At 40.5% G+C, this 144,179-nt stretch overlaps 4 protein-coding genes and 1 long non-coding RNA gene across 6 annotated transcripts; 2 read left to right on the forward strand and 3 right to left on the reverse strand.

Moving 5' to 3' along the window:
• Positions 1-6,821: 6,821 nt before the first annotated feature.
• Positions 6,822-94,438, reverse strand: LOC122671938 (DNA annealing helicase and endonuclease ZRANB3). Of its 2 annotated transcripts, none has more exons than XM_043869428.1 (24): positions 94,023-94,438; positions 93,471-93,830; positions 92,144-92,276; positions 84,861-85,036; positions 81,520-81,593; positions 81,228-81,263; positions 80,947-81,037; positions 70,947-71,009; positions 59,664-59,829; positions 58,378-58,577; positions 55,569-55,670; positions 54,725-54,835; positions 46,602-46,667; positions 46,412-46,510; positions 35,361-35,693; positions 34,892-35,194; positions 24,146-24,460; positions 23,811-23,998; positions 23,627-23,729; positions 23,311-23,456; positions 8,543-8,622; positions 7,981-8,156; positions 6,994-7,106; positions 6,822-6,874 (listed from the first exon to the last, which is right to left on the reverse strand). In XM_043869428.1, the coding sequence occupies exons 1-24, from the start codon at positions 94,371-94,373 to the stop codon at positions 6,865-6,867; spliced, it is 3,795 nt and encodes a 1,264-aa protein (XP_043725363.1). In that variant the 5' UTR covers positions 94,374-94,438; the 3' UTR covers positions 6,822-6,864. The 2 variants fall into 2 exon arrangements, with proteins under 2 accessions (XP_043725363.1, XP_043725362.1); XM_043869427.1 differs by having other exon boundaries at positions 59,601-59,829.
• Positions 94,439-114,098: 19,660 nt separating this feature from the next.
• On the forward strand, positions 114,099-116,054 carry LOC122672097 (remorin-like). Its single transcript, XM_043869597.1, has 5 exons — positions 114,099-114,134; positions 114,676-114,988; positions 115,030-115,320; positions 115,507-115,588; positions 115,677-116,054. Exons 2-5 carry the CDS (start codon positions 114,723-114,725, stop codon positions 115,866-115,868), a joined length of 831 nt encoding a protein of 276 aa, XP_043725532.1. The 5' UTR covers positions 114,099-114,134; positions 114,676-114,722; the 3' UTR covers positions 115,869-116,054.
• A 56-nt stretch (positions 116,055-116,110) lies between these two features.
• On the reverse strand, positions 116,111-119,872 carry LOC122670324 (EID1-like F-box protein 2). The gene is made up of 2 exons (XM_043867158.1): positions 118,989-119,872; positions 116,111-116,413 (listed from the first exon to the last, which is right to left on the reverse strand). The coding sequence occupies exon 1, from the start codon at positions 119,794-119,796 to the stop codon at positions 119,011-119,013; it is 786 nt and encodes a 261-aa protein (XP_043723093.1). The 5' UTR covers positions 119,797-119,872; the 3' UTR covers positions 116,111-116,413; positions 118,989-119,010.
• LOC122670325 lies at positions 116,366-119,096 on the forward strand. Its single transcript, XR_006334194.1, has 3 exons — positions 116,366-116,422; positions 117,167-117,170; positions 118,961-119,096. It is a non-coding gene; the product is annotated as an uncharacterized LOC122670325 (long non-coding RNA).
• A 9,818-nt stretch (positions 119,873-129,690) lies between the features above and the next one.
• Positions 129,691-131,007, reverse strand: LOC122672098. The gene is made up of 3 exons (XM_043869598.1): positions 130,763-131,007; positions 130,485-130,654; positions 129,691-130,436 (listed from the first exon to the last, which is right to left on the reverse strand). Exons 1-3 carry the CDS (start codon positions 131,005-131,007, stop codon positions 129,691-129,693), a joined length of 1,161 nt encoding a protein of 386 aa, XP_043725533.1.
• Positions 131,008-144,179: the final 13,172 nt, after the last annotated feature.

Raw genomic sequence — 144,179 nt, forward strand, 5'->3', positions numbered from 1 at the left:
GAATCATAGTACTGTGACATACCAGTCATGTGATCAGAGGCTCTAGAGTCAATAATCCAGGTGGGTGTAGTAGGAGGGGCAGACGAGACCTGCAGAGCTGAGGCAGAAGTAGTAGTTCCTCCAGAGGTAGAACCAGTAGTTGATCCTCCGAGGTGAGACATCAGATGACGGAGGGCTGCAATATCATCCTGTGAGAGGGAATCAAGATCCGGCTGGGGTCCAGGTGGGTCAGACTCAGATGTCACAGAGTGAGCTCGAGCTCCCCCTCGCTTGCCTCCACGGGCACTAGATGAACCACCACGCATACCAGGGTGCTGTCCATGAAGATCCCAACATTTATCTTTGGTATGTCCAAGCTTGCCACAATGATCACATTTGAATCTCTCATGGTGATCTCCACGAGGTGGCCCTTGGCCTTTCCCCCCACATTTTCAGTCTCTGTGGGAACTAGAAACAAGAGCAGATCTCTCTGTGGATGATGCAATATCCATAGTGGTCCTCCTGGTTTCCTCACTTTGCAAGTAGTTGCACACTTCATCCAGAGATGGAAAGGGAGATCTTCCTAAGATTTGCAGGCGAAGAGGCTCATACTCTAGGTTCAGACCACCAAACAAAATAAGGATCCTTTCCTTTTCTTGGCTCCTGTAGACATTGCCTGATCATCAGAATTAGATAATTGGAGGTTGTTATAGTGATCATATTCCTCCCACAAGCTAATAACAGAGTTGTAGTACTTAGATATACTCCTATCACCCTGTTTCATATGGATGATCTTTTGGAGGATTTGATACACCTTTGTTGCATCTCCAACTCTATCAAAAACTTTAGAGACACTGTCCCAGATATCTTTTGTAGTCTCCTTATTCATAAACCTCCTACCTATCTCAGGTTTCATGGAGAATATCAGCCAAGTCATAACAATGGAGTTTTCAGTCTCCCACTTGAGATAACCTGGATCAGTTATAGCAGGAGGTATGATAGACCCAGTAATGTATCCCAACTTTTCCCTACTATGTAGGGACAACTTCACATACCGGGACCAATCCAAGTAGTTGGTATTGTCCAACTTCACAACAGAGATTTGGGTGTTGGGGTTATCAAAGGAAGCCATGGTTGGGAACCCACTACTCAGGCTGCCAGCTATAGTTGGTCCACTGACTTCAGAATCTTGTCCAGACACAGTAGACATAATAGGCAAACACTTCAACAATCAATTCAGTGTTTTTGCCCAAGTGGGTATACTCAACCCAAACAAATGAGGCAAACCAATACACAAATAGTGCACAATCAACCAATCACTAGGCTGAGACCAAGCCTAGAAAACAGTAGGAATACAAAGAGCAAGACAAGCATAACTCAAGCCAAATCCTTCTAGCAACCAAGAAACTTCAGTTCACAACACCCAACAAGTGTACCAAGATGTACACATTCCATTCTCAGCAACAAATAATCATCCGATGCAACAATCTTCAAAAAAAGATCAAACAAGTAGCAGAAACAGAGCTGCTAATACCTATACAGCAGCAGAAAAGGCAGAAGCAGTCTTCCAATCTTCCACCTTCAAGAACAAACTCTTAGGACTTCAAAACAGCACTCCCATACGACTTGAATGAGTCAAGTTCCAGGGGAAACCAATCTGCCAAAGATAGAATCAAAGTTGAAATAGCCCACTGCTGGCGGAAAAACAGAGTTTGTTGCCAATGCTTCACAACAGTTAGAAGCTAAGTACCCTTCCTCTCAACAACCAAGAGGTTAGGGGTCTGAGATAACATCCCTAGGCGATTCAAAAGCACTAGGTTTCATCCCAAGAGATGGAGAGGAGAAGGAGAACCAAGGCAAAAGCTTCACAGGTTGGTGGTAGTTAGGCAGGCATCTTCCAAGGCTTCAAAAACACTTCAGCAACTCCTAAACTCTCTCCATATGGACTTGGTTTGAAGAATACTACTCCCAAGACTGTAAGGAGTATACTATCTCACATATACAACCTCTAATGGAACCCCCTTTACATTTATAGGGTTCCAAAGAGAGGAGAAGACAACCACTGAGCTGAGCTGACTCTCAAACCAAAGAACCTGGCTTTGATACCAGGTTAAAGATTCAATGGATCGATTCTAATGGAAGATTAAAGAGTTAACAGCAAGGAGGAAGGAGAAGGGAAGAAAAGAAGAAGAGAAGAGAAGGAGAGTTGGGAGAGAATCGATTGTGTGTTGAGAGATTCTCAACACACCTATTACTTTATTAATAAACTCTTCCAAATTACACAGGCCTCCCTAGGGAGGTAAAGAGAAATAAAATAAGAACAAGAAAAATACAACTTAGTCATGTCTTATAATAGGACAATGATAGAACTACCCTTATACAAGATATTCTAACAACTCTAACAGTCTTACCAGATCCATCGTGCATTTTTTGCAATAGCCCTCTTGAAAGCTTCGAGCACCTATTTTGCAGATATCCCTTCGATAGCTCCATTTGGAAGGAGATCCTGAAGATCAACGAATATATCCGGTCCCCCGACACCAGTTGGGATAGGGAAACCACCTGGCTTCTTTTCCACTTCTAGGGCATGCAGCTCCCTCAGTTGATCAAGAAATATAGCCTTAGTGCCACCATTTACAGGATTTGGGCTGAGAGGAACAACAGAACACATGGTGGCGCCCATCAGCAGCCCCAACAGATCGCCAGCCAGATAATCCTTGACACTAGATTAAGGTTCAATGACATGGCGATGAAGGTGAAGGACAGCCATTACAACCGACTAATCCTTAGTTCGTGGCAAATTCAGGCATCTTTTGTCTCCAGACCCACTTTTCACCACTGGACCCCTCCTTCAGGCACCAGATCACGATTAGTTGCGATGGATCTCTTTGGAATGGATTGGGGGGCTTTGGCTCAATTGGCCGTCTTCGCGATGATTCAGTTCTCTTCGCCATTGCGGGCGCTAGGCCAATGCCTAAAATCTACCAGGCGCTGCATGCAATTCTTGTCGGGCTGTCAAAGGCCAGAGACCTCGGATGCTCAAATATCATTGTCTTCTCCGACTCTAAATCCGTAGTGGAGGGAATTAACGGGTTGACCTCTGCCCCTTGGCAGGCCTGGGAGATCATTGATAACATCAAGTGCATTGCTAGCAACTTACGGTCCCCTCCCTTTCTTTTTTGTCATAGGGTAGGGAACCATTGTGCAGATTGGCTAGCAAATCTTGTTCATTCCAACTTGGAGATTGACCTCTCCATAAACACCCTTCCCCAACCCCTTCAACATCTAATTTATAAAGATGTTGCAAGGTACAGATATCAGAGAATGTAGTCCCCTTCTTTATTTTTCCTTATATATAAATTTCTCCCTTTTTTATTTTTTAAAAAAAAAAAACCTACAATTATCCAAACAGACACTTGATGGAAACTAGAGGGATTTTTGTCGTTTTATCATTTTAGACTCAACTTTTGATTCACTCTGTATACTTGGCTGTGGTGAAATTAGATAAGTGAGATGTTTTGTGATCCTCCATCACAAAACCCCATTTAGCCACATGTATTGTGACATAATGATGGACTAAGTGGAACCAAACATTAGTTACACTTAAGGTTCTTCCATTTTTTTCCCTGCAAAATAAGTTGTGCGAGAGTTATTAGAAGTGATTTGTACAACAAAGACCATGCAACATTGAGTAATAAGTTATAGATTAAAGGAACTAAGAAAACAAGGGGTAGTGAAAAGAGATATAAATGCATTTGGGCTAACAAAAAATATGGCCTGACCTTTGTGAGAAAGGATTTTGGCAAGTAGAGATTTGGGTGAATGACTCTTGACTTTTGTGGTTGGTTGATGCAAAACTCTCAAGCTGGTAGACCATTAGAACTATTTAGAATATTGATGGATATAGTTTCCATAATGTCAATGTTGGATGCTTGTATTATTTCTAAGGATGATTATATAGTTTCCGTAGTAACTAAGGTAGCTATTAGAGCCCAACTAGATAGGTTAACTATAATTGTTGAGGATGATGTATTTATCTTTTTATCTAGTTAATTTCATTTTTTGTGCTTATAAAAAAACGAAAGGAAAAAAAATGCTAACCAGTTGCATGGTTCTTGCACCCAAACACTGGATCACGTGAAATTACCTCTCAGCCTCTAGTAAACTAAAAAACCCAATTCAGTCAAATGCTCATGCATGTGCTCTTATTGGCCCTGAGGTGGTGCGGGAGCTACACGACTAGACAACGATCTCATGCCCTAAAAAAATGACCTTAGAGTTAAATGGAAAAATAGGATTCACTCTGCCGATCCCATTTAGTTGGGATAAGAGTTACTTAGGGCCTATATGACAACGTTCAATAAAACTGCTTCTATTGTTTTTGTTCTTTTTTGGAATAGAAATGGGACAAAACCTGTATTTGTCGTCTGGTTCGTTTTTTTTTTTCTTCTATTGATCTGTAAAAAACAAACAGATTTGACACAATTTTGAGAAACACCAAAAAGAAGCACTGAAAAAACAGAAACACAAATTGAAAGAAAAAATGTACGCACACGATATAGGCTTGATATTCACAAATCGCCACCACCAGTACCGCCGCTGCTGCCACTTCCATCACTTCCACAACCACACTACCACCGCCACCACTACCATCACTTCTACCTCCTTCATTGCCACCCCCACCACCAGCACAGAATAGAAAAAATTCTTCTCTTAATATGCAATCCATACATGAGATGGCCAAGAGGATTTCTTAATTTTGAAATTCGAATTTCCAGCTCAATCCGCGTCATCCAAATGTAAGCTTCTTCACGTGGCGAGGTCTGATGTCATGCCAGAAGATGTCTGGCACACCCCTGCGCCGTAGAGGAGCTCGATCCTTCAGGTACATACTTTTTAGGTATTCCTTAATTTTTCATTGCTTCACTTTTTTCATGTTTCTAACTCCTTTTGGATTGAAAGTTAGACATGCAAGGGACCTTCGGGCCAGTAGTTACAAAATTTCAACTCCATTTGACCCGTCACTGCCACATAGCAAAAATAGATGCTCATCAACCTATTTTTCTACACGTGTCTATCAGGAGAAACCGAACCTAGAATACTTTAAACAAATCCTATTTAAAATTTTAAGGGAAAAGACTTCTACAAGGCTATGTAGTGTACGCCAGCACCTACTTGTGTCTATCACTCTATATCTCCTACCTCATATGAAAGGACATATTTACCCACTATTGGGGGAAGAAAACTAGACATAGGCAATGCTAACATAAACTACGCAACCCGGATAGGAAACTCAATCCCATAGTTTATAAAAATATTAATCATACATTCATACCTAAAATTACTGAATCAGATCCAAAAAATATCCAGCTCGTTGATAGGCGAGTCCTCTTCGAAAACGCACGCCAAAAATAATGGGGATAACACAAGGGAAAATGTTCCATGAGCTGACTTCTCTTTTCTCTCTCTCTCTCTCTCTCCTCACATAAAATGACCTCTACCCCATGTACAAAAATGTTTTGCCGCTCCTTATGGGGGATCATTATCCTCTCAGGTTCCCTACCCGATACGATTGTCCAGTTCCTCTCATAGGGGGCAAAAATGACGACTTAACCGCCTACCTGAACACACTACCCGGGTGGGGTTAAGTCATCATTTCCATCCCCTTATGAGAAGAACCGGAGAACCGTACCAGGCAGGGAACCTGAGAGGAAAAAAATTCCCCTATGAGTGCGCTCCCGCTTGCTTAGAGAAATATTTCCCACAAAATGAGAAAAGAACGCTGCGTGGTTGCATGTATCTTGTGCCCAAACACAGGAACACTTGAAATTATCATCCACCCTTATGTAATAAAAAATCTCATTCATGTTGATGTCCCAACCCATGTTATCATTGGCCACTGTATTGGTGCAAGTGCTCCATGACCCGACAGCAATCTCTTGCTCTAACATTTACTAATAATTGGGAATCTGAGATAAGAGACTGTATGAAGCTAGCAATTTGTTGCCACCTTAAAGGAGCATTACATCCTATGACAATCAATAAAATTTCATCAATATTTTACCGGCCAGGTAAAAATTCAATACACTGGAGGTAAGGGTGTCAATTGATATGGTTCCTTAACAATTCCTACCCTAAGGGGTGAGGACTAGAATCTAACCAATAAACTAATTGGTTTCAAACCAAAGATCCACGACCACTAACCAATGGGTGGGCTGGTTGTGATTCCTAAACAGTTACAAGCAGTCACAAAAAAAAAAAAAAAAAAAAAAAAAAAATTTTCTGCATTCAATAATATTACAATAAGAGATTAGTTTCATTCGCATGAGATATACAACCCAATATCAACTTTTTTCCTCAAATCATGGGGCTAGTCCATTTGTTAGCATTCCCAAATGGACCTTAAAATTATCACAAATCTTTGGTTAAATGACATGAGACAAATGGTACCAGTCAAAATGAAAGACTTAAAAAATAAAGGACTTGACCTTAGCTCTAATGACATTAAGTCCTAAGAATTATATAATATAGAGGATTAGAATGTGAATTTGTTCAAGTTCATCGGTTCCTAATCAGTCTATTGATTTTGGAACCATTGGGAGACCAATAATTTAATTGGTAGATCCGGAACCGGACCAATAACTTATCGATAGATCCAGAAGAGGACCAATAACTGTTGGGTGGGTCAGTTCCAGTTCCCAGCAGGTTGGTTCCAGTCCAGTTCCTGATTCCAGCCCAAAATTGGCACCCTTAACTGGAGGTCTTACTCAATAGAATTTCAGAAAAATAAAATTTAGGAGGAAAAAATCCCTATCACAACTATTCTCTGATTGAGAAAGCATATAATGGATGACACAATTTCATCAATTTTCCAGCTCTTCTTTCCTATGGCATCCTGGAAACACATGATACAAAATATACAAAGAGATGACACACCCACAGTAGAACTGTACATTGGATTATTAATTTAATAACGACAATCGAAGATCTTCAGTGATAGATCACATCAATTACTCCACTTCAGAAGAATTTTTTTCTTGTGCCGTGCTCTCTGAGTATGCACTCCCAGGAACCTTGATAAACAGTTCAGCGTCTGTAACCTCCTGCATGTCCGAATGCCCACAGCCCTGAATTGGAGTAAACCAAGAAAACAGAAATACACTGAGAACAATGAACAAGAACCAAGCACAAGACGGTCCAGTGCTCAGCAAATCAACAGAGCCACTTGAACCTCCTGATTTCAGCATTCAATATCACATTTAACAGCCTGATTGTTGGCACTTGTCCCAAACAAAGGTTACACCAAACACCTTCCTGAACTTGAGGTCCTGGGATTCTGTGCACATAGTTTCAAAGTACATAATTCATAGCATCCCTGCAGCCTTTGAGGGTAGAACGGGTCTGTATGGCAAGTTTTAAAAGAAACAGTTCTGCTGTTTGTGTTTTTTGGAATAAATTTGGAAAAGAACATGTATGTGTGTCATCCGGTCTGATTTTATGTTTTATTGGAATGAACTAGGTGAAAATTAAATTTTTTGGTCATTGGAGAAACAGATTTGATGTTGTTTACAAAAAACCAGAAACACAAATTTGTAACAAAAACCAATCCAATAAACCAGACCTCTCTACAGCCACCACCACTGCCACCATCATAACAGAACAGAAAATATATTTCTGTGAATATGCATTCTATACGTGTTTCTATTCACTTCTAGTGGTAGAAATACATTTTTTTTTCCAGTTTTATCATACAACATTTTCTTGTACAGAAGTATTCCAAATGAATAGTAACACAAAAAAGCATTTCTAACTCAGAAATAATAATTTGGAATAGAATCCAGACCCAAAGTGCCCGAGGCACAATATAGAATAATGCAGTTTATAATTACTGACAATCCAAATTTCAGAGAACATTATAATAACTAGTACAAAAATGAATATCTTGGAACCAAGAAAGTAGAACCAACCATGACACTTGGGTGCCAGCTCAGCAACACATACCTCTAAGTTGGAGCTTATCTGTTCAATATTGCTGCCATTTTTTAAACTTTTCATGATTTCTTTGAGTTGCTCTTTAGCCTTAGCCCTTGCTAAGCGTTGTTCCATGTGTTGAGATGCAGTAACCTCAGAATGACAGGCAACACACAGTGTTCTCATATTCTCCAGTCTGCATTCCCCTGTGGGAGAGAGAGAGGGTGGGGGGGGGGGGGGGGGGACAAACACAGATGGATTAGATCACCACAACCCATGACTTTATTCAGTTCTTATTTTCTCTCCAGTGGCTGGGTTCAAGCCTTCAAATCAATGGGCAAACATACTGTCTTTTTACCACAAGACAGCATATTGGAGAGCAGCTTAACCACCTGTTACTTGCAGAGCACACACCAAAATAAGGGGAAGTTTCAGGGAATTGGAAATCAATCCCCGTCTCAGCCAGGCACAGGTGGTCCAAGAAGAGTTTCAAAGAAGCAAATTTTAATGCATACTTCAAAAACATCTGATCAATACTCAGAAAGTCCATTAAGTCTCCAACAATAGAATAAACTATATTCAAGTGTCACACCTCCTCCTCGATAGACGGGTACTATGTGGTCCGCATGCCATGCATTACCCTCAATTGGTTCATGAACAAGCTTCTCAAATCTGCAGTTATTCAAACAATTAAACAATTACAATGCTGAACAAAAATATAGACTTCCCATTGTCACCAGCATACCCCTCCCCCAAGACTTGCAAAAGGAGAATCTTTGCACATGTTTTATTGGAAGATAAAACTTAAACAACAAGGCTGCCATTCAATTGAATAAGCTGTAATAAGCAAGGTATGAAGTTGACATGGATGAGAGTATTATCATGGTTTACAAATCTACATAAGCATCCAAGATGTCGGCATTTAGGTTCTGCATCACAGCACTGTAGGGGCAATCACCAAGAAAGAAACACGCCTGCTGGGGTATTGGATGTACAATCTTAATATACCAGTACAGGTTTCTCATGTCAGGGTTATAAATACACACCACAGATGCTTTCTTCCTTTTTTCGTAATTATCCTAAAATTGGCAACCAAATCACAGAGGAGCCACCCTCCTCGTCATATGACTCCATCTGAATGGAAACTCTTGCCCCATACACATGCCAACTCTATACTGAATAACTAAGTGGGGGGAGAGTCTCAAAAGGAGCTCCCAATTATGTCTTCGGGGTGCCCACACCTCACTTGTTAGAAGTCATAAAGGGAGGAAGTGTTGACATATGGGTGTCTAACTATCTCCTTAGGTTTGGGTGATGAAACTAACATTGAAATGATGGTGTATGAGATTACTAACATGATGTTGAATGTGTAAGGATCTATACGATCCCAAATATTCAAGTGGACTATCATCTATCAAAGAAGAATTGGATCAAGTGCAAGCCCAATCATGTATGAAGAGCAAGGTGGGAATAGAAGCTTGAGGAACTAACTGAGAAGCTTCATCAAGTCCCAACTAGGAAGCAAACATTGAAGCCTATGGAGCTAGACATAAGATTTTATATTTGAACTTGTAATGTAGTCCTAGAATAGAAATTAATCCCACTAGGAACCAAGTAGAACCAAGCTTAGGGTAAGCCTGCTGTTTAGGGCTGATTAGGGGCTGTTTTAGGGCAAAATTAGGGTTTACGATGGGAATTTGGGAATGGGGTTTATAGGGTTTTAATCTGCAGGTTTAGAGGGTCATTATGGTATAAAAATATCTGGATTTGAACAAGTTTTAATTTCCTGCAGAAATTAGGGTTAGGTTTCGGGTTTCGTAAATAAGGTAAACAACTAAAATTATGGTCTAAAGTAGGATTTAGGGGCAGGGGTTAAGGTCGACTGTTAGAGGGGCTAGGGGAAGATTCGGTTGCAATATGGAAGGTTTCTGATGGCTGAATGTGTCCCAGCAGAAAATTAGGGTTTTTAGGGTTCAATGGAGAAGAGGGATCTTAGGGTTTGGCTGGACAGAATGGGCAGCAGCTAGGGTCGAGTGGAGATGGTGATGAGGGGAAGTTATGGTCCAAATCTGATCAGATTCCAATGGAGGAGCAGATCTGAATCAGAGTTTAGAGTCTTCTAGGGTTTATGAAAATAGGACAGAAGAGAAAAGGAATTGATTGGGGAAGGGAAGAAAGGATAAACAGAAAATAATAAATTCAAACTCACCGTCGAATCCTCTAACAGCAGTTTGAATGGTTGAAGGATGAAGCCACCTTCGAAGAAAGATCCTCCCAGCCGTCACGGCGTAAGGAGTCAACCGGATTCCACCAGTCCCTTTCCACCTTGATAGAACCACAAGGATGCACACTCAACGAGCAAAACTCAACGAGCAGGGCAGCAGCTATGGCAGCAAACAAAAAGCTTTTCATTAATCAAATTCGTCTTCAAGGCTTTGCCCCTTACAACCTTATATAAAAGACTCAAAAATAGACTTTTACTCTAAAAAGGAAAGCCCTAACCCAATTCCTAACCTATTAGGTAACTTAAACTGACTAGGAAACTAAAATAGACTCAAAATAGAGTCCTAATGACTTAAAAACAACTTAAACTACTTAAAATAAAGAAGATTCTCTACTAGCCAATAGGATATAAGAACCTCTTAGCCAATAGGATCACTTTACTTAAATTAGACCAATTGAACCAATTGGATGCAACCAATTTAAACCGGTTCAATTAAAAACATAAAAATAGACTAAATATTGGGCTAATCCCGTATGCAACCTATGTACCCCTCTTTTAGGCCCATAAAAGTGGCCTATTACATAGAAAACCCATGGGATCAAAGGCCCAACATACATATAACCCAACCCTAGACTTATTTCTAAAGAAATAAGCCCATTTCGGTGACTAATCTGCATCAACTTGTAATCCTATGTGTAAGCTCTCTATGCTGAAAAAAAAACTCTCTAAATCACCTAAGCCTTAATTGTACAAAACACCAAGTAGGAGGTTGACTTAGTGACTTAGAATAGGTTTGGACTCATGTCATCTATTTCAAGGATGACCGCGAGCAAGGACAGATGTCGAAGCCAAGGAGAGTGTAAACGAACACTCTTAGGTACTTCGTTTGGTGGACGCCCGTAAGTTTTGCAGATGTCCGCAAGACAACACAAATGCACGAGGAAACTCACAGACGTTCGAGCCGAGAGGAGTGGATCTCAGACACTCCATAATCCCTAGGTCTGAGAGACGTCTGCAAGATAACTCGGAGATCCACCAGACTTAACAAATGTTCGAGGCAACTTACGAATGTCCGAAGTTAAGAGCCATATTACCTTTGGAGTTCAACAACTATTTATGATTGTTGGAACCTAACAGATGTCCACGGAAATATAAACTAAAAATTTGTGGTCATTTGGTGAGAGTCCAATCTTGGCTATAAAAAGGGGACTTAGTAGGACCTCTAAAGGTGATCCATACCTAACAATCTTAGTACTTCAACTTAAGTATTCTTGTGATCAATTGGGCTGTAAGGGTTATAAAGAGTTTGTGTTTTGACTTGCTTGTCTTGTCCACTCGAGGCATTTATTCATTTTCTCTTTCATTCAGAAAGAATTTATGTCGTTGTCTATAAGATGTGTCCTATAAGTAAAATCACTCGGGTGATTTGTCAAGATTGGTAGTGAGCAATTTAGAAAACTACTTGTAAGCGTTTGATTGCTACCTCCGGTAAAGTAGTTGCGATAGTTGGAAAGTCTTGGAGTTTATTTTCCTTGGGAGTGGAATGTTGCCGAACCACTATAAATCTGTCTCCTTTGCTTATGTTCCCCCTTACATTGTGCTTGAGTGTGTTTGTTCAAACTTCTAACTAAGCTTCTACATTTGCAATTCATTAAGAAAAGTTGATACTAAAGAAGTTTAGATTTTCAATCCACCTGCCTCTTAGGTTGCCTACCGATCCTAGATATCTAAGCTAATTCTCTTCATCAAAGAATTACTGTTTGAAGAGCAAATAACAACTTCAACAAGATTCAGGTTTGATGAGTGTCTCAACTACAACAACATTAAGGATGCATATACAATGGTTAATGAAGAAGGTTGTGAGGTCATAGTTCAAAATCTCAATCGAAACCATCGAGATTTTACGAAATGTTTCGGTTCAACTAAGGTCGAAATGAAACTAGAAGCGACTTAGTAGGAATCAAAAGAGCCAACCGGGATTTCAGGTTTTGGTTGGAAGTTTCGGTGAAATGGTACCAACATGCAATTTAAATACAGGAATTCGAGTGAAATGGGTCAAAATTTTGACCAGTTCCGTGAGTTACATAAGTTTCGATTAAGAGAGGAAAAAGCCCAGAAAGCCCCAAAATTTGAGAGTTTATGCTAAATCACCACAAGGTGTTGGGTAATGGGGACTACCCAAACGCCCCGGGGTCCCTAGTGAGGTGCAAAAGGCCATGGGTGCCCACATGAATGGAGGAATAAAGAGAAGGTTGGATAAGCAGAAGGCAGGGGAAGAGTTTGATGAGTCAGTGCTGGAGAGACAACCAACAGCAGCATACTTGTCAAGGCGTCGCCTAGGCGTCCTGGCACCATGGCCGACTTGGGCGCCTTGACCACCTAAATGGTGTCGCCTTAGATTTGGACCCTCTCCGACACCTTGGGTCGCCGTGACAACTATGAACAACAGGGATGATTCTGATTCTGATAGTGATGAGGACTACATGCCTGCTGATAAGGAGACAGGATTAGAGGCAAGACAGATATGGCTTGCTAGGGCAGCGAACCGAGTTACAACTATGTAGGTTAAGAGAGAAAGGGAGAAGAGTTGGTTCTTTAGAGCAATTGCACCAGAGGCTGGTGGTAGTGGTTCTTCTGCACCGGGTAGAGATGGAGAGGAAAAATGAAAGAAGACACACTTGCTCTACCAGAGATCACAGAGTTTGAGAAGAGACCCAATAGATGAGGATGTCATTGATATCCATGAATAGGATCCGGCAAATTTTCAGGATTCAGAGCAGTAAACAGAGAAACCTAAAGCACGTGTGGTCTGACTGGAAAGGTAAAGTGGGCGATGTCGTGTCGAAATAGTTCTTTTACCACAATATCCCAACACATTCCATTGAGGGACCCAACTATCAGAATATGCTAGATACTGTAGAGAAAGCTAGGGAAGAAGTGAAGGGTCCCACGTCATAAGAACTCATGAATGTCTATTTGCCCAAACAAAGACAGTAGCTCGAGGATATAGAGAACCTTAAGGGGACATTGGCAGACTACAGTATGATTGTTATGTGTGATGGTTAAACTGAACCCACTAGACAGTCCATCATCAACTTCACGGTATACTATGATTGTAGGACTTTGTTCCTTGAGTCAATGGATGTATCAAAGGGGAGGAAGGATGCCAAGTATATATATAATTTATTGAAGGAGGTATGATAGAGAACAGTGTCCAAGTGGTGACGGACAATGGCAACAACTTCAAAAAGGCTAGGAAGAGACTGATAAAGAACAGCAAAGACCGCTTGTTTTTTAACCCCAAGTGCAGCACACTGCATTGTTGAGGAATATGGTGAGGATTTGGTGAGGCCCGACATTACTCAATTTTCCACGAACTACATTACCTTGAAGAGATTTGAGGCGAAGAAGGTTGGACTCAAGTCCATGCTTCAGAGGAGTGGTTTAATTTGAGGGAATCGGGTCCTCCACGAGATAAAGCAGCCCAGTCGACCCTATCTAGTGAGTAGAGCTGGAACTGAAGAAAGTTGTTATATTAATATAACCAATGGTAAAGGTGTTGAGGACGGTCAACTCTGAGAAGCCTACCTTGCCACACTTGTATGCTGCAATGCAGATGATGGACCACGTGGCGGCAACGATACCGTGTGGAGGTAGAAGCTACCTTCAAATTATACAAGATTTGCTTGGAGAAGCAACTTATGCATCAACTGCGTAAGGCTAATAAGTTTTTTATTTTCATCTACCTAAGGTTGTAAGTCAAATTACTTTCCATTTACATCTTCATAAGCATTGACAAGTGTTTTAATCAGTTACAACCTATTATCTCAATCCCAAGTACCAATACAAGCACAGACTTGGGATGAATCAAGAACTGATAGATGCAGTGGAGACGTTAGCCAACCTGGAGCCAAATCCATCTATACAGTCCAATTGCAATGGTGACGTGGACTTGTAGTTTCTTAAGTAATTCTAATCAATGTAATTACTCAAATGGGTATTGATGCTAACTTACCAATGTTTGAAATAGATTCATATGGGACTTTCAGCCATGTAGCCGCAAAGTCCAGAGGGGATAGTATTGCTTCTGGTGGGCCTACTAACTTAGTTTCTTAGTTATTTTTTTAAACCCGAATATTACCTGGGACCCGGGGCAGCCCCTAGAATTTTATTAATATCCAAAAAAAATGAATACACGGGGGGGGACATGCCACCTTACCCCTAACCCAAAAAAAAGAAATAAACATAAGAATCTGGACACTACATTCTGAGGACAGGTAAACCTGACCTGTCTTCCCGTAGGATACGCTGGAACTCTCCTTGAGGACAATTGTCTTGACCGAACATGGTGGAGAACCCTACATCACAGGCGAGATTAGCCAGCCAGTCGGCAGCCCTATTGCTCTCCCTATACACAAATGCAATGCAAGGCTTGACCAGTCCAATCAACTCCAAGGATTCCTGAAACCAGTACCAGCCCCTCCATAAATTACATCTCTTGAGGCTAACCATGCGCACTGTGGAGCTAGAATCCAAATTAATCACAACCCCAGAAAGGCCCAAGTCCTAACATAACTTCAACCCATCTTTCAAAGCCTAGAGCCCAGCAATGGAGTTCATTCAAGGACCATAGAAATTAGAAATGGCAGCCAAGACGAAACCCTCCATGTCCCTTATAACACCTCCCCCTCCACCTTCACCAGGGTTCCCTCTACACGCACCATCCACATTCAGCTTTACCGCCACAAAAGGCGGGCACCAAAACACCGAAAGAGGGCAAGTCGGTCTAGGAGAGGGAGCCAAGATCCCAAGGGCACGAAGAATCTGCCTACCTCTAACTGTGGAAGTTCTTCTAAGCTTAGAGGGCAATGGAAGGCGCCTCACCCAAGCCTTAATGCAGTCAATGACCCCTATAGCCGGCCTCATCCTTTCCCCATGCCTTCTGTTACACCTCTCCTTCCAAAGCTCCCAAACAATCAAAGAGGGCAAGCACCCAGTGATGTAGTCAGAGAGACTCCTGCAACTAGCCGACTCATGCCAAAGCAAAACCTGTTTCTGATATCTTGAGCATGTACAAACGGAACATAAAAAACCCCTGAGAAGAACCTCCACACCTTGGAAGTTGTCCCGCCGGACACAAGACAGTGGTCCGTAGACTCACTCCTAGGACTCCCACAACAATTGAATTTCGACGCAAGGGGAATACCAACAACCATGATAGACTCATCCGTAGGTCTCGACCCATTAAAGAGTTGCCAGGTGAAGAAAGCGATCTTGGTGGGCAAAGTCTGATTCCAAATCCATCTGGAATAGGGAGCTTTAGAAGAGCGACATCTCACCTCATTCTAGACAGACTTCGTTGAGAACAAACCATCACTAGAGGGAGTCCAAACCAGCTGGCCCTCATTAACCAAAAGAGAGTAGTTACAATGGAGAATACCCTGTTGCACCCCATCAGAGTCAATTAGGCCTAAAACATTCTAGTTCTATGCTCCTTCCACCCCCAACACTTCCTTAACACGAGAGAGGTATCGGCTTGGAGGGCATAGTTGTCACGGCGTCACGGCGATCCAAGTTGGTGGAGGGGTGTCTGATCGATATATCGACACGTTGCCCGCAATGGCGTTGCCATGGCGATCATGTCGACCATGGCAGAATTGTAATTAAATCAAAAGTTGAATGGCAAAGTTGAATGGCAAACATGTAGATAAATCAAGATTTATAAGAGCAATGGCAGAATTGTAATTAAATCCAAAGTTGAATGGCAAATTAGTAGATAAATCAAGATTTATAAGAGCAATGGCAGAATTGTAATTAATCTGAAGTTGTAAAGGAGTGGCAGAACTGTAATTTAATGGAGTTAAAGAGAAAACTGAATGGGCTAAATAGACTAGCAATAGAGAATATAGGGGGTTTTATATAAATAATATAAGTTGTCCTTACTTGCAATTTTAAAGACTTAATGTCTTCTTCAACCTTGCAATAACACGATAGAAAGAGAGGCAGAGAGGCGGTGAACTGGAGTAGTTCCTGCAGAGGAAACTCCTTCTTATGAAGACGATTCTCCCTAAAATAGGAGATTTAGGGAAACAGGGAGAAGGTCTAAGGTTGGGGAAGAAACAAAAAATTAAAGAAGAAGAAATCGAAGAGGGAAAGAGACGGGAAGAAGAAATCAAAGAGGGAAAGAGAGACAGGACGCCATGGTGTAGGTCGATATGCATGCTTCTCCAGCGCCAGGACGCCATGGCGACACCATGACAACTATGCTGGAGGGCGTTGTCCACATGATCAATCAATGGCCCCATACCTGTCCAATCATCCAGCCAGAAGAGAATGCCACCTGTTCCAATGAGTCACCTAGACCTGGACAGCAGAATATCCTTGCACGCCAAAGCATTTCTCCAAGATCTGGATCCCAGACCATTCGGCAAAGACAATGCGAGATGGCAGTTTTTCAGCAACTTCGCCTTGAAATAATCACTCCAAAGCGACTGGTCCAACATGACCCTCCATAGGCCCTTAAGCCTCAGGGAGAGGCCAACCTCCTCCAACAGTCTGACCCCCAACCTTCCTTCCTTGTGAGGCCTGTAAACCTTGTTCCAATCCACCCAGTGCCTGCGTTTTCCCCACTCCGACCTGCCCCAGAGGAAATCGGCCAGAATACCATAGATCCGACGAAAGACGGCTTTAGGGGGCTCCAAAGTAGCAAGCACATGGAGGGGAATGGAAGACAACATATGTCTTAAGAGGGTAACGCGCCCCCCCTAAGGATAATAGCTTACCTTTCCACCCCGCCACCCTGCCTCTTAATTTGCTAACCAAATCATCAAAGAAGCAAATTTTCAGACACCCCGTGTGGAGAGGAGCCCCCTGATAAGTTAGAGGAAGAGACCGCCTTGAGAACCTTGTAACCGCTCCCACCATACATGCTCTAGCTCCCGAGACCTTCTTACCCAATACAAAACAGCTTTTCTGCTTATTTACCAGCTGTCCCAAAAAACCCTCATATCTGCTAATGAATCCAAGGATCTGCTTCAATGAACTTTTTAAACCCTTGGTAAAAATGATAGTGTCATCTGCATAGTTCGAGAACTCGCGAGATCTCACAAAGTTTCTCGGTTTTTGGAAAAAACGAGACAAGACCTAAGGCGAGTCCCAAGTGTGAGATCTCGCCGAGATCTCGGATCTCGGGTAGATATCTCGGTTTGATCCATTTTTAATGCTCATCTACCCTTTTAATGGCCCATCTACCATTTTAATGCCCACCTAAGTTACTCTTTTAATGCCCATCTACCCTTTTAATGGCCCATCTACCATTTTCAGGCCCATCTATGGCAAACTATGTGCAAAACTACAGCAACACTATGACATGGGAATTCTATGTGGATATGGTTGGGGTTGAATACATTACCATAGCACATTTTATGTAACATTTGTTTAAAGATTGATGTATTGTACATTTTAACATTTCTAATGCTTATTTAAGTTGTTTTACATTAATTGAATGTTTTGATTGCTTTCTATTACTAAACTATATGTAAAATAGGGTATTTTAGTACGTCGTCGCCCTCGACGCCTACCAACCTATGGTCCGAAGTGAAACTCATATTTGGACTTTGTTTTTGCAAAATCTGATAGTGCCATTGTGTTTAAATGGCCTAAAATAGGCTGAATACCAAGTTTCAAACCCAAACTAGGTCTAAAACCCACCGAGATGAGGCTTCGAGTCGGACAAAAAAAAAATAAATTCACCAAATCGCCGAGATCTTGGCTAGACTCGGTTTTTCCCAGAACCAAGTTGGTACCGAGATCCAAGTTTTAGAACCTTTGTCATCTGCATATAAATAGTGAAAGATGCCTAGACACCCCCACGGGAGGGAGAAGTAGGTTGCACGTCCTTCAGCAAACAGATTCTTGATGCCTCTGCTAAGCACTTCTTCAGCTAAGATGAATAGAGCAGGGGATAGGGGGTCCCCTTGCCGCACACCCCTAGTGGATTTGAAGAAGCCGGATGCATTACCACCCATCGCAATAGAGAACCAGTAGTTCTCCACAGTCTTCCTGATTAAGTTTATCCAAGCCTCGGCAAAACCAAACCTAGCAAGCAGCAAGTAGAGGAACTTCCACTCTAGCCGATCATAAACCTTAGCCATATCAAGCTTAAGGACGACATTCCCACCATGCACTTTCCTATTCAAATCTTGGGTGACCTCTTGGACAATTGAGATGTTATCCTGAATGCTTCTCCCTTGCACAAAAGCACCCTCCTCCTCCACAATCAAGGAGGGGAGTAAACCGGCCAACCTGGACACCAAGAGCTTGGCAATAATCTTATAGGAGAAATTGCACAGGCTAATGGAGCGAAGATCCGACATTACCTCAAGGCTGTCCTTCTTGGGGATGAGCACAAGATTAGCAGACGTATAGCTTCTCGGAAGCTCCCCCCCTTCAAAAAAGTCTCTAACCGCTGTCCAGACATCATGACACTTTTTTTTTCCTACTTTCTTAGTTTGATTCATATAAGTATGTACAAAGTACATCCCTTACCAAGAATAACCTAATGCAGGTGAATGATGAATGCTATATGGGAGTGATGCCTCTAACTTAAGGAAGATTGCTATGAAGGTGCTCTCTCAGACATGTTCCACCTCCAGATGTGAGTGCAGCTGGAGTACATTGACTTATCTAGTTGAAGAGGCGGAACCGATTGGCTCACAAATGGTTGGAACACTTGGTGTATGTGCACTACAACATGAGACTGAAGATTGAGCACATATGCATGGGCATGGAGAATGGTAAAGACTAAATCGAGCTCAGCAACATCTTCCAAGAAGAATGAGATGAGGAGGATCTCTTCTATGGATGGGAAAAGGATGGGGACCTTGTATTGGATCATCCTAGTCGTAGGCCCGACCCCAAGATTGCAAGTCAGATGGGTGCAGATGTTAAGGAATTTATGTCTTCTCAAGAGGAAAAGTTCACTCACAGAAACCCCAACCCTTTCAGGTCCCAACCTGGAGGGGCTGAAGAGGACATCGACTAGTCGCATTCCAATCACCACACACATTATCCTTGTCTGTTGGTGGAGATGATGACGATGGTGATAATGGTGACAATGGTGATAATGATGATAAATTTACATCCGTCATAGAGTACGTCCAGGTGGAGTTGGATCCTGAGCTTGAATGGAGCTGGAGCACATTCGATTCACAGCAGAGACTCAATTCGATAACACTACACAAGATGTCATCCACGATGCATGTGCCGCCATATGTTCAGGCTACTCGAGTAGATGCGACAGAGGATAGTATGGAGATAGATGCTACGAGCTTGTCAAACACACTTGGAAGGCTTGAGCCTGGAGAAAGTAGTAGATTTGGTTAGTATGGAGAGCCAGGACAATATCAAGCACCCTCATTTTCCACAGAGGGCTCCACTGTCGCATATGGTGGGTATGGTGGTTATGATCAGTATACATCTTCATTCCCACTACATATCAAGGTCAGTCACAGAGTAGGTCTTCTTTTGTGGATAGCATATTCTCATACCCAACCCCCCAGCAACTATATCAGCGCGGTCCATCAAGCAACTTTAGTGGGTCCACAGTTGCATCATCTTCCCAGTCCAGTGATCTATAACCTAGGTTGGGTTACCTAGAGTATGTTGATGATGACACATATCAGGTTGATATGTTGGACTTCGAGCGTTTCTTCAGGCATACCATGACATGACCGTCTTTTGTGATGGATTCGGAGGAACAGTTTCATTGACGATAGCAATCTTCTAGCAGTTTTGAGACTCATTGGAACTCTATGTAGTACTGACAGATTCAGCGGAACAGCTGTACACTTGTATCTGATTACTTGTAAGTGTACGATTAAACGTTTTTTCTTTATTCCTAGTGCATATTTGATTTGTTTTAATTGAATTTTGTGTGTTCTACTACTAAATTATGTGTAAATATCCTATGTTACAGAAAATATACAACAGGGTACATCACTACATCGTACACTAGCAACTTAAGGTCTAAAACCAAACTACCATTTTAGGTGTATTTTTCTACAATCTAAATGTTCTTATATGTTTAGAGATGCTTAATTAGGGTTTCCCTAAGTATCGAGCCAACAAATGGCCATTTGACCAACCAAAATTGTCAAACAAATTCAATAGCCGAAATGTGAAAGGTTTCAGTCAGGTTTTGACTGAAATTTCAAACCTTCTGTAAGGTAAATATTTCTTCATATTAAGAATTACAATATGCTTTTAGTATAAACCGACGCGCCCGCAGACAATATAAACTGCCAGATTCATGGTCATTTGTTGAAAGTCCAATATGAAGAAACTGCCAGATTCGTGGTCCTTTTACACTTTATCTGTATTTAATGGCAAAAAGACTATTGTGCAACCCTGATTTTATCTCATAGTTATCATGGAGGCAAGGCCTAATATCGAATGACTACTCTATCCCTCCACGTAACTTCTTCCCTTCAATCTCAATTGTTTAGATTGTTTTATTTCTGATTTTTATCCTGAAAATTTAATTTTGAAATCTGATGGCTATAATCTAACTGTTAAATCTGAAATTTGATTTGACCGGCATATCTAAGTGTCAGATTAGGATCTCTTCCATTACATTAGTCCTATTATCCGCAGGCTGATTAGATTTTTCAGATCTGATCAATCTGATCGATCTGCATCAAGGGGAGCTTGGGGTCTACATGTACATAATTTGGCCTAATCCAAGCTGCCATGTGGCAGATATTGGGCCATGCACGAACCAATTGCTCTTATTTGATGGGTATTTCATTCCATTAATTTCCTTTTTCTTTCACATTTTTTTTGTTTTAGAAAAGAAACAGCAGAAGAGGAAAGCTTACTACAGAAAGAGAAAAGGATGAATACATAAAACTGTCTACAAAGGCCAACGACTGAAAATGCCAAAAGATCCAAAAACATCACTCAAACAATTTCCTCTATATCTTTGTATTTTAATTGTTTTGACTATTAGTGAAGTTACAAATGCTGTCAGCTGAGATCATCATTTAACATGATTTCACTTTACCCACCAGAACAAAAGCAACAGCTCTGACCCACTCTCCCAGTCATTTCAGCTCCTAATGTCGAAGCAACTGCAATTAAAGGTTTTCTTATTGGAAAACCAGTGAAATAGATGAAAAAGAATAACTGAAAGAAGAAGAAAGTAGTTCTATTGAAAAGAAATTTGTGTACAGCCACAGGCCCTATTATTTATAGACCTCAAAAATTATAAATCCCCACCTAACGCAATTGCTATTGACTAGAACTTATTCCTACCTAATTTTTAATCTATCAACTAACCAAATATACTAGGTATACTTGGTCTAGCACAGAATTTTGCAAATGAGACATATAGCCATCAAAGCCATCTCGTGCAGGATAGATGATGGCCTCTCAACCTCTCTCTGGTTGGACAAATGGCACCCCTCAGATGTTGTCTCTACAGTTGTAAGTTCTCGTGATATTTACTCCTCTGGGCTGGGCAGATCCTCCTTGATAGCTTCCATCATATCCAGTGATTCCTCCACCACTCCCCCCCCCCCCCCATTTCCCCCCTCCCCTTGCAGCCCTTTGGAGCTCCCTCCCCCCCATCCCTCCTGGTCATCGTGGCAGAGGGGACACTATTCTTTGGCTCCCTTCCCCCTCTGGCAGATTCAGCTCTCACTCAGCTTGGGATATGGTTAGGCTCAGAGGGACCCACTGTCCTTGGCACAAAGTCGTCTGGTTCAAAGGACACATTTCTCGCCACAGCCTCACCTCTTGGCGCGCTCTCTCCAACTGTCTCCCAACTCAGGCCTTCCTCAATCATAGACACATAACAGGTTTCTCCCCGCTGCTGCGTCTGCTGGAATGGGCAAGAGGACACAGATCACTTGTTTTTGTCTTGCCCTTTTACTGCTTCCATTTGGAAAAGAGTCTTGCGCTCTTGCTGGCCAGGTAGAAGAAGCCCTCTCCCCCTCCGACTCTCGCTCTCTTGACAAGATTTGGAATGCCATCTCCTTCGATGTTTCATCTAAAATCAGCTCTCTCCCTCTCACTGATGTCAAGGATACCCCAAGGAACAGGCTCATTATTGTACCCTGGGGTCTTCCTCTCTCCATTTTGCAGCCTAGTTAGTTCTAGGCTTTGGTTTTTGCCCTCGGGCCTGTATATTCTTCCTTCATTCTTCATAATATATACTAGATATACAGTTGAAACAAAAATGAACAAAATTTCATTTTTGAGACTTGTGGAACTCCTTGTTGAGCGGGGAGTTACAGAGAGCATCTCAAACTCGATTCTTTGACATTGAAAATTAATGAGACTACCAATCTATCCCAAACAAAAAACCTGTCTGGGACTACTACGACTGACTAAAACTCCATTAACGAACCATCTTTGGACTAGCAAAAGTAAAAACTAAAGAAGAAACTCAAATCTGCAGTTTCCGGAGAAGTTAATCCTAGCTCAACTGGGAGTTAGCTGCCGACAATTTAATTCTTGATCCTACAGCTGGAACCTGACTTGGACTAAAGTAGAGGTTAAAATGACTCTAACTGGAAGGAATGGGACAGAGATTCCAAATTGGATGAGTAATCAAACTGAGGGCAAATGCACTGTATCACAACCATTGCTGCATCGTTTTTTTATTTATTATTTTTTGTTATTTTTATCTCTGCCGATCTTATGGAAATATGAGTCTTACATCCCTGACTTTCAGTAATGGGACAGTAATGACCTCTACATTAATTCCCCAACCACAACAAAACTGGTCTAACCAATATAATATTTAGGACAAAAAAATCACCATTTTCCCTAACTTGCGTTGTTGCATTCCTGAACTGTGACACAAAGACAAAGCCTCTATTCACTCAAAGTATAAGCTTCAGACCCTTCTGGCAAATTAATAGCTTCTTGAATTTCATTTCCTTACTAATTGCCTTTTATGGATGAGCCAAAGTTGCAAATCAGACATTGATCCTATCACTCTGAATCTTCAGGAGTGGGGAAAACAGGCACATGCAACAAGCATGTCCACCAGGTAAACATCAAATGATTAATGATGAAGAAATTTAACAACCCCCCCCTTTTAAAAGAAAACAAAGCAAATAGCGACTCACAAGTTCTTATGGCTTGCTACTTTTGGAGCTACCTTCTCGATATACTGTTTTCGCTTTGCAATAGACAAGGGTTTTATGCATTTGATGAGTTTATGGCAGTCTAGTTTGCACTTTCTGCAGATGCCAAGCTCTATTTGGAAAAGTGCCTGAAAACCAAAAAATTATTCAATTGTAAATCATTCAGACCACTAGACACTATAAAGTACATACATGAATATTGAATTTTCTGAAAGAAAACAGAACCACCTTGCATCCAACAAGCATGGCTTACAACAAGAACAATCTCTACCAAGATACAGTGAGTTCAAACCCTAACCTCACGTAGCGATCTTTGACTGGTTCTTATACGAAATTCTTCAAAGCAGTCCAGAGTACAGAACAGATCCTCTAAATATTCAGGAGTCTTAGCAAGATTGCCCCTGAAAATCAAGTGTTTCAAATATGGAATTATGAAGGAACTCCAGGGTATAATTTGTAAGAAAGCTTTCATGGAAACATACTTGCATGGTGCTTGACAGAGTTTACAGAGCGGTTCATCCGTCATTGACCATCCTTGAGCATAAGTTTTTTCCTTCTTCCCATTCCCACTACGAAGAGAAACCATCTTCCGGATAGCATTTTCTGGCAGTGGATGGCTTATATCATATAAAGGTGTTGCACGTCTTTTGCTTCCACCTTTTAGCAGTCCCTGTTACAGTAAATAAATGAGCAACACCAAAGCAGGAGATTAAACACTATCATCACATAAATTGAACATATAAAAGGTTGGGGCAAATAAATATGTTGTGAACTGTATAAGTGAGGAATGAATTGGTCTAAAATCTTATGGACATACCCCACTGCCATGGTTAATGCCTTCTTTCAGATAGCACAGCTCAAGGCTTAGGGGCAGTTGTAATGGCTTTCCAAGTAATTTCTTTTGCTGAAAGGGTGTCAGACCATTCCACTCTGTGATAAATGCTAGAAGAATATCACGATAGGTCGGATTTTCCTGGATAAATTTGGGAGCTCTTCCCTTGTTTATACCAACAACTGAAAAATTCAGTGACTCAAGTTCCTCGGGCCGAAAATTCTGAAATAGTGGTTTTGGTCTTGGATCCCTTCCTGAAACACAAGAGTACAAGTGGATCCTTCCAGTATACTGGCTAACCTGAAAAAACAGAAAAGAAAAAATCATAATGTATGAGTCATAATGTGGTTGCACTCTTCATGCTGTGTTGTCTAACTAATTTTTAAGGTAATACATTTTTTGTGGGGGTGAATGGAAAATTTATTAAAGAAAAAGAGCAGAATACAGCATAAAAGCCAAGGAGGCTAACCACAGGGAGATCCCCAACCAACTAAAACACAACCAACCAAAGGATGATACAGCAAAACAAGGGGAGGGAAATGCAAATATCAAAGGATGATACATCAAAAACCCCTCGAGGGAGGGGGAGAAATAAGGGGGAGATCCCAAGAAGGGGCAAGATGTCTATTTCTAAGAGTGTCTGCTCGCAGTGTGAATGGGGAGAAGCCTATTTTAAACCTCAAAAGAAATAACTTCCTAGATCCGCTCAATAGTACATGTCTAGGAGGTCCATCTTCTTTTATTTCTTTCCCACCAAACATGATGAACCACAGCACCAAAGGCAAGCTGCTTACCAATGGAGTCACAGGTTGATTTGCCACTAAAATATTTCAAGATCCACTTCCAATCTCTCTGAAAGGGAAGGATATTTCTATGATGGGGCCCACACTTTTGAGAACACCTTTCCAAATCAAGGTTCTAAAACTTGGTCTCGACCAGGTCGAGTTTTCCGAGATCTCGAGACTGTATTTTTTTTTTATGTTTCGGTGGGCATATGGCCATAGTTGGCTCCAAAACTTTAAGGTAAGCTTGTTTTAGGCTTAATTAACATATTTAAAGGTTCAAATTGAAAGAAAAAAAAAACCGAATTGGGTGCTTTGGATTTGCACCCTTGGTTGGCAGTAAAGGCTGAACCCTTAGTATAATATTACCTATTCTACACATTGTTTGAATGAAATGAGACATAATTGGCAAGTAAAACAAGTAAATTATGCACATAATATTGAATAATTATTTAAGAAATAGTTAGACTTAAAGTTTCTACTATAAACCACAAGATACAATGAAGTGTTCACAATGCATATTACATAGACACGCAACCTAAGTACAATGAACAATACATAAGTCATAGACACCTTAGTACCCTAGTCTTCCATGTCTTAACTCCCAAGTCCCAACAATACAATACTATGACTCTATGAGTACTGAGGAGGTCAAGATTCTTGAAATATTCAAGATTTCTCCAAGATTCTCGAAATATTCGAAATCTCGGTAGAGTTTTTCAAGATTTGACATTTTTTTGTTTCATATCATATCTCATCTCGACTAGCTCAAGTTTACCGAGATTTCCGAGATCTCGGCGAGATTTTGAACTATGTTCCAAATAGATCCTGAGAAAGAACAAGAGAAGAAGAGGTGTTTCACATTTTCTTGTGAGTTCAAGCAAAGGCAAGGATTGGAGATTGACAGATTTCTTTTGAGAAGAGAATCTTGAGTAGGAAGGGAAGAAGTCAATGCCCAAAAAAAAAAGTGAACTATGCCTAGGAATATTTGAGCCAAACCACCCCAGCTTGCACCAAGGAACTTATGGAGCTTTGGATCGAATCAGATTCCAAGCAGCAGAGGCGAATTTAATAGAAGAGTTGGGAAGCCATTGGACAAAAGCACCTCTATGAGCATATAGCATTCAAGCAACCAGCAAAAAAAGGAGAAGTTATGTGGGGAAGTGTACCACCCACCCCCAGATACAGTGGGGGGCGAAATGATCCCCCTGCCCCCTATAAAAGGCAGAAATCCTGCCCCCCACCCCAAGATGCTTCAGCGCATGCTTTCTTTGGCCCCCGCGTATGCGCAGGGGCCATGATCTCCCTACAGAGAACGGTCTCCCAAAAAATGGAACTGGATAAGGGGTCTTATAAAATAAAAAATGAATATCATTAACTATTCCATAAATTCAGAATTAGACTGCAACAGTCAACTAGAAGCTATCTGTCAGCTGATGTTCTAAACTTAACCACCTCCGTCAAATAATTTCTTCTCAGTGAACCAAAAAAACTTTGCCTTTAAAACCCAATACTATGTTAACATGCACACATATCCAAAAATAATTGCATGCTCATGCATCAACAAATACTTGAGTTGAAGGTAACATATTTTTAGGGTTTTTGTTTAATCAATCATTAACAATCCCCAAGTTTTCTTAAGGTTAAGGGAGAATAGAATATAGCATTAACATAAAACAGATGGTACGGGAATAGCAGAAGATATTATTGAACATTTATATTTGACTCAAACATGAATCCAAATCTGAAAACAAGAAATTGGAGTACTGAACAAAACCGGAGAGCAATCCTGTGAAAACAAGAAATTGGAGTACTGGACACACACATGAATCCGAATCTGAAGCTGTATATGCACAAAAGCACGTCATTGTTTAAAATTCAGATGCACTTCACAATTTCAATTAGAATATTGAACATAAAATTGATTCCAAAACAATACCTGGGGTGCAAGATTTTAAGTATTGGTATCGTGTATCATATAAGTGTGGTGATTTTAAGAGACATTGTATCGGAGATACGCATGGAAATTGTCAAGATATGCATGGAAATACACTTTTGGATTAAAAAAAAAAAAGAGTATAAATAAGCAATATATAACATGTATCATGCATTAACACTAAAATGGACAACAACGTATCATACATTAACACTAAAATGGAGAACAACGTATAATGAGATAAGTGAATTCAATTGAAATTGTTATGAAGGATGAGGTTTTTGCAGGAAATCTCAAAAAGAAATAAAAAAAAAATACCACGATGAAAAAATTTTGCTTTTTAGTGAAATTCCATGGATCGGAGTACAAATCCTTGCAATATAAGATGTTTGATGCTAGCATTTACTTACTTTTACCTAAATTCATGGACTTATAGAAAAAAAAAAAAAAGGTCTAAAAACAAGGATTAAACCAAAAAAAATCAGGTTCTTTGATAACCTACCTTTTCTGAAAATTCCTTCAATCTCTGATTTCAGCCACTTGAATGATCTCGAAAGAGAGGTTTGTTGGTTAAATATGAATTGTTTTTTATGCTTGAATGTAAACCCCAAGTCACAATATTGGAAAAAAAGAGGTTAAGAGCAAGGAATGAGACTCTCGGGTGGTTATTTCTGACTTCAGAGCTTGTTTTTGAGTTCTGGAATACGACCATGAGGATTTAATGGCTTGTTTAGCCGTATCGCAATGCATCGACCGTATCACAATGTATTCAGCCGATACGTTAGCAATACATACCGATACTTTATCTATAGTTTTTTACCCCTTAAATTGACATTATATCGATGGTACCCTACAGAATCAAGCCAGATCGGCCGATAAAGTGTGATACTTATCGATATATAATTTAAAAAAAAAAAGAAAAAGAGAAATGTATTGCACTGTATCGTATTGATACCTTCCAATACCGATAAATATCAAGCCGCATCGCAATGTATCGACCGTATTGCAATGTAACGATCCGTATCACAATGTGTCGGCCGATACGTTAGCAATATCGACCGATACTTTACATTTTTTTTAACCCATTAAATTGACGTATCAATAATTATCAATAGTATCGTACTGTATTGAGTCGTATCAGCCGAGACAGTGTGATACTTATCAATAAATAATATTTTCAAAGAAAAAAAAAAGAGATACGTATCACACTATATCGTATCGATACCGATAAGTATCAACCGATATGATATGATACAGTGCGATACTTGAAACCATGCTCAATTCCAGATTTTGGTTTAGTCACAAAACATCTCAGTCAAAATTCTAGCTGTTTTGTTTTGGCATTAGAGGATTATAGATACAAGAAAATGGAAAACCAGAGAATTAGCTGACCTCATCCAAGTGAATCTGATTCCATTAAATGGATCAAAGCAAAAGCTTATTGGATCAGATCTACTAACCTCAACAATGACAGAGTCCCTCAGTCCACCAATTTCCACCAAAATACAGAAATATTTCAGTCAAAATTGTGGCACTCGGGTATTTTGACAAGGACAGTTCCCAAGTACAAAGATATGGAACCCAGAGGATTGCCAGTGCTACTATGTTGTAATTTATGATTGTCAATCCAGCCACTCAATGGATTGGGTCCCGTAGCTTTACACTGTGGGGGCCACTGTATTGAGGGTCTGGATAATAATCATAAGTAGCACTAGTATTTCTCAGGAAACTATATAATAGGATAGGATAGTCCCACATACATCTCTATATGCACCCAAGATTTGGCTAACAATCCAACATATATTTAGCTTACCTATAAATCCAGATGAAAGTGACTTCCTAGTGGGGAAAAAAAGAAAAAGAAAGGAAGACCATGGGTGAGGCTACTTGATTTACATTTAAAGGACCCACCAAAAAAGCCAATAACCACCTCAAACTGAAATATTTCAGTCAAAATTATTAGTGTTTCAGGTCAACAACAACAACAAACTCAGCCATATCCCAACTTAGTGTTTCAGGTCATTTTGAAAATAAAATTTCCAGTTCAAAGAATATGGGAACCCAAGGAACATAGTTGTCAAGGCGTCGCCTAGGCGACCAACCATCCAGCATGGAACTAAATCTCGGTCTAAACTGTTTTGGCACTTTCCAAGACAAAACCTAAGGTCGATACTGGATCGTACCAGGTTTCAACTATATTTTGGTAGTTTCAGCCAAAAATAACCAAGTTTCGACCAGTTTCGGTAGTTTAGACCAGCCCATGACATTTCAAGTTTGGTCCAGAAAAATACCGGGTTTCAATCAAATTGACTTATGTTTATCGCTTTTTTTTTTTTTTTAATGAATATGCGTATATTATATCCTACGTTTTGTTTCCTACATGTTGGTTTCTCCTATTAGGCCATTACTAGCATAATTATATCATACTATATTTTTCTGGGTGAATAAGAAATTCATTACAGGGCCCCCGAAGGGGAGCAACAAAACAAAAAATAAGGAACCCAAGCCTCAGCTTTGAGGGCTAGGGGAAACAAGGGAGACAGAAGAGAGACCCCACGAGACAACAATAAGCCTGTTCCTTGGGGTATTAGTGCAAAAAGAAGGAGGGGCTGACGATGACTTTGGCTTAATATCAAAGGAAATGGAATCCCAAATCGGCTGGTAAGATCTAGAATTAGAGGTCCATTCCTAATATTGTGCTCAATCCAAACACGGTTCAAGGTTGCACAAAAAGCTAGCTTTCCAACAGTATCACATAATGAGCGGCCAGCAATAGTCATGTCGATCCAAATCTATTCACGGGAGAAAGGAAGAATTCTTCTAGAGGCTGGCCAACATTTGAGTAAGATGCCTTTCCAGATCGCTGCCGCTGTAGGGCACTCACAGAATAGGTGATTAGTGTCTTCCACATTGTTCCAGCAGAGGCAGCAATAGGGGGAGACAGGGATGTGGCGATGCAGAAGGAAGGCCTGAGTCGGAAGACAGTTGCTGAAGATCCTCCAAATTGTGAAACAGTGCCTAGGGATGTAATGCTTGAACCAAAGAAGCTTTCTCCAAGGGGCTAGAGGACTGCCCAAAGGCCTTCTTAGGATGGAGAAGAGGTCATTCCAGATGAGGGCAAGGTCTAGAGAGGAAGTAGGAGGGGGAGCCCAGCCGGACTGATCTAGAATGTCAGCCACCAAAGAGAGCCTGTGGAGACCCGAAGCATAAATGATCCGAGGGGTAATCAGGGGGAGGAGGATCCCCTTTGGGTGCCAATGATCCAGCCAAAGATAGGAAGAGAGCCCATCCCCAATCTGAGATTTGATGACATGGATGACCAAGTGACTGGAGCCTAAGATTTTGCGCCAAACCCAAGAAGAATCGGCCGACGGGGAAGCCGTCCATATGGAATCATGCCGAAGGGGCCCCGAGTAGATCCAGTCTACCCAAACGCTCTTGTGCTTTGAAGCAATCTTTCAGATTAACTTAAAGATGCCAGCCGAGTTCACATCTTTGATTCTTCTGATGCCCAAGCCACCTTCTTTCTTCGGTAGACACACAGCAGCCCAGGGAAGAGGATGAAGGAATCTGGAAGTATCATTACCCTTCCAAAGAAAAGAAGCCAACAGAGATTTCAAGGACTTTATAGTAGCTTGAGGCAGCCCATAGATGCCAGAACAGTAGATATAATAAGATTCCAAGACTGATCTGATAAGAACCAACCTGCCAGCATAAGAGAGAAGCTTGCCTTTCCATAACTGAAGCCTTTTCCGAATGAGATCAAGCATTGGGGTGCAATGGTGGGCTGAAACCTGGCAGGGATCAAAGGGAGACCCAAATACTTAACAGGCAGATGGCCTTCTTGGAATCCAGATTTCTCTAGAAAAGGAGCCTTGTCCAGCTTAGAAACCCCCGCAAAGAACAAGAGAGATTTTGAAGGGTTGATGCGAAGGCCCAATAGCTCGTGAAAGTACTGCAAGCAAAGCATAATAGAATCCAGAGAGGCAATGGAAGCCTTTGAGAAGATCATCAGGTCATTCGCAAAGGCCAAGTGAGATAAGTTGAGAGCTTTACACTTAGGCATAGCAATAAGCTGTTGATCTGTGCAAATTTGGATTTCCAAGGAGAGAGCTTCCAAAGCCAAAGTGAATAAGTAAGGGGAGAGAGGGCAGCCTTACCTAATTCCCACAGAGGCATCAAAGTAATCTGCCGGGCTGCCATTAACTAGCACAGAAAACTTTGGGGAAGAGATGCAAGCACGAAATATATGGATACTATATTGATATGGCTTCTAAGTTGCATATAAGCATAATTATATAAAATTATCATAGCTATATTACATATAGTCACATATTGCACAACTAGGCGGGCACCTTGTTGCCTAGGTGCACCCTCCAACGCCTTGGGTTGCCCATTCGCCGTGAGAACTATATACCCAGGAATCCCAAAAAACTATAGAAAAGCATAGTCACACTACTAGTGATGCAGCTCCAAGAAGGAAGAAGAAGAAGAAGAGGCCCTGAACTTAGGGTTTGAATAGGGAGCCGTAGGTTAGGATTTATATTTTCCATACGTAGTTTATTTTCTTGTTTTTAGATTGAACCGGTCTAGAATTGGTTGCATCCAATTGGTTCAATGGGTCTAATTTAAGTGAAGTGTTCCTATTGGTTAATAGGTTCTTATATCCTATTGGCTGATATGGAATCTTCTTTAAATTAGCAGTTTTTAAGTTATATTCTTTTATTTTAAGTTAGTAGGGGTAGTTAGGACATTTTAAGTTTTAACTTAGTCCAATTAGATTTAAACCTCTCCCTTCCACGATTTTGTGAAGGAGAGGCCTTTAAGTTGTAATAGGATTTGGCCTTAGGCCTTTATTATAAATAAAGGGATCGTGGGAGGCTCACCCACATACTGATATTTGAATTAAAACACTGTTTTATGCTGCTGGCCGATTGTTGCTGCTGCTCCTTGCTCTTCAAGAGTGTTTGCATCCTTGTGGGTACATCAAGGTGGAAGGGTGGGTGGAATCCTGCGACTCCTTACGCCGTGACGGCTGGGAGGGTCTCTCATTCGAAGGTGGTTTCATCCTTCAACCATTCAAGCTGCTGCCGGTGGATTCCAGTGGTAAGTTTGGACTTTAATTTCTGTTTTTCCATTCATCCTCCCTCCCCATCATTCCCCTTTTATTTTATTTGAATCCTATCAACTCTCCTTAAACCCTAGATCATCTAGGTTACCTTAAACACTCATCCCTCATCAGAATTCAGTCAGATTCAAACCACAGCCCCTTCACACCCCTGCTTATACTCGATCCAAGCTGGTGCCACTTCCCTTCACTCTAAACCCTAATTCCCCATTAATCCCCATAAACCTAAAACCCTAAATTTCTGTTTAAGCATATTCAGGCATCAGAAATTCCCCATATTGCAGCCGAACCTTCCCCCTAGTCCCTCTAACACTCGACCTCAACTCCAGCCCATAAACCCCACTCAAACCCTAGATTTTGTTTGTTTTTCATACTTCTAAAACCCGAAACCCTAACCCTAATTCTGCAGAAATTTTAAACTGACCCAAATCCAACTATTTTTATCCCATAATGACCCCCTAGACCTGCCTATTAAAGCCATATAAAACCCATTCCCAAATTCCCATCCTAAACCCTAAAATTTACCCTAAACAGCCCCTAATCAGCCCTAAACAGCAGGCTTAGCCAGAACCTGATTCTCTTGGCTCCTAGTAGGATTATTTCCAATTCTAGGACTACATTAACTAGTGCAGCAAAGTTTAACCCACGACACCAAACCCTCATTTGGAGGATAAGGGTAAAGATTTTAATCCACAGGCTAAACTGGTAGATAAGGTAAAGACTTCATTTTGATTTGTTTACCTGTCTAGATAATTAAAAAAATAATATATTTATATACATAATACATATGCATAATTGAATACTAAATAGTGAATATATATATACATCATGCATATGATTAGTGGTACATTGGTTATTTTTGGTTGTTAATTGGGTTTTATAAATGTAATTGTTTTCATATTGGTTTTTTACTTTATACACTTTGTACAAAAATAGGTGGAAATTTCATCAAATAGGTTTAACCATAACGTAAATTGATTTCTTACACATACAAATGTAGGGCTGTACCCAGTAAGGGAAAGGGTACATCCTTACTATCCCCTAGGATGAAGCTAAAGGTTCTAATAAGGAGAAAACAGGTAAGGCCATTAACCCGACCCTATGCTGACCGTTTACAGCCCTACAATATATCATCCCCATAAACAGCACAAGATTTGCCAACTCATTGACCACAAAATTAGAGGACCTACGCATCCATGGGAATAATGTATCATTTAAAAGGTCATGCTCCAAGCTTGCCTGATCAGGTAGAGTCACTAAATCCTCTTACTACCATGTACCATGAGCCAACATGTGGGGCTTCAAAGACAAAAAGAAATAAAGGAAAACGGAAAAAAAGGGGAAATATTTCAACTCTGTTGTGACAATCCACTTTCTCTAATTCTATGGTTTATATGTATAAATGATAAAGATGCAATAATTGTATATCCAGATACAAATCCAAATATCCATTTATCAAATGGATATAGGACAAATCCACATGGTTAGGGCTTGGGATCAATCAGATTAGACTGGAAAGTTTTGTTCTATTCATTTTTTGAAAAAATCATAAAAAAACCTCAATCCGTTGTTTGGTGCCTTGCTCAGGCGAGTCGTTCAACCTTCGATTCGTTCAGCGCTGAGCACTTCAAGCTGTGGCGTGAGGGCAATACAATCCACAGAAAATAGCTTCAAGTAGTAATTCCATATGACAATAGCAGCTCCACAAGGACCCCCAACCGATGAACAAACTAATCAAAGATTCTTTCATTTCTTTTTCCACATAATGCACCCACCAATTATTCGTATTGACTTGCTCTCTTTATATTTCGGACTCCAGCCTCAGTTTTCCTCCTTAATACATTCTCTTACTCATAGGAAACAAAAAATAAATTCTAAAGAGCAAGGATAAGGTTTTAGAGTGATTATGCATTTAATAAAAATTATAACAGTTCTTATAATATAACATAGTATCCATCACATTTTGCACACAGTGGCAGTTTCTTCTCTCAATTTGAATATCAATTAATTTTCCCAATTTATTTTTCCATTCACCCTATCTACAGGCTGCATCTTTCATTAAAATATGAGAAGTCTGCTGCTCCTGACTACTCTGTTGAAAATATTTATAATACATTTCACAATCCAATAATAGAATATTTGTTAAGAATATATCATCATAATATGCTAATATAATGATATCAATAGTTGTAATACAAAAACAAGAATTAAATATACTAATGTACAAGCTCTTTTATCTATAAAATAATTACATTAGGACAAAAAAAAATAAAAGAGATGCCAGCCCATCCAAAGCACTGAGAAAAGCCAGAACCCGCTGGACATGAAGCACCCCAGGAAAGACTCAAAGAAAACAAAGAACCCCTACCACTGCCCCCCCCCCCCCTAACAAAGCATTCCAATCCCTGCCAGCAAGCAAAGCTCTCATAAGAAACAAGAATTTTATGATCTTTCTACAACCAAGCTTCAAAAATGATTGCATGCTATGACAAACATTCTGATGCAATAACATGATATATAGTAACAGTAATCTAGTAATCATATATAAAGAAGCTTGGCGCTTTAAATTTAGTCGCTGGCAATAATGCCATCAGACAGGGAACTTCTTTATCAATATTAAAATTGAACAAGGCTCTCAAAAAACTGCAAACCTTCCTCTTACTAACCCTCAAATAAGTTTACAGGAAAATCATTTTTGTATCTTCAGATCACTGACACAGATTAAGGCCAAATGGTGGAAGTCCCGAGGTCTAAAGGTGGGAGGGGGGGGGGGGAGGGCATAAAATATTGTTGATAGCTTGAAATGTACCAACAAAATATACATCCAGAACCAAGAAAGCATCAGGGCATATGGCTGAAATAAAATTTAGTATATATGGTTCTACCTCAAATCTCAAACAATCTGACTGAATGGAACCAGCTGCACCAGCCTCAATGAGCATGGTACTTCCATAATCTCTGTCTGTATTTACAGTGTACTTTTGATCACTAGGTAGCTCTGCATTGGGAAACAAAACCCCTTCAAGTTCCATGTTAGCCATTGGCTCATTTTTGTCAGTACTCTTATACAATTTGCACGTAGAGACTATGCCAGGACTTCGCGGTTCTCTTGGTTCGCAAGCATCACCTTCCAAACTTCCATTGAGACTGGAATCATCAGCCATCTCAAGATCAGAACCCCTACCAGACTACCCATCCGGTTATTAGATTCTTTTATTAAAATAACAAACATAGACAACCGAATTATCAAACAAAAACCATATGCAGGGCAGAGAATGCACTAGCAACAGAGTTAAACCAAACTAGTGCCTAGAACTTAAAACCTAGGCGACAATTTTCAAATCACATCTTTACCTCAAAATGAATTAAATTTTCTTGCATTGAACTATACCCATCACCGTCTATCTGCTTGTGAGATTCATCCTTGACCATCATCTGTCCTATATGCATTTTGAAATCCTGCACTCCCTGATTTAATGCAGTATTATGGGGATCCACTGTCTCCATCTGAGGAAGTTCACCAGATACAACATTATCCAAGAACTTTTTCTTATCAAAACTAATATCTGTTTTGCTACTATTATTCGAACCAGGGCTTGCAGCTTTCATATCTTCATTCTCATCGTCTTCTGAACTTTTGTATTGAGCAAAACTACCTTCTTGATATTGATCAGAAACTTTTTCAACCTGAAAATAAACCAAACCATAATCATTTGAAGAAGGCAACCAAAGCATGTAATCTTCCTGGGGCATATGCTAGGAAGCAACTCATTGGTGCAACATAATCATTGCAACCAACTAAAGATAATTAATTACCTGATTGTTGGTTCACAAAGTTATAATTACATGCAAAAGAGAAATGACAAACCTCTAACCAAGTCATCTTTTCACTAAGATGCAATGGTGCAGGTGTGTTGCTTCCTAGCAATCCCCAATCTTTATGTGGTGTTGATACATTGCAAAAGTTCTTAGTCCAGTAAGCACAAAAAGTAGAAAGAAATTAGTTTAAACAGAACAAAAAATTTATCAAGACAATGCCCAGATAAGAAGTGTCATATTATGCAACTTAGTTGTAAGTTTGGCTGGTGAGCCCCTAGCTCCATGTCCCTTCCCCTTCCGGTAGCCTCTGCCGCTGCTTCCCCCCTCCTACAGCCCTGTATCTCAGCTCCTGCTTCACCTCCTCCACCACCTTGCTCACCACCTTCCTCTCCTCTCCATCCTTGCTCGGCACACTCCACCAAGGTACTAAAACTCGGAACTCGGTACCAACTCGGTCCCTTGAAAAACCGAGTCGAGTCGAGATCTCTCGCCGAGTTGGTGCATTTTTTTTCTTCGACTTGAAGCCTCAACTTGATGGGTTTTAGACCTAGTTGGGGTCTGAAACTTGGTATTCAGCCTATTTTAGACCATTTAAACACAATGGCACTATCAGATTTTGCAAAAACAAAGTCCAAATAGGAGTTATGTACCGGTCAAACTTAATTTGGTGTGCACGAATGCTGTCAAAATCGCTCTGAATGAAAATATTTTCTTGGACATCAAAACAAATGAATTTTTTACCGCCCTTTTGGGTTTTAGCAATGATTTACCATATTAAGATGTATGGAATTTTTAGATTTGAGAAAAACCCCAGCATTAGAAAGTTGAAAATTGCACCTACCACTGAAAATCCAGTTTTTGTTCTTGAACTGGGGGATTGACTTTTTTTCCTTTTGGAATTTGATTTTTTAACTATTTTTATTGGAGTTTGGGTCGAGATTCTCGAGATCTCGGTCGAGTTGTTGCACTTTTGCAACTTGTATGCCAACTCGCTCGGTTTCTCAAAAAACCGAGAAACTCGCCAAGATCTCGCGAGTTCTCGAACTATGCACTCCACCTCTGGTTCCAAACCTTGGAAATCCCTTTTTGACCACCACCCCTCCCCTATTGTGAACACCAGATCGAACTGAGAGGGGCGGGGGGTGAATCAGCTCCCTTAATTTTGACTACTTGTGTTGACCACACAGTCGCTTACAGTCTCACCTCGCGCCGCCAGAATGTGGCTAGGTCTCCCAAGATTGTAAACCCACTTTGTAAAACAGGGATTAGTCTTTAACAAATAACAGTAGACAAAGAGACACGATATACGTGGTTCACCGCACAGTATGTGAAGGCTACGTCCACGAAGCAATACCCCTCGGAGTTTCGTATATGCCCAATACTCAACGCCAATACAATTAGTGGCCCCTACGACCAGGATACCCCTTACCCTGCTTCAACCTCTCACCTCAGTGAGGGCAAGGACCTCAATCCCCAAAACAAAGTGGCCTCAGCCTTACAATCAATCAACCCAATTAACAGATTCAATCACAAACCCAACCCATAACAAATTACAATCTAGGTTCTACCCAATACATTCAAGAATAAAGAAATAAACCTAGAACACAGGAGCAATGGTTTGTGAACACGTTTACCTTCTCAAAGGCAAACTCCCAACTCCAAACGAATGTTGTGAGATCTACAATAGAACGTATCAAGCACTCGAATCCATCACCAACAATCAAACTGATGTTCTCTGTCGATTTCCTTCACACCTATGCTGTCGAATCACACCGGAATGGTGGAAGATGACTTCTCGATTTTTTTTTCTTCTCTAGGGCACTGGATGCGTCTTTAGTCCTCCCACGAGAATATGTATTATTCCAAGAGACTCCCTTCGGACCAATCAAAAAGAAGCAAAAAACACAAGCCCAAAAATTCGTCTCCACAACCATATACTTATGACCGCCACTGCCAAATCCTTGTTGCCAACAATGACAACACTACACTACTGCCACTACAAGCGCCAAGACCACTAACACCATTGATAGGCATTCTCTTCATTTCGCCCCTCCCTCTGTTATCGATGAATCCAACATAGGCTTCTGCCCCAAGGACCTCCTCGATGAAGACATCTCCAAATGGCAGAGCTGCCTAGTTGGCCACTTTCTGGCCAACCACCCCCCTTTCCATGTGGTAAAGTCTTCCCTTCAAAAGCAATGGCGAGCTGCCGGAGCTGTTTACACCTACATGATGTCTAACGACATCTTCATCTTCCGGTTCTTCGACGATACTGACAAGGCTCGCGCTCTTGATGGTGGTCCTTGGCAGATTGATAAGAAACCTATTTTCTTACACCAATGGGATCATCACTCGTCCCTCTACAAAATTGAACTTCAAATCATTCCCATTTAGATTACACTCCATGGCCTCCCTCTTCACTACTAGTACCCCACTGGTCTTAGCATCGTGGGTTCGATTATTGGGAAACCTCTCTACTCTAATGAACATCCAAAGTGCATGGACCGCCTCTCTTTTGCAAGGATTTGTGTTGAAATCACTGCCGATGCTACTCCGCCTGACTTCGTCATCATTCTGGAAGAAGATGGCCATTCTTTCTCGCAAAGAGTCCTTTACGAATGGCTACCCCTCTATTGTTCCTCTTGCAAGAGCTTTGGTCACTCTTCGAAGCACTGTCCCCCAGCTGCTAACATGCCACCGGGCCCTCTAAGCCGCCTCTTCTCATCTCGTTCTCCTCTATTGGGGATGATTATTGCGATAATGGCTCTGGAGAAGCCAAGGATGTTGCCGATGATGTCTTGTATGTTGCTACTGCAGACAAGGGTTTAGCCAAGGATGTTGCACTTGATGAAGTGGGTGGTTTATCTAAAGTTGGAGTTTCTGGGCTCCCAGAGGCTACGAACCCTCTTGTTTCCTCCTGTGGTCGGAAAAAAGAAAGAAATCGCCACCACCGGAAAAAAGATCAAGCTTCCAGCAATGCTGATTGTGATGTATCACTCTCGTCGGCTCCTCCTAAGCCCTAGGTGAAGCTCGACGCTGATTTGCCAGCTTCTCCAACAGATCTGCATACAACCTCATTGCCGCCTCCTGCTACCTAAAATTCCCTTTTTCATAACCCTGACATCATGCCACCCCTCTCCTCCTTTTCACGTGACTCACTTAAAGACAAAACCCCCTCAAATGACTTAACCATATCAACCATATCTATACCCGACCCACCCTTCCTAACTACCTGACCCAAACCATCCCATATCTCAACCCAACTCCTTCAACCCATTCAACCACTCTACTTTGAACCGGCTGAACCACATCCTAATATACCCTAACCTAACCCCAACTCTCTTTCATCCCCCTCGTTTCCTCTCCCCTACCACCCCACACACCCTGCGGTATCCCTTCACTGACCTCCTCCCTCGGTCTCTCATCCCCCCTCTTTGAACCATCTCCAACCCCTCTCTCCTCTGGTTTGCTATCCTCCTTTTGAAGAATATCATCTTTGTCCCAGCAGTACTCATCCTACCTCTCGCATTAGCTCCTCCTTGGTTGGTTGTCCACCCCACTCTCACTTCTCATGATTCCTTAGTCCATTTGGAATGGTTGTGGCCTTAATGCCCAAGCCAAACAAGCTGATATTCGTTCCCATCTTAAGTCTTCCAAGTCCCCCCTTTGCTGCCTCTTGGAAACCAAGGTTCTTGAATCCAATTCATTCTCTCCAGTTATTCCCATTCCTGGTCCTTTCTCTCCAGTTATTCCCATTCCTCAAATGGTCGCATTTGGACTCTGGGACCCCTCTAAGTTCCACTTTTCGGTTTCCTCTTCCTCTTCCCAATTCATTCATCTCTGCATCTCTGACCATCTTGATAATCACCTCTTTTTTTTCACAATGGTTTATGCCTTAAACCACCATCCGGATCGGTTCCCCCTTTGGGATTACATTCGCTCCCATGCCTCTTCTGTGGATTCCACTTTGTGGGGCCTGAGAGGAGATTTTAATGTTGTCCGCTATAGTCATGAAAAAATTGGTGGGTCCCCCCTCGACCATTAAGTTGTTGAAGCTTTTAACTCCTGTCTCGAGGACATTGGGCTTAACGACCTCAGATGGTTGGGTGCTGACCTCTCCTGGCACAATAGACGCTCTGGCCTCAATAGAGTTGCTTGTAAACTCGATCGAGTCCTCGTCAATGAATCCTGGCTCTCCTCCCTTCCATCCTCCTATGCCTTCTTTGACTTCCCTGGCTTTATCCAACCAATACCCAATTTCCCTTTTTGTCCTGCCCTATTTATCCTTCGGTCCCAAGCCTTTTAAGTTCTTTGATATATGGTCCTCTCACCAAGACTTCATTCCTGTAGTCAAAGCTACGTGGAACCTTATGGTCCAATCCTTCTCCTTCCCCCTTCTTGCCTTCTCTAAAAAGCTCAAAAATGTCAAATCAGCCCTTAAATCCTGGAATCTCTCCACCTTCGGTAACATCTCCTCTCGTGTCTCCTCATGTCGGGACATCCTATCCTCCATCCAATCCCGCCTCCAATTGGACCCTTTCAATCCTTCCCTTGTAGACGAAGAAAAGCTAGCTGCCTCTGAGCTCTCCTACCTGCTCTCCCAAGAAGAAAGTTTCCTCAAGCAAAAATCCTGCATCAAATGGCTCGAGCTTAGTGTTTCCAACACCACCTTTTTCACCGCTCCCCCAAAGCCCGTTCCAACTCCAACTCCATCCTTTCTCTCACCTCCTCTTATGGCTCTATTCTCTCTTCTAAGGATGCCATTGAATCTGAAGCTGTGTCTTACTTCACCAAAATCTTTCCTCCCCTCCCCCTCTTTTCCTCCAAAAACCCCAACCCTGAGAATCTCATCAATAAATTCATCCCCGCCCACCTCCTTAGCTCCCTCTACTCCATCCCCTCTGATTCTGAAATCCTCTCTACTGTCTGGTCCCATAAGGCTAACAAAGCTCCCGGCCCCGATGGATTCAACATGGGATTCTTCTCCTCTTGCTGGGACATCATCAGTGATGAGCTCATCCATGCCATCAGAAGCTTCTTCTTCAATCCTCGTCAGATCCAAAGCATCAACCATACCTTCCTCTGTCTCATCGCCAAGAAATCGGGAGCCTCCTCCATGGCCGATTTCAGACCCATCGCCCTCGGTAATCTCCTATATAAATTCATAACCAAAATCCTTGCAAATCGTCTCCAACTTGTCATAGATTCCCTAGTTAGTGCAAACCAATCTGCCTTCATCTCTGGGCGTAGCATTTCTGATAACTTCATCCTCTGCCAGGATTTTGTTTGTGGCTTTGACCGCAAATCCCACTCCCCGTCCCCCCCTCTTGAAAATCGATATTCACAAAGTTTTTGACTCCATCCGCTGGGACTTCATCTCCTAAGTCCTTCTCAAAATGTCTCTCCCCCCGCTTCTTAGTCCTTGTGAATAGCAACCCAGCTGGTTACTTCTCCTCTTCTGTCGGCATCCGCTAAGGTTACCCTCTCTCCCCCTTCCTTTTTTGCCTTTCTCTGGAGGTGCTTTCCCGTAGCCTCCAATCCAAAACCGACCTCCACCTCATCTCTCCCATCCCCAAATGTAAATCCACAAACTTGACCCACCTTGCTTTTGCTGATGATCTCATGATCTTCTCCAAGGCTGACTCGCTCTCCATCGAGTCTATCATGTCCTCCCTTCGCCTTTTCCAAACCCTTTCTGGCATCTGCATCAACCTCCTCAAGTCCCACATCTTCCTCGTCAAGGTCCCTGAAACCACCAAAACTCTCCTCTCCTCCCTTACAGGTTTCACCATAGGTAACCTGCCAGTTCGCTACCTTGGCCTTCCCCTCATCCCAGCTAGACTTACCACTCACCACTGCTCCCCCATTTTAGACCTCCTTCGCAAGAGGTTGCAGCTCTGGAAAGCTCGGCTTCTCTCCTATGCAGGTTGGCTAGAGCTTATCAGATCAATGCTCCAATCATGTTACACATACTGGAGTGGTATTTTTAGCCTCCCCAAGGCCACCATCAAGGCTACAGAGGTTATCATGTGTTCCTTCTTTAGGAAAGGAGTAGATTCTGCCAGATTTCTTCACCCTAAGAGTTGGTCTTCGCTTTGCCTCCCTAAAACTGAACGGGGTATTGGTCTCAGAAGAATTAAAGATGTCAATCTCGCAGGCTCTCTCAAGCTTATTTAGAAGCTTCTCACCAACAAAGGCAGCATTTGGTCTTCTTGGGTTTATGCCAGTCCTCTCCGTAAGGACTCCATCTAGTCAGTTAGCCCCGCGCTTGATTCTTCTTGGTCTAGCGCAGAATTCTTTAAGTGAGACACATATCCTTGGATGCCATCTCTTGCAAGATTGGCGATGGCCTCTCCACCTCTCTTTGGTTTGACAAATGGCATCCCTCTGGAGTTCTCTCCTCAATTGTGAGGCCCTGTGATATTTACTCCTCTGGGCTGTGCAGACTCTCTTTGGTTGCTTCCATCATCTCCAGAGGCAGCTGGTCCCCTCCCTTGTCGCCCCCCTCCCTTGCGGATCTTTAGAGCTCCCTCCCCCCATCCCCCCGAATCAATGTGGCCAAGGCGACACTGTCCTTTGGTTACCTTCCCCCTCCGGCAGATTTAGCTCTCACTCAGCCTGGGACATGGTTAGACAAAGAGGGACTCACTGTCCTTGGCACAAAGTCGTTTGGTTCAAAGGGCACATCCCTCGCCACAGTCTCACCTCTTGGCGCGCTCTATCCAGCTGCCTTCCGACTCATGCCTTCCTCATTCACCGAGACATTCAGGTCTCCCTCTGCTGCTGCGTTTGTTGGAATGGTCATGAAGATACAAATCACCTGTTCTTCTCATGCCCCTGACCTCTTCCATTTGGAAGCAGGTTTATTGCTTTTGTTGGCCGGGTAGAAGAAGACCCCTCCCCCTTCATCGGGAACAGATTTGGATTGACATGACATTCGGAGGGAATTCCATTTGTGATACTGTTGGCAAGTTGGCCTTTTGCACCACCGCCATCTCTCATATTTGGATGGAACGTAACCTTAGAATATTGACTTCCAACTACCTCTCTCTTGATAAGATTTGGAATGCCATCTCCTTCGATGTTTCCTCTAAAATTAATTCTCTCCCTCTTGCAAATGTAAAGGACTCCCTAAGGAACAGGCTCGTTGTTATCTCCTGGGGTCTTCCTCATTCCATTTTGCTGCCTAGCTAGCTCTTTTTGGCTTGTTTGCCCTAGTGCCTGTATATTCCTCCTTTTTTCTTCGCAATACATTTTTATTCATCCAAAAAAGAAGTGTCATTGAGAAACTTTGTGTGGCAAAGAGGACGATGTTAAGATTGATGTGTGGAAAAACAAGGAAGGAAAAAGTAAGGAATGATCGTATTAGAGCTGACTTTGGAGTTGCTCCAAGAGAGTCATCTGAGGTGGTTTGGTCCTGTTCAACGGAGGCCTACGGACGCCCCAGTAAGGAGTGATATGATTCCGATTGATGGAGCTAAAGAACGAGGGGCAGGCCTAAAATGACCAAAGTTGAATTTGTGAGAAAGGACATGCATAGTCTAGGTCTCGTGCCGTGTATGACCTCGGATAAAGCCTATTGGAGGGCAAGGATCCATATAGCAAACCCTATTTAGCTGAGATTCTCTTGACTTGCTGGGCTGTACCTCTTTCCTCTTTAACTGTTCTTGTATTTCCCTTTGTTCATTTGTCATTTTTCACTTCTCATCTCATTTTCCCATTCTTCTCTTTCACTTCGCAGTTTTTACCTACTTTGTTTGATGGGATCCATGTAGCCGACCCCATTAAGTTGGGATAAGGCTGAGTTTGTTGCTGTTTCCAATGCCCAGATAAAATCACCCCACCTTGTCACTCATTTTGATTTCAGAAACACAATGGGGATCTTCTGCATTAGAAGTACGGCATGCCCAGCAGTTGAACAATTTTTAGTTGTATTCAGTATTCTGACCTATTTTACATATGTATGAAAGTATGGCTGGACTACAACTCCAAGAAAGCCAGCACTTTTGGTGGAAAGAAACTCATTTCCTCCCATGGCCATTCCACTAAGTTTGAGTTCAAATCTTTCCTACTTAATTGGTTACCATTCCCGATCTATTTGCATATTTGTACTTCTATTTTCTGTGTTTAACCTCAAGATTAGTACCACCATAGTTGTCACGGTGGTTAGGTGACCCAAGGCGTTAGAGAGGGTAAAAAATCGAGGCGACACCAAGTAGGTGACCAAGGCATCCAAGGTGCCCAAATCGACCAAAGCGCATGGACGCCTAGGCGCCGCCTTGACAACTATGGTTTATGTTTAAAAAGAGCACCTCAACGCAAGGTGAGGACTAGGTACAATGACCATTAAGTAGGTACGATTGAAATTTGAACTTGGATTAAAATTTGGAGAGCCCTACCAGGCGAACCTAGGGCAGTATAGTTCCAACCAATCATCATTTCTAACAATTTCATTTACAAAACTGCAAAAGAACCTTTAGGGAGCAATAGACTCTTCAATTGAGATTCTTTTCCTCTCCCTAATTGTGGCAAATTTATAAACATCATCCGCAGTACTGCAGATTGCAGAACCTACCTTGTTAAACCATAAGACTTAACTTTAGCCTGACTTTCTTACCTTCCTTCTTAAAAAAAGCAAATAAATAATAAAAAAAAGAGGCCCAGTTGGCTCTGATGTAAGACACCCTCCAAATACAAAATGTCCACATTCCAATTTTCTTGCCATATTTCAAAATGAGACTTTTTAAACCCACTGGTTGCTTGTACCTTTGAAGCAAATAATAAAGAAAGCGAATGGTTGCATTATTCATCAAGACACCACACATGATAGATATGTACGAAAGGTTAGTGTGGCGGAAGTTAAAGAAGCCTTAAGAAAGATGAAAGTAGGCAAGAGACCACGCCCGGATGAGATCCCAATAGAAGTGTGGAAGGCTCTAGGAGTATGTGGGGTATATTAGTTAACCAAGTTATATAACAAGATTATGATCACAAGGAAAATGACAGATGGATGGAGGAGAAGTATTGTAGTTCTGATCTAAAAAAATAAAGGTGATGTCCAGAGCTGCAATAACTATAGAAGCATAAAACTAATGAGTCATACTATGAAACTTTGGGAGAAGGTTATTGAAGCCCGTCTAAGAAGAGAGACTCATGTCTTGAAGAATCAATTTGGTTCTATGCCAAGTAGATCCACGACAGAAGCTATCTACCTATTGAGGCTCGTGGAAAGATGTAGAGCTAGCAAGAAGGATCACCATATGGTCTTTATTGACCTGGAGAAAGCCTATGACAGAGTCTCTAGAAATTTAATCCGGAATGTTCTTGCGAAGAGAGGAGTGTCGAGTAAATATATAGATAGTAATTAAAGATATGTATGAGGGTGTGGTGACTAGTGTGAGATCTGTGAGATGCCAAGGAAAGGAATTCCCAATTACGGTTGGGTTACATCAAGGATCAGCCCTAAGCCCTTATTTGTTTGCGCTTATCAAGTATGAAGTAACTAAGAACATCCAAGACGAGGTTCCATGGTGTATGCTTTTCACTGATGATACCATTTTGGTGGATGAGACAAAAACAGGGATTAACGATAAGTTAGAAATGTGGAGATCAATTTTGGAAATAATAGGATTTAAGATTAGTAGATCAAAGACAGAGTATATGATGTATAACTTTAGTCACTCCATGATGGATAATGACATGGTGAAAATTGAGGAGAGAGAGATACCGCTAAGTGACTATTTTAGATATTTGGGGTTTACCATAAACAAAGAAGATAGATGGTGATGTTTCACAAAGAATTAAAGTGGGATGGTTGAAGTGGAGAGGTGCGATTGGAATACTATGTGACCAACACATTCCTTTCAAACTTAAAGGAAAGTTCTACAGGATGGTTGACCAACCAGCTATGATGTATGAGGCGGAATGTTGGGCAGTCAAGAAGTGACATATAGCAAAGCTATGTGTTGCAGAGATGAGGATGCTAAGATGGATGTGCGCAAAATTAGGAAGGATAAAGTGAGGAACGGATATATTAGAGCTGATGTGGGAGTTGCCCCGATCAGCAACAAGCTCGAGAATGTCGCCTAAGGTGGTTTGGCCATGTACAATGGAGGCCTAGAGACGCCTTAGTAAGGAGGAGTGATCTGATTCCGATTGAAGGAACTAAAAGAGCTAGGGGCAGGCCTAAAATGACCATAGGTGAGGTTATGAAGAATGACATGTATAGCCTGGATCTTGTGCCGAGTATGACCTTAGATAGAGCCTAGTGGAGGGTAAGGATCCACATTGTCGACACCATGTAGCTGAGATTTTCCTGATTTTCTGGGCTGTCCTCTTTCCTCTTACTTTCAATTTTCATTTTTCATTTCTCACTTTTCTTATCTCATTGCTTCATTTTTATTCTTCATTCCCCTTAATTTCGTTTCCCTTTGTGAGGACCTTAATTTTCCCTACTTTGTTTTGAAAAGGATCCATGTAGCCGACCCCATTTAGTTGGGATAAAGCTGAGTAGTTGTAATAAAGAAAAAAAATGAGCAACTTAGAACTATATTAAGCATTAACAAAAAAAAAAAGGATAAATTTACCCCTATCTCTTCTACAGCATCCTTTTTCCCATTTGTCACACATGAGACACAGTGGAGTTCCTTGTTTAGCTTCTGCCAATGTAACTCATCCAAGGTATCCTATAACATAAAAGACTTTCTTAAAAACAACAAAATGAATGTTGAAGTACATCTTCAGAGAACCCTCTATTAAAAGAAGATTATTTGGTACCTTTGCACAAAAGATGTACACATTGACTGCTTTGGTTTGCCCTCGCCTATGAGCTCTATCCTCTGCCTGGAATATTTGTGTACATGTACATATATTAGAAGAAATTGAAACATGAAATAACTAGGGAAGATATTGACTATAAACAGAACGTATCATTATTTCAAAATGAAGAGAACAGCAACGAGGTCATGTATAATTCCAACCATTACTCAAGAAAAGTGAATAAAATATATAAATGAACCCATGGAAAAAATGCAGACGGTAAATTAAGTGAGAGGTTTTTGATGATTCATGGACTCAATACTTTGAACCGTACAAGTCCATCGTTCACACAATCTTTCCAAAGTTTTTTTGTTCTTTTGGTTATTAAACTTCCCACGAAGATATATCTATAACAATATATACAGGTTCTAATGCAGGCCCGGTCCACAAATGGGTCTTATTTTGATAGTACTTGGTTATAGGATTTGGTTTTAAATGTGTTTATTGGTAATGGACTCAATTATAACGCCTAATTATAGGTCCATAGGGTACATGAATTTAGTCTTTTAATTTAGTATTGTAGTATATGGGGTCTCTTAGTCTAGGGGATTAAGTAGTTTTTTTCTAATAGTTTATCTATAATTAATATTATTAATGCTAATTTAATTAGAGTTAGTGATTTACTCCATTAGGTTACTTATTAGTTGTTTAATTCTGTCAAACTATAAAGCGTTTGAAATTTACTCAAACACTACTTTTTGAGTTTTTAAATAAGCATGTAACCCCTATCAAATTACACAGTTGAATAAAAGTTTATTTTGAAAGTATGTGTGAATTGTCAACTTTTCTCCCCTACCTCTATCTTCTCTCTCTCTTCTCTTCTCTCCAAGTTAGTGTTCACGCCTCACGGGTACTGCTCACAGCCCCAAAACAACCCCTTATCTCTTCTCCTTCTTCTTTCCTTCGGTCTCTCTTTCTATCCCATCACAAGCTACAAAAATCAACAAATCAGCAAGCCTTTCAACCTTGTTTTATCAAGACAATAGTTCAGATCTGGGTCTGTGGAGCAGCCGATCTGATCTTTGATTTCTAACTTGGAATCTAAGTTTTATTGGATGCATCAACTTGGTAATAGGAGAAGTGGTGAGGAAGGACATGCACAGCCTAGGTCTTGTACCAAGTATGACCTCGGATAGGGCCTATTGGAGGGCAAGGATCCATGTTGCAGACCCCATTTAGCTGAGATTCTCTTATCGTGTTGGGCTGGGCTTCTTCCCTCTTACTATCTTTCATCTAGCATCATTTTACATTTCGCTTTCCTTGTTGTGTTTGGATCCATGTAGCCGACCCCATTAAGTTGGGATAAGGCTGAGTTTGTTGTTGTTGTTGTTGTTGTTGTTGTTGTTGTATCAACTTGGTAAAGATGTTGTCTAAGACAGATGAGAGACCATTACTGAATCTAATGCAAGCTTCAAGATTTCGGTTTCGAGCCTGGTTACCAGGCTCCAAACCAATATATTTCAATCGAATTCAAAATTTCGGTTGGTTTCAGCTGCAAGTTTCGGTGAAGGGTTTCGAGGCCCAAAGTGATAAAGTAGGTCCCGAAATTTCTAAGAAACCCTATTTTAGGACCTTGAAACATAGTGGAACCTTTAGTTTAAAAAATACACCCAAAATGGTAGTTTGACTTCGGAGCCCAGTTTGGTAGTATATGTTGTCTGGTGTATGCTGATATATACATTCTCTTATATGGCCTATTACACAGAAAGTTTTTTAGTCAAACTCAATTCAATTAAAACCAATTAAATATGCATTAGGAATGAATAGTCATAAAATTATAAACCGATTCATAAATCATACATCATACTTGGTTCATTACAAAGGGTCAAAGATATGGCAGTCAAGAATACAAAGTCACCTGCCCAACCTAGAGTCCTAGTACCACATTGAGTTTCGAGAAGGATCAAACCCACTAGAATGTTATTGCTTTTACTGAAGCAAGTTAACCTCCGACTGTATCACAAAAACTAGCCATGTCATAGTATGGCAGATAAAATGCTCGTAAGTCCTCCACAGTAGCCTTATAAATGGAATCGTCAACATGCTGAAGATACCCTAACCTAGGGTATAGATCTTTCAACCATCAGGAACTCGATCGAGAACCATTGCTACTAGATGGTGGTTGTGGAACCGACACGGCATGTATGGTGGGGGGGACTGGGAATGAGATTATGTTGTCAGAAATGATGACCCGTCAGTGAGTGACACTCGTTCGGAGATGCGATGAAGAGCTATACAGCCCATAACCATCATACCCAGTATAGTCAGAACCAGTGCTCTTTGGGGCATATTGGGGTGCACGTCATTGCCCAATGCCCATGCACACTACTCTCCTTCAGACTCGGGCCTCTGAAAGTGTCAGTCAACCTCATAACATCCATGTCCTTAGACTCTATGCTATCCTCCTCAGGTGGTGATCTGAATCAGCAGTGTGGGCCTCTTGGAGTAACCTGCATGTGCACTGTGGTCAGCATTTTGTGTGGCATGATCGAACTAACTCTCTCCTGTGAAGCAGATCAACTCGGGCTCTAGCTCCAGCTCCGGCTGGTGGTACCGCTTGCGCATCCCTGCAAATCTATCATCCTTATCACCATCATCACCATCAACCTCATCATAGTTATCAAGGTGTAGCCTAGGCGGGCGTCTTGCCACCTTGTTGGTGTCGCCTTAATTTTAGACCCTCTCCAACGCCATGGTCGCCATGCCGCCTTGATAACTATGACCCTCATCATCATCATTACCACCACCATCAAATGAGGACGGCGTGAGAGTGTGGCCACTAGAATGTGACCAATCGACGTCATCATCATCCTGATGTAAGACTGAAACCAGTCCCAAAAATCCCACAAAATAAAGAATAGAACTAGGCCAGAAATTAGAAGGTTTAGGGTTTAGTCTTCAACTTGGGTCTTCTAGCTCAGGAAGGGGCCTGGCCTGGTCCATCTCAGGCCCATAAAGGGGCCTGGTTCGATGGACCTTCTTGTGTCTCTTTCTCTGGCCAGATTCTACATCACATCCCCACCACATAGATTCAAAAGGTCATTATCAACCCCCCTTCATCATCATTCCACACATACCATCCCGTAGCAGTATCTCTCCATCGAGTTCCTTACGGATCGGAGATATTGTTAGAGTTTATGTGTTAGGGGTACATTAGTCATTGTCTTTTATTAATAGTCATAGAATTTTAATTTTACACTTTTATGTCTTTTTATCTTTTACCTCCCCAAGGAGGCCTTTGTAATTTCCTAAAGAGTTGTTAATGAAGTGAGAGATGTTAGGAGACTATTCTCCCAACACCCATGATTTGCCTCTCATCTCTTCTTCCTTCTTCTCTTCTTCTTCTTCTTCTTCCTTTCTAAACCCTCACATCTTCTTCCTTGTTAGAATCAGTCCATACCTAACTTCTAACTAATATATACCCTAGGTTAGGGTACCTCCAGTACGTTGACAATCTATAGAGTTGTTGTGAACGAATTTGAGTGTTCCTTCCACCATACTATGACATGGCCACCTTTTGTGATTCAGTTGAAGGAAAACTTGATTTGGCATCAGCAACATTCTAGTTGTCCGGCCCAGAACTCATTTCAATACTAGGAGTCTAGCACTCTAGGATGAGCATAGGGGTGACTCATTGTTTGTATTTTACTATTGTTGACTCGGATATATTTGACTCTTTGTGACAAACCATGTATGATCCAATGTATTACTCCATTAGATTCCTTATTAGTTGTTCAATTCTGTCAGACTATATCTAGATGTTGAAGTGTTTGAAATTTATTCAAACACTACTTTTGAGTTTCTTATATAAGGACGTAACCCCTATCAAATTACACATATTAATAAGAATTTCTTAGTAAAAGCATGTGTGATCCGTGACCTCGCTCTCTCCCCAATTTACTTTTCATGGGTACTGTTCATAATCCCAAAACAGTCCCTTATCTCTTCTCTTTCTTTTCTTCATTCTCTCTTTCTTTCCCCATGCAAGCTGCTGATGTGAAACCCGGTCAAATTTCATAATAAATTTGAACTTTTGGAATCTGTGTGATTTCAAGTTCTGGTTCAACTTTGCCCATACTAGCCTCTAATTTGTGGGCCGTCTTGATTAAGAAATTCAGACCTATCTGTAAAGGCATTCCGATCAGCCAACTACCGTGGCCTTAAATGAGTCTGAGGTGTCTAGCGGAAGACAACACATAAGCGTGGCATGCTGGATTGATGGCCTGCGAAGCCTCTCTCTGTCTTAAGCCGAATCTCAGGTAAGAATCCCATTTTATATGTATATATGTTGTATTTTTAATTAATTAGTGTATTAGGGGCAGAATAGTAATTTTTACCTTGTGGGACCCCGTGCAGAGCTACCCGTGTCTAGTCCATCTGGTGGACAGTCGCAGGGACCTCCCCCTTAATTAAACTCAATGCAAGTATAATTTAAAATATATTTATATAACGTTTTGTACGACCAAATAGGGTTAGAAGGGCATTTTAGTAAAATTGCCTCTGTGGGACCCAATTCCCCAATGGGGAATGTAATTCCAGACAGTTACCCGTATCCGGATCATCCCTGATGTCGCATGACATCATTCTGTAGCTGGAACAAGGTAATAAATACAAAAGAATCAATTTTAGAAATAATTTATGATCAAATGACCATTCTGCCCCTGAGTGCTTACATTTCTATAAATATAACCCTCTTTACACTATTCATTATTCACCAACAAAGAGAAGAGGAACCAGAATCGTTCCAGCTTGGAGAAGGAAGAAAGAAAAGAGAAAAGAGAAGAGAAGAAGAGGGATTAGAGGCTGTTCTTGAAGGCTTATCTCTTGCACCTAATTTCGGGCTTAAAGCTTCCATTAGAAGGCTGCAATTACAGTTTCAGGTAAGCCTTGGTGAATCCCTTGCTGTAATTACCTTCTTTTCCTCTAAATTTCTTCTAAAACTGCTCTAAATCTCCCCTAAGTTCATCCTAGTATAGCCTAGGTGCTGTCCAAGTAAATACCTGCCATTAAAGCTCTACTTTGAGCTTGACTTTTATAGATTTTACTATTTATAATGCTGTCCTGCTGCCATCTAGGTTCAGTTATGCCTGAATCTCCATGGCAGTACCTCTAATAAGCCCAATTTCTGCTCCCAGTAACTAGTCCATGAACCCTAGCTAAGAAATGTAGGTTTAATTGAAGAAATTTCTAAATTAACTAACTAAGTATGAAATTGGAACCCAAAATAGATTGACCCACCTTAAATTAATGTTAAAACTCCTAATTTGGGCCATACATGCAAAGATCTGGCCAATTGAAGCAAAACCCCCAAATTCGGACACTGACCCGGATGCTGTTGCAGGCCCAGGGGCGGTTGACCGGCTCCCTGGAAGTCTGCATCCGGCTCTCCTATTTTTGTGCCCTTATGACCTATACCCCTTGGGACTTGACCTTGGACCATCCCAGAACCTATTGCATGGTGTTTGGTATGTTGTTTAGGGCTGTTTCTACTGTTTTCTAGTCGGTTTGTTGGATTGTTGGTGGGTAACTGACCTAGGATTCCTTCTATAACTAATCTATAATATTCTTGTCTCATATTTAGGACTGTCTTGGTCTGTCTTGCCTGCCTATTGGAGTTTATTCACCTAGGCTAGCTACAATTACAGGTAAGGGGATTCGACCTTAATTTCCTGTGTGTTTATCACATTAATTTCAACTTTATCTTTGAATGCCATGCTCTGCATCATTACCTCTATACCGGAACATGTAGTTTTCTAGCTTTTATTTAATGCATTGAACGCATGTAAAATAGGTTGCAAGACATCTTGCATTGCATTTGCATTGATTATTTATATGATGTGAATTTATGATGATGGAATTCGGTAAATTATAACTCAGATCATGCTTGCCTCATCATGTTTAGACTGCACTGGGCTAGGTTGATATTCATTACCCAGTACTGCGCCCCTTACCAACAGGGGGAAAGGTGTTGGACAACCCGTGGCAGAGACCGATGTGTTAGTTCCGGGATGCCATCTTCTGTCCCATGTTAGCGGGTCCCTAATTCTTGTGGGAATAAGCGAGGCGGGGTTGGTCATTTGGGGAGTGCTGTCGGGGTCCGATGTGTTAGTTCGGGCAGCGGGTCCTCACCGTGGTAGAATGGTTTCGCTCGGGTGACCGAAGGGTTAGTTCCGGGACCGAGGTTAACATCTACCACTAGTAGTAGTACTTATACCCCATGAGACTTAGTATCTGTGCTAGGAACATGTTAGTTTAGCACATGCATCATGGATTTATTGTGTTTGTATGCTTGTACCCCCCTTACTGGGCTCAGTTGAGAGCTCACCCCTGTGGATATCCTTATTTTTCAGGTGATTTAGTTACTTCTAATGTTGGATTTGCGGCTTTGGGTTTGAAGTGCACGATACTTCGTGCGTGGCGTGATGATTGGGCGACCTCGATCTTGGCACGATAGTCCAGGCTACCACCCCACTCTTTTATGCTTTATAAATGCTTCATATAGTTATAGAATAGTTTCTTGTAAACTTTTACTCTGTAGTACCTTTGAGAACTGTATAGTTGTATCACAAGCCTTATCATTTATATAAATAAAATATCATTTAGACTTCTCTTACTAATGATGTTATCTCTATTAATTAAATTGTTTCCCCTGCCTCTGATTACTGTATCTGTGAGCAATGATTGTGAATAGGGTACTGCACTTGTGATCCTTGGGGATTGGTTGGATGTCAGAGACATCCCGCCACACTTGGCCCTTAATAACCGGGCCGGGGTGTGACAGCTGAAATCAACGAATCAGCAAGCCTTTTCAACCTTGTTTTATCAGGAAAATAGTTCAGATCTGGGGCTCTGGAGCAGCCTCTGATCTTTGATTCCTAATCAGGAATCTAGGTTAGCTGGCTGCATCAGGTTCACTCACTCACACATGCACAAACATTTTATAACAGCAAAAAGAATGTTGCACATAGTGTCTGAGGTAAAGGAAGCTTTAAAGAAAATGAAAATAAGTAAAGCAATAAGTCCAGATGGTATCCCAATAGAGGTGTGGAAGAGCTTAGGAATTTGTGGAATAACTTGGCTAACTAAGTTGTTTACAAAGATTATGAGCACAAGAAAATGCCAGATGAATGGAGGAGAATCATTGTGGTTCCGAATTATGAATATAAAAGTAATGGGAAAAAATTCTCCGAGCAAGCAGGATAGCAAAAGGTCTCCCATCTTTGGTTCTGTTTCTTCAGAATTCTAGTTGCAGGTTTATGTTCTTATCTTCTGCTTCTGATTATTACCTTAATCATCTACAGGATATCAGGTCAGTTCTGTCTTCCTATACATTCTATTTCAGTTGCAATTTTCTGTTTTAAGTTAATCGACTGTTTCCCACTTCATCCTGTTCAATTCTTCTTTATTTTCTGCTCTGAGTTTCTATCCTGAGTTCTGGTTCTATTCCCTGTTTCAAAATATGATTTTGCCTTTGATTGCATAGAATCCTAGTGCCGGCATGCTTTCTATATGTCGAGGTTCTAAGCTTAATTTCAAATCTATGACTTCAGTTATTGCTGAAGCTTCTATTACTGATACTCCCCGCATATCTAATTTCTCCAATACATTTATTCTAAGTGCCTATTTTTCTAAGATCTCAGAATCTAAACATCAGATTGAATTGAAATTTTTAATATTCTGTTCTCCCCAATTAAATAATCCTTCGAACAGAATATGGATCCTGACTTATTGATTGTGTTATTGGATTTTTCCTTAAAAAAAGAACCTCCAGTGCACAAGGCTCCTGCTATTGCAGGGTCTGGTAGGAGCAAATGTACGAAGCCTTACCCCCTGCTTCGCAGGAGAGGCTGTTTCCAAGTTTTGAACCCGCAACCAACAGGTTGCAATACCGCAACTTAACCATTGTGCCACTGGTTTCTGGAACTTATCCATTAGGTGACAAGAACCGCATTAGCTACGAGTAAACCAGTATGGAGGCTACGGAAATAATTAATAAATCAAATAAAGGCAAGGATGTCAGCAGTTAATGTGATGTCTTACTGAAAATTTAATAAAACTAAAACAGAATTCAGATGGTAAACCTGAACCAATTCATTAGAAGTTTTAGGCAGCTCCAAGAAAACAACGTTTTCAGCTACTGATAGGTCCAGTCCAAGAGCCCCAACAGTTATTCCAATTATCGCAACATTTACCTGAAGAACGAGAGGTGATTAATATTCCATTCATGTCAATTACGGACATTCAGTACCTTAAAGAAGTTAATGGGGAGACAGAACCTCCAACTAATTCGCTTATTTTTATAATATCATTTTTCACTTCCAGTGAAGTCTCAAATAGAAAATGGAAGCAAATCCCATGTACCAATCAAATGGAAGTTGCCATCAAAAGAAAGGATGAAAGAAAGAAATAACTCATAACAGAAGTGCACAAGTTATGTCCCATCCAAAAGTCTTGTACACTAAAAAAGGAGTGACTGTTAGATGAGTATAGGCAAAGCTGCCAAGGCAAGTGCTTAATCTGGACTGGCCCCCTAGGCGTTTCACTATGTCAACCTTGCCATCTTGGCAGGTTTCAGCCTATAGCACTTTAAAACATGGCAAAGGAGCCTTTCTTTTCTCCACACATCTCTACAGAAAATTTTCAAGAAAATTCAAAGAACCATTGAGCACAAATCTGTTCTGTTTCTAGTATGTACAAGAACAGAATACATGTGGTTCATCTATCCTCATCAGAAAGAGGATTTTGTCTGTTAAGTCATCCTTGAACAGAGCAGGAAACACCCAAGACTGCAGACTTTTAGTCTACATAGACAGAACAGAACATCATTTGCCTTAAGTAAATTGCTTTTTATAGCCAAAATTCCAAACTTCATCTCATATAGTAGTTCCACAGCAAACCAACTAAAAAAAGAATATAGTAATAAACCTCTGGTGATGAACGGAAAGATTGTATAGCCAACTGCCTATCCAAAGCACTTGTAAGTCCATCAACACGGACAAAACCGACTCCCTTCTGACATGTGAAGGCCTAATATTCATAAAATGCAAAAGTGTAAATCAGAAAAATAAATAAATAAATAAACCTCCTAAATCGTGATAAACAAAACCTTCATGCTCCCCCTCAAACAAGCCACTTAAATGGAAACACAGACAACAAAATTGACCAATCATGTTATGCCAATATAACTTAACCGAGAATCATTTTTGTTAATCATTAAACACCAAATGTCAAACATTTCTTGACAGGAGAAATTGGTAGAATTAGAGGATGCAACTGGGCCAAGCTGGGCCAGGTTTTTGAAAACCCAGGTCCAGCCCGGGGTCCCCAGGGCTCAACCAATACCAAGCCCGGCCCAAGGTCGGGCTGGGACACCTCCAACCCAGGCCCAGCCCGGTCAAGCTCACGGTGGTTTGGCGTGGCCCTATTTTTGCCATTTTATGATTTTTTTTTTCTTTTTTTTTTTGGTTTAGACATGTTAAAGTTATTTGGTGCCGACTTTATGGGTTTAGGAGCGTCTGTTGTTAAAGGGTGGTGTGGGTATTATTGTAAAAGTCTTTATTTCTTATAGACTTAAGTCAGCTGTGTACTGGACCTAGTATTTACGTCATAATTGCTTTTATGACTAATATAAATAGATCCCCCCACCCCACGGTTTGAGTATTCTGCTCATTACTCAATCCATGGGCTGTGTTCTCATCTCTTCCCTCATCTTCTCTCCAGCTTTACTCTTCTCCTTTCTTCTCTTCTCTCTTTCTTATGTCCAGGTACTGATTCAGGTTCTGTTATTGTCACATGGTATCAGAGCTTTGATTTCAATACCTGGGATTCAATCTTGATTCTTGTAATGATGTTTGGTTAGGGATTTTCCCAACCTTTTGGTGTATATCCCCTTATGTAGCTTTCTGTCTGTTAGAACCCTAGTTTCTTGAACATTCACAACTAGGGTTTCATCATTATTGTTACTGAAATTATTGGAGGAACTTTTTTAATCCTAAGTGCCTTCATCGCTGGCTAGGGTTTGCTGTTTTTGGCCTATGCGCATAGGGTTTTCTCTTCATGCACATACCCATTTGACTCTGTATGGGTTTTGTTTGATGCAGTTGGTTACTCCCCTCCTCTGGTAAGTCACAAGCATCATTGTGAATACTTTTTTACGCACTAATCATATCCGTTAAATGTTGAATATCAGATTTCCCTCATTCCTACCAAATTCCTAATTTTTCGGGAGATTTTCCAAGAACCTTGTCTCTCATGGGTTGATCGTTGTGGTCTGATAAAAATTTCAGAACAAACAAACACTTGTACCCATCTGTAATTTCAAGGATTTGGCATCTGCGATTTTCTGTTTTTGGGTCTTTTGGCTGCTGTCTTTGAGCATCGTGCCTCTGGTTAATGTTCCTGCTGCTGGTTGCATCTGTTTTATTCTCTGTGAAAGAATTCTGCTAACTACAGCATTACGGTTAAGCCTCCCACAGATAACATCAATGTTCAAATTACCACTATTAAACTGAATGGGGCTTAAAATTATCTTCTCTGGACACAAATTAGAGTTTATATCACTGCCAAATGGAAGAAAGACATGTTTTGTGATAACTAGGCAGCTATTTATATTGTTACTAATCCAGTTTTTCATGAGAGGACTAAGCATATTGAATGGATTGTCATTTTTTTTGGGATGCAGTGATGAAGAAATTGATTTGCACTCCATTTGCAACTCTAATAATCAACTTGGATACTTGTTTACCAAAGCCTTGTTTTGAAACATATTTCTACAAGGGTGTTCCAAGCTGGGAATGGATGAAATCTATGCTCCAGCTTGAGGGGGAATGTTAAGTTATATAGTGTCGACTTTATGGGTTTAGGTGTGCCAGTTCTCTATGGGAGTTGGGTATTATTGTAAAAGTATTTATTTCTTATACACTGGGTTGTGTACCCAATCTTTAGGTTGTAGTTGCTTTTATGATTAATATAAATAGATCCCCACCCTCACCCCACAGTTTGAGTATTCTGCTCGTTACTCAAAGTATGAGTTGGGTCTCTTCTCCTTTCTTTTCTCCTCTCTTTCTTATGTGCAGATTAAGTGAAGAAAACTTGTTCAAATACTATGACATGGCCAGGTTTTGTGATTCAGTATGAGAAAACTTGATTTGGCATCAGCAACATTCTAGTGGTTTTGATCTGGCCCGGCACTCGTTCCAATATTGAGAGTCTAAAGGATGAGCATAGGGGTGACTTGTTGCTTGTATTGTTGAATGTTGACTGTAATAAATTTGACTCTTATGTAACAAAGAATGTTAGATGTATGATTTATGAAATGATTTAAAATTTGATGTCTTTTCATTCCTATTGCTTATTTAAGTTGTTTTACTTGAATTATATGTGTTCTAATACTAAAGATTGTGTGGAATAGGCCAAATCCATGTTATAAGTAAAGCGTACATTATCAACTAGGGTCCAAAGTCAAATTACCATTTTGGGTGTGGTTTTTTAAAATCTAAGGGTTCCACTATAATTATAGGGCCTAAAATAAGCTGTCCTGCAAGTTTCATGATGTAATTAGGTCATATTGCCCCGAAACCAAAGTCCAAAATTTGAAAGAAAATAAATACGTAGTTTCAACCAAAATCTCAGGTTTCTGCCGAAACAACTCGGTTTCACGCCTGACCGAAACCATGCCCAAAACCGAGACCTCGAACCTTGATTATAATGGAAACACAAACAATAATTCATTTACCTGAATTTTATCAAGAACAGCATGGTGATGAGCAAATATTATCATTTTATGGGAGTGACGATCCATGTCTGAATTCCTTGCAGCCCATATATTAGTGACAATTGGATGAATGGAAAACCAATTGCAAAACCCAGAAAGCTTCGCAATACCGACTTCTTGATAAGAAAGATTCCCCAAATTTCCATAGCAATCACCGTCATCTGAGAAGGGAAAGCAAGCACTCAGTACAAATGAAGTAAATTATTAGATCTGAAGGAACAGCAACATTAATCGTAGTATCGTACATTTAGAGTCCATCAGCTAATTCTCATCAGTATCTATATATCAGCATCAGCGGTGCAATGCAAGCATTATCTATAATGGGTGACAAAAGAATAATCACATTCACTATTTATTACATGTTACAGGAGGATAAAGAATGATCCATCTGCCCCTGGTGATCCAAGCAAATCTTCTTCGTCAATATGTATCCTTCACAAAAGTTGTTTGAGGGGATTTCATTATTCTTCTTCTCTAATCTCAGCAAAAAGAAATGCCACTATATTGTACAGGAGGATAAAGAATGATCCATCTGCCCCTGGTGATCCAAGCAAATCTTCTTCATCAATATGTATCCTTCACAAAAGTTGTTTTGAGGCGATTTCATATTTTCATTATTCTTCTTCTCTAATCTCAGCAAAAAAAATGCCACTATATATTGTTCCACAACCTTCCATGTCCATCATGCATTCTTGTTCATGCATTCTTGGTATTAGTAAATTATTAAACCCTTCCTAGATCCTTACTCTTTTACTGTTAACCCATTCCTTCAAAGCTAATTCCAATTAATCAAAGCATATCCTAAACATTGATTTTGGTCACCTAAATCCTAGAATTCCCAAGAGCCAAATCTTCTTGCGAGATTGATCTACCTGCTAGGCTGCTACTACTCTTCAATTCTCAACCTCTCTGCTCTATTAAAAACCTTAATCCATTTCCATCCAATTCAACTATGCCTCCCCCGACAGTCCCATCAGCCAGCAACTTATAACTCAATTAATTACCTTGATCCTCTTCATTCCCACCTATTTGTTTTCAGGTGCAAGTATTTGATAGAATTGTCCCGCTAGCTAGGCATTGATTTTTCCCATCACATAAATTGGCATTACCAACCATAGAATCACAAACAAGCATGCTTAATATGAATATAAGCTCATAAATTATTAGTCAGAATCAGGAATTACCATTTGATTCCGAATCAATTTCTAGAGTACTGTCACCATCAGGATCATTTTCAGGAGTCCCACCATTCATATGGAGTTCACTTTCCTCTTGGGTTTCAGTTGGAGTAGTGCCACTTCTCTCAATAGCAGCTTTTGCAGAGATAATATCAGACCTTTTCAACACCAATCTTATGATTTGTCGACGTTTGGGTGGTAATTGTACCAGCACTTGCTTCTTCAAACGCCTTATCTGCAAAAACAAAGATCACCCAAAAACATAAGACCAATAACTCCTTACTGAGCTCAGAGACTAAACTATAAACATAGTCTCGAGAGGTTCTCTTCTAAGTTTATGCCACAGAATGAATTAAAGGAAAAGGCAATGAGGCTACCAAAAGTTATCCAGTGTAAGTACACAACAAACAACAACAACAAACTCAGCCTTATCCCAACTTAATGAGGCCGGCTGCATGGATCCAAACAAAGTAAGGTAGGGAAAAAAGAATGAAGTGATGGGAAAAGAGGTAAGAGAACAAAAATGAAAAATGATAAGTGAAAGATGATGGGAAATAAAGTAAAATTGAGAGATGGAAGATGAAAGCAAGAGGAAAAGGCACAGCCCAGCAAGTCAAGAGAATCACAACTAAATGGGATCTGCTACATGGATCTTTGCTCTCCAATAGGCTCTATCCGAGGTCATACTTGGAACAAAACCTAGACTATGCATGTCCTTCCTCACAACTTCTCCTATGGTAATTTTAGGCCTGCTCCTAGCTCTTTTAGCTACTTCAATCGGAATCATATCACTCCTCTTTACTGGGGCCATCCCTAGGCCTCCGTTGGACATGATCATACTGCCTTAAACAACTCTCTCAGAGCTTTTTCATGATCGGGGCAATTCTCAAGTCAGCTCTAATACGATCATTCCTTACTTTATCCTTCCTAGTTTTTCCGCACATCCATCTTAACATCCTCATCTCTGCTACACAAAGCTTCTCAATAAGATACTTCTTAATTGCCCAACATTCTGCCCCATACATCAAAGCCAGTCGTACAACAGTCCTATAGAATTTTCCTTCAAGCTTTAAAGGAATACATCGGTTGCACAGCCATAGTACAAGATCTTGACGAAATCTCGTCGAGATCTCGAAAATATCTCGTTTCGTGAAGTCTTGAGATGAGACAGTAGGCGATACTGGATTTGCAAGATCTCGTGGTATATCTCGATCTCAGTTTGACTCGGGACCAAACCAAGCTATAAAAAGGCATCCCCTCGGCGAGATTTCAACCTCAAATCTCTGTCTCGCCTCTCTCGCTCCTCTGTGAAGGAAAAACACTTGGAGGTGAGGGTTTTGGTGCCTTTTTTTTTTTTGGCAAATCTCACCTCAACTGAAGATTAAAGCTTGGAGATTCAGGATTGAAGCTTCAACACCAAGAGAGGGAGCTGCATTGCATCTCAAGAACAATTTTTGGTAAAAAGAAGAGCTGAGCTCAACAACAACAACACAACAACATGGTCATTTTGATGATCCGGCCCAACACTCGTTTCAGTACTAGCTACTCTCAAATGGTAAGAATTGTTACACATTTACAATTGTATTTGTTTAATCTGTGTCTATTTCCATGTTTCTAACTATTATTAACACACCGCCAAACCATCACCATGTATGATTATGAATATGTGGTGCAGCCCAAAGTGGCTGCTACCAAGATCAATTCTGATTCAATGGAGGGCATCGAAAAGGGCCACGGTTGGAGGATTTTATGGAGAGAAAAGGTTGCAAATGTAGGAGGATGAAGGGAGGGATTGTGAAATAAGATGAACAAGTGTTGGCCGACTTACTTGGTGATTTCGGCTGGTGTAGATGTTGATGAACTGAAATTGATAACTTCGAAAAAATAAGAAGATAATTGGAGACAGCTAGAGTCCCACTAGTGTCTCACCTTAGTGGTCCCACCTAGGCCACTTGATAAACTCACAAGCACTCTCAAAGGAGAAGACTTAGTCTCTTTTTTTTTTCAAAATCTTGGATGCCTTTTTTTATTTCAAAATCTTGGACGGCTATAGCAGCCTCCACGATTACATTTATAAGGGAGGAAAAGAACAAGTTGCCTCTTGGATACATGCAGTCAACATTAACTGGACTGTTGGAATTCCAAACCTGAGAGGAATTCCAACACCTAGGAACTATCCCCCAACCATAGAAAGAATCCCCAATAAAACTTAGAAACTTGTTCCAAGACCTAGGAACAACAAACAAGAAAATAATAAATTAATCTAGGGAGATGAAAAGTTACAAGACTTTTGTTGACTTGTGGGGCCAGACTTGGCAGTCCCAAGGGTTCACGATTGGACTGGTTGGCTCAACAAATGAGGTCAGTTCCTGCTAGACCCGAGTTGGAACTTGGACTGGACCTTGAGCTTGGACTGGATTGTGGGCTTAGGCTGGGCCTTCAACCGAGAATACTTCTTAGCAAAATAATAGTCGGGCCTTCTTGAAAGTGGGCAGGATAATGGATCAGCAAGATGCTCTGCATCAATATGAAGCCTAACGCTCAAATGGTTTATGGTTTGATTCTTTTAATTCCTAATGCTTAATTAAGTTGTTTTACACCTCTACGTTAATTATTATGTGTTCTAAATATTGTGTGGACTAGCCTAGGGTAAAGCTCACCTACACCTTAGACTACCAACCTAAGGTCCGAAGTCAAAGTACCATTTTGGGTTTGAATTGGTAAAAACTAATGCTTCCATTGTGTTTAGAAGGAGGCCTAAAATAGGGTGGATGTTAAGTTCACGACATATCTTGGCCATATGGCCACCGAAACCCACCACCGAGTAAAGACGGGAAAAACTACACCAACTCGCCGAGATCTCGGCAAAACTCAATTTCATGCCTTGGTGAAACCAGGGGCGAAATCGAGACCAAAACCTTGCGCATAGCACTCCGGATGCATCTCTCCAATTCATCCATCCCACTTTAATTCTGTGTGAAACATCCTCCTCTATGTCACCTTCTTTATGTAAGATTGACTCCAGATATTTAAAATAGTTACTTTGGGGTATCTCTTTCCGCAACTCGCACCATATACTCCGTCTTCGTTTTACTAATCTTAAAGCCACTTGTTTCCAAGGTTGATCTCCAAAGCTCTAGTTTAGTGTTTATCCCTGCTTTTGTCTCATCCACCAATACGATATCATCGGCGAATAGCATACACCACGAGACCTCGTCTTGAATGCTCTTGGTTAGGCCATATATGATAAGCATGAAAAGATAAGGGCTTAAGGCTAAACCCTGATGTAACCCAATTGTAATTGGGAATTCCTTGCCCTGACCTCCCACAGATATCAGTGTAAGTATGCATGATTTAAATATTTCGTCAAATTCTTGTGGGTTCACAAGTGGAAGCAACCGATGCTTTGGTCATTCAGGCTTACAACACCTTGCTGCCAGTCTGTGGTTGCTTTCATGTTGGCAAAAGCAAGGGGTGTCGGCTGGTTTTACCTACTATTGGATTTGAACCAATGACTCGCCGTAGCCTAGTGTGCCAGAATAAGCTGAAAAACTATAGTGTGCACATTAGCGCAACGGTGCTTGTAGATCTATTTACTCCGCCCAAGTGCTTGCTGGATTCATGTCCTAGCTGATCGTACACCACCATTTCACATTAGGAACTGAGACATCCAAATCAACTTTTCCACCCTCACTGAATACCCATACGCATAAGTTAAATTTTCTTGAGCAAGAACAATAATTTTATTGGGCAAGCACTTAAGACACTACTTTGTGAATCAACAGAAATAATGAAAGGCAAAGAGGCAGATCTGGTCAACCAAGATCGACTGGTGAGCCAAACCAATTGACATGAAGATGTTCAGACACTATCTAACAAGAATTCCCATATTGAGAGAGATCTAATTTGCTGTAAAACCCACCATCACAAGCCCAGAAATCCAGAAGTGAATTAAAAAAAATAAAATAAAATAAAACTTCAAAAATGAATTCGAAGGAAAACTAACAAGTGACCTATGAGAAAAAAAAATAGGAAAAACAAAAACAAGTACATTCCAACAACCAAATAAAACAAATAGCAACAATCATTTTGGCATGGCTTCAGAAAAACTGAGGATTGAGGTTTAGATTAGAACATAGCACAGATCTACACAGTTCGAAACAATCAACCAATAAACTTCACCACAAAACTGTGGCTCAGATTAGACTACAAAGGAGATCTTGTTAACAAAACCAAATTTTGTGAATGCTTCACTGATCAATTAGCCCAAGCAATCCATATATTTATAATATCATAATTACATCCAAAAGGACAGAATTGCCCCTACTCTAGTAGAGTCGGCAGTACATAGAAAACATAAAAATATAAACCCCAAAAGGACCAGAATACCCCCAAGGTATTCTGGTGTACATTATTCAATACTCCCCCTCAAGTTGGAGCAAATATGTCAAACATGCCCAACTTTACTAAAGCAGGATGAAACAACTTTTCAGACAATCCCTTGGTGAAAATATCAACAAGCTGATCAGCAGACTTCACAAAGGGAACACAAATCAATCCCTCTTCCAACTTCTCCTTGATGAAATGCCGATCCACCTCAACATGCTTTGTACGATCATGCCATACTGGATTATATGCAATGCTGATTGCAGCCTTGTTGCCACAATACAACATCATAGGGAGACGAACAGGAACACCAAGGTCTTGTAACAAACTCTTCAGCCATAGTAACTCACAAATACCTTGTGACATAGCACGAAACTCTGCTTCAGCACTAGAATACCACATTCTATTTCTTACTACACCAAGTGACAAGATTGTCACCGACAAAAGTACAGTACCCATAGATAGACTTGCGGTCAGGAGAACCAGCCAGATCAGCATCAGTATAGGCTTTTATCCGTACTCCGTAGGTGATCATGAGGAGACAGGAGAATACCTTTCCCAGGAGCTAACTTCAAATAATGAAGAATACGAAGAACATCCGCCATATGGGAACAGTAAAGATCATGCATAAACTGACTAACAATACTCACTACTATACCAATGTCAGGACGTGTATGTGAGAAATAAATCAACTTCCCTACCAACCTTTGGTACCGGCCCTTATCAACAGATTCACCTTCCTTTTCTTTGAGATGAACATTAGCATCCATAGGAATATCTGAAGGGTGACAAACTAACGATGAAAGCATGAAAAAACCATCTTTTGAGAGTGGCATTAAACTGGGTCTGAACCATCTTATGAAAATGCTGAAAGCATGAAAAAACCTCAATTTTTGTGTGCATCAGGTAGACCCAAGTGGTACTAGAATAACAGTCTATAAAGGTGACAAACCAACGATGTTCCGAAATAGAAACTTTGCGACTAGGACCCCACACATCAGTATGAACCAAATGAAAGAGGGAAGAACTTCTTTTATTAGAAATGGGATAATTTGAACGTGGCTGTTTGGCCAAGACACAAGCCTCACAAAAAAATTCTTCCTTATTACAGTTTTTAACCAATGCTGGAAATAAATGGGATTTAGTTCCTAAGGGGGGTGTCCTAATCTAGAATGCCATTGGTGTAATTCAGATAAAGAGGAGGAAGGCTGACACAATTGAGAAGGTAATGTTGTAGGAGGAAGACGACCATCATCAAGCAGGTACAATCCACCATGCACTTTACTACATCCAATCGCTCGCCCCGTTTCTACTTCCTGAAAAACACAATGAGTGGGAAAAAAATTGACCTTGCAATTCAGATCTTTAGTAAGGCTACTAATGGAAAGAAGATAGCAGTAAATTGGGAATATGTAAAACGGAAGACAATGTAAGGGACGATGAGCAACTAATGGAACCCTTTCCTAAAATGGAGGAGAGGGTGCCATCAGCCACCCTGACTTTATCTTTGCCAGATTAGGAGAATATTTATGAAAGTGGCTGGAAGAATCTGTCATGTGATCAGTGACACCGGAGTCTATAATCCATAGGGAAGAGACAATCGATGCACAATGACCAACAAACAAAATACCTGAATGGGTAAAGTGGGAACCTGATGAAGTGGAAGAACTGGTAGGAAGAGATGTAGTAGAAGTAGCAGAAGCCTGTAACATACGCCTGAAAGCCTATAATTCTTCTTGGGAGAGACCATGTTCAGAAGTGGGGGTTGTAGTTACCCTTTCAGTGTGATTAGCCTTGTTTTTAATTTTACCACGACCACGTTTGGCTTCAAAATCAGCAGGTTTCCCATGTAATTTCCAGCAAGTAGCCTTAGTGTGATAACAAGTTCCTTGGTGGAAGTAGTAGCCATAGGAGAACCATCAGTAGTAGGAGCAGCGCTGGAACCAGCCTGTAAAGCAGACCTATCGACAGTTGGAGTATGAAGCATAGCAACCCTACAAGTCTCCTATGTATGTACCAAAGCATAGGACTGCTCCAGTGTAGGGAAGGAAGACCTTACACTCGAATAGGGTCATACTCAATGTTCAGACCTGCCAAGAAGCCATACACTCGAATTTTATCAACATGCTTCCTATAGGCAGCAAAATCAGCAGGAGTAGTAGGTTGAAAGGCAGAGTAGTCATCCAATTGTTGCCATAAGCTTTTGAGGACAGCATAGTATTGGGATATAGAGAGCTCCTTTTGAGTGGTGTCATGGACCTTCTTTCTTATTTCATACACCTGAGAATCATTCCCAATCTGTCCATATGTCTCCTTTGCAGCAGCCCAAATCTGATGTGCAGTGTCCAGTAATAAGTAACCACTAGCTAGGCCGGATTGCATGGAATGTAGAAAGAAAGACATCACCATAGCATCATTAGAGAACCATCGATCCTGAGAAGGACTAGGGTCAGATGGTTGAATAGTAGTGTCAAGGAAATGTCCAGTGAGCCCACGGCCAGCAACAGTTAAGTAGGTGGATCTGGACCACATCAGATAATTTGTCCCATCGAGTTTAATAGCAGCAGTACAAGGAAGATAAACATTCCTTGGTTGGCCTTCAATGCCAGAAGTAGCAGTGGTAATGTCAGAACTAGGCATTCTGACTTCAAATCAGCAAAAATACAAGTAGTCGATGCAGCCAGCCAAGAGCCAAAACAGAAAAATTGAGATTGATATGGGCAGAATTGATCCAAGGAGAAAAATTCTGAAAATATGCAGAAATCTTCACAAAACTGCAATAGGAGGGGTACCAGCCTGGTTGAGTATTCGTAGAACAAAAAAACTCTCCAAAAATCAGCAAGGGCTGAAACCTGCAACCCCAAAAATCGATAGGAGACAGGGTTTTGAAAAACCCTGAAATGAGATCGATATAGGGGAATTGTCTTCAATTGATGGTGTAAACCTGTGATAGTTGCTGTCCAAGACTGCTGCGATGGATCTCCAAGGAGGAAAATCAATCCCCAAAACACATAGAGGCTCGATCTTCAAGAAGGGGAGAACTCTAAAAAATCGTAGAAAGGAGAGGCAGCAGCTATCGATCTGAAATTGTTTTTAGAACATGGAGTGAAGTGGTTGGATTGAGGGCAGCATCTAGATCATACTATCACCTCATTAGTGCTGCCCTAAAGTGGATGAAGAAAACCAAAGAAGGAAAGGAGAGAAGAGATCGAGAGGAAGAGCGAGAGAGGAAAAAACGATGGAAGGGGAAGTTTTGAAAACCTTGTTAACAAAACAGAATTTTGTGAATGCTTGAATGATCAATTAGACCAAGCAAGCCATATATTTATAATATCAGAATTACATCCTAAAGGACAGAATTGCCCCTACTCTAGCAGACTCTATGGCAGTACATAGAAAACATAAAAATATAACCCCAAAAGGACCAGAATACCCCCACGGTATTCTGTGTACATGATTCAACAGATCTGCCCAAATCAGAGATCAATCTGAACAAATGAACCCACAAACACAAATCAAAAGTACCCAGGAAACAAGTAATTGTGGACCCAAAAGGAAAAGGAATTTAAGGACCAATTCATAGGTGAACAATTTTATGGTCAAACTGGTTCATCACAACTCTTTTTCATTGTTCTTCCTTCTACAGAAAAAGATGGCAGTAGTTGTAATCATAACACCGCTAAAAAGAAAGGAATAGAGATTACAGGAAAACAAGCTAACTACAAACAATAAAACAAATCTAATAGAGCTTTAATCTAAATGAAAAAATATAATACTGTTGATCCTAACCTAAGATTCTGTTGCATAAAAATAAATAAATAAATAAACCCTAAGTTATTGACTGTTAAAAGTAAACACAGTCGTCATGGCATCTAGGCAACCCAAGCCATTGGAGGAAGCCTGGATGCAAGGCAACACCAACAAGGCCACCAAGGAGCCTTGACAATTATGCAAACGAACATTTCCGATCGAGGGCTTCAGGAACCCACAATGGTAGCATTGTTCTGGTTCCTCTGCCCCACTGTTCTGGGCAAGTCAGTATTTGTGAGTCAATTTCTACCTATTTGAAGCCAGTAAACAAGGGTCTGAAGATTGCTTCTTCCCAGAGGCATCTTGATATGATTACAGAGGGTGGTGACTCAGCATGGGTTATTAAGTGGTTCAGCTCCAAATGGAAATAAAGTACAGAAGTGTAGCAAAAGAAAGAACCTAGGGCATCCACATGGAAATAATGTACAAAAGTAAGAAACCAGAATTGATGCTTCCATATCTTCTTGCACTGGTAGAGCTGGATCCACTTCCAAGTTGTATCAACTTACTGTATTCAAATTCCAATTTGTAGTCCAGATAGATCCTATATATGGATCGGATCTCAATATCTATTATACCAAACCCGGATTCAGCATTCCAACCAATTAAAGGGAGTGGTTCTGATTTTAGGAATCAATTCCTGCTAATATGGATGCGAGGCAGAGAAAGTCCCAAATCTAGCCTGATCCATTTTATGCCCTATTCCTGGATTCCCTCCATGAATTTCCTTTCCCCCCTCCCCTTTTTTTTGGGGGGTGGGGGTGGGGGTGGGGAGGGGATAAGTATCCTATGCATGACTATGAATCCATTTTATAGATGTATCCCAAAAAGATGAGTATATTTTAATGATTAAATGGAAAAACTTACCATCTCACTGGTTGCCAGGGATGCAATGCCTCATGGACTTTTAATTTCATAAAGTCATGTGTAACAGAGAATGTCTATTTTCAACACTCCATTCCTTGGGGCTGAACTGTTTGGATTCCCCATGTCTTTGTTGTCCGATTACCTCCATAACATAAATTACAGTGTTCGATACATTAGTTTTAATTTTTTCGACACAAAGGTTCCACGAGAGAAAGATAACGTAGTTATTCGTAGTTAGTACTTATTGTTTTAAGAGAAGATCATCTCAACATTTTTAAAATACAATGTCTCCTCCTATTCCTTACCGTTCACAATATCTGACGATCAGTACAAATGTGAGATTCTGACACTTGCAGGATACCAATGCAGATTAGTTGGCAATAATGCATTTCCCAGCCAATTTGTATACTATAATGAAACCTAGTTGATGCAGATAAGTCACCTAAAGGGTTTATTTTATTAAAAATAAGTTTCGGGTTGGGTTATGTAGGTGTTGTGCTTTATACTTTGTAATTGACCAATTTAATGAACCTAAATATGGGTAGAAAGTAGGAAAACGGGATTTACTTCATTAGTTTAGTCAGAGTCCTGTTTTGAGTCTATTTCCTTTATTATTTCCACTTACCTAGACAATTTAGGTTACCTTATTAGTTAAGGATTCGATTAGGCCTTTCCTTTTTAGTGTATCAATCTATTTTTGAGTCTTCTATATAAGTTTGTAAGGGAGGCCAGCATTGTACACGAATTTGAATTAATAGAAAAGTTGTTTATGCAATGTTGAAATCCTGACATAGGATAGGTGAGAGGCCTAGGGTGAGATGCCCATTCCATTCCCCCATCCCCTCCCATCGGTTCTTGAATCCAAACCCTAATTTTGTTCAAATCGATCTCAAAAGTGCTACAAGCTGCTGGAATTTCTTTCAACTGATTGTCACAACTATTTCTTGAAGATTATCCCATTAAGATCATTGCTTCTTCAAAAGGTAACAAATTTGTGGGTTTTTTTTGTTACTTAAACCAAGGAAATTGTTCCCTCATTTGATTTCCCATTGCTCTCTTGGTTCCGTCTTATGATTTCTTGTTTATTGGAGGGTTTTTTATTTGATCCTGCCTGGGATTAGACATATTCTGATTCTAGTCTTACATTACTAGTCTAACAAACCAGGACCTGTAGAGAAGAAGAGAAGGAGATGGATGAAAGGAGAACCGAGAAAGAGGTAGAAAAGAGACGGAGAAGAGAGAAAAGAGCTTACGGTTCGAATTGTTATCCTAACCGTGAACAATGCTTGCTATTAATAATAACTTCAATCAATGACAATCACAAGAATATCCTTACTTACCTTATCAGTTATCTAATAAACCAAACATAAAGATATAAAAGAGGCCCACGAACCTGTGGTACCTAAACTTACTGTAAACATCACCAGAAATTATAAATGTCACCATAACTACTAAACTTCACCACATCTACTAAACAAAACCATAACTTTTACACATTCAACTGTCCAGTTCTGACAGGTTAATGGTTCAACCAGACAGCATACCACCTTGGCATTGTTATTAGTGGTTCAACAACCAGAAAAGGATCTTTAGGGCAGTCGACCAGAAACTTGAGATAGCCATCTCAAATGGTTGGTCAGACATTAATGTTGAAATGGTTGCATCATAGCAACGGTCACCCATGGAGATAAATCATTTATCCAACTCATTCACAAAACTAGATCTTTGTTGTTGCAAGGGAACTGCTCCCCACCTTGGAGGCGAAGATCAGCCAACTCTCTTGCTGATGAGATTCCTAGAGAAGGGAAGGAACATCTTGTATGTGGGGAATTATATACTATCATGTACCCCTCCCCCTCTCCCGCCCACTCTTCTCTTTCTTAGGGTTTCCCAGGGGAATGTCCCTTGGTGTGCTTCTTGTTGTTGTCTCAGTAGTTTATTGTTCTTGTAGATTCCTCTATCCTTTCAATAAAATTTTGGTTATCTATAAAATAAAATAAAGCTAAACATGATATTGCTACCAAGCATGCCATATTACACAGAAAAAAAAGGGAGATCATTTAAAATTTATCAAGATCAAGCAAAGGACCCATAAAACCAGAAGTAGAAATCATGTATTATGTTAATGCAAGCATAGTTAAATTAGCACCAACCACAAACATAGACTTAAAATGCGAATACTAAGATAATCTTTCAGAATAGCAAAAAGCATACAAATTAACCATGACAAACTACAGATTGAAAATCAGTCCTTACAACATCAAAACCAGTAACAAGTTCAAAACAAACCATGACAGATATCTTCAGTAGCACATTTAACTCCTCCAAACGAATGCCCTTTGAAAAATCCCGCTGCAAGAATGAGAATGACATCATAACTTTCTACCATTACATGAATTCAAAATGTTAATTCCAGAAAGGTGAATGCAACTAAAAGGCATCAGATTATAAACACAGTACTATCCGAAGTGGTAACACAATGAATAGTCTGACATATGCCAAATGCTGGAAGGTTGAGTAGAGAATATAAGCTTCGCGGGAACCATGGTAAACAGCAGCAGTAACTCAGATCAATTGAGCTTCCCAACTAATGACGTCAACTACAACGATTTGTATTTTGCTATTCAACGCCATTTAAACCATGTTTGCATTCCAAAGCCATTCATATCTTTTTTCACCACTTCCTCCAAAGTACTTTTCCGTCTACAAGTGTGGTCTTTTAACTGCTGTAAACATATTACTCTAATTTTATAGGGCAGTTATACGACCAGCAATGATATATAGAGCGGAATGTTGGCCAATAAAGAAACAACATATAAATAAACTTAGTGTAGTTGAAATGAGGGTGGGCCTTGATGCAACGGTAAAGGTTGCTCCATTGTGACCAAGTGGTCACAGGTTCGAGTCTGGAAACAGCCTCTCTACGAAAAGAGGGGTAAGGCTGCGTACATTATGACCCTCCCCAGACCCCGCAGTAGTGGGAGCCTTGTGCACTGGGTACGCCCTTTTTGTAGCTGAAATGAGGATGTTGAGATGGATGAGTGGTAAAACTAGAAACAACAAAATGAGGAAGGAACAAATTAGAGCTAATTTAGGAGTGGCTCCAATACATGACAAGTTGCGAGAAATTTGTTTGAGGAGGCATGGACAGATGCAACAAAGGCATTTGAATGCTCCAGTATGAAGGGGTGATTTGATTCAGATTGACGGAGCTAAAAGAGCTAGGGGTAGGCCCAAAATGACTCTAGGAGAAGTGGTGACGAAAGACGTACATAGCTTAGGACTTAAAACAAGTATAACTTCGAATAAAGATGATTGGTGAAAAAGGATCCATGTAGCCGACCCCATTTAGTTGGGATAAAGCTGAGTTGAGTTGAGTTGAGTTGTATATCAATCCTCCTCACAAGCGCATGCAGTTTGGTGGGCCTTCTTCAACTGCCTCCCAACGCAGTCCTTCCTTCTTCATTGTCAGATATCTGTCTCCTCCCCCTACTGCCTTTGCTGGAATGCTGTGGAAGTGACGAATCCCAGGGGTTAGAAACCTTGTATGGGTTCACTATGGGGCCACAAGTGACAACTAGCACAAATTGAATGAATAATGACACTTTTTTAAATATTCAAAACCTTTTAGTACCGTCTTGGAAGTGAAGAATAGGAGAAGGGACAAATCTGTAAATACTGTGAACAGTGGAAAGGTCTTTGGGAAGGCAGGAAAGAATTAGATCTAGTTGGGATAAGTTTATTAAGCAAAGGGTAAAGTTAAAAGGGGACTTAATACAGTAACTTTAGAAAAGAGGGGCTGTTCTATAATTTCAAAGAACAGTGCCTTCTTCTAGCTCTCAACAAACAGCAAGGGCAGAAGAACTGCCGTTACTTCGACAAAGCCAACTCTCTCATATGATCTCTAATGGACTTGAAATTTTAAAGGGAAAGAATCATCTCACAGATCTATGAAATCCACCAGATCACAACCGAAAATATCAACCAGATTTAAATAAAAAAATTACTGAAGCTAGAACTGGCGGTAAAACAGAACCAACAATGGTTTCCAACTCCGCAACTCACAGCAGAAGGGTCTGTCCGGTATGATACCTTGATGTTTGAATCACACACATGAAAACCCTACCCCAGACCATAATCTCATACCAAACTGTTCAGTAATGGTGGAGATCGTACTCAACAGTTGGGCTACCAGTACCACCCAGAAACAGGGAACCACGTAGTAATAAAGTGTTGAATTCCGTGAATACTGGGTTAAGGCAAAGTGAGTAAGTGACTACAACCATCTTTATTTATAATGAAGAGAAGAAACTTCTGGAATGGGTACAAGAACAAAAATACCCTTAAAACAATTCTACCCTTGAACTCATATTACAACACTCCACCTCAAGTTGGAGCATACATATCAAACATGCCCAACTTGCTAATTATAGGAAAAAATAACTTATTACTGATTCCTTTGCTAAGGATATCAGCCAGCTGTTCACTACACCAGATAAACGGAATACAAATAATTCTCTGTTCCAATTTCTCTTTGATAAAATGCCAGTCAATCTCAACATGTTTGGTACGATCATGTTGGATCGGGTTGTGAGCAATGTTGATTGCCGACTTGCTGTCACAACAAAGCCGCATTAGAAGATCAACATTCATACCCAAATCTTAAAGAAGCCCCTTGAGCCAGAGAAGTTCACAAATACCTTGTGTCATAGCTCTAAATTCAGCTTCAGCACTCGATCAAGCTACAACAACTTGTTTTTTGCTTCTCCAAGTAGTTAGGTTTCCTCCAACAAATGTCCAATACCAGGATGTTGATTTCCTGTCATCAGGACTGCCAGCCCAATCTGCATCAGTGTGTGCTTCTATCCAGAGATGGCTATGTGGAGAATACAAGACTCCTTTTCCAGGAGATGACTTGAGGTAGCGATGTATTCTGTATGTTGCCTCCAAGTGAGAAGATTGAGGATCATGCATGTATTGACTTACAACACTCACAGCAAATGTGATATTTGGTCGGTTATGTGAGAGGTATATCAATCGGCCAACTAACCTCTGATAGCTACCCTTATCCATACGATCACCTTCCTTACTCTTCAAGTGTGTGACGCAGCACCAAGTGGCCACACCCGAAGGAAGAAGAAGAAGAAGAAACAGCTCTGAACTGAGGGCTTAGGTTGGGAGCCATAGATTAGGTCTGCATTTTTAGCATTTTCTATACTTAGTTTATTTTTAAAAACTATTTTTCTGTTTTTAAATTGAACCGGTTCAAATTGGTTGCATCCAATTGGTTCAATTTAAGTGATTTAGTTAAGTGTCTTTTAATTTAAGTCATTTATTAGGGACAATTAGATCTTTTTACTTTAAGTTTTTAAGTTATTTTCAGTTTAGCTACACCCTTCCACAATTTATGAAGGAAATGTTTACATTGTAATAGGTTTTGGCCTATGGCCTTTATTATAAAAGATTAAATCGTGGGGCTCCCCCACAGTTTATGAATTTAAAAAACAGAATTGTGCTGCTGCTGATTGTTGCTGCTGGTGCTTCTTGTGAGTGTTTGCCTTGTGGTTCTATCAAGGTGGATTTCCTATGACTCCTAACGCCGTGACGGCTGGGAGGATCCTCTACAGCTGGAAGGTGGTTCTATCCTTCTATCACAAAGCTGCTGCCTCCATTGAAGACTTGCTGCAACTTCAAGTTTCTTCTTCAATCCCTCCAATCCCAACCCCCATCGATCCCCTTTGTTTTATTTGAATCCCATCAAAACCCTAAGCTTCCATTAATTCCCATCAATTCCCATAGACCCTAGCATTCATAATTCTGTCCAGGCCAATTCTCCTATTAGTTTACCATCAAAATTCAACCAATTCCACTCGACCAGAACCCTAAGCCCAGTCTCCCCTCAAAACCCTAATTCCCCAAAAACCCTAAATTCCAGAACCATTACGTCCAACCACTCAAATCCAACCAAATTTGGTTCGAACCTCCCTCCCACTATCCCCTACATTCGATCCAAAGCCCCGCCCCAAAATCCCCTTTTAAACCCTAGTTTTGACTGTTTTCCTATTTCCCAAACCCCGAAACCCTAACCCTAATTTCTGAAATTTCAAATCCTGATCTAAACCTAATCAATCCTACATTAATAGCTTCCCCTAGACCTGCCTATTATAACCATATAAGAATTACCCCATTCCCCCAAGCCTAACCCTAGAAATTGACCTAAGACCCTAATTCTGCCCATTCGAACCAACAGCCGCTTTTGATCCTATTGCTTGGCCTCTAGTAGGAGTAGTAGGATCCCTCTCCTATCTAGAGCTACATTAGGGTGTTGGGCTCAAGAGGGGTATCTGCTGGTTTACACCCAAGCATCCCTGTTTCACTCAATAAATCCAAGGTATACCGTATATTTTCTTTGAAAGAGAGATATGCCCTTAGCTGAATAGGCAACCTCAATCCCTAAGAAATACCTTAACCTACCCAAATCTTTGACTTCAAATTCGGTGCCCAAATAAGCCTTTAGCATCTAGATTTCCTATGCATCACTGCCCGTGATTACTATGTCATCAACATAGACAATCAAAATTGTCACTTACTGTCCCATCCCTTTAACAAACAATGTATGATCAGCATTGCTCTGCTTATACCCATAAGCAATCATAACCTTATGGAATCGGCCAAACCAAGCCCTTGGTGACTGCTTCAAACCATACAGAGCCTTCTTCAACTTACATACCTTTCCCTGAGTCTCTAAAGATGTAAAACCAGGAGGTATCTCCATGCAAACATCTTCTTCCAAGTCTCCATGCAAGAAGGCATTCTTCAAGTCATGTTGTTGGAGTTCCCAACCTTGATTCACAGCATAAGAAATGATAACCCGCATAGTATTCATCTTTGCTACAGGGGCAAAGGTCTCTTGATAGTCAATTCCTTAGGTTTAAATAAACCCTTTGGCAACTAGTCTTGCTTTGTATCTTTCTACTGAGCCATCAGCCTTGTGCTTCACAACAAAGACTCATTTACAACCAACAGGTTTCTTTCCTAGTGGAGGATTCACCAAATCCCAGGTCTGGATTCTTCTCAAGGGCAAGCATTTCTTCGTTCATCGCTTCCTTCCATTTCTATTTGGCTATTGCTTCCTGCCAATTGTTAGGGATGGAAACAGAGGATAAAGAAGACACGAAGGCATGGAAAGCAGGAGTTAGAGAGTTGTATGACACAAAGTTGGAAATAGGGTGTTGTATACAACTCCTCTTTGGTTTTCGAATAGCAATGGGTAAATCAAGACTGGGATCAGGAGGAAGCTTATCAAAATTATGACTAGGAGCAAGACTTGGAGTAGGGACAGATGCCGATTGTGTAGGATCGGTGGTGGTGGTCTCTTTGTACCGAGGACCATGAAATGGAAAATCAGTTCCGCGATAGTAAGTCTTCACATTATTCTCCCCCTAGACTGTTTGCTGCTGCTCAATCTGTCCCACTTCTTGTTCCTGACTTGCAACTCCATCTTCTAGTTCAACAGGAACATCCTCTATAGTAGGTAGCTCAATGTCCAGAGGAGCAATCAGCGGGACCTCTTCACCACTTAGAATCTCCCCCAGCAGAGGTACCGGCTGTTTAAAGTAAGCCTCAGACAAAAGGAACACCAACATCCATAGTGACAAACACCTTTCATGTAGGAGGATGATAGCATTTATACCCTTTCTAGGTAGCAGAATAACCGAGAAAAATGCATCGTAGTCCTTGGGGATCAGACTTTCCGTGCACATGGTGATTCCTGGCAAACATGACACAGCCAAATTGGGAGGCACAACAAAAGTGGATTTCCAAAACAGAATTTCCAAAGGGCAGCGGCCACCTAAGACTCGGGAGGGAAGCCAATTGATAAGATAAGTAGTTGTAAGGACAGCATCACCCAAGAAACAAGGAGGAACAGCCATAGTAAACATAAGAGAATGAGCAACCTCCAATAGATGTCGGTTCTTGCGTTCAGCAACACCATTTTGAGCAGGAGTATCAACACAAGCAGTCTGATGTATGATTCCATGGCTGTTCAAATACGAGCGAAAGGCACCATCCATGTACTCTTTTCCATTATCTGATCGGAGAATCTTCACTTTGGCATCGAACTGGGTCTGGACCATTATATGAAATAGAATGAAACAGGCGAAGACGTCACTTTTACTATGCATCAAATACACCCAAGTGGTCCGGCTAAAACAGTCAATGAAAGTAACAAACCATCGAAACCCAGAGGCAGAAACACATCTGGCAGGGCCCCACACATCAGAATGTATCAAACCAAAAGGACTCAAACTTTGATTATCAGAAATAGGAAAAATGCTTCTAGTTTGCTTTGCCAAAGTGCAAGCATCACAAGAAAATTTATGTTTATTACACCGTTTCACTAAACTATAAATAAATCAGATAAAACACTAATCGGTGGATGGCCCAAACGATGATGCCAATTATTCAACTCAAATAGTGCAAAATCAAAATCAGAAGACGCAAGCTGAGATGTCAAAGCTGCCCAGGAACTGTCAAGCACATACAAACCACCAACCACTTTATTACATGCAATCGTACTGTCCGTTGCCAAGTCCTGAAACAAACAATGGGTTGGGAAAAAAGTTACTTTGCAGTTTAAATCCTTGGTTAGGCTACTAATAGAAAGCAAATTAGTAGTAAATTTAGGGACATGCAACACAGATGAAAGGCTAAAAGGGGAAGTGCATTGCACAGATCCCATCAGCAACACGAACCTTATTATGACCAATTAAAGGGAAATATTTGGAAAAAAGATATGAAGAACCTGTCATATGGTCGGTTGCCCCTGAGTCAATTACCCAAGAATCGGGCATGATCGAGGTGCAGTTCCAACCAAATGAAATACCTATGGAAGAAGGTGTATTGGGATTGTTAGGCAGAGACAGAGTAGAGGCAGCCATGGAAGGAGATACAGATGCTGAAGAAGATGTGTCTAAGCGATTTACCATATCCCGAAGATTTTGCAGTTCAGCCACAACTTGGGAAAGAGATTGATCAGGCTGTTCTTTAGTAGATGCTTGATGAGCACAGGTGTTACTGGACCAATTGGAACCACCATTCTTGCGCCCGTGAGTATCTGCAGAGCGACCATGAAGCTTCCAACATCGGTCCTTGGTATGCCATTCCTTCCCACAATGATCGCATTTAATGGGAGGGCGATCACCAGATGTCTGATTAGTACTAGCAGAACGGGAAGAATTTTCGCAGGAAGACTGGGAACCTGAAATAAGGGCCGATCGTTCCTGAGTAACAAGATGAACCATGGTTGTACGCCAACTGTCCTCAGCCGAAAGGATTGCATAGGCTTGCTCCAGTGGGTCCCGATTCAAAATGTTGACCCGGATCTGATCAAACTCAGTATTGAAGCCGGCCAAAAAATCAAAGACACGTAAACCATCCTCCCATTTCCGGAAGGCTGTAGCATCAACATCACAGGTGGCAGTGAAGGTGCCCAGAAAATCCAACTACTGCCACATGGTACACATGGTATTGTAATACTGAAAAAGGGACAACTCTAATTACTTGGTAGAATGAATCTTCTGATGGAGTTCATAACATTGGGCGGCATTCCCAACCTGAGAATAGGTATCCTGGGCTGTCTTCCAAATTTTCACAGCCGAATCAAGGAGGAGATAACACCCGGCAATTTCTTGGTCCATGGAATTAACCAGATAGGACATAACCAAGAAATTGAAATTCATCCATCTATCTTGTGCAGACCAGCCTCAACAGGCCTGACCTGAGTGCCCGTGATGTAGTTAGAGAGACCACAGGAACCAATTACAAATAAGCATGAGCAAATAAGCAAGAGCAAGACCATAAAAGATACTTGCTGCCATTCAACTTGGTGGGATTCACCGAAAACGGAATGAAATCACGTTATGACGAACCATCAAAACCAAAGGAGGCAGAAGAGATCTCGGAATTGCCAGGCATGGTGGCTGGTATAAAAAAACAAAGAAATAAATCCTCCAAAAATTCTAAACATAAGGAGGGAAGGTAAAAAACTCTCGGTGGGAGTCAACTCACCACCAAGGGTAGGTAAAAAATAACGGCAAGGAAGGGGGAAGCCTCTCGCGAGAGAAAAAAGGGCGAGAGGCTCGCGAGGCTGGAGGGGGTGGCGGAAGGTGGTGGAGAGGCCTACGGGGCCTGGTGGAGGTGGTGGAGGGGTTGGCGGGGCCTGGCGGAGGTTGTGGTAGGTGGTAGAGGGGCTGGCTAGGCCTGGCTAAGGTGGCGGTAGGTGGTGGAGGGGCTAGCAGAAGGTGGAGGAGGGCTTGCGGTGGTGGGGAAGCCTGCGGTGGTGGCTGTCCTTAGGGCAGAATCACGAAGGAGAAGAGAGAAAAAAAAAAAAAAAACTTAATTCCCATATCTCCAAAATATTTTTGGCTCTGATGCCATGTTGAATTCCGTGAATACTGGCTTGAGTCAAAGTGACTACAGTCTACAGCCATCTTTATTTATAATAAAGAGAAGAACATTCTAGAATGGGTACAAGGGCAAAAATACCCTTAGGATAATTCTACCCTTGAACCCATATTACAACATAAAGGAAATTGGAACTAAAGAAGTGGAAGGAAATATAGGAAATAGAATGGAGATCAAACCTGGAAGAAGAACCAGTTGATTCACACAAAGGAAAGAGAAGAAGAATCGAAGACAAGAGAGAGCTATGCACAGTTCACGGCATCCGTGCTTTCAACCAAAATAAAATTTCATTCCCAAAAACTCCAATCTCCATTGTGGGACTACATGCTCTATTATAGAATTAAAAGAAAAGAAATCCTAGTCCTACTTTGAAACTGAAATAAAAAAATCCTACTTGAAACAGAAGTAGAGTTAGACTACATTATGGACTCAACTGAACAAACTTTGACTCAAACACTACTATCTACAGCTGAAATAAAGAAAAGGAAATAAATAAAATAATTCCTAACTTATCCAACGGCATCAGGAAGATACTGATCCCTTCGTCTTTGCTTGCCCCTATCCTCATCTATTTGGAAAGAGTCCTAGCAAATGTTGGCCTCAAAATTGAAGGATCCTTCGATTTCGACGTGAATGGATTTGGGTGGACATGTCCTTTGCCAAGTCATCTATTTGTGACATTGTGGAAAAGCTCGTCTTCAGTGCCACCATCAACCAGATTTGGATGGACCGAAATATTAGGAAATGGTCCACCAACTCTAGATCTTTGCAACAGATTTGGGACACCATTTCTTCTGACATTAGGAACAAGCTCTCCTCTGTCTCCTCCCCTTGGACTGACTCCCTAAGGAACAGGCATATTATTGTCTCCTGGGGCTTGTCTCCCTCCATTTTGCAAGCTTCTCTCTCTTCTCCCTGAGGGTCTAGTCTTGCTTTGTTTCTTTTTGCAGTCTTAGTTTTTCTCCCCTTTCGGATTTTCCATTTGGAGTCAACAAGAGGTTAAACTAGAAGTGTGGGGGCCACAAGCATCTATAGTAGAAGATGATTATAAAGCTGGAGCAGTGCCATGACAAGATCACTGAAACTGGGACTCAAAAAGGAGAGATGAGAACTAAAATTCTGTTTGAGAAACAAATTTATCATTGCTATTGGCTCAATTTCTTTGTAAACAGAATAATCATTGCTGTTGGCTAAAATATTTTCCTTTTCATGCAAAGAATAGATTGACACCACTACAAATAAAATTCCAGTTCAAAACTGTAGATTTCAAGGAAAGATTAAGAATGTTAAATGAACTCACAAGTATCCATTTAATAAACTATCTACCAAAGTGATACAGTGAATGCACTCCATGGCCAGGAATGGGAGGGGAGTTTAATCTCACATCGATCGGGTAATGTGCGGCAGTTTGGCTTATGACCTTGGAAGGGCCTCTCCACCCTGAAGCTCAGGCTTTTGGGTTGGACGTCATTAAGTGGTATCAGAGCAGGTAGTCCATGCACCGACCATGTGGGGGTCCATGACCCAAAGCTTGGGGGGGAGTTGATGCAGTGAATGTGCTCCATGGCCAGGAATGGGAGGGGAGTTTAGTCTCACATAAGTCGGGTAGTGCGTGGCAGTTTGGCTGAAAACCTTGGAAGGGCCTCTCCACCCTGAAGCTTGGGCTTTTGGGTTGGATGCCAATACAAAGGCATGGAAAATCAAAGAATCCCACGCATTTTTGCATAGGCAACGAAAGCACAATTACCATATTGATGAATTTCTAAGTCATAGGCCAAGGATATTAGCTACCTAAATGAATAAAAAATATATATATATATACCTTGAAAACCATGGCTTGTGAAGGTAGATCGGATTTTATCGGACAGTAATTTTTTGCAAACTCAAATTTGTTCTTCCCGAGCAAACCAGGCCTGAAAAAAGAAGGAATCAATCAACAAGACTGAAGCCTTAAGTCAGCTCATTAAGCCATACCCCAAGAGCATGGGGTAAGTTAAGACAAGTCACAAGTCCGAACGAAGAACCATAAATATAACTAAACCAACAATGCAATCCACTTCCAGAAGTTGCAAAAAGGATCATCAATGGGAAAAGAGAACTTGCCATAACATATCTATTTGATGAAAAATGTCATATGGCCTATGCTCACCTAGGAAAAAAACCAAATAACATTTAGAATGAATCCATGGTCACATTAAATCAACAAAATAACTAAAACAGGAATATCTAAGGGGGAAAAAAAAATTGTAACTGTATGAGAACAGAGAACCACACAAAGAAGAATATAATTCGGCCACAAACAACTTCCAAATAATTTTCACCTTCAAAGAAACAAATCATACCATAACATCAATACTTATTGTACTTTAGTTCTAAAGGTCCATTTGTTTACAACCTTGACAAAGAAGGAGTTCCAGAAAGCAGTATTATGCGTTTGACTAGCTTTGCAACATCAAGTACAGCTTGAATCTGTCATTAAGAGAACATGGTTATGAGAAAAATAGCATTTAAAGCTTTTACAAATACAAGTGTACAAAACGTATCATGGAAACTAATAGAATATATAATTTGGAAGGGAAAAATGAAAAGAGACAATTTAAATAAACATAAAGGAAATACAGTAGATAGACCAAAGCTGAATAAGCATTGTTTAATAATGGTATTAACATTTGCAGTGGAGGCCTTTGAGTGCAGCAGTGTGGAGGAGTGATATGATACACATTAGAGGGATTAAAAGACGAAGGGGGAGACCAAGATTTACTAGGGAAGTAGTGCGAAAAGATAGGAATAGCCTAGGCTTGACAACTAAAATGACCTTAAATAGAGTTGAATGGTGGAACAAATTTTCATGTAGCCAACGCTATTTAGTTGGTAAAGACTTGGTTGGAAAAAAAAAATGAAATCCAAATAAATGAAAAAACCTGATAAACAAACTTTGAACTGTTCAACAGAAAATAAAATATAAAAAAAAACAACAAAACAGTCACAATAAACATAAAAGAACAACAAAGTTGATTACATATAAATCAAAGAATCTAACATAGGAAAAAAAGGTTTCAAACAACAAAATTATATTAGATTACAAATTTAGACCCAAACCTGCTCAAGTAATCAAACCAGATACTTCAGAATCAGCCCTCTTGGCAGATCAATGCACATAAATGGACTTGCATAGAAGAAAAAAAAAAATTGGTTCTGCCATTTTACTCAATCAACGCCATAGCTTCTGTAAAAGCATTAAGTCTTCCAAATCTTTTGGAGAAAGTTTCTCTTCACCCATTTATGTGCATTGAAAGAAAGGAGAGGTGCATCACAACCATCGCCTAGTGAATGTTCCTGCTCTGCCATGTTACTCAATCAACGACATAGCTTCTGTAAGAGCATTATATCATAAAATACTTAGGAGAGTTTCTATTCCCCGTGGGTGAAGAGAATCCTAACACTAGGATCTCATAATTACTCACCCCTATCGTACAAAGGTTCAAAAATGCCCTTGGTACTGTTGCAAGAGCCCCATCCAACCACAAAAAGTGGTGGATGAAGACATTCTCTCTTCACCGTTGGTGAAGGAAAACTCAGTCCAAATCTTTATGCATAACTAAACACAAATCCGGTCAGCTTCCAATTATGAGTCTTAGAGGAGTCAACTTGCACCAAGTCACGCCTCCTTTGGTCTGCTCATCATAAGGCAATCCGAAAATGACAGTAAAATTCAAGGTGTATGATGCCCTTCGTCATAAGATACTAAAAACAGAGAAAAGGGATTATGCTTCACACATCAAACCACCTTCTATCTTGCTCAATTCCAAATTTATATCATTGCATCTCTTGCCATTTTACTTTGAGAATTTGGCTATCACAACCAGGTCTGTATTTTGGTGGCAGAAAGTGGAATTTTCATTTGCCGTTAAACATTTATCAGGCTAAAACTTAACGCACTAAAAGAAGTGCTCAATTCCAGGAACAAGGACGTCAAAAAATGTTGGATAACGAATGGAACTGCTTTTAACAGGGTTACTGGTAAGGATAATAAAGAAGACAGAACTTTCAGAGGAAGTCCTCTTAAGGTCCCAAGGAAAGCAATTCTCCAGAATCAATTTGGAAAAATAATGTGGAAGAACAAGATGCATGTGAGGTGACTAAAAGATGGACATAGTGAAACACATTTCTTTAATTCTGTGACCAATTTAGAATTTCATCTAATAGGGATCTGAGAGGCAGTTGTATGGAAAATCAAAACAGATCTGCCACAGGATTTCTAGCTTTTGGCTAGTAGCCCTCACATGTGGGGCACGATGGGTCTGGTTTTCATCTCGTGTTGCAGTATCTTGTGACATGAAGTATATCAGAATAAACAGTCCATCTTACATTACTTAATAGCTATATAATTTCTTATAAACCATTTCAGTTACAAGTGTATTTCTTCAATTCAAAAGTAAGCATAATGAATCATGTTGGCAATAGGGATGCATTTGGAAGAATCAAACATCCCACAACAAGCACCATCAAAGTATTGAGAAATCGAAAACCCAATGAAAACACGTTCAAGTGACTTGTCCTTGCAACCAATCAAATTTTAATAATATCAATAAAGGGGAGAGAAAATAGGATACCTTGGATTTAAGAGAGTTAGAAAGATGTAGGAGGATGATGGTTGAGCAGAATTTGTAGGAATTGTAGGTATCTGTTAGAGGGGAAGGTGGAGGACAGAGATGTAAGAGAGGCAGGGAAGTGACGTTTCATTGAGGGACTCGTGAGCGGTGCGACTAATTAGGAGAGAGAGAGTGAGAACGCAAGGGAAGGGAAGTTAAAGAGAGAGCGATTGGGATGGAGAGAGATGTAAGAAGGAGAGGAGGTGACATTTTACGAGGGAGGGGAGAGGCGTAATGTAAGAAAGAGAGAAGTGGGGGATATGCCGTATGAAAGAGGGACATGTCCTTTCGAGAAAGAAAGTGAGAGAGTAAAAATTCTGTTTTGAAGATGTGCATTTTACATTGAAAAAGTATACCAAAAAATGAGTTCATACTTTTAGATAATAGTATGATATATACATAAATATATACACATACATACATATATATAATACATATATAATATCTAATTATACATAATCACATCATACATAGAGGCTGTCGGGGCCCAACTCAACCCAGCCCAGCCAAACTAGGGTCAATCCAGGCCGCTGAGCCCAACACAGCTAGGCCTAGGCTGAGATATCCTAGCCCGAACTTGAGCTGGGCTGAGTTAAGGGGACCTAGGGTTGGGCTGCAGTTTTTAAAAACCCAGAGCAGAACAGCCTGGTTGCACCCTTAAGTAGGCTGATTGGTCACTTTAGTGGCCGGGGATGACGGGTCACCATAGTTGTCAAGGCGCGGTCTTGTTGGTTTCACCTTGTTTTTTTTTCCCTCCTCCAATACTTAGGATCACCTAGACGTTGACAACTATGGGGGTCAACTTATTCAACTGACCAGGCCAGGCCAAAGAGTGTAAAAGCAGTATTTGGAAACGTTTCACAATACTAATCCAGAACATCTCAATCCACTTAGAGGACTGTTAGCTAATAAAGCTTAAATAGCTATTTTTCATATTGGAACTCCTCAAGCTACAAAAATAGTTCTGTTCCACAAGAATTGTAGCTAAAATTACTTTTTAGAAGCCATATAACAAAAATTACCCCAAGGAAACATAAATATGGTTCTCATTTCTTTATCAACAAATAGCAGGCATGACCAATACCTCCGGATGTTCTGAAGCCTTTTTTGAACATCGTATATGGTGAGATTCATCAACAATCCAAAGAGCCCACTCAAGCTCTAGCATACTATTGCGAAGATGGTGAAGCATTGTGTACGAGGTAACCACAACTCTTGGACATCTCGTTAAACGGGCAGGATTATTTTCGTGACCAAAAACTGGAAAAAAAAAATTATGAAGCAACAAGCTTAAGAATGAAATAGGCAAGGGCATGCAAGCAACAGCACTGAAGAACCAACAAAATTAATATAGGTCTGTATCCAATGCATGTGCTCATAATATACTTTAACACACAGAATTGGCAAATTAAGCATTAACGATACAACAGAAAAAAAAAATCAAGTAAAATGCATATCACAGCATTACTGCTACAGATATTAAAAGATATCGAGGAAGAGAAAGTAAAAAGCAGATTTTAATGAGGATATGAAGCATTTCTGGTGTCTCAGAATCATCATTGGCAGCTTGTTGATGATTAGGGATGGCAATAAGGCAGGTAAAATTACAGGACGCACCCAGTGCAAGAGGCTCCTGCCACTGCAGGGTCTGGGAAGGGTCATAATATACACAGCTTTACACCCGCTTCGCGGAGAGGCTGTTTCCTGACTCGAACCCGGAGCAACCTTACCGTTGCGCCAAGGTCCTCCCTTAAGGCTGGTAAAATTATACCCAAAAAAATTGGGGGCTCATTCCCACCCCACTCCACCGTAATGGTTCAAGTTATAGTATTTTGTCTTTATCAGCTTAGGGGCAGGTATGGTATTTTGAAAACCCTGGGTACCATCCCACCCAAAGAGGAAGCTAGCCCATGCACATCTGTTGGAGGCAGTTGACCATTATTTTAAAAGGGTCAGTTATGGTATTGGTGATCGGGCCCCAAACCCATCTTTTTTCCATCTCTATTGATGACTAATGGAGCTTCACTGACCAGGATCTATACATGTGCTCTTACAGAGGAAATACAGTTGAACACATGGTGCTGAGGGGAAGACTTTTGTGTGCTTCCTGCGAGTTACAGAAGTATTTTTGGAGTCTTTTGTGGGATTTCACAAGTGGAACCATTGATGTCGAAATTAGTCCCAACTCTGTCAAGTATTTTTTTAGGGTTAAAACAGTTTCTAAATGTGTTTAAATAGTTTAAGAATTTATGTTTAATTAAAGTTGCTCATGGGTAACAGAGGTAGTATCCTATTCATCATTATTAGGTTTTTCGGGCTTCTAGTTTTAGTAGGCTAAGAAGGTTTGTTTTTAAAGCTTCTGGAAGTGCCAACTGCCAAGTACATTAGGCGTTAAGTAAGATTTCCAAGTTATCCTCAGCAAGCATTTTCCATTTTGTGTCTCTGCAACCATGTTCAACACAGGCCTTGGGAGGCTTCAGTTCAAAAAAGTGAACTTTTTTTTTTTGGTGAATAAAAAATTCATTACCAAAACCCCAAAGGGAGGGGAGGAAGAAAAGGGGGGGGGAATACACAGGGGGAGAGAAGGGGGGGGGGAACTATACAAGCTCAAACCACAGGCCTAGGGGCCTGGCTAAGAGAGCCAAAGAGAGAAGAATCTAAGCCCTAGGTAACAACAATGTGCATGTTCCTTGAGGAGTCTATAAGAGAGCCATGAGAAAGCATGTGGAGCCTAGGGCTGACATAAAAAAAGATGGCTTTCCAAATCAGGTCAATGGACCAGGAGTTGGAAGTCCATCTACGAAGATTCCGCTCCATCCAAATGTGAGAGATAGCAGCACCGAACACAAGATTGCCAACTGTATCACAAATAGAGCTGCCAGAAAAGGACATATCAAGCCAAAGCCACTCCCGGGCGAAGGGAAGGGGGCGACTGTTTTGGGACCAGATGGAATGCAAAGCTTTTTTCCAGATAGAGGAGGCAAGAGGGCAGGAAAAGAAAAGATGGCCAACATCCTCATTCCCATTCCACCAAAGGATACAAGCTTTTTTCCAGAAAAGTGATTTGATTCAGATTGAAGGAACTAAAAGAGCATAGCTTAGGTCTCATATCTTGTATGACTTCGAACAGAGCTGATTGGAGAGCAAGGATCCATATAGCCGACCCCATTTGTTGTTGGTGGTCTTGGTGTCGTTGTTGTTGGTGTTGTCGTCTCTGCAACCATATGTAGAGCTGTACCCGAAGCACAAACATAGAAATAAATAAAACGCTTCCCCCCAAAGCTGTGTGCTATTGTTGTCTGAATCCATGAGCCCCCCTTTGATGGCGGACTCCTTCAAACCCAGGCAAACCAAGAGGTAACTATCATAGTAGTCATGGCTGCTAGCCGCCTTGCTGCCCAGGCAAGCGCCATATGTTAAATCCCAGGACATGTTTTCCAGGTAATTTGTCATTTCATATGAATGTGTGCTTTATATAGTGTAAGGTTATAAAGGTCAAAATATAGAAAATTGTTAACAAAACAGAAAATTAGTGAATGCTTGAATGATCAATTAGACCAAGCAAGCCATGTATTTATAAAATAAGAATTATATCCTAAAGGACAGAATTGTCCTTACTCCTCTAGCCAACTCTAACTAGTAGAGTCGGCAGTACATAAAACAAGAAGAATAAAAGCCCAAAAAGGCAGAACACCTACGGTATTCTGGTGTAACATTATTCAACAAAAATAAGGGGGAAATGAGATTGTAGAAACACACAACAGTGGAAATGAGAAGGGATTGAAACTAATAACAAGTGGAGGCAAGATCATCAAGTTTTAGGTCTAGATTGAAATTCATAACATGTGGACGGAAAAATCAACAAGTTTCGGGTCTAGGTACTTTGAGTCTTTGACAGATAAGGTAACTGGTCACCTTGGACCCCAAGGTGTGCCCCATTGCCTAGGCACCTAGCTATGCATTGACGACTAGGCAACTATCATCTCTTTTTCTTCTTGCATTCCACCCCTTATTTTCAATCTAGGCTAAACCAGCCTACTATACCCAAACAACCAGCTTTTCACCAGTATACCTACATCAAATATTTATTTTAATCTACCCATCACTAACCGAAATCAATGCCAAATGATTCCAGCTTCAACAAATATCAAAACATAATGTAGCAGAGGTTCAACTAAGAACCACTCTACAACAAGATCGATGATAAGTTGCAGCAGAACATCAAATTAGAAACAAAATCAGAATTAGTAACTTAGTAAATAGGGAAAATTACGCTTACACCCCCTGTACTTTGCCTAAAGTAGTAATAAACCCAAAGTTTCAAAAAATGCACTTTTACAACCCTCTATTTTTCAAAAAATTACAAAAAAAAAAGTCCATTAGAAAGTAAACGTTATGTGATGACGTGAGCTTTAAACTGGACATGAAATGACTGTTTTACCCTTTCACCCTACCCTTACCAAACCAATGATTATCATCTTCCTCAAACACAAAATCATTCCTGTCTCCGTGCAAAGAAGAGGTGAACCAGTGATCTCTGGCCCAAGTAAACGTTACTTTGTTACACGAAACCAAGGACGTGTCGAACATCTGTGATGTCGATGAACTGTGCAGGGACCTACATACAACCCTTGCCACTGCAGTTGGCTAAAATAGTGATTTCATGTCTAGTTTAAAGCCCACATCATCACTTAACATTTACTTTCTAACGGACTGTTAATTTTGTATTTTTTGAAAAATAGAAGGGGTGTACAAGTGCGTTTTTTGAAACTTCGTGTTTATTATTACTTTAGGCAAAGTACAGGGGGTGTACGCGTAATTTTCCCTAGTAAATAAGAACCAAACCAGCCACTGGAACTCAACCAAACTTGGATCGAATGCTGCTTGTATGGCAAAAACACATTGCTGAAAGTTTCAATCAGTTCTGATGGAAGAATTGGGAGATATGGAAGCAACACCAAAATAGAAACTTATGCCCCGCAGGCCAAACCAGCCACCAGTTGGGGCTCAAGTTTGGATCGAGTGGAGGCCTTGTGGAGTAGATGATCTGCAGCAAGTTCGGTGTAATTTTGATGGACAGAAGTGAAGTTATGAAGGGGGAATGAAAATAGAAGGTTAACGCTTGGATGCAATCCAGCCAATAGAACAGGCTAGAGTGGGGATGGTGAAGTTACGGAACTCAAAAGTTGCAGCAGCAATTCATCTTGCAGGAACAGAAGCAATCTTCAATCGATGGCAGCAACAGTCTTGAAGTGTTTGGGGATTGATTGCAGCCTTCGAAGGATTCTTCACAGCATTTGTATTGTTCAAAGAGGAAACAGCAACACAAAGGGATCAATTGGTATAGAAGATAAGAGAAGAAGGAAAGGGATAGGGGGATCCGGCTCTCACAGCCAGGCTCCTATTAGCCCTAGGATTTAGGCTCTCTCAGCCAGGCCTCTAACGCTTCATGCCACAGCCATTGGATAAGAGAATCTTTTGCTTCAAAGCAATTTTTTCATTCAACTATCCAAATCATGGGGAGGCTTCTAAAAGTGTTTACAATAAATAGAGGGCTGATACTTGCACCTCAAGTAACAAAGAAATAGAAACTAAGAAAATAGTAACTAGGATGGACTCAAAAATAGAAACTAGATATAATCTTCAAGTCTTCTAGGAGTCTTCTAAATATTCCAGCCGATGCTTGCTCCTTGTGGACCCCACTTTTTAAGTGATCGAATATTGCTGCTGATTCTCTTTAGTGGTGGTCCCCACCTCTCAATATGGCTCCATCGATTCTAGCAAGTATCCTTTAAATACTTAGGCCCAAAAAGACAATTATACTCCTCACTTAAAGACTTGAATCACTAATAAATAAAAGACTATTCTGCCCCCCATGATCTTCTAGTACTATTCTCACTAAGCCAAAATAAGGGGCTGTGACACTGTTCACATGAACAGTAACATGAACAGTAACATGAACAGTGTTTTGGCCTCTTCTTCATGTTTTGACCTACATCACCTAGCATTGGGAAAGATCTTCTACATATTTTCTCTGTTTTATGCTCACCATAATAGAGCCCAATCCAGCTCTATAAACTTTAGTTACAATTTCTTTTTTCAATTTAAGTCAGCAACACAATTAAATAAGCCTTTTCCCAGCTAAATGGATGGGCCACATAAAAACCATTTCGCCATTAAACCTTAGTTTAAGATGCACTTGCTGCTAGACCAAAGCCGTCCAAATATTTTCTCACCACAAGCCATGTTTGGTCTTGCCCTTATTCTTTCAGTTTTTTCTAAGCTGATCACTCAGTGTATTTAATGGTCCTCACTGTACATGTCCAAAACACCACAAGTGATTATCCTTGATTGGACATCTTATTCATTGAGTCAACGAGATTGAAGTAGTATAGGTTTCCAGCCCAGCTGTTTACATAGAATTCAATGAAAAGTCTCTCTTGATCTTACAATTATACTCATTGGTCAACTTAGATATCTCCGAATGACTTATACACCTAGAGATCTCTGACTTCAATCTTGGACCAGGATGATTGCTTCTTCCACCTAGCAGCATCCATCTCATCTTACCCAACATCCTCCTGTTTTTTACTTTTGGAAATCCTTCCCCACCCCAAATTAAAAAATAAGAACATTACCATTTTCGCTCTAAAAGGCCATATTAGTCAAATCCGATTCAATGCTTTAGGGAAGTAGGGTTTAACCCATCTTACCCAACACCCTTAATGCCTTGAACACACCTGCCATCAATAGCCTACAGCACTATAATTATGAGCTCAGCCACTGTCTCAACCAGCTTCAAGCCCTTCAGCCTCAACTAATAGAGCCATCTCTATCCCCTCTCATATTTTAGCTCAACCCTGAGGATAAGCACCATAGCCGCCACTGTCAATCATCTGTGGTGCCAATCATTTATGAGTTGAGAGCTGCAGTGACGATAGCAGAAACCTAGAGAAACCAAAAATCTGGGGAATGGATTACTCTAAGCATCAAAGTAGTTAATGGGATGGGTCAATCCCCTAGTTCTAGATGTTTCCTTTCTCAACTCAAGTTCAAGTCGGCAAGAACCCTTAGAACCCGTTTGTTTAGAGGGTACAACTAGGGTGGGAAAAAACGGGTGGAATACTTTTGATGTTTTCCATAAAACTCCAAAAAGCCCACTTGCTTGTTTGCATGGGTGGGGAAGTAAGGGGACAGCATTTATTAACTACAGGACTTTGTCTGGTGACAGGGCGTTAAATTTATGAACCGCACCTTCCTCAAAAATCCTACCAAAACGATAGTACTTTGTGGGGAAGGGAGGGATTGAAGAAGTGGGGCCCACACCATATCCTTTCCCACCCCTTTTTACCTGCTAAACAAACAGTGCCTTAGTGCTCCTAACCTAGTGATACACTGATACCAATTGTTTTTGTTGAGCCAATCACACTTTGATTCCCACTTGAACTAGACAAGTCACCCAAATCCAAAGCATATGTATGCTGAAGCATGGTTGGAGCAGGGTAGATTATTTTTAAAGACTGTATCGGAGACCAAGACACTAATAAAAGAAATTTTCTCAACTTTCAAGGAATAATTACACTTCTCCTTTCTTATGATACCTTGGGGAAATGAGAAGATTAACCACGAACAAGGCTTGCAACAAAGAAAAGGTTGAGCTTTAGCACTTCTTCCTAGGCCAAAACCATTCAAAATTCTAAATCTACCAATCTTGTGACCGAGGACAATTCAAGTACTGCATTCTGTTGCGCATTATGTAAAATGAAGAGATCAAAGGAAATTTTCCATATCAGTTAGAAAAAAAAGGGTGGGGGTGGGGGAAATTTTGTGGTCTCCTTTTACATCTCATTCCTATATATTTCATGCAACAATTTGGCAAGCCTTCAGTCAACTGTCAAAGTTTCAGTCAAATGTCATTCTTCAAGGGTTCTTTGTACTGCAAACAAATGCCATTATTAATTCTCTATTTTTATAAAAAAAATTCCCTTAAAAATAAAACGAAAATGGCCAACTTGTTAATTAAAGATAGCATCGCCCGGGCTATTAGTCTCTTAAATAAATCTTTCACTTATCACGAAAAACATAAATTAGAGATAGCCTATTGTTAAGGATGAATTTTAAAAGAGAGCACATGGCACAAAGAGGGAAAAAAAAATTGAGAGAAAATATCTCATGCAAACGTAGAAGGCAATTGAAGACAGATCATCTCTCACTGAAAACAATTTCACAAGACCAAAAGTGAAGAAGATTAATTTCTCTAAGAAACATATCTTATATGATCTTAAAAAATTAAGCATGATATAATGCAAGTGTCATCCTCAACAACACTGCAAATAAAAAGCATAAAAAATGATTCTGAAGAAATACCAAGATGGATATCTGTGGGTACACAAGAAGGAAGCCAACGCTCTAATTCTTCTGCCCAAGAATATCTCAGAATAGCTGGGCAAACAACAAGGATAGGACCTTCATTGATAAAACAGCTCGCAATTGCAATTGCCTACGAGAAGACAAAAACACATTACATGATTTACATGAAAACATCAAAGATAACATTTAATGATGTGAATATGTTCCAGACTAAAATTTAATAGAAAGAAAACAACAAAATGTTTACAAATAGATTCAAAGTTAATATTGAAAAAAAAAATGATATAGAAATTATAAACTAACTTCATTTTGACAATTCAAAAATAAGAACAACGTACAACTTTGTAAGAAGGACAGTAATCACTAATCAAATTACAAAAATATCCATTCCTGAATTAAAGAAGCTAATATTAATAACTAAGGCCAGGTTCTGTGCTGCCATTTTCTCTGCCACAACCCTTTACCACGTCCACACACTAGGCAGTAAAAGCGTCTCAAGGGTTTCCCCTTTTTCTTTTCTTTTCCTCTCATTTCCCCATCTCAAGGGTACTTTGATTAAAATGCACCTGTGTAAACACACAAATGCTGTTACTGACCAACTGAAATGAGGCAGCAAAATAAGTGGCACTAAAGTATCATCTTTCTAAATACGAGAGCTAGTAAATCCTATTCACCACCTAAATTAGTTTAGAAACACGTAAAATGGGCCAAGAAGGCACGGAGGGAGTGATCCAAATCGAAACACATTTGAGAGTCCTAAACAGGTCTAAAAATTCATTATTGGATTGTCCGGATCACTCAATCAAGATCAGTATCAGACAAGGACAATCAATCTAGGACAGTTCAAGATCGCTGATCCTTGATAGCCTGCAGGCCAATAATTGAGGGTTAAAGTAGGCAGGTCATGAGGTTAAAGTTATTTTGTTTTCTTTAATGGGTTCAAGTAGTAATGAGCAGTGATACGAAGCCCAGTTTGGAAGTCAGGTCAGCAAAATGATTTTGGCTTATCTTGTCTTTTTTTCTTTACTTTTGAGTAAAGTTTGGACCTGAAGTCAGGTCCAACTTGTAGGAGGAGTAGATCTAAGTACCCTAAGTAGAAGTTTTGAAGTGAAATTAAAATGGATAACCAATCCTATCGAATTTAGAGCCAATCAACCAAATATTATACATTCATTTTTTTTTCTTGACAAGAGAATATTACTTTATTTTAAGTGAAAAACACTGGCTCCACCATTCATTCCATCGTTCAACATAATTCCAAGAATATGGGGTTACAGCACAACCATGAACCAACTACATAAACTGCAATGCTTAAAAATATAACCTGAAGAGTTTTCCCTAGGCCCATCTCATCCGCAATGAGACAACGTCCACCTCTACGCAAGGCAAACCTCACACCATCAAGTTGAAATGGAAAAAGTGAATCCAATAATGTTTTAGGCAATGATCCTATCAAAGCATCAACCACATCATCAGGCAAATGTTCTGGTCTGCAAGGGAACCAACGCCCAGTGACAAATGAATCTGAAAGTGACTGAACAGCTCTAAGCGTCACATGAGGAATCTCCTGGCATTCAATCCCTTTGGAAGACTTTAAACACTTTAAAATCATGTCGTAGTCCCAAAGATTATAAACAGAACCGTTCCCACCACTTTGATTTTGAGTATACCGCAAAGGCACGACCTAGAGATAATAATGAAAAAAAAAAGATACATTAACCTATGAACACAAATTCATACCAACTGAAAGGAACCCTAACAGTACTCAATAATAAGATAAGACATGTAATATGCAAGTACATTGCATGCCTAGCCAATTCCTACAAGTTATATAACGTGATAAGGCACTAGGTTTAGTGGAAGGATAATTTCTTACAAATGAAAGGCAGTCATTGAGCCTCTGCAAGCATTCAGCATCTCCGGGGTAAGGAGAATCAGGCAAGGGTTCCGGCGTGGCAGAAAATGAGTCAGGAGAACATATCTCCAACCTGACACGGAATATTTTCGACGGCAAAAATAATTGGGGCTTGGGCACTTCACAGGACACAATTACAGGTTTTTGGAGAAGACTGGGTTCCGGCAGAATCTTGCGGCACTTGAAAAGCCTCCAAGCTTCTGGATCTTCTCTCTTGTTCCCTGCTGCCTGACGACGCTTTGCCAGAGCCGCAAGTCGGTTTGCTTCAGCTCTTTTCCTCTGCTCCTCCGTCATTTCCTCCGTCATGTCCATGGATTCAGGGGAGGACCGCGGGCGGGAGAACCCTAGGGTAGAGAGAGAGAGAGAGAGTACCGTTTTTGAAAGGATCTCAGGCTCGAGCATATACGCGGGAGATAACTGATCGGTTCAATTATGGACCGGTTAGAAACGGGTTCCAATCCAGTAGCCAATATACACCGAACTTGAACCGAAACCCAAAAAGCAATTAGATTTGGGAAATTTACGTTTATTACCCCTAGGGTTTCCAACAATTATGTCTACCACCCCTCGATTTTCATCCATTTCATAAACCTCCCCTCTATTTTGAGAGATTCTTACAAACATACCCCTACCGTTAACTGAGAACAATTAAATGACGATGCCATCGTCCAAATATTAACTAAATGCCCATTATACCCTTAATGCAGGTCCTTCTACATCTTCTTCTTTTCTCTCTCTACCACCGCTCCAATCTCCAACTACCACCTCCACCTCTGCTTCTACAGATTCTTTTACCCTTAATGTACGACCTTAATGTGAGTGGATTCCGATCTCTTCCACTCTCTTCTATCCTTCTTCTGTAAATCTGACATTTACACTACAAAGAAGAGTTTGAGGAGAGAGAAAGAAAGAAAGATATCGAGGTGGCCAGGCGGAACAGACGGTAAAAAGAGAGGGGAAAGGAAAACAGTGAGACTTGGGAGCGCTTTGTCTCTCGTGCTTGAAAATAGAATAAAACCCCCACAATTGATGCTTTCTTCCCACTTTCTGCGTCGCTTCTCTTCTTTCTCTATTCAACGATCTCTGTCATAGCAAGCGGCAATCTGTCGATCTTCCAACTAATATCCTATCCAGTCAAGCGTTTGAAGGTTCGGCGTCAAACCAGCAATTTTCCCAATTCAAAGTTCAAACTTTTGCCAATTCTTCAAAATCAAAGACGTTTCTGCAATTTTTTTTAATTAGGTCTAATCAAATTAAATCTGAATTTTTGCAGTTTTTTACTAATTCGCATAGCTTCAACCCCACTCGGCCAATTACTCTCACGTATCTTCTCTGCAAGTTCAACCTAACGACCCATATAATTTACCCCCTTTGTCTCTCTTCTTTTCACAGATCCTCCTCTGCATCAGACCATAAGGTTAATTAGAGCTAGCGTTGGAGAAGAACTGCTTTACAGAGAGGAATAATGAAACAGAGTTATCGTGAAGGGGAAAAGAGGGGGGAGGAGGAGGAGGAGATGCTGACTAATAACTTTTCGCCCGTGGAAATCGAGAATGATGCTGGTGGTTACGCCACCAGATCAAGCAGTGGTTCTTCTTCATCCAATGATTCGTATTCGGGAAGCTCATCCGGCAGCGATTCTGACGCGGACGAAGCCTAATCACCGTGTAAGGAATCGAAAACCTCCCCTAGGACCAACAAGAAATGACTACAAGGCGGAAGAACTGAAAATGGAGATGTTGTGGGTACAGGTAAACAAACCACTGTAGCTCCGGTGAAAACGGCGTTTATCATATCTTTAATCACAGTCCTCGATTCAAGAGGTCGCTGGAGCTGCAATGGTTTTGCATCTCCGGGGACCACTGTAAAGGTAACAGGGGTGAGGTGGAGTGAGTTTATTTCTTATGAGAAATGAAAAAGGGCAAAATTGTCATTTGATATAAAATCTAATAGACCTAGTACTCAGGGGTATATAAATAATTTTAAAATTTCAAAGGTGCTAGATATAATTGTTTGAAAACCCAAAGGTGGTATACGTAAATTTAGTGTAGAGGTTTTTATTTTCTTATTTTAATTTTCCCCCTTTAGGAGAAAGGTTTCATACACAAAACCGTGTATGTAATAGGGTGGGAGTTTCAAGGCATTAATTAATGGGTGGAGATTTATGACTTTTTCAACTCTTTGTGAGAGACCCTCTCACATATACGGTTACCAAAAAAAGGTTAGACCTTTTAGATTTGAAGATATATGGTTTACTCACCCAGATCGTGGGAAAGTGGCTCAGCAAGGATGGTGCTTTTCTCCCTTTGGATCCCCGGCTCAGCGTCTCTGTCTCAAACTCAATAACTCTAAGAAGGTTTTTAAGAGATGGAATTGGGAATGCTTTGGTAGTATTCATTTCAAAATTCAGCAGTTAATTGAGGAATTGACGGCTCTTCAATCTCTACCAAATTTCTCCTCAGCCGAAGAAGAGGAAATTATCAAGGCATTGGAGAGGGAACTTCATAACAATGAATTATTCTGAAAACAAAAATCTATAATTGACTAGCTCAGAGAAGGAGATCGAAATTCCAAATTTTTCCATCTGATGACTCTTAAACGCCGACATCATAATAAAATTTTAAAATTGAAATATCCATATGGCAAGTGGACCTCTTCGGAAAATGATGTTCAACAGCTTTTATGCAGCTATTTCAAAGATCTGTTTAACGCTGATCATACTAATATGGAGGCTATTGTGGAGGTCACCCAAGGGATACAACCTCTTATCACAGAAGATTTGAACCTTGCTCTCTGTCAGATCCCAGATATGGAGGAAGTGAAAGCTGCATTGTTCTCAATAGCCCCACTCAAATCTCCAAGTATTGATGGTTTTCCTCTAAAAAAATTTCAGAAATATTGGGAATTTATTAAAGAAGATATATTTGACTTTGTGAAAGATTTTTTTACTAATGGAAATCTTACCAAAGCCTTAAATCGGACTCTCATATGTCTTATACCTAAATCCAAGGAGGCAGATTCTCCAGACCAGTATCGCCCAATCAGTTTGTGCTCGGTGATGGTACAGATTATAACAAAATTGATAGTTTTGCATCTCAAAAAAGTACTGGACTCAGTCAGCATTTATCCCTGGCAGATATATCTCTGACAATATCCTTATTGCTCATGAAATATTTCATTATATTAAACATAGAACCAGAAAATATCATTCTTAGTTTATGGCCATCAAACTAGATATACGCAAAGCATATGATAGAGTCAACTGGACTTTTATTGAAAAGATGCTTCTAGCACTGGGCTTTTCTGCAACTTGGGAAAATCTTGTTATGTCATGCATTACATCTGTCTCCTACACTTTGTTGGTTAATGGCTCAGAATGTGGTATAATATCTCCATCTAAAGGTATTCGACAAGGTGACCCTCTCTCCCCGGCCATTTTTATTATTTGTGCTCAAGCACTTTCAGCCATAGTAAATAAGGCTGTGAATAATGGCGAAATTCAAGGAATCCAGATAAAAAAGAGGGGTGATCGATTTTCTCATCTGCTATTTGCGGATGATTGTTTATTGTTTGGAAGGGCACATATTAAAGAAATTTTGGCATGGAAGTCCTGCTTAGACCTTTATTGTACAGCCTCCGGACAACAAATTAATTTAAAAAAATCATGCATCAATTTTAGCCCAAATACTCATCATAAATTCAAAAGGTGGTTTTCTAGAGTTTTAAAAATCCCCTATGGTGAAGGTCCTTCCAAATATTTGGGTTTACCAACGGAATTTGGCATGTCTAAGAAGTTGTTATTTCAAAATATCAAAGAAAGAACAATCTCTCAGTTCCTAGGTTGGAAGAAATCTCTTCTATCTGCAGCCAGTAAGGAGGTACTTATTAAAGCATCAGTGCTTCCTATGACTAATTTTGCAGGATCACACTTTAAAATTCCTAAATCCATTATGACAGATATTAAACAGGCCACTTCAAATTTTTTTCTGGGATTATTCTACTGACACTCATAAAATCCATTGGGTTTCTTGGGATAAACTTTGCACATCCAAACAAAAAGGGGGACTTGGATTCAGAGATCCACATCTTCATAATCAAGCTCTTCTAGCTAAAACTGCATGGCGACTATGGGTCTATCCAGAATCACCATGGGCTAGATTGATGAAAAATATTTATTTTCCAAAGGTTGACTTTATGTAGGCCAAGATTGGTCACCAACCATCATGGGGATGGAGAAGTATCTTGAAAGGCAGACGATGTCTTTCACTTGGACTTCTTTGGATCGTGGGTAATGGTCAAAATATCTCCATATGGACAGATAACTGGATCCCTACAACACCAAATTTTAAAATTTGGTAAAGTAGACCAAATAATTGCCCATTGGAAAAAGTATCTGAACTTATTGATCATCATATAAGGACTTGGAAGTTGGATATTCTAAATGCTTTCTTTCTACCTGCAGGTATACAAGAGATTCTCAAAATTCATCTCAGTCTTTACCCACAGGAAGATAAGATGATCCGGGGAGGCACCAAATCAGGTATTTTTTCGTGCAATCCATGTATCATATACTTACAAATCACATGGACTTAAATTTACAAAATAAGCCATCCTCTTCAATGGCTGCAAAAAATAATCAAGTAATGGAGGACCATTGTTGGAAAAGAATCTGGAATGCCCAGACTCTTCCAAAAATTAAAATGTTCCTTTGGAAGAGTTGTGCTAATGGAATTGCATCTGGTGAAGGCCTTCTCAAGAGAAACATCCCTATTGATTCCTCTTGTCTACGTTGTGGATATACCACAGAATCGATGCATCATATTTTTCTCTCCTGCCCTTTCTCTAGGGCTGTTTGGTTTGGCTCTTCACTAAATCATTTAACTCCCCAAGTTGAAAATCCAAGTCTGAGAGATTGGCTTAAGTGTTGGGATATCATTTATAAAGAGGACAAAAAGCTGGCACAAAATAGATTTTCTTTCGCATCTTTCATATTTTGGTATATTTGGAAAGTGAGAAATGATCTTATCCTTAAAAAACATATTTGGTCTCCTGCAGAAGTTATTACCATTGCAGAGAAGGCACACAAAGAATTTTGGGAGACTATGTCTTCTGCTACACAAACTCACCCAAACTCTAAGGATGGCTCCTCAACTTTTCAGAATTCTCCAAGCTCAAAATGGACTTCTCCTCCACCGAATGTGACTAAAATTAATTGTGATGCTGCTTGGGATTGTAAGATGAAACGAGGTGGAATAGGCTTTATTCTTAGAAATGAGTCTGGCTCTCCTATCTCAGCCTATTCTTCCGGCATTCAATGTGAATCAGCTCTCATTGGTGAAGCACTTGCTATTCGATCTGGACTTCTACATGCGGCTGCAATTGGAACTACTCGTGTCATGGTTGAATCGGATTGTCACAAATTGATTAATCAACTATGTGCAGATTCACAGGTGGAGACGGAAATTTATAACATTTGCCATGATATATCTTGTTTGCAAAAGACTTTTGTTTCTTGTACTTTTTCCTTTGTTCCAAGATCCACCAATACCGTAGCGGATTACTTGGCCAGGGCGGCCCTATCGGTTGAGTCTCCGATTTTGTGGCCATGTACCTCTCAGTGGCTTTTGCAACTATGTGATGCAGATGCTACTGCGTGTAAAGACTCTTTTTATATATAATATGACTTTTGACCAAAAAAATATTTTTTGGTAACCTTTCTTATTTTTATTTTGAGAAGACTATTTATCTATTGATAATCGATATATTATTGATACTTAAGTTGGCTTTTATTTTTTGAATTTGTATAAACAAATATATGTTCTAACTTCTAAGTTCTAACCCTTTTTTTTTTTTTTTTAAATCAAACCACAATCAATTAGAACCATTTAAACTTGAATACTAAGCAGGACCAACCAACCGATTGTTTAATGATCCTAATCATAAGACATGGGGCCAATTAGTTAATCAGTCTATTATAGGGGTGTCAATTTAGGACCAGAACTGGAAGCCGAAACCGATCTGGACCGATAGGAACCGGAATCGGAACCGGACCACCCAATAGCTTATTGGGATAGATCTGGTCTTAGTGATATACTATTGGTCTGAGCCGGCTCTGGTCCGGGTCTCCCAACGGTTCCATAACTAATAGCTCATTAAGGACCCGATAGCACCGGAACCGTTGGAACCAGATGATATGTAAACAAATCGAATGGGAAATTAGACATCTGAAACTCTAAAAGGCTTTAAACCCTAACCTGTATAGTATTACATTGCTTGGGACTCTTAAGTGGTGTTATTTTGTTGCTCTTTAAGTCATCGGTATACGAGTTGAGTTTGAAATGGACATCATGAACTCTTAAAGTTGTCTCCGTATTTATGTAAGGATCAATGTCTTTATTTTAGGCTATACGTGTCTATGTATGATGAAGCTCCCGTTTTCTTAGAGAAACTCTCATTGTCCTTGTTTTGGGCTCAATAATGTTTGAAACCAATTAGGAACCGGAACCGGACCACCCATTAGTTAATGGTCCTAGGTCTCAAATTTGGATCCGGTAAGCTTATTGGTTCGGTTATGGTCTTGACACCTTAGAGCTGGAACCGCTAAGGATCGAGACTAATAGCCCAGAACTAGACCAATTGACACCCCTAGTCTATTCCAGACTTGGCGACCATAGGTCATAAGTCGTAACCAATTAATCAGAGTCGGACCAACTTATAGCTGCCATGAGTAAAGCCAATCCAGAGAACACATGAGCATCATTGGATCAAGAACGTCAACAATGAGTCAAGGAATCAACTCTTCAATGGACTCCATCATATGTGATATATTTATGTGTAGGGAGAAAGAACGATTTCTGGGACGTGCGGTATGCTACTCTTGTGCCAGACACAGGTGCGTGGAATGACCGTTGTGCCGCCATGGAAAGGTGGAATTTTCTGGGAGAACGGTAGTCATTCCATGCATCCCTATGTCTGGGCACAGGGGCAACACATCGCACGCGCCCAAGTAGCGTTCTCTTTCCCTTCTTAGTATCAGGAACTCATTTTGTAATCTTGTAATTCCTATGCAGTCATGTAAGCTGATTATCAACTAAGACACCTTAGACACACTTGGCCAAAAAGACCAAACATAATTGTATTGGTGTATCCAGACTTAGGCTGTGTTTGGTATGCATTCTTGGAATGCATTCTAGTTCGATTTCACTTTCTCAGATGATAAAATGGTTGTTTTTATCGTCCAATAATGTAAAATTAGCCTAGAATGCATTCCAATAATGCATACCAAACACAACCTAGACTTTTTGATGAGTCGGCATTGGGAAGCAAATAGACCGAAATTGGCTCTTTTGACTTAGAACTATTTGAAAATGTATTGAATAAATTGTCATTTTGCTACTCATTTTGCCACGACGGTCATTGACGACCCATTGGCATGCCATTTGGGAAAAAAATTACCCGTCAAAATTGCTTTTCTACTTGGTTTTTGAACTCCTTTGGACCATTATAAATACACCAAGTGGGACCCATTTCAACCTCTCTCATACTTAAAATTGCATCTCCTTTGGGAGTGATACAACTCATGTACATCAAATTGAATTCCCTTTGTAAGTCTTAGTGCCCTTTTTTTTAGTGTCTCTATTGAACTTTCATCTTGTATATCTTCCTTTTAGAGGCTTGGAATTTCATTTGTATATCCGATTATTGAGCCATTGTAATTGAGTGGAAACAGTCAAACACTTTTCAAAGGGTATTGTGTTGGGGATTGGATAATCTTCATTGTTGTAAGGTTGTTAGTGGTGATCCTAATAAAACACTAGGTTGGAGTGTGAGTCTGTAGACACCACATTTTGACACCTTGGAAGTGTGTCCTGGCAATGATGGTAAAGTTCGTAACTCGTGTGGTGACTGAATGGTAAGAATTATCAAATTACCCTTATCCCACCTTTTGTAACCAACTGTCCCAAATAGAGCTTAAACCCCTAACATAGCCGTATTTAACCATTTTAAGTCCACATTTGAAGTTTCACCCAAATCCAACACCTTTGTGAAAATGATCGTTTTGCCCCTGGCACGATTCTCGGTATCTATACCACCCGATTTAGTCTGAAACACTTTGGATGACCTCATTTGGTCATATTAAGCTTTCACGTAAAGTTTCGGCCAAATCGGGTAATTTTGTGAAAAATGACCGTTTTGCCCCTGACATGGTTCTTGGTACCCGAGCCACCCGATGTGACCTGAAACCATTTGGATAACTTTATTTGGTCATATTGTGCTTACACGTAAAATTTCATGTAATTCTGATATCATTTGGACCTTGATCGGCGTGAAACACCACTTATGTGTTTTTCTCTGTATCCGTGCCATTTTTAGGAAAAATTAGGCCATATCTGCCACACGGATGGAAAGTACATGTTGAGACGTTCGCGGCGATATGTGGTGCATCAAAATCGGCCATTCGGTTTTAAAGATATTAGCATTTGAACGTGGACCTTTAAAATAGAATCTTTAAATGGTTTATTAAAATAAAAAAAAAAAAGGTGGGGCAAACTAAGTTGACCCGAACCGAGTCAACCCAGTCTGACCCGGCCCAGCTGGACTGTCGGCAGGGGACAAACCCCCACCATTTAGGCTGAGCCACACAAGGCCCATCACCCATGCCCACCTGCCCAGCAGGCCTAGGCACACGCAAACCCAGGCTGCACAGCAAGCCTAGGCACACGTAAGCCCAAGCTGCGCAGCAAGCCTGGCCACACGCAAGCCAGCCCATCGCTCCTTATCCTAGCCATTAATGCACCAGGGGTCTTTGAGACCTTTCCTCGAGCACTTTTTTCCTATAAATAGGAGGTGTTTTAGAGAGGTTAGAGAGAGGAAAATTAGTGAAAAATTACCTTCACGTAGTCCTTGATCCCCTCTTTCCATCCATGGTTTTCTTATCCATAGGTTATGCTCCATTATTGATATAAAATTTCGTAAATACCCCTTCTTCACCACTCTTACCATTCGGAGCAACCACACTTGGAGCGGCTTTTGGAGGTTTTCGGCGATACTTACGGTAAAAAAAAGGTTACTCAAGGTGAGCCCAGGCACTTCCACGCTTCAAGGGTATTTTTCCATATTTTTTACTTATTGCTAAGTATTTGTCTTGATTTTCTTTACAACAAAGGTTGTTTTTCAGTTATAAAAATGTTAAAAATAATTCAAGAGTGATAAAAATATGAAATTTTCAGGGATGATGCTTGTCACTATGTTTGACATTCATTAATTTTCTGAAGCTCCAAATCATTTTTTTGGTGATATTTTTGCCCCTGTAAAGGATTTCGGATTATGTAAAATCTGAACATGTGAGTGGGTATTTGGACAAAAATGTTATGACCATGTTAAAGATCATGTTTTGATTAGTGGGAATGGGCTTTGTTTTGATCCAATTCGGATCTGTGATGGGGATTTTGTATTTTTCTTTGTTTTCCCTTCTTTTTTAGTATTTTAGAAAATATTAAAAATAATATAAATGCATAAAAATTCACAAAAAAGTTATGGAATGCATATTTCATCATGCTTGATTTTATGGAATCATTATCCACTGACATGCATGTTTGATAGTTTTTATACATTTCCCACCTCATTTAGGGGTATAAGTGTCATTTTTCTAATTATAATGAAAAATCCTGGAAAAATAGAAAAAAATGTTTTTATGCATGACATGCTGTTTTAGAATGGTTTAGGATGTTTTCATATGCATACGTGACCATCATGCTTGATAGATATGCATACAAAGTCATTTGCGCCCTCTAGGGGCATTTTGGTAATTTACCAAATGTGGGCCTAGGCTATCATTCTGGAAATATCATTTGGTGTGTTCAGTCATTTTAGGATGTTTAACATCACTTTCGATGCCTACAATGATTCTAAGTGTCTTTTGACACTTTTGCCATTTTGCCCTTAGGGGCATTTTGGTCATTTTGTGACCAAACCTTGCTTAGGATCCCGGAAAGGCTCCTGTTACTTTTGCCGCATGTTTTAACATTTAATAAACATGTTTTAAGCATAAGTCAGCATTTTCATGAATTATCATGCATTTTCTACATGTTTGCCATAACAGGGGCATTCTGGTAATTTTTACCACCCCACATTTCCTTGCCATTTCATGTGCTCTTGATGATCCAAATGCATGATGTTAATGTTATTTAATCATGTTTTGCTTATTTACAGCATTTAAATATGATTTCATGCCTTTGTACATATTTTGGCCCTTTAGTGGCATTTTCGTAATTTTGGCTATTTTGGCCTATAAGCTGTTTTGCTTATCAATATAATTGTCCTTCTCCATGATATAATTAGACTTGGTTTTCTTTTTTACAGTCAACCATGTTTTTGACCATAGAGTTAGGCTTTCTAATTTAGGTAAAATCCATTAATTAGCTTAATTAGGATGCATAATGTACATAATCACCAAAATTAGGAGTAGTAATTAGGATTAAAACATTAATCTTAATTAGCCTAATTAGGTTCATAAATTTCAATCAAGTTAATAAAAAAATCTTCAAAAAAAAAAAAGTTTAATTAGGTGCATAATATGTATAACACAACAGTATACAACAGAGTTTGGTCTAGGAAGATCGGTCGTCGGCCGGGCGGTTGCTGGGTGCCTAACACCTTCCCAGTTCATAACTTGATACTTACCCAGAGATTTGGGACAGACCATCCATTGAGTCATTGGAGTTACTTTAGCGCCCCTTCGGCGAAGGAGGGGCACCATTCATGGGTCCTAGACCCTAAATCTAGGTGGCAACTCCCATTTTCCCATTTTCTTTCTTTCCCCCTGGGTGCAAGCTCAGCGACCCTCCGTCCGTTGCACCTACAGAGTCAAAACACATTCTAGTGGAAAATCCAAGTGTAGGATTATCACAAAGACATATGTCTCACTAGCTACCATTAAAAGTGCATGAAGAGTCTAGATTAGCTCTTTGAATGATGAGCGAAATTTCACTCCTTGTACGTTTGGTATTCGATGTGTGGAATCCCAATGACCGGATACCTGTTATTCAACCCCACACTTCTTCTTCTCTCTATCCTTTTTTCTAATTTATTTGTTTTTATTCAATCCCTCCCTTCCATTCTTATTTCTTTAATTAACTCTCCCATTTTAAATTTAATTCAACCCACCTCATCCTCCTACTTCGCAAAAGCCAATCCGACGAAGACGATGACCTCCCCGTTTTCAACCAAACTCTTCTCCATCCTCTTCCATTTGAAACGAAGATGACCTCATCCTCCTCGTATTTTATTACCCACCTTTTGGTTTCCATGAATGGAAGGGGAAGGATGTCTTCTTCGCAGAGGGGGTGAAGTTGTATGAAGAACATGGGAGGGAGGGACGGAGTAGGGAAAGGGAGAGGGAGGGCATGTTTCAGGAAGCCATCGATTTTGGGATGTGGGGCGGGGTTCCAAAAGGGGATGGGTAAGGAAGAAAGGGGGTGGGATGGTGATGGGCGATGGGCGATGGCAGGTGGGTTGCAAATTGCAAGGAAAGAAGAACAAGAAGAAGAAAGAGGTGGGTTATAGGGAAAGAAGGAGAAGAAAGAGGAATAAAAAAATAATATTTTGAACTTTGAATAAAAAATCAAAACTAGAAAGAGAGAGAGAGAAATTGGGGATAGGAAGAATAGGGACAGGTTCTTCATCTTCTTCGTAGAGAGGGAGGGAGGGGTAGGGAAAAGGGAGAGTGACAATGAGAGTGGGAGAGGAAGGGCATGTTTAAAGGTGGGAGGTGTTGCAAGGGTGGGTGAAAGGAATGGCTTTAGGGCTAGAATGAATCGGGATGCAACATAATGGCTTTAAGGGCTGTGGCAAATGGGTATTAGCAACAGTTGGCAAGGCAACGAAGGTTAGGTCGTGGCAAGGCTTGAGGCAAAGCATGCAGGCAACAACGGATGTGTTACAGTGACGGTGGACGATGGTGTTACTGACACAGGGACAAATGGTGGCAAACCGTAAATCGAGAACATATAGTGTAGGCAAGACGATGGTGGTGAGGCCATGAGGGTGAGAGGATGGTGCTGATGCATGGATAGTGGTGGACAATAGATAGTCGGTGAGATTGCAGGGAAGGTTGGGGAGGGAGGCGGAGAAGGTGGGGTTGGGCGAGGTTGTAGATGGGGCGGGCGATTTGTTAGGTCCTCATTAAGGAGGTACACCCACCGCCCTTGACAAATGGGGTAGGCGGTGGAAATTGTTATGCCAAAGTCAAATAGAAAAGAAAGAGTAAGAGAGAGTAATGAAGGTAGGCCAAAATGGATTGTAAATGTGAAATGAAATGGGCCAAAATAGAAATCGGCCATTAAATGGAAGGAAGAAAAGGATAGGGAAGGGGTGCCTCCCACCTACTTGCCAGCTCTTCAATTGTTCAAACACCATGTAGAACGTGAAAATTTCTTCCTTGACATTTTCCATAAATAGGGGTAAGGGTAAGGGCAAGGTTTCTATACACTTGAACAAGATACAAGTTCAAGTGGTGAAGTGAGCAAGTGCAGGAAGCACATAACAAGTGAGTCAAGAACTCTTGGAGTTTTTGGGTTTAAGTATTCTCTTCAAGGGTTTGAGAGTGTGAGTTGAGAGAGGGTGTACAAGGGGTATCCGATTTTGGATACAGGGTTGGGTTTGGTTTAAATCCAAGTGTTATTACTTGTACGATTATTGTATCAAGTTCTCTCATAGTGAAGAAGTTTCAATTACGTCCGTGGATGTAAGCATTGTCGAACCACGTAAACACTTGTGTCTGTGTGTTTGTTTGTTTTTATTATTTTTATATGCTCTTTGTATACACTCACTTTATGCACACATGGGTCCCACACATAATTATATTCATGTTACTATTTATGTGATACTATTCACATTTCCTTTCAAGTACTATTATTTTTTCTCCAGTTTTCTTTACACACAGGTGGGAAACGATTATCGCTTTTCCCAACAAGTGGTATCAGAGCTTGGTTCATGTGAACGTGTGTAAGAGTTTATTTTTAGTGTGATGATTGAAAAAGGCATCTTGATGGGTAAGTTCGACTGGAAGCTCTTTGATGACAAAAATAACCAGTTTGTGGCAAAGCACGGTTAAAGATATTTTGGTACAGTAAGGGTTGTTCAAAGCATTGTCTGGCGAGTCCAAAAAGCTACAATCCATGTTTGATGATGACTGGGAAGAACTTGAAATAAAGATAGTAAGTACCATCCGCTTATGTCTCGTACCTTAGATAACGAATAATGTGTTGAATGAAACATTTGCTCCTAAATTATGGTTAAAATTAGAAAATTTATACATGTCAAAATCCCTCACAAATAAATTATTTTTGAAAAAATAATTATATCAATTGAGGTTTGACTTCTTTTCCATTTTCATTTGATACACTGGTGACTACCCTATTGATTGGGAAAGACACTCTCGAAGTTGATGAGGTGATAGCGACTCTCTTAGCGAATGAGACAAGGAGAAAATCCTCGAGGCTATCTCAGCAAGAGGCACTTATCACGAAAATTTGGGGGAGAAGCAAAACCAGGCGACCACAAGATCGTGAGAAATCACAAGGAAGATCCAAGTCAAATCACATGCTACTATTGCAAAAAGGTAGGGCATATGAAAAAGGACTGCAGAAAGTTCAAAGCACAAAGAGAGAACCAAGATGAGAAGAAAGAAGAAAACGACACCACTGTCGTGAGCTTAGATGGAGACATCGTCATCATCTCGAGCTATGAAAAATCTTGTCTCACCCTCGCGTGTAATGACTTAGACTGGGTCATCGATTCAGGTGCATCATACCATATTACCCCTCACAGATAATTTTTTCCTTCTCTCAAGACAGGTGATTTTGGTGTTGTAAAAATGGACAATAGTGGCACCTCAAAAATTATGGGGATGGTTGATATGAGCATTGAAACAAATGTTGGTTGTAAATTAGTTCTCAAAGACGTAAGGTATATACCAGATGTCCATTTAAATTTGATCTCTGGAGAAATATTAGATGAAGAATGATATCACAACCACTTTGGTAGCGGTCGATGAAAGCTTACCAAAGGATCCCTTGTAATGGCAAGAGGAAGTAAGCGTTGCACTTAGTATAAAATAAAAATGCAAATATGCAAGGTTGAAATAAACACAACAGAGGATGAGTCCACTACAGACGTGTGGCATCGACGACTTGGCCAAATGAGTGAGAAAGGGATGCAAATTCTCACGAAAGGTAATCTCTTACCAAATATTAAAGGTACGTCTCTAAGCCGTTTTGTTCATTATTTAGTTGACAAACAACATCGAGTTACCATTAATAGAAGTTCTCCTCTAAGAAAAAGAGGTATCTTAGAATTGGTGCATTCTGATGTTTGTGGTCCTATAAAAGTAAAATCACTTGGTGGTGTGTCTTATTTTGTTACTTTCATAGATGATGTATCTAGAAAAGTGTGGGCATTTAAATTAAAAACTAAAGATCAAGTTTTTGATGTATTTAAACATATTCATGTCACTGTTGAAAGAGAAATAGAAAAACCTCTCAAATACATCCGTACCGAAAAGGGTGGTGAGTACATTGATATATTTGAAGAGTACTGCAAAGACCATGGAATTTGACATGAACAAACAGTTCCTAAGACCCCACAACATAATGATGTAGCTGGAAAGATGAACCACACCATTATAGAAATAATCAAATGTATGCTTTCACATGCAAAATTAGCACGATGTTATTGGGGAGAAGCCATGCGGACAACCGTTTACTTGATTAATTTATCTCTATCATCTCCTTTGAATGGAGATATTCCTGAGTGGGTATAAAGCGGAGAAGACGTATCCTACAACCATATGAAGGTGTTTGGTTGTAGAGCGTTTATGTATATTTCGAAAGACGAACGGTCCAAACTTGATGATAAATCAAAATAATGCATTTTCGTAGGATATGCTAATGACAAGTTTGGTTACAGGTTATGGGATCCGGTTGAGAAGAAGGTGATCAGAAGCAGAGATGTGATCTTTCTAGAAGACCAAACAATTGAAGACTTCAATAAGATCAAAAAACCTCAATCATTCATTAATGACCTTGTGGATTCTGATCCAGATTCTCAACCCATGGCAAATGATGATGGGGGAGATCCGCAAGAAGGCATTGAAGATACTATTGACGATGGTGATGGTGAAAAAAAATGCTCCTACAGATAGTACCGATGATGGTGAACAGGGAGAGCAGATGACTCAAGAGCCACCAGTTGAGTCCCTGTTAAGAAGATCCACCAGGGAGTGCCAATAATCTATCGGGTACCCACCTCATCAATATGTTACATTAACAGATGCAGGTGAACCAGAGTGCTTTGAAGAAGCAAAAGCTGGGTGGTTAAAAGCTATGCGAGAGGAGATGGATTCCCTGCATAAGAATCACACCTATGATCTGGTAAGTTTACCTAAGGATAAGAAGACACTCAGGAACAAATGGGTGTTCAAATTAAAGATCCAAGAGAACAACCCACAACCAGGGTACAAGACAAGGTTGGTTGTGAAAGGTTTTGGACAAAAGAAAGGTATTGACTTTAATGAAATTTTTTCACTTGTAGTAAAATTGTCATCCATACTGGTGGTGTTGAGTCTAGCTGCAAGCATGAACTTGAAAGTTCATCAACTTGATGTAAAAATAATCTTTCTCTATGGTGATCTGGAGGAAGATTACATGGAGCAACCAGAAGGCTTCAAAGTCAAGGGTAAGGAACACATGGTCTGCAGGTTAAGAAAGAGTTTGTACGGGTTGAAACAAGCACCAAGATAGTGGTACAAGAAATTTAATTCATTCATGATGGATCATGGGCATACGAGAACAACATCAGACCATTGTGTATTTGTTAAGAATTTTTTAGAAAATGACTTTATTATTCTTTTGCTCTATGTTGATGACATGTTGACTGTTGGTCAGGATGTCAGTAAAATTGACAAGTTAAAGAAAGAATTGAGCAAGTCCTTTGCCATGAAAGATTTGGGGCAGGCACGACAAATCTTAGGCATGGAAATTTCTCATGATCGAAAAGCCAAAATATTATGGCTATCACAAGAGAGGTACATACAAAAGGTACTTGAAAGATTCAATATGAACAAAGCAAAGCCAGTAAGTACCCTACTTGCATGTCATTTCAAGTTGAACAGTGAGCAGAGCCCTTCAAATGAGGAAGGAAGAACTAAAATGAAGAATATTCCCTATTCATCAGCAGTGGGAAGTTTGATGTATGCATGGTATGTATAAGACCTGACATTGCACATGCAGTTAGAGTTGTAAGTAGGTTTCTTACTAACCCAGACAAAGAGCACTGGGAAGCAGTGAAATTGATTATGAGGTATCTTAAAGGTATAACTAATTCTTATTTGTGCTTTGAAAATGGTAAACCTATGTTGTAGGGATACACAAATGCTGATATGGTAGGTGACATCGACTCAAGGAAGTCCACATCAGGATACCTCTTTACTTTTGTAGGGGGAGCAGTGTCATGGCAATCCAAGTTACAGAAATGTGTAGCCTTATCAACCACAGAAGCTGAGTACATAGCTATTGTAGAAGCTTGTAAGGAGATGTTATGGATGAAGCGGTTTACTCAAAAACTGGGTCTGAAGCAAGACAAGTACGTTGTTCATTGCGACAGTCAAAGTGCTATCCACATAAGTAAGAATCCAAGTTTCCATTACAAGAACAAGCACATCAATGTAAGGTATCACTGGATACGGGATGTACTGCAACAGAAACTTTTGCAGCTTGAAAAGATTCATACTGACAAGAACAGAGCAGATATAATGACAAAAGCTTTACCCAAAGTAAAACACGATTTTTGTAAGAGCATTGCAGGGATGACAGATCCCTTCTTATGAGTTGGAGGGGGAGTTTGTTGGGTCCTTCTTATTAAGGAGGTACATCCACCGTCCTTGATAAATGGGGTGGACGGTGGAAATTGTTATGCCAAAGTCAAATAGAAAAGAAAGAGTAAGAGAGAGTAACGATGGTAGGACAAAATGGATTGTAAATGTCAAATGAAAAGGGCCAAAATAGAAATCAGCTCTTAAATGGAAGGAAGAAAAGGATAGGAACGGGGTGCCTCCCACCTATTTGCCAGCTCTTCAATTGTTCAAACACCATGTAGAACGTGGAAAATTCTTTCTTGTCATTTCCTATAAATAGAGGTAAGGGCAAGGGTTCTATACACTTGAACAAGATACAAGTTCAAGAGGTGAAGTGAGCAAGAGCAGGAAGCCCATAACAAGTGAGTCGAGAACTCTTAGAGTTTTTAGGTTTAAGTATTCTCTTCAGGGGTTTGAGAGTGTGAGTTGAGAGAGGGTATACAAGGGGTATCCGAATTTAGATACATGGTTGGGTTTGGTTTAAATCCAAGTGTTATTACTTGTACGATTATTGTATCAAGTTCTCTCATAGTGAAAAAGTTCCAATTACACCCGTGGATGTAGGCATTGCCGAACCACGTAAACACTTATGTCTGTGAGTTTGTTTGCTTTTATCATTTTTATACTCTCTTTATATGTTTTCATTCTGTGCATACGTGGGTCCCTCATATAGTTACTATTCATGTGATACTATTCACAATTACTTTTCAAGTATTACTGTTTTTCTCCAGTTTTCTTTATACACAGATGAAAAACGGTTATCGCTTTTTCCAACAGGGTTGCGAGGTACGGTGAAGGTGGTTTCCTTCTGAGAACAACAAGAAGAAGAACTGGAAAATGTCATTTGAAGAAGTAGAAGAAGTAGAAGAAGAAGAATTAAAAAAGAAAATGAAAGGATTGTATAAAAAACAAAAATGGATTAAAAAAACATGGAATTGAGATCGTCAAAGAGAAGAAAAAGGTTGCATTGAATTGAAAGGAGAAAGAGGTTGCCGGTCTTACATTTGGCATGCAGTCGGTTATTGAGTGTACAAGGAGACTCAGTTCTAACTCCTCATACGAGGAGCTAATCCAGACTCGTGTATGAAAGTGTATTATGCAATCAAGAAAAACGGATGCCATCACCTAACCATTCATGCAATGCACACATGAGTACTGATAGGTGATCCAAACTCAACGAGGGGTGGGCTAAACCTTTTTTGTTTTAGAAATTAAGAGGACAACCAAGCTCGAACTTTGGTTTCTTGGACCCTTGTTGCCGTAATCCAGACGCCAATGTCCGATATCGGCTACCTTCTTCAATGTCAATTAGAGAAAATTTCATTGTCGTTTGCACCACGTAACTGGACACGTTTCTGATTAGAAAGAATCACAGTGGTGGACAACTGATCGAGGAGATTAAATTAAAGCATAAACTCAAATACAATTCAGATCGTCTATAGCGCAGCTGTCCGAAGTGGCCTGTGTGGTACAGACTGGGCCATGCACAATGACGGTTTTACCCTTACTCGGACAAGACATTTGAACAGGGGTAAGGTGATCTTTGTGCAAGCGACTCAGTCTGCGCTGCTCAAGCCACTACAGGCAGCGCACGGTAGAGGATTTGGATCTGCCCAAATATCATAAAGCTAATAACAACGCACACACACACACACACACGCACACAGACGTTCTTTTCTCAAATGGTCGAGTCCTTTTTGCCACTCTGGTCTGGACCTTTAAAGTTAAACCTTCCATAACCAGTAAACCATGACTAATAAAGTACAGAAAAGGCAGTAAGTAGAAAGCACCTTTGAAACCTCAAACTCAAACTCAAAGGTATCTTTAAAAATGGAAAGATTGTTTCCATGAAGAATTCAAAATCCTTTCCTTCACTCAATAGCCTTTGGAGACCCAAACCAAGGTATGCATGCAAAGCATATCTCACCTTTGCTTGCCCCCCCCACCCTCACCTATTCATTTGGCTAAGACCGACCAATACAACCTTCACAAACCTTCCTTTCTTGGCCTTTCCCTTCAAATAAGTATCCACCATGCATGCATCTGTACCTTCACTATTCCCAAGCTCTTCTTCTCTCTCAAACTCGATTGCATTTGTTGCACTTGCTCATTTAGAAAATGGAGAACATGGTTAAGCAAATGAGGTACATCTTATCCCAACAACTCTTTATCGAAAATAAAATAAAATAAAGTATCTTTTCATTTATGTTATTCTTTCTAATTAAGATGGATTTAAGAAAGGAATAAGCAACAGAACAGGAAATATAAACTCGATTTATTTTGATAATTCAAATCCTCCTATGGCTTTCTTTGTACGTGTTAGTCTGTTAGTGTTACCACTAATGTATAACCTTCTTCTTTTTTCAACCTTTGAAAAGATTCTCTTTATGGCTGCATAAATATACAGAATTGGAGTCTTTGATGCCCTGGTTAATTATTTTTTGGGCCGAAGTTCTCCATGGGGAGTGTGGCCACTTCGCAAAGGGTAATGAGAGCGTGCAAGTTGGCAAATTGGGGGAGTGGGGAGGCGGATTTCCGCCTTTCGCTGGGTGGGATGGTTATTTCATTTCTTCTGTGTCTGGACGTGGAACAGAGAATTTTTCTCCATTTTTGTTTTTTTTTTTCCGGGAAGGGGTTCTCTGTCCATGAGAGCAGCCTACGCCATAGCTCCCTTGTCTATCTCTCTCTCTCTTCCCCAAACAAAGGACAGAGTTGTCTTTTCACAGGGAAAGGAGAGAGATAAAAATATGAGAACGCTGGCGTAGGTCACGATCCAGGACAGTTTTTTGTTTTTTTTAAAAAAAATCTTGTCAGGTTGGGGTTCCAAGTGGGTGTAGAATCAATTCTTGGTCTATAAGTCTATCCAAACTATCCTTTAAATATCCAACGATCAGATTTACCACAGCACTTTTCAAAAAAAAAATCACGTGAAAAGAGTCTAAATAAAATGTTCCTCAAAAAGCAGTTAAACCCTTTATCAGTGACCACAGTTGTTTCTTTGGAAATATTTCCCTCTTTATATTCTCTTTTTTGTGCGATATGGTAAACTAACCATTTAGTTAGGGTCAGATTTTCTGGTGTGGATCAGGCTGGCCAACAAGACCCCAGCAGTGCTACACAACAAAGAATACCGCCACAGAAAACCAGTTCCTTCAAAGGAGGTATTGATTGACATTTTACATACTGCAGTAATGCCTTCTCATATGAGGTTTTTATTTTTGAGAAAAGAACATTGCCCTTTCATCCATGTTGATGCACCTGTGTGTGCTTTCATTGGCCCCTACACAAGTGCAACACAACCAAGCAACGATCTCTTACCTTTTATTTTATTTTTCTTTGCCCTTTCCTCACCTAATCATGTGGGCTCCATGTGAATGATACCATTCCCTATGCTGCCATTGGTGTGGCACAGGAGATCACCCCATCCAATTGGGGGCATGGGAAACCCTCTCCCATAAGAAAATTACCAAAAGAAACTCACTCCCCCTTTCATAATTCTACTTTAATTTCCATTTGCTTACAAAACATTATAGTAATTTTACAGTTTTACCCCCAATTACACATCTTTCTTCATTTTATTGTTTCCTTTTTCTTTTTTTTTGGGGAGGGGGGATGGGGGGTGGGTTGGAGGTCAAAAGTTTCATTCTTTTGGAAAGACAGCCCCAAAAATTCTCTGATATTCTGCTAACAAAATTTCTATAGATGGAAAGAAGCAACAGAACTGGTTCCAAAGGCAATTTTCTCGTCAAATGAGTCAGAATTGTGATTCCAGTGATGATGGCCAGTATGCAACTGTTCTTGCGGCTGCTGCATTTGCCATCAACTCACTTGAAGAAGCCAAGCTAGCAGACGAGAAAAAGATCAGAGAAGGGTTGGAAAATTTTCCGACCAAGGCCAGAAGTAAAAAGGAAGAGGGTGTAACTGGGCAGCCAGACACTGGTAGAATATCCAGAAAATCTACATTCAAGGAATGGAAGGCAGACAAAAAATCTTCAGGTATTGTATTTTCCTGGAAGTTGAATCTATATCAATCTTTATACTCAAAAATATAACTAGGTGTTCTGCTGTGAAAAAATCAGAAAAGGTGGATCAGAGGATACCAGAGCATGTAGTCACCAGTGAAAAGAAACCAGAAAAAGCTCCCAGTAGAGTTCCAACTACTAAAAGGACACCAACATTTGCTGAACAATTGGATACAAGACCAAGGCCAATTCCTCCACCCACTGCGAAACCAACACTTCTAGCAGCTGGAGATGACAAGAGGACGAAGAGCTCAACAAGAACAGGAGGTCCACAGTCCAAAGCAGATACTTGGATGGAAGTTGAGATGGCCAAGATTAAAAAACGGTATTTCAATTGTTCATGCATTTTCATTTGCATAAAATCAATTAAGATGCAAAAGTCACCTCCACATAGAAATTTGAAAACCAAACTGAATATCAGACAATGAAAATTTGAAACTTGCTTGAAAATGTATGGTGCAAACGACTGGAATTTAATCTTCATCATCTGACTAACAAGCAGAAATTGTAGGTATGAGAAGATGAATTCCACAATTCAATCGTGGGAGGATGAGAAGAAGAAGAAAGCTAGACGTCGATTGGACAGGAAAGAGGTTGTGTTTTGTTTCCTTTGAGATTTAATGATGACTGTGAATGTCAACTATCGAAATTGATTGATTACCTATTTTCATGGAACTGCAGCGTGAATTGGAACAGAGAAGGGCAAGAGTCTTGCAACAACACCGTACTGAGATGAGAAGGATTGATCAGATCGTTGGGGGAGCAAAAGCACAAGTTGAGGAAAAAAGAAGAAATGAACAGCTTAAGGCAAAAGAGAATGCAAATAAAATCAGAGCAACAGGAAAGGTCCCTGCCACATGTTTTTGTTGCTGAAGCACTAGTAATAATGAAGTTGGGTTCAGAAAAAAAAAGAAAAAGAAAAAAGATTACAGTTGTCTGTTATGTACAAATGTAAATACTTACTGAAACTCGAAGCGTTGATCATGACAAGATGGAAAATATTTTCTGTGCATCCAAGGAAAACATCAGGAAACAACTCAGCCTTCAGGATTAGGAAGGAAGAGGTCCACACATCTCGATTACTTAATTTGTCAAATGAACAAATTGACATAAACAACTGGTTTTGAATTAATACAGATAACTACTGCCATTCAAATACACATGTAGGCATAATATGTACACAAGATTACATAGTTTACAGCAACTGTATAAATAGTTGATGGCGAAAACAGGTCAGCAGCAACAACTGACCCCTTGATTTTAAGAGTTAGGTTTGTCGAAGAAGATTGAGAAACAACATATGCAAAGGTTGGAGCGTGATTGATGACCCTGTGCCATGTTATGGAGAAGCTGCCAGAACACTCTGTTACAGTTTTCTCTTGCTTAAGGCCAACTAAGATCCATGGCAAGTACAAGCGATTCTGAATGTGCAACGACTGAATATGTCACCAGAAGGGAATATTGGGTCAAGTTAATTATAAACACTTACCCAAACAAAAAATCAAATTAAGTATGATTGTAACCTAAAACCACCAACCTTTGATGGATGTGCATGAACTCTCAAGTCTTAACATGGTGGTCCTAGAGGGGAAGTAGTTTAGCTCCCTTCCCCACACAAACAGACACAACAAAAACAATGAACTTTATTGTTTTGTTTCCCCAGATTATATAATAAAGCAAAGTGATGTTGTCATAACTAAAAGCCATCAAACTGAAATGTCCTTGCCTCATTATAGAAATTCATAAACACATATACCAAAGAAAATTTCATTACAAATTGGAAAGCCTTATCTTCGACAAGAAGCATGATATTTATACTATTGTGTTGTTCAAACTTAAAAACATCACTTGCTGTCAAGTTTGAATAGTAGCACAATGACGCAGATAACTCAAATAAATGGGCTTATTTTATTAGAAAAAAGCCTTGAGTTGGGTTATGTATGTGTTGGGCCTTTGATCTCATGTGTTTTCATTGTAATGGGTCACTTTAATGGGCCTAAAATATGGGTAGAAGGTAGGCATACGGGATTAGGCTTACTTAGTTCTTTTTAATTTTAAGTTGTTTAATAGGCTTTGAATTCCCTCACCTTGTGTGAGAATGTTTCCATGTATTATTATGCTTCTTATTTATGTTGCTTAGCAATAGGATTTTACTTTCCTATTCAGATTAGGATTGTTATTGAGTTTTCCTTTAAATAGACTGTAAGAGCCAAGGCTCACAGAAGATTTTAGATGAATGAAAGTTTGAAGCTTTCTTCAATGATGCTGTTGGATTCAGTAGGGAGTGAGATATCCTTGGAGGGCAGTGAGATTATGTTCCTTGTTTGGTGGGAAGCCATAGTTATCGTTCTTCTCTCTTATTCTTTGTTTTTTTCCTGCAATTAAGGTACTGATTTGAATCTTCTATTAATCAATACCGCTGATCTGTGTTAGCTTCCTTGTTTTATGTTAATTCATCCTTCATTTATCTAAAAGTAATCCTATTGTTCTGTTGGTATTAATTTCTAACAGAATAGCTTTGATTTCTGACCTGTGGATGCTATGTTTTTAGAGCAATTCTCAGTCCAAACCGGGTTCTCAATTGGGCAGATCTGGCCATCAGATCTAGTCAATCTTCTGGGTCTTCAAGGCCTTGTTTATAGAGGCCTTCGATCAGGGTGGTTTGCTGATCAGAGCTTCTGATTTGATCCTATTAGATTTCTCCCGATTGCTGTCCTGTTAAAATTCAGACCTGAAGATTCCTAAATTACTTTAAATCTGACCAATAGATTTGAATCAGATTTTGGTATTAGTCAGCCAAGAAGAGTGAAGTTCGACCAGGTTTTGAAGTTAATTTGACCCTGTAATTTGATTAATAAGAAATCTCTTATTTGCTGGATTTTCAGTTTCAGATTTAGTTATTCTTTGATTACTCTAATTTGACCTTTAGAACACTGTTGCATTACAAGGATCTTCTATTCTATTTAGTTGTGAGTGCTTGTCAAAGTTTGACCTTCATCTGAGAAGGTTGATTTTTGTTGACTTTTGATTTGGGTTTGCTTGAGATTTTGTAAGGGAGGTGTTTAGCCTGAACCTAGGGTTCATCCTACCTACTTGATACCATAGCTGAATCCAGGGTAATACCTTGATGCAATCTAGGTTCTTATTCTTCCCCCACCTCATCTAGCTAAAGGTGTAGACAACAGACTAAAAATCTCAGCTGGTACATGGAACATGTGAAATTTATGGCCATTAATCTCACCAAGGTCTGCTATGTATAGACGAGCAAGACCTTCCTGAGGCCGCGACCAAGCATTTCTCTTTTTGGATCTTTCAACTTTATATTTCACACCAAAATCATGCTAAATCACAAAGTTATTTATGTGGAAAGCAACAATTTGAGCGTCATGGTATCTCATTGGTGGAAATGCTAAGAAAGTTCAGCACCAAGAAGGGGAATACTCATACATGGGAGAAAACTGTCATCATTAGGGTTCTGATTGCATTTACCCTACAAAAGGCCCAGAGAAAGGTGGCAGTAGTTCACCATTCAATGATTCCAACTCCCAGATCAAAGATCTCCTTGGACAGCAAACAACCTGATCGCTAATACTACCCACCTAGTCCTTGGTACTGCTTGTCTAGTCAAGAAAAAATGTAGGCAAATAGTATATAGGAAGGGTATAAAGGGAAAAAACAGATAACTAGATCCTCTGGATTCATATAAAACTATAGTATCAAAGTCAAATGTTCTCATGGTGGGATCCGTCAAATAATCCAACCAAATTCCCTAAGAAACTGAACTTTCATGTAATTTAATTGCAGCATCCCTGATGGTATTTTCTCCATCAATAATAGAAGTTTGTTTAAAACCAAAATCAAAATTATAGAAGCAATTAATGCTTTCAACCAGAACAGAACAATTGAAGCCATCACGCCTGATAAGAAAGAAATTAAAAGGATGAATTTCACAAAAATATGAACAGGAATACCCATTAATTGACCATGAAAAGTTACCCAGATCCAAGTCGTACCATCACTCGAACTCAAATGCCTCCTCAGAATCTGATAGGGGCAGAAGAGTGCAGATCCCAAGCATATGCCCATTGAGGCACACATAATACTCGATGCTATCATCATAAGAACCCAACCTGCTGCATGCGCTCCTTGGTATCATCTTAGCTTGTAGCATGCTCCACAACTTTGCTTTGCAATATGGGCACACCTCTGTTGGATGGAATTTGGCCTCCATAGCAATCAACATATTCCTAACCCTTGATACAGAAAAGGACTTAAAAACTCCCCGGAAGAATCCCACATCACCATCCTCTCCCTGATCGAGGTGTTCACAAGGATCAGAAACATACAAAACATCATTTCGGCACTGGGGTAAAAGAAAACTTTTCCCTGAAGTTCTAGAAAACCGGGTCCTGTAAACAAAGTGGCCAGGGATCTGAATGCTGTTATTAAACAATCCACCCTTGCTGCAACCTGAGCAATGAATGAGCAGCTTCCCGAGTGCATTCCAGGTCCCATCCACACTGTGACTACCGCTAGATTGCAGATCAAGCATCATCTTGGGGGCTCGCGTTCGGCAGAATTCTTTCCATAGGACCTGCTTTGCAATTTCATCAAACCACTTGCAGACACAAGAGAGTATGGCAATCAACCTAGGGTTCCAATTGAGATGTTGAAAAACTAGGAAGATTACATCTTCATTCAGATGCCCTTTAGTGCAAACACAACTTGAAGAGTGTATACAACGATACTGCTTCGTTACTATCATTTTATCAAGTATGATCACACAGAAGTAAAAGATCATGAATCCTTGATGGACTGAGCCACTTTTTCCATCTCAAACCGATCAACAGTAATAACAATTGAATTCATCCTCTAGAATAATGAGTTCAGCAGGTTTAATGCAAATTTAGGATCCTACAAGTTCAAAAAGCAAACATAAATTCAGGATCCAAAGCAAACAGAGGAGGTTTGTGATACAGAATTACAAGAATCATATTTATTCTGAATTCTAATTCAAAATAGCTTATAACTTTCAACCGGATATTATAACCAGGATGTAAAGAATGCAGGCAAACTCTACTCAATTTAGGTTGCAGAAGAAGCACTATTTCTTTATACAAAACGTCCAATGAAGAGTCAGATAACAGTATAGCAACAAAAGTGGGAATACAGGATAATATGACACAAGTGGCTTTAAACACCATATATAGATTTTTATCACAAACAAATTCCGAAAAGTGACATGCTAAGTTGGAAATGGCAATGGATGAAGAGATACCCATATTATCTTGACATTGACTAAGGCCTAAGTTACATGCAGGAAGAAGGTATCAGTGTACTCTCTTTTACTGCTAATCATTTCAAATATGAAATGATTCTTCTTTTCTCTGTAAAAACATACACCATTTCTTCTTCTCAAGAATAACTAATTGAAGTTCTTTTCCACCTTGTAAACAAGAGAGGAGAATAAGGGATGTTACAAAAGGTAGCTTCCAGTTTACAAAATAGAGAGTGCATAGTCATTAACTTTTAAGAGTATAATTACACACATGTAGTTAGCTATCACTACAATCAAAAGTGTGATACGGTGCTCGCCAATCCCAACCCCCTTGGGTCCTTGTTGCTGATGGGTAATATTAGAAGAATAAAAATAGACTTCCTTCCAAATCATGTGCAAATCTTTCGTACAACTACTTCTAGTAAAACTATGGTGCCAGCAACCTGATCTTACCTTAAATAAGGGTTAAACGCCAACTGGTTGCTATCCTTGTGCTAACGTTTGTTCTAAGACTGCATTACAAGTAATTCCATTAAGATGAACAACCTGAACAAATATTTTTATTATTATTTGGACAACTGAACAGTTTTTCTCCATTGATTACCCAACAAATTCAAAACTACAATCTTCCCCCCCCCCCCCTCCGCCCCTAATGCCCTAATGCAATAGGATGACTTCCACAAATAATATTTGCTCCTCGCTGAATGTCCCGATCGAACTGGTCATCAACCTAAACATCTCATGGGCAAATTAGTAAAAATCGTGGCCAATTCCATAAAAGAGAACTGATTTCAAACCTTCTCACGAAAATCATGGGCACTTAAAACTGTACGAAATGGAGAACATGTCTTTTTCATCATATCACGTAAATCTCATTGACAAGATTCAAATTCGGGAGCCAAACTAGATCCTTAACTCCTCTGGAGTATTGGATAGGGCGATCCACCATGCAAAACCACAGAAGAACTCATGGAGAAAACACTTGGCATTTGTTGTGAACAGCAATGCCACTGTTTTCCCAAAAGATTTTCCTAACTCCAGAAAATTGCATTAATTTTCAAATAAATTGAAGAATTAATGGAATTCAACTTCAAACCAGAATCAACTAAAAGCATATTAAATTCAATACAAGAACAGAGGCTAGAGTTCAACTACACAAACAGATTAACACGATCTGAAGCTGAAAGCATAATAAAACTGGCTTCTCACCTCAACAGAGAAAGTTATATCCGAATCCTCTCAGAACCCGAGCAGAGAAGGAGTCTCTGCATGAAAGAAGAGAAACATGGATTAGGGTTTCCACATGCGGAGAGAGGGGCAATTCCAAAACCAGAAAAAGTGAAGAAAATTCATCGCAGTGGCATTAGCCTGAGGGTACTTTTAATCTGATAAAGCGATTTTGACAGCCTTCGATGAAAATTCTACTCACTCATCGCTTACCGGAGCAAGGAAGCGAGCAAAGCCTTTTGGGCTTCTACTTATTATCTCTCTCTCTCTCTTGTCTCTGAGGAGAGAAGGAAGATCGTCACCAAACAACTGGAAAGAATCTCAATTCTCAACGCTTATATCTACATGATTTAGGGAAAAGAAAATGCTACCCCTGCGCCTAGACAAAGGAGTGCATAAAATGACCACCATGCCCCTGAAAAATTCCACTTTTCCATAAGGTGTGGTGGTTATTTCCCATGCTTCTGTGTTTGCGCACAGGAGCAGCAAACTACACGCACCTAGATAGTATTCTTTCTCCCCTGATTTAGTTACACAGTAAAATGATGCAGGAGTGTTTTCTGCGGGGAATTGTGGCCCCTACGCACAAGAGCCAATGAGAGTGCAAGCGGAAGCATCATGGGGGGGAGGGGGCAGAATTTCCAACTTTCATATGGGTGAGGCGATCATTTCGACTCCTACTATATCTAGGTGTGGGTGATACACTCCTCCACATAGAACTTTTCTCCTGAAATGACAAATTAATTTATAAAAATGGAGTACAACCCCTCTGCCAACAAAGGGAGTGAGAGCATGCACATAAGCATCAACAAGGGTGGAATTTTTGCCTTTTATGGGGCAAAGTGATCATTTAGCCACAAAGTCATTTTTAACTTAATTAGTATTTTTTAGGGGATTAAAATATGATGGATCGTTAATTTGTTTTAAAGATTTGAGAGAGAAGCTCTTTGAGCAAGAGGGACAGAGGACACCAACAATGAGATGGGGCAAAATAATATTATATATAAGAGAGCAACAATGTCCTTTTATGTGGGGAGGAGAGAGATATAGACAGAAGTGCTAGTGTATCCCACTCTAGCGGTTTAGAGAACCTTTGCGCATAAGAATTTTAAAATAATATAAACATAAGAGTTTGCGAGCAGTACCTGTTAACTATAGGAAAGACTATCTCCATAAGAGGATCAGAACCCTTCCATTATGTTAAGCACTTGTTGAAAAATAACAATAATAGATTTCTAACAAGATCTCACGGTCAAATTAGTTTGATTAATTGACCTAGAGTGGGTTCATAGATTACACGTCTATTTTGTTTATGGAACTGACAATAGATTTTTTGAGTGAGTCTCCCCACACCCATGGTCAAGGGAGAATTTCTTGCCTATATAACTATCATTACCATCAAATGACCAATGGGAAGTGTATTTTTAAATTTGTCAACAGAGAGTGAGAGTTTATTGATGAAATGTGGACACCCCATTTTATCACCCACATGGCCCTGGACGATGATGAGTTTGAAATTTTTTTAAAGTATGAAAGCGATCCTTGGTTATATCTCATAGTTTCTCATTGACTTGGCAATGTTCTTAGTTCCCATGATGATATAAGTGGCTAAAATTGAATAAAATGATTTTTCAAAATAATGGTTAATAGTTTTGATCATAGTTAGTAAATACACATATTATATGCGTATTATCCATGCATCTGAATGTTTGAATGAAAAAGACACGTATTTACACATTAAACTTCAGATATGGTAAAAATCCAATTTTTATAAGTTGGAGTATTAAACATATTATACACCCTATATTCTTCTCTTTGAAAAAAAAGGAAAAAAAAAACGAAAGAGTTGCAGCATAGCAATGCAGATGAGGCATACATTCCCTGAACTCTACTCATGGTTGTTGAATCAAGTGGTTCAGGTCACCAAAGCTTGGAGTGACGAGCTTCAAGGTTTCGAAATTCTGGAATTGATCCATCTGATGTGAAGGTCTAAGATAGGTGATTTAAGAATGGAAGTCCCCCTTGATTTTCAGGATTGGGGAATTGATCTTCAAAGGGGGTTATGTTAATCCAGTGGAGAGAGAGAGAGAGAGAGTTGCACAAATGGAGAAGGGCGGCGGTTAGGTTGGGTTAGAGAGAGAGAGAGAGAGAGAGAGAGAGAGATAGGGGAAAAAGAGGGTTGAAAAGAAAACCCTAATATTGCATAAAAAAAAAAAAAAAGGGAGAAAGTTCTCTGTTTGGGAGTGTGGCCTATGCCAACACTGTTATACCCGAACCCCGAATCCCGAATCATAATTAAAAGTATTTCTCCCTCATGACGTGTAGATACCGCTGCCATATATACTGGTGACCTGTTCTCACTGGTGGTCAAACCCAGCTACAAAATTATTGATCACAGTATGGGTTTACCTGTGAGGAAACTATTCGGGGTCATGGAGGACAAACCATGACGGCTAAGAAGTAAGTTCTAGCCTTTAATTTTACTTATTTACCTTTTCCCTCGAAATGCGGATCAAGATTTGGACCGTCCGGGCTATTTTAGTTGAGTTGAAAATATTTTATTTGTGGGTCCCACTTACCTCGAGAAACGTGGAGAGACTTGTGTTCCATTATTACGTGGACCCCACCCTTTAATAGACCCCTTTGATAGACTTCTTTCCTATTTAAAACTAATGGGTTGACCCATTTAACTTAAGGTACCCATTTAACTTGGGTGACCCATTTAACTTAGAGTACCCATTTGATTTGGGTGACCCATTTAACTTAAAGTACCTGTCACGCCCCCATCCTGAAAGAGAATAAAATACAATAAAAGGGGGTATGACTAGGATGACACGTGTCACCCCTCACTGTCAGGATCTTGATTTGCAGTGTATTGAATCACGGTCAAGACTAATATAATCATCACAAATATACTAGTAAACGGAAATAGAGAAATATTACATTTCCAAGGTAAAACAGAGCTGCGGAAGCGTCTAAGTAATAGTTACATAATGTTCATTTGCCTAGTGTTAGGTTATACAGTAATCCAGTGATATTTCAAATGACCATTACATAACTATCAAAATATAGTCTGTACAAGCACAGTGTAAGCTAAAAAAGAAACAGAAGTAAGTCTTAGAATCAGAATGCCCCATAGGCACAGTCATCGCACGGACACCCGTCGCCGTGTTCCTCTATCAACGGCTCTAGGTCCTCCACACCCACAGAATCATACTCAGACGAGTGAACGTCCAGGTTTGCCACAAATCCATCATCTGCTGCCATATCTAAAAAGGTGCACACAAAGGGGGTAAGCTCCACTGAGCCCAGTGAGGGGATGGGGAGCATGTAAGCAATAACATATAGTCCATGATGCATGAATTATTATCCAATTAGCCACCTAACAAGCACATCTAAGTCACTAGGTACTTGCTACTGCAACAACTTGGGTAACATCGCAGATCACTTATCTTATCACCGAGATGAGACCTCAATTGTTACTAGGGAGCTCGCGTCGGTAGAAGCCACTCGCCACCCGGAGGCAAACCCCGATAACCAATGGTCATCCCTGACCTGGCCTCGAATCACTCCTCAGGCACACAGGGAGCCTTGATTACCCAACACCTAACCCCTGTTGGTAAGGGTCGTAGCAAGGGGATCGAACATCCTAACCGCAATAATACTATATGAGGCTATCGTATCGAGAGGTATTCCGGGCACATTGATGTCCCATACCATCTAGTACCCGGGTACCAGCACGACACGACACATAACAAGCAAGGATTAACAATTCAAGGGGATCCGATGCCGGCATACCCGACACCGTATCCCAACCAAGCATTTGAAATAGACCTACATAAACCACATCACCAACATATCCACAATCATAGTTATAAATATGCAATTTATGAAAAATGCATGATAATTGGCATTCAAATCACACAATATAATAAACACTCCCAAAATCAAGTTAAATCCCAACCCCACTCACCTATTCGTTCACGATCCGTTACTAAGGTTTGTTTGCCGTTCAACGTAACGTAGTCCCACCATACAAGTAATATTGCCTAAAGAAGCGTAACAAAGCGAATTAGGTGAGGTAAGAGGGGTCCCGAAGTCTAGGCTTAAGGATAACACATTAGAGTTTAGGTGGACTCTTGAGTGGAGGCATAGCTCCTGGGTCCACCCTGGGCAAAATACTCTAAAACCCAAGACTGGACTCTTGGGTGGATCCTGGCCTGAGTCCACCATAGGGTCCAGCTCCTGCAGAATCTGAATTTCACCACAAGCAAGCTCCTGAACCCGATTTCTCTTGGGTTTCAGCTCACAAGGACTTGGGGAAAAGGTCTACAAGCCACCTAGGGTCATAATACCCTACTCTTATCATAGGGTTATTGGGTTCAAAGGATAATTTCATCAAAACCCCAAATCTAAGGTTTCTCCACCAAGAACCCTAGATCCAAGAATCAAAATCTAGAAAAGGGAAGAGAATAGACTCAAGGCTAGCTTCAAGCCTCCAAGTAGGGAGGATACTAACCCAAAAGCATCCTTGGGTTCCAAATGGAACCCTAGGTTTAAAAACCCCCAACCCAAATGGTCACATCTCCAAACTCAAAAGAATTGAAGGAGAGAGAGAGATAGATAGATTCAACGACCTACCTTGTCTTAGCAATAACTCCTAGGTAGAGTGGTTGCACAAGCCATAGGATCTCCACCTCCTTTCTCCTCTCTCCTTCTTCTTCCCCTCTCTGTTCCTCTCTTTTCCTTTCTCTCCTCACCTCCACGATTTTACTTGGTTAGATGACTTAGTGGCTAGTTAGTGGGTGATTTGTGGTTTTGTGAGTGGATAGATAAGACCAATCCACAAAATTCCAAAACTCATAGTTGTCTTTAGTAGGCCCTTGGATATTTGTGGCTTGTGAGTGGATAGTTGGATTAATCCACTTAAATCTAAAACCCTTATTTACCTCTAGTGGATCCCTAAGATATTTTATGACCCCACACTAAAATACAAAAGGAGATGATGGGGCCCACGATACCTTATCCACAATCATATGGCAGGTGTGGACTCACCACTGGGTCCAATTCAAGGTCTAGTCCACCAGAAATAAGGTAAACTCAAGGCAATAGACCCCGGGCTTTGGCCCACCTCTTAAGGGCTACTAAGGGAATTAAGCAACCTCGTAAACAAGTTCAGAACATACCCAAAAATAGTTCCTTTGCTCCATCAAAGATTAATTTCTGAAATCCCGAAGAGTTTCCTTACTTCGACGTTCACTTCACCAGGGCTCGTCGTGTTGATGTGACAAGACACTGGGTTCTCTCTTCGGTACTCCTCGCTCTTGGGACTAGTGCTTGGAGGGTAGTCCATGAAGTCTTCATCCACGAATTTCCCCCAATCCCGATTGAGAAACCTTTCCTCAACCACCAAACCAGTGAACTGGTCAACGATCTTATAACTCGGTTTGACCACCATTGCGAATAGCTCACCGGCCTAGACACTAACTCTGTCTATGTGGCATAAAATATTAATATTAAAAGATGATCTCGGGTGCGGGTCTAACATTCCCCCAACCTTACAAGAAATTTCGTCCTCAAAATTTGACGTAGCTTGTAACTCAAAAAGAGAGGGGTATTTCGCCTGCATTTCCACTTCTGCTTCCCAAGATGCCTCTTCTTCCGTATGATTGCACCACTTTATCTTCACATAGAAGATTGGGCGGTTTCGAAGGTGAACAATCTTGTTGTCCAAAATCTTCTCGGGTTGTTCTTTATAAGACATATCAGCAATGAGCTTCAGTGGTTCATGTGTTAGAATATGGCTTGGGTCATGAACGTATTTTTGTAGCATAGACACGTGGAATACGTCATGCACACCTTCCAATGATGGAGGAAGAGCTAGCCGATAAGCCACTGGTCTGACTCTAGCCAGAATCTCATACGGACCGATAAACCGTGGGCTTAGTTTACCCTTCTTGCTGAAACGCATCACCCCTTTAGTAGGTGACACCTTGAGGAAAACCTTGTCATTGACGATAAATTCCAAGTCCCTCCATCTCAGGTCCGCATAACCTTTCTGTCTGGACTGGGTTGACTTGATTCGCTCCCAAATCAGGTCCACTTTCTCACAGGTTGCTTGGATCAGCTCGGGACCTAGAATACGACGTTCACCAACCTCGTCCCAATACAATGGTGTTTGACATTTCTTCCCATACTAAGCCTCGAACGGTGCCATGCCAATTGTGGCTTGGTAACTGTTGTTGTAAGCGAACTCGACGAGCGAGATATGCTCATCCCAGCTGCCTTGCATAACAATGGCACATGCTCAAAGCATATCTTCCAAAGTCTATATGGTTCTTTTTGACTGTCCGTCTGTCTGAGGGTGGAAAGCTGTACTAAAGTTTAGCAATGTGCCCATGGCCTTCTAGAAGCCACCCCAAAACTTAGAAGTGAATCTAGGGTCTCTATCAGAAATGATACTAACAGGGACTCCGTGTAAGCGGACCACATTATCAAAGTACAACCGGGCAGCTTGTCCATTGAGTAGGTGACCTTTATAGGAATGAAATGGGCCATTTTGGTTAGCCGATCCATAATGACCCAGATGGCGTCAACACCCCTAGGTGTTCGGGGCAGGCCAGTAACAAAGTCCATGGTAATGTTCTTCCACTTCCATTCCAAAATAGGCAGTGTTTGTAGTAGACCGTGAGGTCGCTGCCTATCAGCTTTCACCTGTTGACATGTAAGACACTTTGCCACATGTTTAGCCACATCCTTCTTCATTCCACCCCACCAGTAATAATTCTTCAAATCTTTAAACATCTTCATGCTGCCTGGGTGAGCTGAATAAGGAGAATTGTGGGCATCAGTCAATGCCTCCTTTCTTAACTGCTCGTCGTTGGGGACACACAGCCAGTTTTTGAACAGGAGGACACCCTCCGCTGTCAGTGTAAAGTCTAACTCACGCTGTGTTCCTTCACGAATTGCTCTGATGATCTCTTGGAAGTCTTCATCAGAGGATTGAGCTAATTGAATCTTCCCCATAAGAGATGGTTGAACTGACAAAGCTGCCATAGATATAGCTGTACCCTCTATCAACAACTCTAGATCCATCCTTCTTGCTTCCTCGATAAGTTCCTTATTGACGGCTAGTGATGCAAGTGACAGTGACTATGACTTTCGACTCAAGGCATCTGCCACCATGTTAGCCTTACCAGGGTGGTAATGGATGGTACAATCATAATCTTTCAACAACTCCAACCATCGTCGTTGTCTCATATTAAGCTCCTTATGTGTGAAGAAGTACTTGAGGCTTTTATGGTCGCTGTATATCTCGCTCTTCTCCCCATAGAGATAATGCCGCCAGATTTTTAAAGCAAAGACCACTGCCGCAAGTTCTAAATCATGAGTCGGGTAGTTCTTCTCATAATCCTTCAATTGCCTAGAGGCGTAGGCTACCACCTTCCCGTCTTGCATCAAAACACAACCCAGACCCATCTGTGACGGATCACTATAAACTACCATTCCCCCAGTGCCATTAGGAATGGTAAGCACTGGAGCAGAAACTAGTCTTCACTTTAATTCCAAAAAGCTCTTCTCGCACTCATCGGACCACTCAAACTTCACTCCCTTTCGGGTCAGTCGAGTCATCGAGGCCGAAAGCCTTGAGAAATTTTTGATAAACCTTCTGTAGTATCCAGCTAAACCCAAGAAACTATGGATATCAGCCACATTCTTGGGGGTTTCCCAATCAACTACCGACTTCACCTTGTCGGGGTCAACTTCTATACCCTTGGCTGGAACAACGTGTCCCAAAAAAGCCACTTGGGGTAGCCAAAACTCACATTTACTGAACTTAGCATACAACTGCTTCTCTCTCAAGCATTGCAGCACAAGTCAAAGATGTTCGGCTTGCTCCACCTCATTCTTCGAGTATATTAAGATGTCATCAATAAAGACGATGACATACTTGTCTAGTACATCACGGAACACCCCGTTCATTAGCTCTATGAAAGCGGCTGGGGCATTGGTCAACCCAAAGGACATGACCAAAAATTTATAATGACCATAGCGAGATCTAAAGGTTGTCTTACTAATGTCACTATCTCTAATTTTCAACTGATGATACCCTGACCTGAGATCAATCTTCGAGAACACCTTAGCACCCTGTAGTTGATCGAACAAGTCATCGATCCTGGGTAGCGGGTATCAATTCTTGATCGTCAGTTTATTAAGCTCACAGTAGTCGATGCACATCCGTAGGCTACCGTCCTTCTTCTTCACAAACAGTACCGGTGCTCCCCAAGGCAAAACACTTGGTCTGATAAACCCCTTCTTCAATAAGTCCTTGAGCTGTTCCTGGAATTCTCTCAGCTCTGCAGGTGCCATCCTATAGGGTGCCTTGGACACTGGGGCAGCACCTGGAATCAAATCAATCGTAAACTCAGTCTCACGGTTTGGTGGTAACCGTGTCAGGTCTTTCGGAAAAACATCCTGGAATTCCTTAACCACATCGATCTCTTCAAGTGGCTTGACCTTTGCTTCAACATCCATCACTGATGCTAGGTAACACTGACATCCTTCCTCCATCAGCTTCTGGACTTGTAGAGTGACGATAGTGATTTTCTTGGGCTTTCGGGATTTACAACCCTCAAATACGAACTCCACACCTTCATCAGGTTTAAACACAATCTTCTTCTTTGCACAGACTAGGCTAGCCCCGTAAGTGGACAACCAATCCATGCCTAAGATCACATCGAAATCTCTCATATTCAACTCAATCAGACGAGCAACAAGTTTCTTCCCATCAATCCATACTGGGCAAGGTTTATAAAGTGCATCAAGTTCTACGGCACTGCCCATTGGTGTACTGACTATAAGATTCTGGGAAAGTCGTTTTGAACTGACTCCTAGTCTTTTAGCAAACATAGGAGATACAAAAGAATGCGTTGCCCCTGAATCAAACAACGCATAAGCAGGCTATGAACATATAGAAACCATACCTGTAATCACAGTAGGGTCAGCCTGGGCTTCATCATTGGTGAGTGCATAGACTTGCCCCTGAGGTTGGTTGCTAGTTGGAGGCGGAACAGGATAACTAGTAGGTCGTGTCTGAGGTGCTTTAGAAGGTGCTGCAGTTGAAGTACTTCCCCGCTTGGGGTATGGGCATTCCCTAGAAATGTGACCACTGCCCAGACAGTTATAACATTGGACTGTCTGTGCCCCATAGTGAGGATTTGCAGGTAGCTTAGGAGCCTAAGCTGCACCTTGCCTATAGTACTGAGTCGGGGCTGAAGTGGAGTAAGATCCTCTCTGAAACTTGCTAGGCCCCCTATAGTTTGAGGAAGTCATAGGCCTCTTGCTGGCCTGAATTGCTCTATAATTCTCCCTTTGTCTGTCTTCTACCACCTTGGCAGCTTGAACCACCCGAGCATACGAGGGATACTCATGCAGTACCACAGACGTACTAATACAGGGCCTCAACCCCTTCTCAAACAGTCGAGCCTTGATAGCCTTGGGCCTCATGTGAATGGGAGCAAAGTAGAAGAGCTCCTCGAATAGTTGCTGAAATTTAAGGACTGACTTTGACCCATGAATTAAACTTGTAAACTCAGCCTGCTTCTTGTCACAGAAACTCTTGGAGAAGTAATTTTAAAGGAAAGTCTCCTTGAACAGTTCCCAGGTAGGGTTGGGATGCAGTAGTCCAAAGTTTTCTTTCTCAGACCGCCACCAAGAGTCAGCCTCACCTCTGAACTGATAGACCGTACATCTGATTTTGTCCTCGTCAACGCACTGAAGCACCTCAAAAATCCTTTCCAAATCCCTTATCCAGTGAGCTGGATACATGGAGTCATCCGCCATTTTGTTGAAAGTAGGAGGGAGATGTTTCAAAAATTTCTTGGATAGTCTTGAAGCATCCGCCCAAGCTAGTACCGTCACTTGGGGTGCAGCTGGTGCCAGAGGTGGTAATGGTGCCATAGGATTCCCGACAGCAGCAGTGGCCGAGGGTAGTGTACCCGATGCAGCGGCAGCTGTAAATGCTGGAGGTGGTACATGTACAGGAGGGGGCACTTGCGGCCTTTCCCTATCCGCAACCAAGACTTGAAGTTGGGCATTCATATTATGCATAATGTCCCTTGTCTCTCGTTGCGTGGTTTGCATAAGGTCCCCTAATAGCGCGGCTACATCTGCACTATTTTGAATTGGCGGAGGATCTGGTAAATTAGTACCCGAGCCTTCCGCAGCCTTGTCAGGGGAAGGGGAACGATTCTCAGTTGAGCGGTTATCTTCCATGTTGCGTACCTTCAAGATTGACAATTTATCAAACACAACATTAAAAGAAAGACAAGGAGAAATCAATCCAAAGTCTTTCTCAAAGATGTGTAAGATAGTCAATAAACATGGGGAATTACACACAGAGGAGGGTGGAAAACAGTGGAGAAAGACTGGTTGCAAAACCGGTCCAAAAGCACCTCTTTAGCCTGAGTGGACTCTGGACTGGACTCTGGTCTGGGTCCACTCCTGGGTCTGGCGCGAAATAGCAGCTATGCGGACTCACAGAGCGGACTTAGGCTGGGTCCACTCTTGGGTCCAGTGTGAACCAGCAGGTGTGTGGACTCACAGAGCGGACTCAGGCTGGGTCCACTCCTGGGTCCAGTGGGAAACAACAACTTAAAATCAAATCCCCTTGGACCTAAAACCCATTCGTCCCTTTCGTTTTCTCCCTCTCTTGCACAAAGAAGAAGACTAAACCTCTACTCCCTTGCTTCCACTCCTTCTCCTTGGCCATTTTGGGCGCTCAACCTATGGATTTCATCACCAAATCAAGTCCAGGTAAAGTTCTTCCTCTCCAAATTCGCTTTCTTCAAGCTTTCTTCTCAAATCCAACCCTAGGCTGCTCTGTTTCGTTTTCTCCTTGAAGAACTTCGAAATAGGGGTTCCTAAGGTTTAAATCTCCACTTCAATCGCACAAAACAAGTGTGCCAACTACTCACCTTGTTCCCATTACCCCTATTCTAGGTTTTTTGGGTGAAAAACAAAAATTTTCTTACCCCTAAATCGATTTTCTTGCTGCATTTTTTGTGGGGAAATCGTGAAATGGGTTTGCATAGCTCGTTAGAATCTCTCATGAACCATTTTAGGTGCTTAATACACTACCCAACTATGGTATTCCACATTCCACAGGTTCTTTGGCTAAGAGCATATATTTCCCTCTTTCAATTGTGTTTGGAAAACACCTTTTTAGGTTTAGTTAATTTCTATTAAGCCTTGATTGGGAGTAATATCTTTGTTTTCTATGCTCCATATGATTTGCAATGTTATTCTCTTGGATTGAAAGGAATTACATCATCTTCATACACCCATATGCAATCATGCTTAAAATCATGGTGTTTAATTAATATTGATGAATGTAGAACAATGTAGAAAGGAAATTTTTTTTTTGCTATTATAACTGTGCAATACTTGTCAATACTTTCCCACATTTATGTATAACCAATTGCTGCTCTTTAAACATATTTTATTTTTGTTTTGTTTTTTTTTTTTGAGGTAAGGGTTTCCACAACTTGACATGGGGTTGTACCCCTGTTTTGCTGTATTTAAAAAGAACAGGGAAATCATTGGGTTTTGACTCTAAAGGGTTATTCACCTCAATGTGTACTTTTGTAAACCTCCCCCCAATAACTTCCATTTAGAAGCTGTATTGTACTTCTTTGCTTAGGTTTCTTATCAGGATTTCTTCCCATATTGTACCCTACTTATTTACTTCCTTCGCTTAGTTATTTTTTGTGTGTAGGTACTCTTACAATGGTAAGGAATAAGCGCCGAGCAGGGAGAGTCCCTATGGGTTACGACGCCAACCACTTCAAATCAGTTGAGGCACATGAAATATATCGAGAACATTTTGCAAAGAGGTCCATAGTAGAAGGTCGGGACTTTATAGTGGATGACCTCTCCACCTTCAAAGTTGGTCCCCATTTTGAGGCCGTGGGATGGACACCTATGTTGACACCTCCCAAACATCTCTACCCCGAGCTTATGAGGCAGTTCTATTCCAACCTCGGCTCCATTTGCAAGGGGCCTACGTCATACAAGATTGCTTCCTTTGTAAAGGGTGTGAAGATCACCTTTACCACCACCGAGTTCGCAAGAATACTAGGGATACCTGCCCAAGGAGAGAGGAAATTTTATGTCTCATTAGCAGGCGGGTATGGTTCCCTTGACCCAGAGCACATCAAGGAGATCTATATGACTCTCACAAAAGGGAAATCCACCAGTAAGACTAGTGAGACCAAGTACGGGCGATCACAGCGGATTCTAAGCCGTATAGTCCAAACCAATCTGCTACCCAAGGGAGGGCATCCCACTCAGCCATCTTTTGGTGTATCATATATAGATTATGCCCTCTACAAGGGCATTCCTTTCTGTCTCCCTTTTGCCATCATTTGTAGCATGGGTCATGTACGAACCAAATCCGAGGTCAACTTGAGCTTGCCATACGGGAGGCTACTTACCACCATTTTCTTACATTTTGGCGTAGACTTGATTGGGGAGGTGGCGAAGGAACCAAGTGAGGAACCTTTTGGTTCTCATGCCCTTAGGAGGATGAAGATCCGGACAGGCATCCAGACTGATGAGGAGATACTAGATGAAGCAGAGGATCTTGAGGAGGATCCCCCACAGCAGCAAGGTACCGACTTTGCATCCTCATCTTCCGCACCATTTGTTGGTTCCGACACAGACAAGATTATGGGTGCCATAGCACAGTTGGGCATAAACATGGCTCAAGGCTTTTCTGAGATTAGGGGAGAGTTGAACACGCATCATGCTCGCTTTGACATCCTAGAAGGGAAAGTGAAGGACTTGGACACATAGGTCCACCAACATCTTTATGAAGAAGACAGTGAGGAAGACAACATGGAGGGTTAAGCTCAAGATCTGAGGATACAGTAGTTATGACTTTGACTGTTTTCTGTTTCTTCTTTATTTTTTTTTTTAATTTGTTTAGAACAGTTTACTTAGACTTTAACTATGGTTACAAGTGTTGATCTAGCATCAGAAGTAACTCCAGCACAGTTGATCCTAATTGTAATTTTGTTTTGGATTCCCACCGGGGTGAATGTACAGTCAACTGAACTACTGAAATAGATCTATCTTTTCCTCATTATCGCCTTATCTTGTCTCTTATCAACCTCACCGGCTTCCACACCTAGCTAGTCTTCTCCCTAGGTCTTTATACACAATAGTTTATTCTCTTGGAAACTTTTATATCATTATCACTATTTATGTGGAGTAAATCGGGTTTCCGCAAGACAATGACTCAATGCAGAGCATCACGCTCTGATACCACACTGTCACGCCCCCATCCTAAAAGGGAATAAAATACAATAAAAGGGGGTATGACTAGGATGACACGTGTCACCCCTCACTACCAGGATCTTGATTTGTAGTGTATTGAATCACGGTCAAGACTAATATAATCATCACAAATATACTAGTAAACGGAAATAGAGAAATATTACATTTCCAAGGTAAAACAGAGTTGCGGAAGCGTCTAAGTAATAGTTACATAATATTCATTTGCCTAGTGTTAGGTTATACAGTAATCCAGTGATATTTCAAATAACCATTACATAACTATCAAAATATAGTATGTACAAGCACAGTGTAAGCTAAAAAAGAAACAGAAGTAAGTCTTAGAATCAGAATGCCCCATAGGCACAGTCATCGCACGGACACCCGTCGTCGTGTTCCTCTATCAACTGCTCTGGGTCCTCCACACCCACAGAATCATACTCAGATGAGTGAACGTCCAGGTTTGCCATAAATCCATCATCTGCTGCAATATCTAAAAAGGTGCACACAAAGGGGGTAAGCTCCACTAAGCCCAGTGAGGGGATGGGGAGCATGCAAGCAATAACATATAGTCCATGATGCATGAATTATTATCCAATTAGCCACCTAACAAGCACATCTAAGTCACTAGGTACTTGCTACTGCAACAACTCGGGTAACATCGCGGATCACTTATCTTATCACCGAGATGAGACCTCAATTGTTACTAGGGAGCTCGCACCGGTAGAAGCCACTCGTCACCCAGAGGCAAACCCCGATAACCAATGGTCATCCCTGACCTGGCCTCGAATCACTCCTCAGGCACACAGGGAGCCTTGAGTACCCAACACCTAACCCCTGTTGGTAAGGGTCTTAGCAAGGGGATCGAACATCCTTGTCGTAATAATACTATATAAGGCTATCATATTAAGAGGTATTTCGGGCACATTGATGTCCCATACCATCTAGTACCCGGGTACCAGCACGACACGACACATGACAAGCAAGGATTAACAATTCAAGGGGATGCGATGCTGGCATACCCGACACTGTATCCCAACCAAGCATTTGAAATAGACCTACATAAACCACATCACCAATATATCCACAATCATAGTTATAAATATGCAATTTATGAAAAATGCATGATAACTGGCATTCAAATCACACAATATAATAAACACTCCCAAAATCAAGTTAAATCCCAACCCCACTCACCTATTCGTTCACGATCCATTACTAAGGTTTGTTTGTCGTTCAACATAACGTAGTCCCACCGTATAAGTAATATTGCCTAGAGAAGCGTAACAAAGTGAATTAGGTGAGGTAAGAGGGGTCCCAAAGTCTAGGCTTAAGGATAACACACTAAAGTTTAGGTGGACTCTTGAGTGGAGGCACAACGCCTGGGTCCACCCTGGGCAAATTACTCTAAAACCCAAGACTAGACTCTTGGGTGGATCCTGGCCTGAGTCCACCACAGGGTCCAGCTCCTGCAGAGAAGGGGTGAACTCTGGTTGTGGTTTCTGGTCTGAGTCCACCACAGGGTCCAACTCCTGCAGAATCTGAATTTCACCACAAGCAAGCTCCCAAACCCGATTTCTCTTGGGTTTTAGCTCACAAGGACTTGGGGAAAAGGTCTACAAGTCACCTAGGGTCATAATACCCTACTCTTATCATAGGGTTATTGGGTTCGAAGGATAATTTCATCAAAACCCCAAATCTAAGGTTTCTCCACCAAGAAACCTAGATCCAAGAATCAAAATCCAGAAAAGAGAAGAGAATAGACTCAAGGCTCGCTTCAAGGCTCCAAGTAGGGAGGATACTAACCCAAAAGCATCCTTGGGTTCCAAATGGAACCCTAGGTTCAAAAACCCCCAACCCAAATGGTCACATCTCCAAACCTAAAAGAATTGAAGGAGAGAGAGAGATAGATAGATTCAACGACCTACCTTGTCTTAGCAATAACTCCTAGGTAGAGTGGTTGCACAAGCCGTCGGATCTCCACCTCCTGTCTCCTCTTTCCTTCTTCTTCCCCTCTCTTTTCCTCTCTTTTCCTTTCTCTCCTCACCTCCATGATTTTACTTGGTTAGATGACTTAGTAGCTAGTTAGTGGGTGATTTGTGGTTTTGTGAGTGGATAGAGAAGACCAATCCACAAAACTCCAAAACTCATAGTTGTCTTTAGTAAGCCCTTGGATATTTGTGGCTTGTGAGTGGATAGTTGGATTAATCCACTCAAATCTAAAATCCTTATCTATCTCTAGTGGATCCCTAAGATATTTTATGACCCCACACTAAAATACAAAAGGAGATGATGGGACCCACGACATCTTATCCACAATCATATGGCAGGTGTGGACTCACCACCGGGTCCAGTTCAGGGTCCAGTCCACCAGAAATAAGGTAAACTCAAGGCAATAGACCCCGGGCTTTGGCCCACCCCTTAAGGGCTACAAAGGGAATTATGCAACCTCGTAAACAAGTTCAGAACATACCCAAAATAGTTCCTTTGCCACTTTAAAGATTAATTTGTAGAATCCCGAAGAGTTTCCTTACTTCGACGTTCACTTCACCAGGGCTCGTCGTGTCGATGTGACAAGACATTGGGTTCTCTCTTCGGTACTCCTTGCTCTTGGGACTAGTGCTTGGAGGGTAGTCCATGAAGTCTTCGTCCATGAATTTCCCCCAATCCAGATTGAGAAACCTTTCCTCAACCACCAAACCAGTGAACTGGTCAACGATCTTATAACTCGGTTTGACCACCATTGCAAATAGCTCACCAGCCTAGACACTAGCTCCATCTACATGGCATAAAATATTAATATTAAAAGATGATCTCGGGTGCGGGTCTAACAGTACCCATTTGGCTTAATGACCCATTTAACTTAGATCGACCCATTTTGCTTTTGACCCATTTAACTTAAAGGACCCAAGGCCCATTTTCTATAAATAAGACTAAAGGGGGAGAAACATTCATTTATCTTTACTTCTCCCATCTAACCTAAATCGTGGAGAAGAGAAAGAGGAGAGAAAGGAGAGAGAAGAAAGAAGGAAAGAAGAAAGAAGGAAGGAGGAAAGTAGGAAGAAGGGTGGAGAATCTTGGTTGGAGGCTTGAAGATCACTTTTTGGAGCCCTCAACATGGAGCACCACTTCCTTAGGGTAGGTAAGCCATTAAAACCCACCTCTCTTATTCTATTTTGGGTTTTGGGGTTTGGAAAATGGGAAAGACTTGACTTAGGGTTCTCTTGGAACCCAAGGAATCGATGGAACCTCTAAGCCTTGGTTATTGTGGAGTTATTTTACTCCATGGCTTGCTCTAAAGCTCTCAATCTCATTCCAATTGAAAGACTTAGGATTTCTACCCTATTATGCCCTAAATTAGGTTCTCTTTGCGTCCCCTCTTGAATCCTTGGAATACATGGACCTAATGAGGTCTTAGGACCCTACTGGACCTAGGAGGAAGCTTTCTTGAAGCCTCCTTACCTTTAAACCTCTTGGAAAAGGAACCCCTGGTGAGAAACCTTTCAATTTTTGATTCTGCAGGTATGTGATTTTACATGCGGTTTCAAGACCTACGAGAAACCACCCTTGCAATCACCCCTTGAATAAGCCCCTGCTAAAGTTGGTTTTAGGTGCGATTTCATATTCTAAGATAAATCACCCGTAAAACCACCCTTGGTAGAGACCTTCCTAAGCCCCTGGTTAGTTAGGATTTACATGTGGTTGCAGGAATTGGACATGAGACCACCCATAAAACCACCCTGCCTCTGAAACCTTATACTTAAGTGATTTATGGGATATCTTTTGGGGATCCTTCCCTTTACTTATTTAACCTTATTCTCACTCTTTCTTTAGGTTTAAATTCTCATCTTGTGACGTGTTACTTAATTGCGGTGACAACTTGTAACATCGAGGCATAACATATACTGTGAGTGGGTTTGGTTTGTTTGAGCTTGCTATTATTAATTGCATATATACCATGCTATTAAAATATTTTATTAAGCATGATTGTGCATTTTGCATATTTATAATGATGATGTTGTGGTTTCTTTCTTTTTCCTTATTGAGTTACGGTGTCAGTGAATGCCGGTGCTAGAACCCCAGACTATATATAATATTTTGATTGAATGCCATATTAAACTGTATGCACCGTGCCGTGCTGGTAATCGGGTACTAAACCAGATGAAAAGTTGATGCACTCGGATTACTTTTCGAGACGATAGGAATTGCATGTAGTATATCTGTAGCTAGGACCTGCACCCTTATGCTACGACCCTTATCAACAGGGGTTTAGGTGTTGGGTAATCAGTACATCGGATTCTGTGGAGGTGGGAGAGGCCAGTCATGGTAGTATTGATTATCGGGGTCTGCCCCTGGGTGGTTTTGGTGGCTTCGACCGGCGTAGGCCCCCTGGTGACAATTGAGGTTCATTGTGGCAATAAGTTAAGTGACCCACAGTGTTTTCCGAGTTGTCACAGTAGCATATACCTCTGACTTAGTTGTGATGTTAGGTGAAAAATTTATTTAACATATGCATGCATCATTGGACTATGTGAATTGTGTGTTTGTGCATCCCCATCCCCTCACTAGCTCAGTGGAGCTAACCCCCTCGTGTACACATTTTTTTTTAGATTATGATGCAGGTACGAAGGAGTCGGAAGCTGTGTTAGAGGAACATGGCAACGGGTGTCCTTGTGACGATTGCACCTACGGCATGAGAATACTTGGGACTTGGTCCCTTTTTTTATTATTTTAGGGCTTAAAGCCCATGTATAAACATTCACTGTTATACCCTTGTTGATAGTTATTAGATGGTAATGGAAAATATATATAATTACAATATTTATCATCTAGTCTTTGAACATCTTGTAACTATTTGATTTTATACGCTTCTGCAAAACTATTGATCTTTTGGAATGTAATATTCTCTTTCCGCACTCTGCTATTATATTGCTTTAATATTGGTTATGACTGTGCGTTGGGACACTGTGTCAGTGATCCTGGCAGCTTAATGAGATGACATGTGTCGTCCTAGTCATCCCTTGGATTGTATTATATTCCTTGTCTGGAATGGGGGCGTGAAAGAGTAGTATCAAAGCAATGATGCTCTGCACCGACTGCAGTCTCACGGACTCTTGATTTACTCTCCACAATTAGGTTCTAAACTAAAAAAAATCTTCAAGAGCATAAATGATGGTGTGCAGACATAGGAAAAGGCTGATTGTGGTGAAACAAGGACTTAGAAGATAATAGGTAACATGAAACTTAGGACTTTAACCATAGGTTGTTAAGCTACAACTGTGTAATTGCTTGGTTGAGTCTGAAGTATGTCATAAATGGATAATTATGTTTTATAATTCATAAACAATAATGAATCAATCATAACCAAGCATAAATATCAAAAATGATTTAAACAAGAGAGAATTAAGCAAATACATAGAGATACATATAGGATTAATTACAAATATCAAATTGTTCCAAATCTTCCTGGGAGGCAATCATATCTTTCCCATGTCAACATTCATGATTTCTTTCAGTCAAAAAAAAAATAATAAAACAAATGATCCCATCCTGTTCAATCAAAAGATACCAATCTAAACACCATAATTGTTCTAGATTTTTGTTTGGGCATAACTGTGCCTTTCCCAACTCAAAATGTAAGATCTCATCTGTTCCAACTAAAAATATTTGATTCTGTTTATCTCAGATTAAATATACAAGTCCACCATTTCTAAAAGTTCCCAGTTGTTCCAAACAAACTGACCAAAAAAAAAGAGAAAAGGAAAAACTAAAGGAAAAGTAAAAGAGCTCCACAAATATCCATCCTAAGACAAGAACTAGAAGAACTGATCCAAGGTAACTTCAATTTGTTGAGAGAAAGCTGGGCTAGTCGTTTGCACCACTGCCACCACCACGACTAAGAAAGGTGTTGATGTCATCTACCCATCTCTTGATACCCTCTAGGCGCCGAGTCTGGTCGGAGAGTTGCTTTGTGACCTCATCGAAGCCATCCACCACTCGTAGGTTCAGCCACCTTATGGTCGTCAGAATGTCACTACCTCTCGCCTGATGAAGGAGTAGGGATTCCTTCCAAGTGAACAGTAGGTCTTCTCTTCCAAATGGAGACATTGATAATGCCGGCCAACTGTGCTGCAGTGAAGGCTATAGGAACCCCTTTTACATATGAAACAATCCAATAATTCTATATACCCGGGTTCTCGGTGTCTAGATTTATATAGAAATGACGAATGAGTTTCAGGTAGTATGGTTCAGGAAGGTTAAGAATATTGGTCCACCCTAATGCCTCGAATCTCTATCCCACCATGTAAGCTTTGAGATCATCCAACACTACATCCCGCCCTTCCATTATATTTTTGAAACGGAAGTAGTCTCGGTAAAGCTCTTGGTCCTCTATCTTTTGAAACCATAGTGGGTCTAGGACAGTTGGTGCAACTTGTTCAGCGCATGCACGTCGTGTTATTGGAGCCATTGATTATTTTAATCTGCAGCCAAAAGCCAAGATGTATAGTAAATTAGTACCTTGAATGCTAAGGCCTAAGTAGATGATTAATGTAAGGTTGTGAAGTTCAAAACCTAGCCCTTTATTTTTTCTTTCAAAGCAAATTAAATTACAGTAGGATTCTTAGGCTAGAAAATTCTGATTTTTATCAAATTGTGCTCTAAGAAGTTGGGAAAAAAGAAAAGGCATGGCCATTATGTGAATGCAATGATAAATAATGAAGATTCATGGTCATAATATGCCTAGAAAGTAATGCTTTATGCAAAACAGTGAGTTCAAGCAAAATATGGACTTATTGATCTTGAAACATGCTATAAACTTTAAAGAAAATTTTTAGATTTTGTGGTTGGGAGATTGAATTATAAGAAACAAGTAAATATGGTTTGTGACAACTCAGAGAATGTAAGTTAAGCCCTATCTAGTAAGACCAAATCAAATATGACAAAAGAGAAGAGGAAAATTTGATTAGGTTTTGATTTTCCAAAATCCAACCCAAATCCTTGGATTAGATGCCATAGTTGTGTGCAAGCCCTTGTATAGGTTGCTTATGGTGAGAAAATGATTAAGATTAGGTTACAAACAACCTATTAGACAAAAAAGAAGCAAAACCCCCAAGTTTTCAAAGCCTGAATCGTGTTTTGGGGTTTCTCCAAGAGAAAGAAATCAATGGGAGAGAGAGAGATCTTACCTGAATGCGATTGGATGTTGTTGAGGAGTAATTTGGAGCACCAAAATCCACCAAGGAGTGAGGAGAGAGGAAGTACGATCGTAGTTGGGGTTTCTCCACAGCTTTAGAGTTGTGTTTTGAAAGGAGGAAAATGAGCCTTTAAATCGCAGGCTTTAAATTTACAGAAAAAGGCCCGACGATTTTACATACGATTTCAGTCCGGGTACAAACCACCTGTAAATCCATGATTAACTGAGGCTGTTTATTATGGTTTCAGTCTCAGGAAGATTTACCTACGGTTTCATATTTAAGTAAAACCACGCATAAAATCGCCCAAGTCAGAAAGGGTTTTCTTGCCCTATCTTGATGAACCAACCTATGTTAGGCTTTTATTTCCTTCGTCTGTTGTTTTCCTCGCCCCCCTTGTGACCTATCTTATCCCGATAATTTAAGCTTTATGTTTGACAAATAAAAGTATAGAAGTGAAATGTCTACAAGATGTGGAAATTGTATTGTGACAAGAGCATATAAGGGAAATGAGACTTGATAACCATAGGAAGATGTTTGGAGTGAAGAGAAATGAGTAAGATAAATGTACATATAAAATCTATGTGAGATCCCTAATGTATGGATGTGAATAATGAGATCAATGTGAACAACATGTATTTTTGGCTACTTTACATTCCAAGCAATGCCAACCAAACAAGTTACTGGATGAAAATACCTCAACAAGAGACAAGAATTATGTATCTGAGGAAAAGAGGAAAGATTCTAAGAATTTTATCAATAATCATATATACAAGGGAATATGCTTGAAGATAAGACAATGTGATAATTTTCTATGAGATTTTATGGCATGTAAAAGAATTAGATTTGAATTTGGAGAGTTTCCCCAAAATATTGTGAATTGAGGATTTTACCACAACCAAAACCTGAACATAATCCAAGTAAAATTCAACTAGACTTGACAAACATAGCAACAATCTCTAAAATGCTTGTAAAGACTTGAAAATTTATAAAAGATGCAATAATCAAACAAGGATCCAACAACTTAGTGCCATCAATCAAATAGGGCTTGATTTACACCCAAAAACCCTAATTCCAATTGGTTTGGTATAGATTTGGTGTACATGGCCATGGGATTACAAGCAAAATCAAGACATGATCACACCTTGAAATGATTCATCCCAAATCCAAGAAAAGAGAAAGTAGAAATGAGAAGAAATCTATATCTTGAACAACTAAGAGTTGAACCTTGAAGCTTGAGATTACAAGAAAAATCACCCAAGGGAAGCTTGAGCGGAAGTCCCTGTAGAGTATTTTCTCCCTGCGGTTATGTCCCTTCTTTGGAGCCAAAAGTGAGTTTTAAAACTTGTGGCTCTGTTTTGTTAAAATTCTACGAACAGACGAACGAATGGATCCACTTGTCGTGACTCCGCTCTTGAATATGCTCCGCACAAAACTTGAAATTATCATTTTAAAGCTGTGCTGATCAACGAACGGATCCATACTCATGCGTCCGTCCGTAGATCCATTAGACTTAAACTCTCTCGACCTTTGAGACTTCTGAGACCGGACGAACGAATGGATTTGCATTCCACATCCGTCCGTTTGTCCGCTCTCCTTATTTTCACGGAGGAGCCACGAACACACCCAGAGTACTGACACCGCTCGTGAGTCTGCCCGATTTCTTTTAAGATTTTAAGCCTATTTTTGGAGACCTTTTGATCACACCTATATGTGATGATTATGTGCCTATACCCTAGATCGGACACCCCTGTTGTGTGACCCATTTGTGTGGACCACTTAAGTCTAGTTAATACCTTGAAATTAAAAGAGGTTAGGACTAGTACCCGACTGGGCCAGCTTATAAGAACTAGCAGGCATTGGTGACCGCTGTGACTCCCCTCTTACTCAAAGGAGAAGAGTTACCTTTGAGGATGAAGACCTTAGACCCTGTGAATTTAAAGACCCGAACCTTATGGATAGGAAAACCTAAATCTATGCGGGTAGAGACCCTTAATGGGGTACGTAGAATCTAAACCTGTGGATAGGTGCTAAGAAAGGAAAGTAATAGGATGGTTTGGGCTGATTTATTTGAGTAAGCCGTAAAGGTCACGTGTATTTGGAAGTCAGTCATAACACCTCGAGCTAGTGACGACTCTATTTGAACTTTAC

Source organism: Telopea speciosissima, chromosome 8 (genome assembly GCF_018873765.1).
Source record: "Telopea speciosissima isolate NSW1024214 ecotype Mountain lineage chromosome 8, Tspe_v1, whole genome shotgun sequence".
NCBI classification, from domain to species: Eukaryota; Viridiplantae; Streptophyta; class Magnoliopsida; order Proteales; family Proteaceae; genus Telopea; species Telopea speciosissima.

Coding starts and splice junctions, on each gene's coding strand:
- LOC122671938 (XM_043869427.1), bottom strand. CDS start 94,373: ATGGACATGACGGAGGAAATGACGGAGGAGCAGAGGAAAAGAGCTGAA. Junction 81,594..84,860: donor AGGCTTCAGAACATCCGGAG/GTATTGGTCATG, acceptor TCTTAATGACAG/ATTCAAGCTGTACTTGATGT. Junction 58,578..59,600: donor AATTGATTCGGAATCAAATG/GTAATTCCTGAT, acceptor TTCCCTTCTCAG/ATGACGGTGATTGCTATGGA.
- LOC122672097 (XM_043869597.1), top strand. CDS start 114,723: ATGAGTCAGAATTGTGATTCCAGTGATGATGGCCAGTATGCAACTGTT. Junction 114,989..115,029: donor GGTATTGTATTTTCCTGGAA/GTTGAATCTATA, acceptor AAATATAACTAG/GTGTTCTGCTGTGAAAAAAT. Junction 115,321..115,506: donor ATGGCCAAGATTAAAAAACG/GTATTTCAATTG, acceptor CAGAAATTGTAG/GTATGAGAAGATGAATTCCA.
- LOC122670324 (XM_043867158.1), bottom strand. CDS start 119,796: ATGATCTTTTACTTCTGTGTGATCATACTTGATAAAATGATAGTAACG.
- LOC122672098 (XM_043869598.1), bottom strand. CDS start 131,007: ATGAGGCCCAAGGCTATCAAGGCTCGACTGTTTGAGAAGGGGTTGAGG. Junction 130,655..130,762: donor TCCACTTCAGCCCCGACTCA/GTACTATAGGCA, acceptor TCACATTTCTAG/GGAATGCCCATACCCCAAGC. Junction 130,437..130,484: donor TGACCCTACTGTGATTACAG/GTATGGTTTCTA, acceptor TGTTTGATTCAG/GGGCAACGCATTCTTTTGTA.